This window comes from Ranitomeya variabilis, chromosome 4 (genome assembly GCF_051348905.1).
Source record: "Ranitomeya variabilis isolate aRanVar5 chromosome 4, aRanVar5.hap1, whole genome shotgun sequence".
In the NCBI taxonomy this organism is placed as follows: domain Eukaryota; kingdom Metazoa; phylum Chordata; class Amphibia; order Anura; family Dendrobatidae; genus Ranitomeya; species Ranitomeya variabilis.
In genome coordinates, this window is record NC_135235.1 from 773140076 (window position 1) to 773284254 (window position 144179).

General features: G+C 46.3%; 1 protein-coding gene and 1 pseudogene across 2 annotated transcripts; one reads left to right on the plus strand and one right to left on the minus strand.

The window, feature by feature from the left end:
- Window positions 1-13247: 13247 nt before the first annotated feature.
- On the minus strand, window positions 13248-30483 carry LOC143768305 (piwi-like protein 1 pseudogene; annotated as a pseudogene).
- LOC143766951 (uncharacterized) lies at window positions 20081-97153 on the plus strand. 2 transcript variants are annotated; one of them, XM_077254968.1, is made up of 7 exons: window positions 20081-20187; window positions 32739-32888; window positions 33018-33197; window positions 33281-33404; window positions 33488-33585; window positions 33784-33874; window positions 95206-97153. In XM_077254968.1, the coding sequence occupies exons 2-7, from the start codon at window positions 32811-32813 to the stop codon at window positions 96729-96731; spliced, it is 2097 nt and encodes a 698-aa protein (XP_077111083.1). In that variant the 5' UTR covers window positions 20081-20187; window positions 32739-32810; the 3' UTR covers window positions 96732-97153. The 2 variants fall into 2 exon arrangements, with proteins under 2 accessions (XP_077111083.1, XP_077111085.1); XM_077254970.1 differs by having other exon boundaries at window positions 95209-97153.
- Window positions 97154-144179: the final 47026 nt, after the last annotated feature.

A 144179-nucleotide genomic window follows, 5' to 3' on the forward strand; every position in this document is an offset into this window, starting at 1 on the left:
TGGGCGTTTGAGGAGTGGCGACATTGGCTTGAAGGAGCCAAGCACCGTATTGTGGTCTTGATCGATCATAAAAATCTGATTTACCTCGAGTCTGCCAAACGGCTGAATCCTAGACAGGCTCGATGGTCCCTGTTTTTCTCCCGTTTTGATTTCGTGGTCTCGTATCTTCCTGGTTCTAAGAATATTAAGGCTGATGCCCTCTCTAGGAGTTTTTTGCCTGATTCTCCTGAGGTCCTTGAACCTGTCAGCATTCTGAAGGAAGGGGTGGTCCTTTCTGCCATTTCCCCTGATTTACGACGGGTTCTTCAGGAATTTCAGGCTGACAAACCTGACCGCTGTCCACTGGGGAAGCTGTTTGTTCCTGATAGATGGACTAGTAGAGTGATTTCTGAGGTTCATTGTTCAGTGTTGGCTGGCCATCCGGGTATTTTTGGTACCAGAGATTTGGTTAGTAGGTCCTTTTGGTGGCCTTCTTTGTCGCGTGATGTGCGTTCTTTTGTGCAGTCCTGTGGGACTTGTGCGCGGGCCAAGCCTTGTTGTTCCCATGCTAGTGGGTTGCTTTTGCCTTTGCCGGTACCTGAGAGGCCCTGGACGCATATTTCTATGGATTTTATTTCAGATCTTCCGGTTTCCCAGAGGATGTCGGTTATCTGGGTGGTTTGTGACCGGTTCTCCAAGATGGTTCATTTGGTGCCTTTGCCTAAATTGCCTTCCTCTTCTGATTTGGTTCCATTGTTTTTTCAGCATGTGGTTTGTTTGCATGGTATTCCGGAGAATATTGTGTCCGATAGAGGTTCCCAGTTTGTTTCTAGGTTTTGGCGGGCCTTTTGTGCTAGGCTGGGCATTGATTTGTCTTTTTCTTCCGCATTTCATCCTCAGACAAATGGCCAAACCGAGCGAACTAATCAGACTTCGGAAACTTATTTGAGATGCTTTGTGTCTGCTGATCAGGATGATTGGGTGGCTTTCTTGCCATTGGCCGAGTTTGCCCTTAATAATCGGGCTAGTTCGGCTACTTTGGTTTCGCCCTTCTTTTGTAATTTTGGTTTTCATCCTCGTTTTTCTTCAGGGCAGGTTGAGCCTTCTGATTGTCCTGGTGTGGATTCTGTGGTTGACAGGTTGCAGCAGATTTGGACTCATGTGGTGGACAATTTGGTGTTGTCTCAGGAGAAGGCTCAACGTTTTGCTAACCGTCGTCGGGGTGTTGGTTCCCGGCTTCGTGTTGGGGATCTGGTCTGGTTGTCTTCTTGTCATGTTCCTATGAAGGTTTCTTCTCCTAAGTTTAAGCCTCGGTTTATTGGTCCTTATAGGATTTCTGAGATTATTAATCCGGTGTCTTTTCGATTGGCCCTTCCGGCCTCTTTTGCTAACCATAATGTCTTCCATAGATCTTTATTGCGGAAATATGTGGTACCCGTTGTTCCCTCTGTTGATCCTCCTGCCCCTGTGTTGGTTGATGGGGAGTTGGAGTATGTGGTTGAGAATATTTTGGATTCTCATTTTTCGAGGCGGAAGCTTCAGTATCTGGTCAAATGGAAGGGTTATGGCCAGGAGGATAATTCTTGGGTTTTTGCCTCTGATGTCCATGCTGCTGATTAGGTCCGTGCCTTTCATCTGGCTCGTCCTGATCGGCCTGGGGGCTCTGGTGAGAGTTCGGTGACCCCTCTTCAAGGGGGGGGTACTGTTGTGAATTCTGTTCTTGGGCTCCCTCCGGTGGTTTTTGGTGGTAGTGCAGTTGTCTCTGGGGTATAATTCAGGGCAGGTGTTTCTGCTGATTGCAGCTCTACTAGGTATTTAGGTGTGCAGGATCCATGAGCCCCTGCCAGTTTTCCATTGTACTTGGAGGTGTTACATCTCTGTCTGGTTCTTCCTGCTCTGCTGCCAATTCAGCTAAAGATAAGTTCTGATTTTTGTCTCTGCTGCACACATGCTGTGGGCTTTATAGTTCAGTGCAAATTTATTTTGTTTTTGTCCAGCTTAGACTGTGTTTGGATTTTTTCAGTGCTGTTGGATTCTCAGGAGATGCAGATGTACATTCCATGTCTTTAGTTAGATGTGGTATCTTGTATTCTCTGCTGTGGATTTTTGTAGGGTTTTAATACTGACCGCTTAGTACTCTGTCCTATCCTATTCTATTTAGCTAGAGGTGCCTCTTTTGCTAAATCCTGTCTTCTGCCTGTGTGTGTCTTTACTCTTCTATTCACAGTCAATATTTGTGGGGGGGCTGACTATCCTTTGGGGTTTCTGCTCTGAGGCAAGATAGAATTCCTATTTCCATCTTTAGGGGTATTTAGTCCTCCTGCTGTGTCGAGGTGTCTAGGATGTGTTAGGTACACCCCACGGCTACTTCTAGTTGCGGTGTTAGTTAAGGGTATGCGGTCAGTATAGGTTCCACCTACTCCAGAGAAAGTCTCATGCGGCTCCAAGGTCACCAGATCATAACAGATCCCCCCGATGCTACAAAATTACATGCGGCCAAGAATGGGGCGCCCAGCAAATCCAAAAACCGTTTATAGAATCCCGCCGTGTAACCATCGGGACCAGGACTCTTGCCCGGCTTCAGGTCCCAACTACAGAGGTGACCTCCTCCAAAGAAAAGTCCTCCTCCAGACCCGCCAAGCACTCCTCCGAAACAGCGGGTAATTTGTTTAATTGTATATACGTTTTGATTTTATCATGGAATGAATGGGCTGGAAGATCCTTGAAATGACTCTTTATGTTATACAGGGAATTATAATAATCGTAAAAACTGGATAATATATCCCGTGTACTATGAGCTAACTTGTCCTTGGCATTTCTTATGGAGTGTATAAATGTTTGTGGGCCCCATGGATGTAGAGCTCTTGCAAGAAATTTGCCACTCTTGTTACTTAAGTGATAAAAACGGCTCTTGGTTTTCTCCCTAACACAACGGGATTTCTGATCTAGTATTGTGAGTAACTTTTGTCTGGCTGTGGATAAATTTGACAGGGTAAGCGGGGAGAGATCTTGTTTATGCTGTCTCACGTTTAGAAATCTGGGAGGAAAGGTCAGCTATTTCTGCTATGCGAATCCTCTTAAGGCAGGCACCCTGTGAGATAAGGACACCTCTCAGGACACTCTTCAGGGCTTCCAATTTTATTGAGGGAGACATGGGTTCTGCCGTATGGTCCACCACAAAACCCTCGATAGATCGTTTAATCTCAGAGATACATATTGGGTCCTGTAGTAAGTTCTCGTTTAATCGCCAAGAAAACATAGATTTCGCCAAGAGGTCTAGTTGCATTGAAAAATAAATGGGAGCGTGGTCGGACCACAACACCGCCCCCACCCCCCCCGCCCCCACCCCCATGTCCAGGAAGGAGTGGGACACAAAAAATAGTCAATCCTACTATAAGTGGAATGTACCCATGAATAAAAGCTATAGTCTCTCACATCCGGATGGAGGGCCCTCCACACATCAACCAGGCGGAGATCACTCATCTGCTTTCCTACTTTTTTAATAGAGGATGGAGAATAAGAGGACTTACCCATTGGTACATCAATTTGAGGGTTCATTGGGAGGTTAAAGTCACCTCCAAGAATAATCGGCGAGTCACCAGCAAATTTCTTCAGAAGCTTCTTGCACGAAGAGCCAAGTTTCTGCTGATCCTGGTTAGGGAAATAAACATTCGCCAAGATAAGTTCACGAGATCTCCAAGCCAACTTCAAGAAAATAAATCTCCCCTCCGTATCAATCACTGAGTCAAGGACCTCTGGGAGAAAGGACTTATAGAAACCCACTGATACTCCCTTGGACTTGGAGTGAGGGTTTGTACTATGGTACCACTTCGGGTAATAAAAAGATGTACAAACAGGGGTCACTCCAGTCTTAAAGTGGGTCTCCTGGAGTAGCAAAATTGAGACACGTTGCTTATCATTAGAGTACGAAATCTGTCTTCTTTTTTCTGGTATGTTTAAACCCCTAGCATTAAAGGAACAAAATTTAACTCCAGCCATAATCAAGATGTTGTTTGAAGAATTGAATATATGAGAACGGACACCGGATCCCTTGGACTTTCATATGTAGTTCCAGGTTTGGGGAAAGGTTAAGGAATTGGGGATGGAACAGTAAAGAGACGGGAAAAGAACAGGAAACAAACAGATTGAGAAGAAAAAAGAAGAATTCAGTAAGTAGTGCATTTACATCTATAAGAGGAAATCGTGACGTGGTGGTGTGTCGAGAGTTCACCAGAAACATCAGTTAGGGTGAGAAACAGCCAAAGGCGGGGTCCAGCCTCCACCCGCCACCCCCACAGGCTAAGCTAAATAATGAATAGCAAAAAATAATAGATAAGGTCTATCAAAATTAACTAACATCTGACCCCACTTGAATTAACTTTAAGCTCTCAACTAAATAAAGCACACTGTAGAGGGGATAACTAGACCTTCTATTCATTAACACATCAGTAGTCATGGAGTCCACTTAGTTGAAAAGTGTCCATATTATTGAACACTTGCAAACCCGACGCATACCGGATCCAGGGTCATGGCAACCCGTCAGGAGGTATAAATGCAGGGTATTATAATCTAAGAACACGAGGGAGAAGAAGAGAATCCCCTCAGGTCTGGCTAGAAGCAGAGCCATTTTTCTTATTTTGTTTGGCATGTTGAGCTTTCAACCATCTCGGTGGGATGTCTGGGAGCTGGGGGGATCTCGGCCAATCAGGAAGGTCAGTTAGTGGTAATTCAAAGGTTCCCAGGAAAGTGGCCAAGTCACCCAGGTTACGAATGATTGCTGTTTTCCCTCCTTTAAAGGCTAGCTATTAGCTGGAAAGGAAATCCCCATTTATAACATTGAGTACCTGAATCAGTTCGACACACCATGCAGCACGAACTGGAGGAGATGTTACAGCTTGGGGTAATCCAGGCCTCCCATAGCCCTTGGGCCTCTCCTGTGGTGTTAGTACCCAAGAAGGATGGGAGTACTCGGTTTTGTGTGGACTATCGACGACTAAACGACCATACCATCAGTGATCCTTACCCAATGCCCCGTATTGACGAACGTCTAGACCGCCTGGCTGGGTCCCGATATGTCACTACCTTGGATCTCAGTAAGGGAAACTGGCAAATCCCTCTGACGGAGGAAGGGAGAGAACGGTCCGCTTTTATAACCCCCTTTGGTCTGTATGAATTTCTAAACATGCCCTTTGGAATGAAGAATGCCCCTGCAACCTTCCAGAGAATGGTGGACCAGATCCTCCGGGGATGTGGTGACTTTGCTTGTGCCTACTTGGATGATATCGCCATCTTCAGCCAGTCGTGGGAGGAACATCTGAACCAAGTAGCCGTTATTCTTGACCTGCTTCAGGTCTAATCATTCGACCCGATAAATGCCAATTGGGGATGGGTGAAGTCCAGTACCTAAGGCATAGAGTGGGAGGAGGGAAGCTCCGTCCTGAACCTGCCAAAATCCAGGCTATTAGAGACTGGCCTGTACCCCAAACTAAGGCTAGTTTCACATTGGCGTTTAAATCCACAGCGTTTAATCCGCATCCGCAAGTGGTGGAAAAAACGCATATAAGTGCTTACAAACACGGCGTTTTTTAGATGCATGCGGTATCGCATACGGTTAAAAAAATGCTGCGTTTGTACGCGTTTATATGCGTTTTTTCCTGCGTTTGCGTTTTTGGTGCGCATGATGTGAAATTTCACAAGAGAAAAATCTAGACAACCAGACACCGCCAATGTGACTACGGAGGGCGTGTATTATGGTATTTCTATATATAGACCCCTGAACAGCTGGAATCTTCAGATTTTGCTCCTGTATCCTGTGTCATGATGGATCTTCGCATGGAGAGCTTTTATTTCAACCTGGATTTAAGCATCAAGCTGTTTCTTGCCTGTGCTTATGCTTGGGAGCAAGACAGAAATCGCGAAAGATGGAGAAGGAGACAACGTAGGCGTTTTTGGAGACACCCCATTATTGAACTACGAGAGAGCCGTGGAGCCTATCACACGCTGTATGCCGAGCTTAATGCCAACCCGGAGAAATTCCATGAATGTACAAGGATGTCGCAAGACTCGTTCCGGGAATTGCTTGCTCGTGTCCAAGGAGCCATACGGAGACAGGACACCCAGCTCCGTAGAGCGATTCCACTGGAGGAACGTCTGCTGGTTACATTAAGGTACGTTCCAAATCTAAACCAATGACAGTCCAAATTTAGTGTTTTCTGATATGTATGTTTTGGGTATTTTCCTTTCTTTCTTTAGCGTAGCCACACCATAAATAGACTAGTTTGTAATTTTTTTGGGTTTGTTTTTCTTACAGATTTCTGGCAACTGGAGAGAGTTTATCATTCCTCCACTTCCAATACCGGCTTGGAATATCCACCCTGTCCGGAATAGTTGCGGACACCTGCCGGGCTTTGTGGAATGTACTCCAGGATGAGTTTATACCCCTACCCACCTTGGACATGTGGCTTGAAATTGCGGAAAAATTCTGGAGTGTGTGTGATTTCCCCAACTGTTTAGGAGCGGTGGATGGAAAGCACATCCACATTATAAAACCTGCCAGAACAGGATCGGAGTATTTCAACTATAAAAAATATTTTTCTGTTGTGCTCATGGCAATAGCCGATGCGAACTGTCACTTCATCGCCGTGGACATTGGAGGTTTTGGCCGTGGCAACGATTCCCAAACTTTCAAGAACTCGGATATGGGCCGCCGTTTGGCAAAAATTTCAATTTTCCCCCGCCACAACCTCTCCCCAACACTCAAGGTCCACCGATGCCATTTGTTATGGTTGGGGATGAGCCCTTTTAGATGTGTGAAAACCTACTGAAGCCCTATTCCAGTCGGGACTTGAACCACACTAAAAGGATCTTTCACTACAGACTGACCAGGGCCCGAAGAACAGTAGAGTGTGCCTTTGGCGTTCTGGTCTCTAAATGGCGCATTCTTGCATCATCCATAAATCTAAAAGTGTAAACAGTCGACGAGGTGGTCAAAGCCTGTGTGGTTCTGCACAATTATATAATGGCTAAGGAGCAACCCAACATTGAACTGGATGAACCAGTTGCACACCCACTGCCCGATTACCAGCATCACCCGCTGCAGTCAACTGCAGCCGTTGGTCACATGCGGGACCAATTTGCTGCCTTTTTTGATTCAGATATTGGACGTGTGTCATGGCAGGACAATGTTGTGTAAATGTCCTGTTGGGATTTTATCTGTACCAGTTATTTTCTTCAATGTTACTAATATTTCTCGTTAATAAACTTTATTTTTTGGTATCTTAACCGTGTCTCCTATGTATTTCCTCTACAAACCAAGGCTGTCCTCACACTAGCAGTATTTGGTCAGTATTTAATATCAGTATTTGTAAGCCAAATCCAGGAGTGCGTGATAAATGCTGAGGTGCTAAATATGTTAATATTATACTTTTCCTCTAATTGTTCCACTCCTTGTTTTGGCTTACAAATACTGATATAAAACACTGGCCACATACTGCTAGTGTTATGGCAGCCATGTTGCTTTATTGGTAAGCTTGTTGACGTCATTGCGTCCAGCTTCTGTTCTGCAGTATCCATTGGACACAGACAGAAGAGACAATGAATGTCACACTAAAGAGATCTATACTCATCAAGTCAGGTGTCAGAGATAATAAATTCATGATGCACATATAACAGCCTCATGAATTCACTATTTCTGACACCTGTGCAGGTGAGCATAGATATGCAGTGTGTGATCACCATCGTCCCTTCAATTTGTGTGTAATAGATTATGTATAAAGAAGAGAAAATGGTGGTTATACAAGGCAGTTCTATACTCACCAGGTCAGGTGTCCTAACTAATGAGTGTTTTGAGACCTGACCTATTCAGTAGAGGTCTGCACTGTATTTCCACCATTTTTACACCATTGTATTTCCAGACTGCCACACTAGTCACAAACTAAGCAGAAAGAAGAGATTATGGAGATAATACATCTAATATTTTGGGGCCCACCTCATTTCTGTATACTAAAGACACACAAAGCTCCAGTCTTTTTTTTTATAACTACTGGAGATATGATGTGGCCCAAAAAGTAAGTGTGTGGCGAAGTTTATTATTTGGCGCACGGTGTGTGTTGCCGGCGGTGAAAGACACAATAAACCAAACATATTTGGGGCAAAAAATCTTGTATTTATTTTTTAGCAACAAAAATATTTATTTAACTGCGCCGGCTTGGGGTAGAGTGATGTAAACATGGGGTGTGAAGCACTGAGGCCTGGCTAACCGTGAACGACGCAGAGGTGGCAGGAGAAGGGGCAATGAAACTACTGGGGTCTGGTAGTTCGGGGATGGGGCTTGACACATGAGAGGCTTGAGACGCACTGGAAGGGTGAGACAAAACTAACATTACAGACACATTGGGAGGTGAAGGGGGAGGAATGCTAAGAGTCCTCTGTTTTTTTTTTGTGTGTTTTTTTTTGGGTTTGCCTGGTTGTGGGAGGTCTTGGTGGGCTCATATGGCGTGGTGGTGGGTGACCTGTCAGGGTCCGGCTGCACTGTGTCAGAGTCCATAGTGCTCGTAGATCGTGCAGCCATGCCAGAGTCCATAGTGCTCGTAGAGCGTGCAGCCATGCCAGAGTCCATAGTGCTCGTAGAGCGTGCAGCCATGCCAGATTCCTTAGTGCTCGTAGAGCATGCAGCCATGCCAGAGACCATAGTGCTCATAGAGGGTGCAGCCATTCCAGAGTCCATAGTGCTCGTAGAGCGTGCAGCCATGCCAGAGTCCATAGTGCTCGTAGAGCGTGCAGCCATGCCAGAGTCCATAGTGCTCGTAGAGCGTGGAGCCATGCCAGAGACCATAGTGCTCGTAGAGCGTGCAGCCATGCTAGAGTCCATAGTGCTCGTAGAACGTGTTGCCATGCCAGAGTCCATAGTGCTCATAGAGCGGAAGGCCATGCCAGGGTCCTGCTGCATCGTGGCGGTACGGAAGGCCATGCCAGGGTCCTGCTGCATCGTGGCAGTACGGAAGGCCATGCCAGGGTCCTGCTGCATCGTGGCGGTACAGAAGACCATGCCAGGGTCCTGCTGCATCGTGGCGGTACGGAAGGCCATGCCAGGGTCCTGCTGCATTGTGGTGGTGGTGGTACGGAAGGCCATGCCAGGGTGCTGCTTCATCGTGGTGTCAGTGGAGGTCCAAGCAGGAGCAGCTGTTGTCATGGTGGTGGCGGTGGGATGTCCAACTGCACTCGGCATGGTGGTGGTGCTGTAGTGGTGTCCGGCTGTGGAAGGAATTGAGGTGGCCGTGCAGTGGTATGCAGCAGAGGTCGGCATTGAGGTCAATCGAGACAGTGAAGGCACAGGTGGATATTCCGACACTGTCTGCTGGAAATACCGACTGCTGCATAGCCTGCACATAAGAAGCATTGCAGGCCTGCATGACACTCAGCTGGAGATCAGGAGTAAGGTGTTCCGACATGCCCTGTTCAATTTTGTTAAAAAAATGATGTGCTGGCCTCTGGAGGTCGGCTTTTACTTGGTCAAGGCTTTTGGTGACCTCCTGGATATGTGCATTCAAGAGGCTATGATGTGAAACATCCATTCGGTCACCCAAAGCCTTGATTGCTTCGTGTAAAACCGAGCTCAAGTGCGAAAACTCGGGCATGAGTGACCTGTCCGAAGCCCTCTGCCGCTGCCGGGAGGAGCCAAAAAAAAGGGGCAGTGGCAGATTACTGCGAAAGGGGAAGACCTGATGGACCAGCTCCCTGGTCTCCAGTTAGTGTGGAAGGCCCATTTGCTGCTGCACTGCTGGATGGCTGGGACGGGTCCGTGGCTGTCGGATGAAGGACTGCTCCAGAACCTGGGCCAACAGTAGTGCTGTATGTGCTGTGAAAAAAGGAAAAAGAAAGTTAATACCAAAAATTAACCAGACGCAAAATCCTGTGGAATATAACAATACAGATTATGGCAATACAATTCAACCAAATGCACATGATAAATACTTACGTTCTCTGGGCAAGGACCGGTCTTAAAAATGCCAGAACTCGATGGTATTTGGATCTTCTGATCCTAGCTCCTGAACCACTGGGAACACGGCTCTCTTGATGCAGGTCCTTGTTGAAGCGGTCCTTCATCGAACGCCAACGAGTTTTGACTTTGGCCACTGTTAAAAAAATTAAAAAAAATTGTGGTCAGAAAAAGGACTTTTGGCCGTGCTCACACAACTGTGTGTGATGACAGAAACTCCTGAGAGTTTCTTTCATCACACACAGTCGAGTGAGCACGGCCAAGGTCTCTGCTGCTTCACACTGCAGTGAAATACTTACCAAATGCATTTCGGACCCGTGTCGGGGCGTTGTCCCAGCCATCCCACATCTCTTTGGCCATCTCATTCCATAGGCGCCGGATCGTGACATTGTTTGAGTGCAGTGGATCCCGGGTGTCCCACAACGGGACTCCTTCCTGGACAAGGGAGATGAGGAGGTCATTCTCAATTAGATCATCCTCCCGTTGTGAAACCTAAAAATTAAATAAAGTCATTAAAGTTTGCTCAATTAACATAAGGTAAAAAAAGAAAAAAAGATGCTGAGAAAAGGAATTAATAGGAAAGTCAACATACAAAAGGATTCCAGAAGAAAAAAGTAAAGAAATACGAATGGAAAGAAAGGAAGATTCAGCCTTGTATACGTACCCGCTGCCATCTTTCCACCAGACCTTGACTCCGCTGCTCCTGCCCTGTCTCTGCCGCAGTAGAAAAAGAGCTCTAAAAAAGAAAAAATCAAATTGTCACATGTGTAGATGTGACAGTGAATACTTACCAATCTGACGAGGCAAGTACTCACCTCACTGACATGCTCGACTTCCGACGGCCCTGGAAGAAACTCCTCATGAGAAGAATCCGAAGAAGACATTCCGATGCATGTAGGAAGAAAGAAATGGCTGAAATTAGGACATGTAGAGACAGAAAATAGAAAATAAAGGCATTGGCTAGGATATACTCACTTTGTTCATAGGCTTGTTTTCTCCAAGGTGCTGTGGTCTGTCTGCTCTGCTTCAGTGTCTGCTGGGTAGTGACCTGCAAATGTCCACTACATCCCTTTATCACCTTGTATGTGGGGGGTGGCTTATCAGTGTCTAGACATGTTTTTCTCTTGTCAAACGCATGCGTTCTCGAACGCAACCAAACGCATGTGCTTGTGAACGCGTGCGTTCATATAGACAGCAATGCGTTTTTTTGTCGCAAAACTTGCGCAATCGACCGCACGCGTTTCAAGGCGGCAAATTGACGCCCGTAAAAATTACTACATGTTGCATTTCCGCGCCAAGCCGCAAACGACGAAACGACGCATGCGTAGTCAAACGCAGCAAAACGCGCATATTCAAAAAGCGTCCCTAATGTTAAATATAGGAATACACAACGCATGCGGATATATGCAGTACAAACGCTGCGGACACAACCGCAAATGTGAAACCAGCCTAAGAAACAAGTTATGGCTTTTTTGGGCACTGCCAGTTATTACCGAAAATTTGTTTCTCATTTCAGCACTGTGGCCAAGCCTCTTACCGACCTGACCAAGAAAACGATGCCCCGGCTGGTGATCTGGACTCCAGCCTGTGATGAGGCTTTTAACCGGCTGAAGGATGCTCTGGTGTCAAGTCGGACACTATTCACACTAGGGCGTCCGACAGACAGCGGTAATCCTGCATTCATCCACTATGCGCTCAGTGGCGCCGGGTAGATTTTATCTAGGTTGTCCGGGGTTAATCTAGCTGGTACTCGGATTGGAGGCTGGGTCACGCCCACGGCCTTTAAATAGTTCTTCTGAACTTTGGGCGTCGCCGATTATAGCTTGTGTCTTGTACCTGGTGATCTCGGTTTGGAGTGGTGGTCTTGGAGTGGAAATATCATATCTGTGGTGTATGATCCTTTGTCATATTTCTCCTTCCTATTTGTGTATTTGTTTTGCCCTGTGCACATTAGTGTTTTCCTGAGTGTGTTTGCGGCGTGGTGCATTTTTGGTTTTTCCCTGTCTGTGCTTTCTGTAGGAGTTGGTGTGAGGAATTATCACTGGGTGGAGGGTGTAGGTTTCAGATTAGTACTGAAACAGGAGTTAGGGTCAGGCCTGGTGGCCCAGACAAGCACACCATCAGTGTAATCTCTGGGAGAGGGATAGACAGGGTTTTCCCTAGTCTTAGAGATATCGCAGGGGCCCGGGTTATTAGCTTTGCCTACCTAGGCTCCCTGTGACATCTGGTCTGTGACCCTGTTCTGGCTGCTCCAGACTACAAGAGGAGATTCATTGTGCAGACTGACGCCTCTGCTTATGGACTGGGAGCTGTACTCAGCCAGGTGAATGCAGCTGGGGAGGAGCACCCCATTGCCTACCTCAGCCGGAAATTGCTGGACCGAGAAGTGGCCTATGCAACTGTTGAAAAAGAATGTCTGGCTGTAGTGTGGGCCCTCAGGAAACTAAGACCGTATCTGTATGGACGAAAATTCACTGTGGTTACTGATCACAATCCCCTCATCTGGCTGAACAGAGTCTCTGGGGACAATGGACGCTTACTACGATGGAGCCTGGCTCTGCAGCCCTATAACTTTACATACAGTATAGAACAGGCAGCCAACACCAAAATGCAGATGGACTGTCCAGGCAAGAGGAGCCCTGAGTCCGGTCAGCCATGCCTGTGTGTACTTAACCAGCAACCTGTAGAGGTCCCTAGTACGTACACAAATTGGGAGGGGAAGGGATTGTCATGATAGGTACTTTTTTTCCTGTCCTGTATTTTGTATAATATGTCATAATGTGGTGCCACTTCTCTTTGATTGGATTTACTGTACACTTTGCAATGTCATGGGATGTATGTAACTTAACCTGTCTCCTTCCCCCAATACTTGCAGCCCTAAGCTATAATGTAATTAAGCTTTGTCAACACCACTAGTCAAGGAATAGCCATTCTTCCTCACAGCAGGTGGCTAGTCAAATGCACATACTGGATAGACTAAGCAGAGCCGACCAGTCTAGAATCTTCTGGTAGACCCAACCATTGAATAGAAGGTGTGACCCCTACCCCCTTCATGGGCTGATCCCAGGAGCTCAGACAATCCATTCTTATTTTTGAGATCAGATGTGAGTTGACCCTTGAAGGAGAAGGAGTGGGGATTCTTAGCCGAGGCAAGACCCCACGTCCATCTGTGACTACAGAAGCGAACGGGGCGAGACTTGAGTTGGGGACATATGTCGTCGTTCGTGAGATTGTTTTGGGATCCCTTGGACTCGTGTGGACTATTGCTTTGTTATTGCTTTGTTTGTTTGTTTGGGAGTGGAGTATAGTTTCTGATAATAGGAGTGAAATGTGTTGTAGATAGTATCCGGGTGTGCTGATATCTGTCCTGTAGTTTCTGCCTCAGCCAAGCGGCAACAGACTGGCTGATGATGAAATCATACCATTCAGGTCTCGTGACTTCACTATCAACTATTGTTCCTGGTGGTGAATTCTGGAGCCAACTGCCCATATTGGCAAAGAATCTGGCATTTATTCTTTTCTTCACCACCACTACAGTTAGTCTTGGGCTGTGATCCTGTTTAGCAGACTTGATGCAGTCCATGAACTGTGGGATCTCGTAGTTCACTAAGGTTTTGAGCTGCCCATCGCCTACTCCGTCTCTGTAGATGATGATGTGGTGCGCCAGGCCTACATTAGTCTTGCTCCACGCGTGCAGCGCCGCTTGCATACAAACTTTCACGCCATCGACAATCTCTTGTCTCTGATCCTGGATGACACATCGGGAAAACCAGGTAGTCATTTGCTTATTCGTGCTCGCTACAAAGCGAGCAATAGATCTCCTCCCCTGCAGGGTGTCGTGGTAGCAATCAATCCCAATGACTATCGTTTTTTCCAGAGGTATCTCCACGGTCCACAGCTCTCCTCCTAACTTGCAGTTCATCTGTAAGGTGATTTTGGTGCAGACAGGACAATCTGGGGTTTGCTCAAGGTCGTGGCGATGACGCACTGACTGTGGATGGGGAAGTCCACGCACAGGTGCTTCTTGATGGCGTCGTACTTCATCTTATTAATGCTGGACAGGATACAGATGACCATCTTGGTGTGGTCCGTAATGTTCTGCTGGAGGCCTGTAAATATCCTCCCACTGTGTTCCCGACTTCAGCCAACACCGCCTGGTTCATCTTGATGCGCATTTGCTGTGTGATCTTGAACATGTTCTGCAGAAGAGCGTTCACCACGTGCTAATTTCTCCAGGTGTAAAAGAGCAGCCAATTATTCAAATCTCAGGGGCTGATCAGGACTTGACCCCTCAGCTCTCGCAACCAGTCAGCAAATTGTAGATTATATTCAGCAGATTTGTCTTTTTGCAAGATTTTTTCCAGAGGTGCGATTCTCCCTTCAAACTGTAGGAGTTCGGTATCGAAATTCAGCCCCCAGTCACGTAGCTCTTTCTGAACGCTCTCATCCTTGTGTATGTAGTTCATGAACTTCCCAACTTGCCGCTCCCTCTGTTCTGGTAGTAAGCGGGTGTGAACGGCTAGGTCTTACATGACATTGAAGTCGTTTCTCATTCTGTCGGTCAAACCTGTTAGGTTACACAACTCTGGCACGAGTACGATGGCTCCATCTGTGGCTCCCGGCTTGGGCCTTGGGGGGATGTTCACAATTAGCAGCTGGCTCATGTCTTTCACTTATTCATTGTATTGGTTGTTATAGTAGTCCACAAAGCTGATCTCGCTTCCGTCTGCATTCTTGAAGGTGGACGCTGTAGTCATGTTCCAGGCGATCTCATCTATACAGTAGGTTTTAGTGTTGTACTTGGTGAGGACGATCTGTCCTATCATCTCCTTGCAGCAGGTGTCCTGGAACCTCTGAGGGCCACACGAGGAGTAGAGGCTGCTCATGATGTCGTGCACAGTCTTGTTCCTGAGGACTTTATGGCTGACATCAATGCTCAACATGATGCTGGACTCGTACTGGAGGATGGAGGTGGAAAACCCTGGGCAGATGGCGAGTCGGTGAGCTCTGACTTCGGTGGCGTCGCTCGGGTTGTAATAGTTGCGTCCTATCTGCTTCATATCCACTATCTTCAGGAGTCTTCGGAAAATGATGTTATAGAAATGGAAGCAGGTGGGTGAGGAAGCTCGTTGGTCATGGTGAATATTTGCACGTTCTCTCCAGTTCGAGTTTGGCTGAACACTTCGGTGACCTTAGTCAGTCTTTTTGGTAAAAACAACATGGTTCCATCAAATGCCCACACCTTCCTGATGGTTTCTTCATGCTGGTGCAGGAGGCCATATGCTTGGACTCCATGGCGGGGTTGAACTCAATGTGATACTGGTTCAGGGCCCCACTGTGGTGGGGACACCAGCTTGATGTGGTTGGTCACAAGAGCAATCTTGGTTACAGAGGCTCCAGCTTTTGATTTTTAAACTTGTTCACCCCGACGTCATGGAAGTCACGCCTATGGCCGCCCCATACCCCGATAAACACTTCTACAAGTCTGGCTGACACCTGCAGAACCTCGGGCGATGGTCTCTCTGCTGCCGCTGCCGGCGGACCTCTCTGGCACCCTCTTCCGATGAGAAAAGGCTCAGGCGCTGGCTGCTGAGGTCTGACTGATGGCCGGGGTCCTTGGAGCTGCTGTACCTATCCAGATGGGGCCTGCTCCTGCACACGAGCTCAGCCGCGGGCCCATGATCTTGCTTGTCTGCTCTTCTTTTATTTCTTCGTCCACAAACCACGGACTAGTGCGTATTGTGCCTAGTTTTAATGAGGCCTTCATCAATGTTTCCTCATTCTCCACCATTAGATCACCATGGTGAACATATTGTATGGTGCTACAGCCATTAAATTTTTGGGCAAGGGTGTCTATGATACCCATAAATAATTTTTTAAAACTGTAACCCCCATGGGGAAATGTTTGTCAGCCCATGCACTTTGTGTATGGGCATTACAAGTCTAGGAGACACGCTCCTTAACATTTGGCCTACTTTTAATGAGGCCTTTCTCAACATATCATCATTCGCTGCCACTAGAACACCACGGTGAAGGTGTTGTATGCTGCTGCAGCCATTCAATTTTTGGGCAAGGGTGTGTATGATACCCATAAAAGATTGTTTTAAAATGTACCCCCCATTGGGAAATGTTTGGACAATTTTAGTACTCCAAATGTTTTATTTTAGTGGCATAGCCTACTTACGGACACAATTTTGGTGGGCCACAAAAAAACAAGAATACATTTTGATCACTCTGTTATCTCTGTCAGACGCACGGTGTATCTGTGGTGTCCAAATCCTTCCTTTGCAGGCATACATTGCATTTTTGGGTCTGTTAGACTGCTACCCTTGGTGTATACAGTATTTTGTGTTTTTTTTAATTTTTTTAAATAAATTCCACATATTGAAACAGTCTGTTATCTCAGTCACACGTGTGGTCTATGTGTGGTCTATGTGTGGTCTTCAAATCTTGGCATTTCAGCCGTACATTCCAATTTTTAGTCTGATACCCTTGCGGTCTACAGTATTTTGTGTTTTTTTTTTATTTTAACCCCTTAGTGACGGAGCCAAATTTTTTAAATCTGACCAGTGTCACTTTATGTGGCAATAACTCTGGAACGCTTCAACATATCCCAGTGATTTTGAGACTGTTTTTTTGTGACACGTTATACTTTACGATAATGGTAAATTTAGGTCGATATGTTTTGCGTTTATTTATAAAAAATATCAGAACTTTGAGAAAAATGTTAAAAAATTATCAATTTTTAAACTTTTAATGATTATCCCTTTAATCCAGATAGTCATACCACAGCAAAACAATAAAAAATAACATTTCCCACATGCCTGCTTTACACCAGCACCATTTGTAAAATATTACTTTATTTTATTAGCATTTCAGGAGGTTTAAAAATGTAGCAGTAATTTTTCATTTTTTAAAGGAAATTTACAAAATTTATTTTTTTAGAGACCTATCCATGTTTGAAGTGACTGTGGGGGTCCCATATATTGGGAAACCCCCAAAAGTTATACCATTTTAAAAACAGCACCCCCTGACATATTGAAAACTGCAGTCAGGTAGTTTATTAACCCTTCAGGTGATTTTCAGGAATTAATGCAAAGTGGCATGACAGAAATGAAAATGTGTATTTTTACCACCTAAATGCCTCTAACTTCTAAACAAGTTATAACAGCCGTCAGACTCTAAGGCCGCTATTTGGTCATGAATTGCAATGGCAAACATCAGGATCACACAACCATGATCTGAGGGAACCAATTGGGATAAAGAGGAAGCCCCGACACTCTGTTAACCATTTCTAATGATGTAGTATTTATTGACAGCAGCATCTAAGGGGTTAAACAGGTTTGGACGGTGCAAACACTGATCGTGGCTGATGCAGCAAGTTGTCAGCTATAGTGTACAGCCGGCAGCTCCTGGATTATCACCTGTATGGGGACGCTATTCTCGTATATCTCAGGTCAGTTAAAAGACGTATTGGCGGTCATTAAGGGGTTAAAAAATACATTCCACATATTGAAACGGTCTCTTATCTCTGTCCGACGTCCATTCTATGTGTGGTCTAAAAATAGTTTTTTTTCATGTATACATTCCAATTTTTGGTCTGTCTAATACCCTGGGTCTATACATTATCTTGGTTAAAACAAAACAAATTTTACAGTGTGGTAGTTCCATGACAAGCCTCATCTATCTGTGGGCTACAAAGTGCGCTTTTGAGGCTAACATTCTCCTTTTTTTTGCTGTGTGTTACCCTAGCTCAAAACAGTAAACACTATTTTGTCATGAATTTTTTTTTTTAATTTACCCCCCATGGGGAAGTGTTGGTCAGCCCATATGAGTATGAGTCTATAAGACCCACTCCTTGGTAATGGGACAGTTTTGTTTAGGAGGCCCTCCTCCATGTTTCTTCCAAGGGGGATTGGGGTGCGTGCAAATTTGGTTAAAGGCGGCCCTTGCATTGAATGCATAAGGAACCTGTATGGCAGGACCAACTGAAGAATGTGAAGTGGGTTTTCCTGTGGCCATCCAGTATCTTGGTTCAAAGGCTTATTGGTGTGCATATAACTTGATAGGAGGGCAGGCCTTGCATTCAATGCAACATTTTTTCAGGAGGCCTTCCCGTACCTCTCATGAAAGAGTTATTGGGGTGCGTAGTAATTCTTGGCAGCCCAGCCAGTCACAACATAGGCAATAACAGCATAGGAGACTCACTGTTTAATAATGGCCCTTTAAGAATATTAATGCCGCCTGATGCCCCTCTAAAAATAGGCTCTGTGACTTTAAGAGTCCCTCCTTCATAAATAAAACAAGATCGGTCTTCTTATGTGTCACACACCACATGGCAGCTAGGGGTGTTACATGTTACAATGACATTTCCCAGTAAATGCATTTATAGTGGTTGAAAGCAATGTTAAAGTCGAAAAACGCATCAATAAGCTGCGTGTGAACATAGCCCAAGTGGTGGAGGCACATTTTGGTCTGAGGTTCCTTATTTTGCCTTATATACAAGTCATTACCCTGGAAAGGATGTACCTTAACATATTTCCCAGCAAAATCCATTTTGGTTTCGTTTTTTTATGTTTTTGGTGCACCTGTAAAAATGGCATGAAACTCTGACAACATTGCTTACAGCTGGGACCTAGGAGTCAGAAATGCTTTCAGAGGCGATCCCCATGATGTTCCCGTGTCATTTGAGCAGTGTTTCCATCATTTTCAGACGTTTTTAGACCTTAAAAGGACGCCCGGGGGCAATCGCGGTAAAAATGCTCAGGTCTCCCATAGACTTACATTGGGCTCGTTGCTCGGTTCGAGTACCCGAGTATTCCAATCTGCTCGACCGGAGCAACGAGCACCCGAGCATTTTAGTGCTCGCTCATCACTAATGTTTGTTAATTCTTTTAGGTGACCTCACTTAATTCATAAGTACTTTTTAATATAATTAATGTATGTAAATGTTTTTTTTTCATGAACCATAATTTATCTTTCTTTGACGGACTTTCTCATGAACTTTCACATATTGTGCTTTGTTTGCCTTTTTTTTTTTCTTCAAAAACACTTCATATAAAACGGTGAGTGTAATACTCCTCTATTCTCATTACATCTTGTTATCAGATAAGACCCTATTTTTCTCTTGTTTGTTCCTCAGCATCTCGACTACAAGAAATCTCTGTAACGCTTTCAGGTTACTTGGTTAGAAGCCATCAAGGACTGCTTGGACCTTAACGGGTCCATCTGAACCCCCAATGCAGAAGCCAAATGTCCTGAGAACTGGACCTGCTGTACCACAAATTGTCATTTCTCCAGGTTAGCAGATAAATAGTTGTCACGTAGAACCTGGAGAACCTGTCTGACATGCTCACCATGCTCCTCCAGAGTACGTGAGGAACTCAATATATCATCCAGGAAAATTACCACAAATCTACCAATCAGGGAGACAAAATATATAATTAATGACATTTTCAGAGACTGCCGGAGCATTGGTTAACCGAATGGCAGCATCAAATGTTCAGTCTGCCCCTCAGGTGTATTGTGTGCGGTCTTCCATCCGTCACCATGGCGATACGTATAAGGTTATATGCCCCTCAGGTGTGTTGTGTGCGGTCTTCCATCCGTCACCATGGCGATACGTATAAGGTTATATGCCCCTCTCACGGTAAGTCTGTAAAACCATTTATCTCCAGGTAATTGGCTAAACAGGTCAGATGTAAGGGGTAAAGGACAGGGAAGGTGCACTGTGATTTTATTACTCTCTCTGAAGTCCAAGCATGGACGCCGCCCTCCATCCTATTACCAAACCCCACAGCGACTGGAGAGGGGCATGGCCGTATATGACCCTTAGCCGGACACTGGAAGGGGTTAAATAAGCGAGATTTCGGCATTTTAGCTCCTGGTGTGGAGGCGATAGCACAATCATATGCCGCCATATACTAGACGTCCGGTAACCGGTGATAATCCCCTCATGTGTGGGGTCTATTTGTCTCCAGAGAAATCACACGTTACATTCCACACAGAACATTGTGTAGAAAAGGCGGCGCGAGGTGATTGTGCCAGTAGTGAGGGCGAATAATGGCGGGAATGTCACTGACTGAGGAGACGTCTCCATGTAGCGTCTTCACTGCGGATCACGTGACCCCTGACTCCTCCCCTGTGACCTCATCACAGGTCCTGTGCGCACAGAGCAGCCATATCTGTGGAGTGCGGCTCTGCAGGTGGAGGTATGTGGAGATTCCCCAGTACTGAGCGCAGCCGGGGACATTAACCCCTTCTGCACGGAGGAGACTCTTTATAAGAACCATAACGTTGTTGTTCTGTTTCCTGTAATAGATACATACGAGCCAACTATGGAGGACAGGAAGTGAGGAGCGGAGTGTTCTCCTAGTACAGGGCCCCTTTCTTGGCCCCACACAGTCTAATGCCCCATTATGCCCTGTAAGCAGGTTCTGCCCCACACCCAGCTGCCTCGGGCACTTTACCAGGAGCTGGTACCTCAGATTCTTCCCCGCACCCCTTTCCTTTGTTGGCGCCAAATCTGTTCTGCCTTTGGGGCTCCGGCCTTTATAATATCAGTAACTGCGCCATCAAGGTCTCCTGACCAGGTGCACCCTCTAGACTCTTCCCTCCGGAAACCCTCCCTCTTCCCATTGGTGTCACATGGTCCCGTCTGGACGGCAGATAGCAGTCTGTACAAATGCAGCACAGCCCTGAGGAGGCTTTTTTATGACTCTCCTTATTACACCCCTTATGTAATATATATGATGGCGCTCACACAGTATAATGTTCTCATAGTACCTCCATACCCCCACACACAGTATAATGTTCTCATAGTACCGCCATACCCCCACACACAGTATAATGTTCTCATAGTACCGCCATACCCCCACACAGTATAATGTTCTCATAGTACCGCCATACCCCCACACACAGTATAATGTTCTCATAGTACCGCCATACCCCCCCACACAGTATAATGTTCTCATAGTACCACCATACCCCCCACACACAGTATAATGTTCTCATAGTACCGCCATACCCCCCACACACAGTACAATGTTCTCATAGTACCGCCATACCCCCACACAGTATAATGTTCTCATAGTACCTCCATACCCCCACACACAGTATAATGTTCTCATAGTACTGCCATACCCCCACACACAGTATAATGTTCTCATAGTACCGCCATACCCCCCACACACAGTACAATGTTCTCATAGTACCGCCATACCCCCACACAGTATAATGTTCTCATAGTACCTCCATACCCCCACACACAGTATAATGTTCTCATAGTACCGCCATACCCCCACACACAGTATAATGTTCTCATAGTACCGCCATACCCCCACACACAGTATAATGTTCTCATAGTACCGCCATACCCCCACACACAGTATAATGTTCTCATAGTACCGCCATACCCCCACACACAGTATAATGTTCTCATAGTACCGCCATACCCCCCCACACAGTATAATGTTCTCATAGTACCGCCATACCCCCCACACACAGTACAATGTTCTCATAGTACCGCCATACCCCCACACAGTATAATGTTCTCATAGTACCTCCATACCCCCCACACACAGTATAATGTTCTCATAGTACCGCCATACCCCCACACACAGTATGTTCTCATAGTACCGCCATACCCCCACACACAGTATAATGTTCTCATAGTACCGCCATACCCCCACACACAGTATAATGTTCTCATAGTACCGCCATACCCCCACACACAGTATAATGTTCTCATAGTACCGCCATACCCCCCCACACAGTATACTGTTCTCATAGTACCGCCATACCCCCCACACACAGTACAATGTTCTCATAGTACCGCCATACCCCCACACAGTATAATGTTCTCATAGTACCTCCATACCCCCACACACAGTATAATGTTCTCATAGTACCGCCATACCCCCACACACAGTATAATGTTCTCATAGTACCGCCATACCCTCACACACAGTATAATGTTCTCATAGTACCGCCATACCCCCACACAGTATAATGTTCTCATAGTAGCGCCATACCCCCACACACAGTATAATGTTCTCATAGTACCGCCATACCCCCACACACAGTATAATGTTCTCATAGTACCGCCATACCCCCACACAGTATAATGTTCTCATAGTACTGCCATACCCCCACACACAGTATAATGTTCTCATAGTACCGCCATACCCCCACACAGTATAATGTTCTCCTAGTACCGCCATACCCCCACACAGTATAATGTTCTCATAGTACCGCCATACCCCCACACACAGTATAATGTTCTCATAGTACCGCCATACCCCCACACACAGTATAATGTTCTCATAGTACCGCCATACCCCCACACACAGTATAATGTTCTCATAGTACCGCCATACCCCCACACACAGTATAATGTTCTCATAGTACCGCCATACCCCCACACACAGTATAATGTTCCTACAGTACCGCCACACCCCCACACAGTATAATGTTCTCATAGTACCGCCATACCACCACACACAGTATAATGTTCTCATAGTACTGCCATACCCCCACACACAGTATAATGTTCTCATAGTACCGCCATACCCACACACACAGTATAATGTTCTCATAGTACCGCCATACCCCCACACACAGTATAATGTTCTCATAGTACCGCCATACCCCCACACACAGTATAATGTTCTCATAGTACCGCCATACCCCCACACACAGTATAATGTTCCTACAGTACCGCCATACCCCCACACACAGTATAATGGTCTCATAGTACCGCCATACCCCCACACACAGTATAATGTTCTCATAGTACCTCCATACCCCCACACACAGTATAATGTTCCTACAGTACCGCCACACCCCCACACAGTATAATGTTCTCATAGTACCGCCATACCACCACACACAGTATAATGTTCTCATAGTACTGCCATACCCCCACACACAGTATAATGTTCTCATAGTACCGCCATACCCCCACACACAGTATAATGTTCTCATAGTACCGCCATACCCCCACACACAGTATAATGTTCCTACAGTACCGCCATACCCCCCCTCCCCACAGTATAAAGTTCCCACAATAGTGGCTTCTCATAGACACAGAATAATATTTCCACAGGACTGACATCCCCCCCACACACAGTATAATGTCCCCACAGGACTGGCATCCCCCTCACACACTGTATAATGTCCCCACAATACTGCCATCCCCCCACTTTTTAATGTTCCCACAGTACTGCCCCCTACATGCACAATATGGTACCATCCACCTCACTGACTACCTCCGACCACCGACAATTAATAAATACTCACTTAGCCTCATTCTTGGTGCAGATACTAATGAGCCCAGGATCTATGAGATATTTACCATACGATAGTTGGATAGGCAGGAGTGTATCATCCATAAAGGTAGCCCACTCGGTTGCTATGGTGCCTATGAAGTGACAGGGCTCGGTGGGGTGTGGTATTGGTCACCCTCTCCTTCCCATCATCACAATTTCAGTGATATCCACATTCCCATGACGGTGATACCGCTGAATAGATTAGTGAATCAGGGAGTGGAAAGCTCCTCATCCACCATTCAGCCTTCACTTCTGAGTCTGAGACTCCGTGCACTGCAGGCACAATGACGTCACTACATCACACCTGTAGTACGGAGCCTCAGTACTCACACCGCACAGACCAGAGCAGCGCTCCTCAGGAACCGGGTTGGCTGAGTAGTGTGAGGTTTATATCAGGAATTGTGGGGGCATCATATTAAGGGAAGAGCTGTTGGGACTCTCATACTGAATGTGTGGCTGGTAGGGGCCGTTATACTGGGGTTGTGGTGGACTGTAAATGCCTCCATACTGAGTGGGGGTTATTATTTTGTGTAGAAGGTTGTGGTGGCAATAATTAGAGATGAGCGAATATCTTCATAAAATGATCGCCAAACATAAATTCAGCACAAATATGATACATTCGGATTCGTGATCGGTAACACAAGCATTTTTCTTAACATCGGAAAAAGTCAGTAACATTCGGTAAAAGACATAATAGAAGCCGGCAATACATGTGCCACGTGTAGTGAAATCACAGCCACCAATGTGGGAGACTGGGGTTCAAATCCTGGCTCTGCCCTGTTGGACATAATATACCAGTAGTGGTCCATAACACTATGGTGCCTACCTCAATAAACATGAGTGTCACGAATAAAGAGTCATGCCGGTTCAGACGTCGCCTGGATTAACAAGGTTCACGGTAGATGTCGAGGAACCAGGACAATCTGATGATGAATGGGCTACTGGACCAAACCATACATGGACAAGGCAAGAGAACCTGCAGATCCACCCCACATGAAGACCTGGAAGAACAACATGTGCAACCCCCTGAAGATCCTGATCCAACCCTGCAACTAGAGAGCACTGCAGCTGGTCTGAAACAGAAGATCTTAGATAAACTAAATACCATCAATACCAGAGATCGACTGCCAAGGCTCAGCAAAGAAACACCACCAAACAGTGTGCTAGAGGATGCCAATAGAGCAGCACTTGCATCAATACCTACCACCACCATGAAGGATCCTCACGAAGGAACAGTTAAATCCAACTACTGCCCAATAACCTGCCTTACAAGAACATGGAAACTTCTGTCAGGCATCATAGCCACCAAGCTACAGAACCATATGAACCAGTACATGAATCCAGCTCAGAAAGGCATTGGGACTGACACCAGAGGCTTTAAGCACCAGCTCCTAGTAGATAAAGCAGTCGCTCAAGACTCAAGATCCAAACAGACCAATCTCAGCACAGCCTGGATTGACTGCAGGAAAGCCTATGATTCAATGCCACACACATGGATCTCACAATGCTTGGCTCTGTACAATGTCAACAAGAAATGAAGAACTTTTCTCAGAAACTCGCTGGAGCTACGGAGAACAACATCAGGAGACAACTAGCACAAGTGACCATCAAATGCGGTATATACAAGGTGATGCACTGTCCCCATGCTGTTCTGCATAGGCTTGAACCCCCTCAGTCAGATAATTACAGTCTGGCTATGGATACAAGTTCTAGAGTGGAAGCACCATCAGCCACCTTCTCTACATGGATGACATCAAGCTGTATGCGAAAAACTAACAAGACATCACTGATGCACCTGACAAGGATTTACAGTGAAGAAATCGGGATGTCTTTCGGACTTGAGAAGTGTTGTTGTTTGGTAATAAAGAGAGGCAAGGTAGTCAAGACTGATGGAGTGAATTACTAGCAGTGCACATAGCAGATGTACAGATATGCGACAAGTACCTCGGCATTCCACAGGAATACGGTAACCATGATGAGGAGGCAAGGAAAGCAGCAACATCCAAATACCATCAAAGGGTAAGACAGGTCCTGAAGAGCCAGCTCAATGGGAAGAATAAAATCCATGCCAGCAATACATATGCCCTGCCAGTTATCAGATACCCTGCTGGCATAGTGTGCTGGCCAAAAGAAGAGATGGAAGCTGCAGATGTGAAAACACGAAAGCTCCTCACAATGCATGGAGGTCTCCACCCTAAGTCTAACACCCAAAGATTGTATACCAACAGAAAGGAGGGTGGTCGAGACTTGATAAGCATCCAAGCCACTATCATGCATGAAACAAGGAGTATCCAGGAATACATCAGAAAGATGGCTCCAAAAGATGAGATGCTGAGAAAAAGCCTAAGGCAGCAACAACAACAGATCTGGAAGGAAGAACAGGAACATGAACCGCCATGGCAAGACAAGCCGCTGCATGGGATGTACCATCGACAGATAATGGAGGTGGTGACATGGAGAAATCCTACCAATGGCTGGGGAAAGCTGGACTACGAGACAGCACAGAGGCACTAATCATAGCGGCACAAGAGCAAGCACTAAGTACCAGATCCATAGAAGCAGGAATCTAGCACACAAGACAAGACCAAAGAGTGACAAATACAATTAGTACAGTGTGTGCAGCTTACTATACATGTATTTAATTAATAAAATATAATTTTTATGAAACAAAATAGTGTGGGCTCTGTGAGATCCCCGCTAGCCCCGTGAGGAAGTCGCACGGTGCAGAGGTGAGTTCACCGGGAGAATTTCACTGCGGTGAATTTCAACTCGCCTCTGCACTGTGCGACTTTCCCATGGTGCTAGCGGGGATCTCACCGAGGTCACCGCAGTTCAGCCCGGCTGGGAACACAGCCTCAGTGACGTCACTGCTAGTCACTGATGCTGCGTTCCCAGCAGTTCACTCACCAGTGGTTCTCAGCCTGGATAGTCACATCTTGGCACTGTCCAGGTTGAAAACTATTTCTCGCCCCGACTTGGATTACGGCATGGGACAGAATGACAGACAGGTATGGTATATTTTTAACCTACAAGAGACAGAGTACAAAGTCCAAATATGTAAAAAAATAAACATTTTATTACACAAGATAATTTTAACAATAACTCACATTATAAGAAAAAAAGGCGATGGACACGTGGTGCACAGTATCAACAAAGTCCATTGCACGGTTCTACACTAAAAAGTATCAGGCATGGGATAAACGATGCACAAATAACACTTTCTTAATAATATTTAGCATGTAACAACCAAATTGCAAATATTGGTCACCTGCCAAAGGGTCAGGAGACCAAAATAGTTAAGGTACCGTCACACTAAACGATTTACCAACGATCACGACCAGCGATGCGACCTGGCCGTGATCGTTGGTAAGTCGTTGTGTGGTCGCTGGGGAGCTGTCACACAGACAGCTCTCCAGCGACCAACGATGCCGAAGTCCCTGGGTAAGCAGGGTAAACATCGGGTTACTAAGCGCAGGGCCGCGCTTAGTAGCCCGATGTTTACCCTGGTTACCATTGTAAATGTAAAAAAAAACCAAACAGTACATACTCACATTCCGGTGTCACGTCCCTCGCTGTCTGCTTCCCGCACTGACTGAGTTGCCGCTGTAAAGCACAGCACAGCGGTGACGTCACCGCTGTGCTCTGCTTTTACTTTACAGCCGGCACTCACAGTCAGTGCGGGAAGCGGACGGCGAGGGACGTGTGACAGACATCAGAAGGTGAGTATGTACTTGTTTTTTTACTTTTACAATGGTAACCAGGGTAAATATCGGGTTACTAAGCGCGGCCTTGCGCTTAGTAACCCGATATTTACCCTGGTTACCATTGTAAAACATCGCTGGCATCGTTGCTTTTGCTGTCAAAGGCCGGCGTCACACTTGGCGTAAGACAATACGCCACGTATTATACGTCCGTACTACGGCTGTAATACGGAGAAATGTTCCCAAAATATTGATCCGTAGTCAGGGTGTGTCAGCGTATTTTGCGCATGGCATCCTCCGTATGTAATCCGTATGGCATCCGTACTGCGAGATTTTTGCGCAGGTTTGCAAAACCGATATCTAATGGATTTATGTGCTCAAATGTTCTGGACAACATATATACAGTGTATATATATATATATATGTCATTGAGACACATATATATATATATATATATATATATATATATATATATATATATATATATATATATTCTGTATTTAGATTTCATTCAGCGCGATATCTGTGAAAAGCCGGTAATTCAATTGCCGGCTTCACATTTCTCCTGCCTAAACCCGACAGGATATGAGACATGGTTTACATACAGTAAACCATCTCATATCCCCCTTTTTTTTGCATATTCCACACTACTAATGTTAGTATTGTGTATGTGCAAAATTTCAGCGCTGTAGCTGCTAAAATAAAGTGTTAAATGGCGGAAAAAATTGGCGTGGGCTCCCGCGCAATTTTCTCCGCCAGAATGGTAAAGCCAGTGACTGAGGGCAGATATTAATAGCCAGGAGAGGGTCCATGGTTATTGGCCCCCCCGTGGCTAAAAACATCTGCCCCCAGCCACCCCAGAAAAGGCACATCTGGAAGATGCGCCTATTCTGGCACTTGGCCACTCTCTTCCCACTCCCTGTAGCGGTGGGATATGGGGTAATGAAGGGTTAATGCCACCTTGCTATTGTAAGGTGACATTAAGCCAGATTAATAATGGAGAGGCGTCAATTATGACACCTATCCATTATTAATCCAATTGTTTGAAAGGGTTAAAAAACACACACACATGATTTAAAAGTATTTTAATGAAATAAACACAGCGGTTGTTTTAATATTTTATTGCTCTCTCAATCCATCAGCAACACCCTCGCTTGGCAAAATAATAAACACACAATATACATACCTTCTGATGTCCGATCACGTCCCACGAGGTAATCCATCTGAAGGGGTTAACTAATATTACAGGCACGAGCTGCGATAAACCACTCGCTCGTGTCTGTAATCCCCCGGGTGCTGAAAGGAAAGCTGGATCTGTACTTACATTGAGTCGCGGTGATGCGCCCCTGCTGGATGTTCTCATGAACTGCAGCCTGGGAACTTTTTCCCACGCTCCAGGTCATATGAGGACATCCACCAGGGGGCGCATCACCGCGACTGAAGGAAATGTAGGTCAATGACCTACATTTCATTCATTCGCCGGGGAATTACAAGCACGAGCACACAGCTGCATTAGCAGGGCTCCTGCTTGTAAATTATTTTAACCCCTTCAGATGGATTACATCGTGGGACGTGACGGTTCAGCTGAGGGTATGTATCTTGTGCGTTTATTATTTTGCCAAGCGAGGGTCTGCAAATGGATTGAGAGAGCAATAAAATATTAAAACAACCGCTGTGTTTATTTCATTAAAATACTTTTAAATCATGTGTGTGTGTGTTTTTTAACCCTTTCCTACAATTGGATTAATAATGGATAGGTGACATAATTGACGCCTCTCCATTATTAATCTGGCTTAATGTCACCTTACAATAGCAAGGTGACATTAACCCTTCATTACCCCATACCCCACCGCTACAGGGAGTGGGAAGAGAGTGGCCAAGTGCCAGAATAGGCGCATCTTACAGATGTGCCTTTTCTGGGGTGGCTGGGGGCAGATGTTTGTAGCCAGGGGGGGGCCAATAACCATGGACCCTCTCCTGGCTATTAATATCTGCCCTCAGTCACTGGCTTTACCATTCTGGCGGAGAAAATTGCGCGGGAGCCCACGCCAATTTTTTCCGCCATTTAACCCTTTATTTTAGCAGCTACAGCACTGAAATTTTGCACATACACACTACTAACATTAGTAGTGTGGAATATGCAAAAAAAAAAGGGGATATGAGATGGTTTACTGTATGTAATCATGTCTCATGTCCTTTCGGGTTTGTGCAGGAGAAATGAAAAGCCGGCAATTGAATTACCGACTTTTCACTAACACCGCTGCGTATTTCTTGCAAGTCACACTGCTGGTCCGTGTGGAATCCGTATTTTTCTCGCCCCCATAGACTTTCATTGGTGATTTTTTTGCGCAATGCGCTGACAAACGCAGCATGCTGCGATTTTGTATGGCCGTAGAAAGCCGTATAATACTGAACCGTAATATACGGCTGATAGGAGCAGCCCCATTGAGAATAATTGTGCCGTTTATTTTGCGAGTTTTACGGACGTAATTTCTGCGCTCTTACGTCCGTAAAACTCGCCAGTGTGACGCCGGCCAAACACAACGACACACGCCGATCTGATGACCAAATGAAGTTCTGAACTTTCAGCAACGACCAGCGATATCACAGCAGGATCCAGATCGCTGCTGCGTGTCAAACACAACGATATCGCTATCCAGGACGCTGCAAGTTCACGGATCGCTATCGTTATCGTTGCAAAGTCGCTTAGTGTGAAGGTACCTTTAGTACAGAGAAAGAGGGGATATCTCCATAAGGAGGGAATATCCACATAATCAGAAAATTAGACCATGAATGTACAATGAAATTAGGGACAAGCCCACAGATTTTTGTGCAATAGATCAAGCCATAGTAGGTATAGGTACACAAAAGGACATCTCACCCATAATAGCCTGTGTGTGGTAGTGCAATGGAAACCAGCCCCGACGCGCGTTTCGCATGGGCTTCTTCGGGGGGACATCATGTGTCGGGGCTGGTTTCCATTGCACTACCACACACTAGTACTAGTACTAGTTGGTACTAGTATCAACACCCGGTCTCCTTCTTTAAAGGTCCTGACCGTGGCCCTTTTATTATAAGTGCGGCTCTGAGTGGCCTGGGCATCCAACAGATGCTCCTTTACTATGGGCCGCGCGGCTGCAATATGATCCTGCATATTTGCCACATACGCGATGACACTCTTATGTGGAGTGGGCTCCTGTTCCCATGTCTCTTTGGCTACATCCAGCAGTCCCCTCGGGTGCTTGCCATACAATAGCTCAAATTGGGAGAACCCTGTGGATGGCTGCGGTACCTCGCAGATGGCGAACATTAGATAGGGCAGTAACATATCCCATTCCTTCCCATCCTTGGTGACCACCTTTTTGAGCATGGCCTTGAGGTTCTTATTAAACCGCTCCACCAACCCATCAGTTGGTGGATGATACACCAACATACGTAACTGTTTAATCTGGAGCAAGTTACATAGCTCCCTGGTCATCTTAGACATAAAAGTAGTTCCCTGATCTGTCAAGATCTCCTTGGGTAGCCAGTGACAAAACATGGCAAATAGTTCACGGGCTATTAGTTTAGCTAAAGACTGGTGGAGTGGTATCGCCTCTGGGTATCGGATGGCGTAGTCTACGACTACTAATATGTGTTGGTGGCCCCGGGCAGATTTTACTATTGGTCCTACTAGATCCATCTCAATCCGCTCAAAGTACTTCTATAATGGGCAGAGGCACCAATGGACTCCGGTAGTCCGTGGTGGGTGAGGTTAGTTGGCACTCGTGACATGTGTCACAGTACCTTTTGACCTCAGCGTAGACACCAGGCCAGAATCCCACCACGGGGGTCCCCCACAACAGCCAGCAGCGGCGGCACCCCCCAGAATCCCACCGCAGGGGTTCCCCACAACAGCCAGCAGCGGCGGCACCCTCCAAAATCCCACCACAGGGGTCCCCCACAACAGGCAGCAGCGGCGGCACCCCCTCAAAAATCCCACCGCAGGGGTCCCCCCACAATAGCCAGCAGCGGCGGCACCCCGCAAATCCCACCACGGGTCCCCCACAACAGCCAGCAGCGGCGGCACCCCCTCCAAAATCCCACCACAGGGGTCCCCTACAACAGCCAGTAGCGGCGGCACCCCCCAAAATCCCACCGCGGGGGTCCCCAACAACAGCCAGCAGCGGCGGCACCCCCCAAAATCCCACCTTAGGGGTCCCCGACAACAGCCAGCAGCGGCGGCACCCCCCAAAATCCCACCGCAGGGGTCCCCCACAACAGCCAGCAGCGGCGGCACCCCCCAAAATCCCACCGCGGGGGTCCCCCACAACAGCCAGCAGCTGTGGCACCCCCCAAAATCCCACCGTGGGGGTCCCCCACAACAGCCAGCAGCGGCGGCACCCCCCAAAATCCCACCACAGGGGTCCCCCACAATAGCAAGCAGTGGCGTCACCCCCCAAAATCCCACCACAGGGGTCCCCCACAATAACCTGTAACAGGTCTCCCCCCCCCCCCCCCCCCACACACAGACAAGTAGGTCGACCACCACAGGGGTCCCGCCAAAAGCGATCAGAAAGTAGCATTTTTTCACCCTGAAACCACTAACCTCCATGGCGTCCACAAGCTATCATGCTGCTTTCCTTTGCCGCCTTGGTAAAAAGAGAACACGCCCCCTCCCGATAGGACATGCCCCCGGAAATGACGTCACATCTAGAAGGAGCCCATACACTCTAGCATTTACCCTTATCGGCTCATCATTGGACTAAAGAAGGCCCCGCCCCTTCCGGTGACATCACCATTTCAAGGAATCACGCCTCCCCCTCAAGAATTAGACTCCAATCTAGACGCTGCCTTTATCCCACCAGAAGCTCCTTCCTCCTCGTGGGTTCCCGGTGTCCGGCTCTGCAGGTGCAGTCCTCGTCATCCTCCATGTGGGGGATTCCTCCTCCTATATCGCCTCCATACTCCGCCCCCTCACTATGGCGCTTATTCATACCTGGGAGTCCTGGCTGTGTCTGTGCAGTGAGTGCGTTTTCCTCTGTCTCCAGACAGTAATGTCCTCCCCTGTGTACCGGCCACTGTAAGAATTCTCCCTTCTTCCCCCACATGGGAATATTCCCCTATTCAACTACAGGGGCCATAAGTCCTTCTATGTGGCCCTAACTAGTATTAGTGGCCCCTGTGTGCCCCCATATATTACTACTGGCCCCCGTGTGCCCCATATATTACTACTGGCCCCCGTGTGCCCCATATATTACTACTGGCCCCTGTGTGCCCCCATATATTACTACTGGCCCCTGTGTGCCCCCCATATATCACTACTGGCCCCTGTGTGCCCCCATATATTATTACTGGCCCCTGTGTGCCTCCATATATTACTACTGGCCCCTGTGTGCCTCCATATATTACTACTGGCCCCTGTGTGCCCCCATATATTACTAATGGCCCCTGTGTGCCACATATATTAATACTGGCCCCCGTGTGCCCCCATATATTACTACTGGCCCCCGTGTGCCCCCATATATTACTACTGGCCCCTGTGTGCCCCCATATATTACTACTGGCCCCTGTGTGCCCCCATATATTACTACTGGCCCCTGTATACCCCCATATATTACTACTGGCCCCTGTGTGCCCCCGTATATTACTACTGGCCCCTGTGTGCCCCCATATATTACTACTGGCCCCTGTGTGCCCCCGTGTATTACACAGGATTCTTATGATGTTACATCGGCTCATCTTCTCATTCAGGTCTCTACAATATCGGATCCTCTCAGTGAAGATCTTCTACAAAAGAGAATTTTCCTGATTTACCCATCACAGATGGATATGGACAGAGACAAGATGGCGGAGAGGATATTACACCTCACCCTAGAGATCCTCTTCCGGATTACTGGAGAGGTGAGAGATTCTGATGACGTCACATTACATCATTCTTATCTATGGGAATAACAGATGGACAGAACTGGAGAGGTGAGGACTCTGGAAATGTCTGTAGTGAGATTTATTAATGTGTCTCTCCATTACCAGGATTACACAGTGGTGAAGAAGACCTCTAGTGATCGCTGTCAGGACCCTGTGTCTGAGGGATGGGGAAGACCCCTGAGCCCAATCACGGGGCCTCCACCTCACCCCCTGATCCATGAGGACATCAATGACCAGAAGATCCTAGAACTCACCTACAAGATGATTGAGCTGCTGACTGGAGAGGTGACAGTGCTGGGAATGCTGGGACATTATACAGTAACACTATGAAGGGATCGGGGGGATGACGGTATCATTGTATGTGTCAGGTTCCTATAAGGTGTCAGGATGTCGCTGTCTATTTCTCCATGGAGGAGTGGGAGTATTTAGAAGGACACAGAGATCTGTACAAGAACGTCATAATGGAGGTTCCCCAGCCCCTCACATCTCCAGGTAATAGACAGGACTAAATACACACGGCCTATAATTATCTGTATGTAAAGAATGAATTCACTCCCTGTATGTGTTTCCTCCAGATCTATCCAGTAAGAGGACAACACCAGAGAGATGTCCCCATCCTCTTCTTCCACAGGACTGTAACCAAGAAGATCCCAATGCTCCTCAGGACCATCAGGTAGATGGAGAGAAGGTGTCAGGAGATCTCCCCTATGATGTGTAGACGTCGGTGAAGGTCTTGTGCTCAGTCTTGTTTTATCCACCAGTATTATATGTTTTATACATGTGTAATGAGAACGGTGGAGATGGCAGGATTAGAGCTGATCATAGATGGGACTTCTCCATCTGTCGGTGACTTTTATAATATTTGTTTCAGGGTGAAGATCTGACCCATAATAATACTACAGAGACATATGTGAGGGGGGATGAGTGGTGTAAAGAGGAGATTCCCACACATGGCTACCCAGGTGAGTAGTAACCACTAAATGCAGAGAGGTCACAGATTCTTCTCATCACCGGCTGTGGCTGCTTTATCGGTGGTGTAGTCCGGCCGTATTACCATGATCACCATTTTGCCTCTAGACTACAACATTCTCCTCCACCCAAAACTGTTCAAATAACTTTGGGCATTGAAAGCCCTTTTCTATAGAACTTACAACCTGGTAGATCCACCTACCCCCTGGGTTTAGGAGCCGCTGTTACCTGCCCAGATCTGTAAACTATAAAGCCAAATGACCGCGTACGTAGAATGTGCTGACAAGATAGAAAATCACTGGAAGAAAAATATGATGATGGGCCTGTAAGAGAAAGCGGAGGGTAATGATGCTGTTGGCTTCTTAGAACCCATTTTTTTTTTCTTTTCTAAGCACGAGCATCTCATTAACTGAAAACTACAAATACAGATTAAACAACAACCACAAGACGGATTTCATCACCAGGTATCAGTGTAATCAGTATAACGGCACCGACCTGACAGTGTCTGTAGTCACTGAGCACAATCCTGCTGACAGGTTCCCTATAAGACATCTCCGCTTTGCACTATTATACACAGTTCTCTATAAATGTGTAATATTTCTTCTTGAAACTCATCTGACAGAAAATATTGGAGCTTCCGATAGTTTAGATTGTGAAGTCACCGAGCCCCGTGCTCTAATTACCCCAGAGAGGTTTCACCACTAGCTCCTCATTTATTACTGATGGAGACTGTTCAGTTTGAGCATTTCAGTAGATGTTATTGTCTATAGTCAGTTTCTGATTACAGTAGTGTCCACAATCCTCTGATTTAACCTCTTCCCGCAGCCAGTTTTGTGTTCTTAATCAGGCCCCATTTTTACAATCTGACGTGTGTCACTTTATGTGGTGATAACTTTGGAATTGTTCACAAAGGATAATAGAAAACAAATGGATCTTACAAATTATCTTTTTAACTTCTCGCAATACCCCACATACGATTGTACACTACTGTCTGGGCACATGGCAGTGTTCAGAAGGGAAGGAGCGCCATGTAGCTGTTTGAATGCAGATCTATCTGGAATAGTTTGCAGACACAATGTATTGGGAACATTGTTCGTGGTCAACTGGCAGCTCAAAAGATCTCCACCATGAACATGCTTGGCACTATCTTCTCTGCTTTCCATATCCCAAGGATTGCCTTGCTCATCACCCTTCACCACCATTACATGGATCTGGACTTACACTGGGACCCCTAGGCTTGGACCATGGTGTTACCTGCTATTCTGTGGTATTTGTTGGCAAGAAGAATAGTCAGGTAGATGGTTCAGAACCAGAAGGACAGAATACAGAATCAGAAGACACAGGAGTAGTCAGTAAACGGGCCACGGTCACAACAGTAAACAAATACACAAGCCGCAAGCTGAGCACAGAGGACTGAACCAGAGGAGAACAACGCTGTTTCTGGCAGATTCCGGCCATGTGCTTTGAGCTTTAGTAGGGTGTGGTACTTTCCAGTTGGCTGAAGTAGGAGCAGATTACTCCAGCTGGACAGCAGGAACAGATCCCAGATGAGATTGGACACAGGATATGCAGAAGCCCTAATATGACTAAATGACAGAAAACCAGAGTCGAAATTCTCAAGTGATTCCATTTTATAAATTAATTCACTGAGGGTTATAATCTATACATATGTGGTCAAAATTGCTGGTACCCCTCGTTTAATGACAGGAAAAACCACAATGGTGACGGAAATAACTTGAATCTGACAAAAATAATAAGAAATAAAAGATCTATGAAAATGAAAAAATGAAAGTCAGACATTGCTTTTCAGCCATGCTTCCACAGAATTAAAAAATAAATAAAACTCATGAAATAGGCCTGGACAGAACTAATGGTACCCCTGGAAATAATGTGACAAAGGGACATGTTAAATCGCAGTGTGTCCACTAAGTAGCATCACGGGTGTCTACAATCTTGGAATCAGTGAGTGGCCTGTATATAGGGCTACAGATACTCACTGTGCTGTTTGGTGACATGGTGTGTATCACACTCAACATGGACCAGAGGAAGCGAAGAAAAGAGTTGTCTCAGGAGATTAGAAAGAAAATTATAGACAAACATGTTAAAGGTAAAAGCTATAAGACCAGGGCCGTATTTAGAGTTTCTGCCGCCCTAGGCACTTTTAGTTCTGCCTCCCCCATTGGTCAGTATGACACTATTGGCAGCGACTTTGGCAAAAATCGCTGATGTGAAAGAAGCCTTTAACAGCAGATCCAGCAGTTTTGCCGCGTAACAGATCAATTACGGCAACACTGCCCTCGGCCTCATTCATTCCCTATGGGACTTGCGGATATGTGCGTCACTTGTGATTGTGCAGCAATCCGGTAAATGTGGTACTTGCAGCAATGGAAAGAAAAACGCTGAAAGCAGTGTTTTTGGGGTTTTTTTTGTTTTTTTTTTGTGTCTCACCGCAAGTGCCGCACATGTCCGCAAGTAGCCATCACTTCCTGTTCCTGCACCGTGCTAGCTCATCTCATCCATCCCTCTCTGACCTAAAACTACACTATAAAGCTTTAGAAGAACAATTTATTGACTGACATATTCCTATGATGATGAGGGCTCCAGGCTACGGCGTAGACTGGGACGGGCAGTCTCCGGGTCTCCATTCTCTCTCTATGAACACCCTCAGTCCCTGCCTCACTGCCTGTGCTGCACTGTGCACAGACCTCCCTCCACCGGACCCGGTAATCACCGCTCGCATTAGCATACCGGAAGAGGCGTATCTAGGGTTTCTGGCACCCGGGGCAAGAATTCATTTTGGTGCCCACACCAGGACATATGAGATTTGCACACTTAGTCATGAACCCACAAGCTCCTCTCCCTAATGCGCTCAATGTTCAGTGAAAAACTGAGAGAAGCAGAAGAGAAGCTCGATGTCACTCGACCACAAGTATGAAAATCGCATATGAGTGAAGTGTCCATGTGACTACTGGAAACTGCAGTGCTGAATCCTGACATCGCAGCTTCTGAATTCTCACAGCTAATGCACCACACACTTTTAGGATTCTCCCTTGCCGGTGGACAGTCATATTAGCACAAGCATGTGATTTGTATACTTCTGGCCACATTCCGACTAGACGTGCCCGACCTCGCTCTGCTCATTTTCATTGACGGAGGCCACATATGTCTAGTCAGCGCATGACTGCATGTAATAAATAATAATAATAATTTTATGTATATAGCGCCAACATATTCCACAGCGCTTTACAACTTATAGAGGGGACTTGTACAGACAATAGACATTACAGCATAACATAAATCACAGTTCAAAACAGATACCAGGAGGAATGAGGGCCCTGCTCGCAAGCTTACAACCTATGAAGAAAAGGGGAGACACGAGAAGTGGATGGTAACAATTGCTTTAGTTATTTGGACCAGCCATAGTGTAAGGCTCTGGTGTTCATGTAAAGCTGCATGAACCAGTTCACTGCCTAAGTATGTAGCAGTACAGACACAGAGGCTATTAACTGCATGAAGTATATGAGAACATGATGCGAGGAACCTGATTATGTTTTTTTTTTCGTTTTTTTTTTTTTTTAAATGGGCCACACAGGGATAGTCAAGTTAATGCTTTGAGGTAGATGGTTTGAGGGAGATTGGTAGGCCAATCTGAACAAATGTGTTTTTAGGGTACGCTTAAAACTGTGGGGATTGGGGATTAATCTTATAAACCTGGGTAGTGCATTCCAAAGAATCGGCGCAGCACATGTAAAGTCTTGGAGACGGGAGTGGGAGGTTCTGATTATTGAGGATGCTAACCTGAGGTCATTAGCGGAGCGGAGGGCACGGGTAGGGTGGTAGACTGAGACCAGAGAGGAGATGTAGGGTGGTGCTGAGCCATGGAGTGCTTTGTGGATGAGGGTAGTAGTTTTGTACTGGATTCTGGAGTGGATGGGTAACCAGTGTAATGACTGGCACAGGGTAGAGGCATCGGTGTAACGGTTGGTGAGGAATATGATCCTGGCTGCAGCATTCAGGACAGATTGGAGGGGGGAGAGTTTGGTAAGAGGGAGGCCGATTAGTAGAGAGTTACAATAGTCCAGACAAGAATGAATAAGTGAAACAGAGTTTTTGCAGAGTCGAAAGTAAGAAAAGGGCGAATTCTAGAAATGTTTTTGAGATGCAGATAAGAAGAGCGAGCCAGTGATCGGATGTGGGGGTGAATGAAAGCTCGGAATCAAGTATGACCCCAAGGTAGCGGGCATGTTGCTTTGGAGTAATGGTGGAACCACACATGGAGATGGCAATGTCAGGCAAAGGTACGTTAGTAGAGGGAGAGAACACGAGGAGTTCAGTTTTTGACAGGTTCAGTTTCAGATAGAGGGAGGACATGATGTTAGAAACAGCAGTAAGACAATCACTGGTGTTTTCTAAAAAGGTCGGCGTCATAACAGGAGAAGAAGTGTATAATTGGGTGTCATCAGCATAGAGATGGTACTGGAGACCAAATCTACTGATTTTGTCCAATGGGGCAGTATACAAAGAGAAGAGGAGGGGGCCTAGGACTGATCCTTGAGGAACCCCAACAGTAAGGGGAAGGTGAGAGGAGGAGGAATCAGCAAAACATACAGTAAATGAGTTGTCAGAGAGATAGGAGGAGAACCAAGAGAGAACGGTGTCCTTGAGGCCGATGGAGCGGAGCATAGTGAGGAGGAGCTGATGATCCACAGTGTCGAATGCTGCAGAGAGATCCAAGAGAATTAGCATGGAGTAGTGACCATTAGATTTAGCTGTTAGTAGGTCATTAGAGACTTTAGTGAGGGCAGTTTCAGTAGAGTGTAAAGAGCGGAAACCAGATTGAAGAGGGTCGAGAAGAGAGTTATCTGAGAGATAGCGGGTAAGATGGGAGTGGACCAGGCGTTCGAGGAGTTTAGAGATGAAGGGAAGATTAGAGACAGGTCTATAATTAGCGGCACAGTTTTGATCGAGGGACGGTTTTTTAAGTAATGGATGTATGATGGTTAAATGAGGATGGAAAAATACCGGAAGTGAGAGAAAGGTTGAATATTTTTGTTAGGTGAGAGGTGACAGCCGGGGAAAGGGACTGGAGGAGATGTGACCGAATGGGGTCACTGGTGCAAGTGGTTGGGCGAGAAGATGCAAGGAGCCTGATTACTTCTTCTGTAACTGGTTCAAAGTTGGAGAGTGAACTAGATGCAGTGGGGGAATGAGGACAGTGCATGGTATGAAGAGATTGGGAGATGATTTCCTGTCGAATGTGGTCAATTTTTTCTTTGAAGTAATTAGCCAGATCGTCAGCGCGGAGATCCTTGGTTGGGGCCTGCACTCTTGGGTTGAGTAGGGAATGGAAAGTGTCAAAGAGACGTTTAGAGTTATTGGACAGCGAGGTGATGAGGGTGTTGAAATAGGTTTGTTTGGAGAGGTGAAGGGCAGAGTTGTATGTTTTTAGCATGAACTTATAATGGATGAAATCTTCGGGTAGATTAGATTTTCTCCACAGACGTTCGGCGCACCTGGAGCGCCGCTGCAGGAAACGTGTTTGCAGCGTGTGCCATGGTTGTCGCCGTCTGTGCCGAGTTGTTCTATGTATAGGAGGTGCAGCTTCATCCAGGGCACTTTGCAGGGTTTCATTGTAATGCTTCAGAGCAGAATCAGGACATGAGATGGAGGAGATTGGGGCCAATGAGGACTGCAAGTTCTTCATAAGTTTCTGGGTGTTAATGGCCTGTATGTTTCTATAAGTGTGGAAAGTGGGGGTGACCTGAGCGGGATGGCAGTTCTTGATAGAGAATGAAAGAAGGTTGTGGTCAGAGAGCTGGAGAGGGGAGTTTGTGAAATCATCCACTGAACAAAGGCGGGAGAAGACCAAGTCGAGGGCGTTTCCATCTTCATGAGTTGGAAAGTTAGTATGCTGCGAGAGGCCGAAAGAGGAGGTTAGAGATAAAAGGTGAGAAGCAGATGGGGAGAGGGGAGAAGCAATGGGGATGTTGAAATCACCCATGATGAGGGTGGGGGTGTCACAGGAGAGAAAGTGTGGAAGCCAGGTGGCAAAGTGATCCAGGAACTGATGAGAGGGGTCGGGAGGATGATACACCACCGCCACTCGCATGGAGAAAGGAATGTAGAGTCTGACAGCATGGACCTCAAACGAAGGGAATACAAGTGAGGGTACTTGGGGGATAACTTGGAAGGTACATTTTAGTGAAAGGAGCAGACCAATGCCTCCACCTGCTCTGTTGTCTGATCTTGGGGTATGAGAAAAGTGTAGTCCACCATATGAGAGAGCAGCAGCGGTGGTGTCTGACTGCTGGATCCAGGTTTCAGTAAGAGCCAGGAGGTTAAGAGAATTAGAAAGGAAGAAGTCATGGATGAAGGAGAGTTTATTACACACAGAGCGAGAATTCCAAAGGGCACAATTGAAAGAGACAGAAGGCATGCAGGGAATATTAATAAGGTTAGAGGAGTTTCTGAGTGCAGCAGTTGGGAGGTTTGACTGGCTATAACATGGGGGGCCGGGGTTTGGAGAGATGTCTCCAGCGACTAGGAGAAGGAGGATAGAAAGCGTGAGCAGATGGTTAAATGATTTGTGAGAGCGTCTCTTGTGTTGGATGGTGGGACTGAATGGATCTGCGCTGTTAAGCAATGTGAACAGAGCATGAGTGCTATACAGAGGAGAGGCAGGGACAGAGGGGCCGATATGGATGGAGTGTAGAGAGTTAATGCAAGGGCGGTGAATGTGAGTGAGTGCGGCAGTCAGGATATAGATTATACAAATACATATGGTGAATATTTGTTCTGTGCCAAATGAACTGGGAATAGATTTAGATTGTCTTACCTGTCTCCTGCCCTGTCTAACTGCCATGTTATAACTGCCAGCACTTAGAAACAGTACTTTGAATGTACACGAATAATAGTGCACGAATGCATCCCCAAAGTATGTCTACATTTATAGAAGGCTAGCTCTTAGATCTCGCTTTTTGTTTTGTTGTTTTCCCTCTCGTTAGCAATTAATCTAACCCAGTTGAGACAGCAGGACACAAATGTACTGAACAGATGAACAAATGTCCAGGTCTACATGGATCATAACCCCCTTTGAAACAGTTATGTGATCTCTCTGCAGGAGGGCAAGCAGAAGTGAGTTAAATATCTATAAACAAAAACAATTGCATAATAAGATGGCTAACAAATATAGATATATGCAGGATTCAATGCCGAAGATAGAATGACTCTGATACCATTCAGGCTGCTTGCTGTCAGGGACTGGAGCAATAGACATGCAGGATATTTCAGTTCAGAGAATGAATGATATGTAAATCGCCAGCACGAGAGAATCCTGACAGTGTGCAGAGCGCACTGTGAGAAGTCACAAGTCTGCAGTCACAAAGAATGACTGCAGACTCATTACAAACCTGGACATCCCCTTTAATGCTCCTAACATACATAAAAACGAGTCAGTATCACAAATAACATTTACATCCATGTACCTTTATAGATGATGTCGCCACTGGAGCCGTTCTCCTTCTTTTCTTCATCTTGTCCAGACCCCATGATGAGTTTTCTCATCCACAGCCGTCTCTGCAGACTTCCATCTTCTCCGCTCTTTTGCAGGAATTCTCCACATGATGCCTAAAGGAAACCTGTCACCCCCCCCCCCCCCCCGGCGCTTGTAACTAAAAGAGCCACCTTGTGCAGCACTAACGCTGAAATAAGCACTTATAAAATGTGCCCCCACATACCCTGGAATCGTCCGGGGGCAGGACTTTCCTTCCTAATTAGACGCAGCACGGCCGTCACTCCGGAGCTGTGGGCGCCGCCTCCTCTTGCTGCATTATCGTCCTCTGCGCCTGCGCTGTAAGTTTTTATTTCCGGGCATGCGCAGTTGCGCTGCCCTTCGTACTTACAGCGCAGGCGCAGAGGACGATAATGCGTCTAATTAGGAAGGAAAGTCCCGCCCCCGGGACGATTTCAGGATATGTGGAGGCACATTTTATATATGTGTTTATTTCAGCGTCTGCAGGCGTTTGTAACTAAAAAGCCACCTTGTCAGAATGCAGCATTAGTGCTGCACAAGGTGGCTCTTTTAGTTACAAACGCCCGAGGGGGGGGTGACAGGTTCCCTTTAACCCCTTAAACCCTGAGGGTGGTTTGCACGTTAATGACCGGGCCACTTTTTACAATTCTGACCACTGTCCGTTTATGAGGTTATAACTCTGGAACACTTCAACGGATCCCAGTGATTCTGACATTGTTTTCTCGTGACATATTGTACTTCATGATAGTGGTAAAATTTCTTTGATATTACTTGCGTTTATTTGTGAAAAAAAAATGGAAATTTGGCGAAAATTTTGAACATTTTGCAATTTTCCAAATTTGCATTTTTATGCCCTTAAATCACAGAGATATGTCACACAAAATACTTCATAGGTAACATTTCCCACATGTCTACTTTACATCAGCACAATTTTGGAACCAACATTTTTTTTTTGTTAGTGAGTTATAAGGGTTAAAAGTTGACCAGAAATTTCTCATTTTTACAACACCATTTTTTTAGGGACCACATCACATTTGAAGTCATTTTGAGGGATCTATATGACAGAAAATAACCAAGTGTGACACCATTCTAAAAACTGCACCCCTCAAGGTGCTCAAAACCACATTCAAGAAGTTTATTAACTTTTCAGGTGTTTCACAGTAATTTTTGGAATGTTTAAATAAAAATGAACATTTAATTTTTTTTTCACTAAAAATTTACTTCAGCTCCAATTTGTTTTATTTTACCAAGGGTAACAGGAGAAAATGGACCCCAAAATTATGTGGGGTAAACCACTGTTTGGGCGCATGGCAGAGCTCGGAAGGGAAGGAGCGCAGTTTGACTTTTCAATGCAAAATTGGCTGGAATTAAGATGGGACGCCAACTGTAAATGTAATCCAAACCCTAGCCCTAACCCTAATGGGAAAATGGAAATAAATACAATTTTTTTTATTTTTCCCTAACTAAGGGGGTGATGAAGGGGTGTTTGATTCACTTTTATAGCGGGTTTTTTAGCGGATTTTTATGATTGGCAGCCGTCACACACTAAAAGACACTTTTTATTGCAAAAAATGTATTTTGCGTTACCAGATTTTGAGTGCTATAATTTTTCCATATTTTGGTCCACAGAGTCATGTGAGGTCTTGTTTTTTGCGGGACGAGTTGAAGTTTTTATTGGTAACATTTTCGGGCACATGACAATTTTTGATCGCTTTTTATTCCGATTTTTGTGAGGTAGAATGACCAAAAACCAGCTATTCATGAATTTCTTTTTTGGGGGGGCGTTTATACCGTTCCGCGTTTGGTAAAATGGATAAAGCAGTTTTATTCTTCGGGTCAGTACGATTACAGCGATACCTCATTTATATCTTTTTTTTATGTTTTGTCGCTTTTATACGATATAAACTATTTTATAGAAAAAATAATTATTTTTGCATCGCTTTATTCTCAGGACTATAACTTTTTTATTTTTTCACTGATGACGCTGTATGGCGGCTCGTTTTTTTGAGGGACAAGATGACGTTTTCAGCGGTACCATGGTTATTTATATCCGTCTTTTTGATCGCGTGCTATTCCACTTTTTGTTCGGCGGTATGATAACGTTGTAGTGCATGTAAATAATGAAGAAAAGCGGCAGCACTCACCAACCTTCTGTGCAGATCACTTTATTGTACCGATATCTTCACGGCACGGGGTGTATGTACAAGGTAATGTGGCAGCTGAACGACGGCCGTTTCGCGCCTGTCCGGTGCTTCAACGGGTTCCAAACGGGTTTTGTTTCTCCTAATGGGTATGATAATAAAGTGTTGTTTTTTGCCTCGTTTTTTTTTTTTTTTTTTTTTACAGTGATCACTGAAGGGGTTAACTAGTGGGATGGTTTTATTGGTCAGGTTGTTACGGACGCGACGATACTAAATATGTGTACTTTTATTGTTTGTTTTTTTTCTTTAGATAAAGGAATGTATTTATTGGAACATTATTTTTTTAATTATTATTTATTTAGGAATTTTTTTTTTTTCTTTTTACACATGTAAATATATATATATACAGTGGGGCAAAAAAGTATTTAGTCAGTCAGCAATAGTGCAAGTTCCACCACTTAAAAAGATGAGAGGCGTCTGTAATTTACATCATAGGTAGACCTCAACTATGGGAGACAAACTGAGAAAAAAAAATCCAGAAAATCACATTGTCTGTTTTTTTATCGTTTTATTTGCATTTTATGGTGGAAAATAAGTATTTGGTCAGAAACAAACAATCAAGATTTCTGGCTCTCACAGACCTGTAACTTCTTCTTTAAGAGTCTCCTCTTTCCTCCACTCATTACCTGTAGTAATGGCACCTGTTTAAACTTGTTATCAGTATAAAAAGACACCTGTGCACACCCTCAAACAGTCTGACTCCAAACTCCACTATGGTGAAGACCAAAGAGCTGTCAAAGGACACCAGAAACAAAATTGTAGCCCTGCACCAGGCTGGGAAGACTGAATCTGCAATAGCCAACCAGCTTGGAGTGAAGAAATCAACAATGGGAGCAATGATTAGAAAATGGAAGACATACAAGACCACTGATAATCTCCCTCGATCTGGGGCTCCACGCAAAATCCCACCCCGTGGGGTCAGAATGATCACAAGAACGGTGAGCAAAAATCCCAGAACCACGCGGGGGGACCTAGTGAATGAACTGCAGAGAGCTGGGACCAATGTAACAAGGCCTACCATAAGTAACACACTACGCCACCATGGACCCAGATCCTGCAGTGCCAGACGTGTCCCACTGCTTAAGCCAGTACATGTCCGGGCCCGTCTGAAGTTTGCTAGAGAGCATTTGGATGATCCAGAGGAGTTTTGGGAGAATATCCTATGGTCTGATGAAACCAAACTGGAACTGTTTGGTAGAAACACAACTTGTCGTGTTTGGAGGAAAAAGAATACTGAGTTGCATCCATCAAACACCATACCTACTGTAAAGCATGGTGGTGGAAACATCATGCTTTGGGGCTGTTTCTCTGCAAAGGGGCCAGGACGACTGATCCGGGTACATGAAAGAATGAATGGGGCTATGTATCGTGAGATTTTGAGTGCAAACCTCCTTCCATCAGCAAGGACATTGAAGATGAAACGTGGCTGGGTCTTTCAACATGACAATGATCCAAAGCACACCGCCAGGGCAATGAAGGAGTGGCTTCGTAAGAAGCATTTCAAGGTCCTGGAGTGGCCTAGCCAGTCTCCAGATCTCAACCCTATAGAAAACCTTTGGAGGGAGTTGAAAGTCCGTGTTGCCAAGCGAAAAGCCAAAAACATCACTGCTCTAGAGGAGATCTGCATGGAGGAATGGGCCAACATACCAACAACAGTGTGTGGCAACCTTGTGAAGACTTACAGAAAACGTTTGACCTCTGTCATTGCCAACAAAGGATATATTACAAAGTATTGAGATGAAATTTTGTTTCTGACCAAATACTTATTTTCCACCATAAAATGCAAATAAAATGATAAAAAAACAGACAATGTGATTTTCTGGATTTTTGTTTCTCAGTTTGTCTCCCATAGTTGAGGTCTACCTATGATGTAAATTACAGACGCCTCTCATCTTTTTAAGTGGTGGAACTTGCACTATTGCTGACTGACTAAATACTTTTTTGCCCCACTGTATATATACAGTTAGGTCCATATATATTTGGACAGAGATTACATTTTTCTAATTTTGGTTATAGACATTTCCACAATGAATTTTAAACAAAACAATTCAGATGCAGTTGAAGTTCAGACTTTTAGCTTTCATTTGAGGGTATCCACATTAAAATTGGATGAAGGGTTTAGGAGTTTCAGCTCCTTAACATGTGCCACCCTGTTTTTAAAGGGACCAAAAGTAATTGGACAATTGACTCCAAGGCTATTTCATGGACAGGTGTGGGCAATCCCTTCATTATGTCATTCTCAAATAAGCACATAAAAGGCCTAGAGTTGATTTGAGATGTGGTGCTTGCATTTGGAAGGTTTTGCTGTGAAGTAAACATTCGGTCAAAGGAGCTCTCCATGCAGGTGAAACAAGCCATCCTTAAGCTACGAAAACAGAAAAAACCCATCCGAGAAATTGCTACAATATTAGGAGTGGCAAAATCAACAGTTTGGTACATCCTGAGAAAGAAAGCACTGGTGAACTCATCAATGCAAAAAGACCTGAGCGCCCACGGAAGACAACAGTGGTGGATGATCGCAGAATAATCTCCATGGTGAAGAGAAACTTCTTCACAACAGCCAACCAAGTGAACAACACTCTCCAGGAGGTAGGCGTATCAATATCCAAATCTACCATAAAGAGAAAACTGCATGAAAGTAAATGCAGAGGGTTCACTGCACGGTGCAAGCCACTCATAAGCATCAAGAATAAAACGGCTAGATTGGACTTTGCTAAAAAACATCTAAAAAAGCCAGCACAGTTCTGGAAGAACATTCTTTGGACAGATGAAACCAAGGTCAACCTCTACCAGAATGATGGAAAGAGAAAAGTATGGCGAAGGCGTGGTCCAGCTCATGATCCAAAGGATACCACATCATCTGTAAAACATGGCGGAGGCAGTGTGATGGCTTGGGCATGCATGGCTGCCAGTGGCACTGGGTCACTAGTGTTTATTGATGATGTGACACAGGACAGAAGCAGCCGAATGAATTCTGAGGTATTCAGAGACATACTGTGTGCTCAGATCCAGCCAAATGCAGCAAAACTGATTGGTCGTCATTTCATACTACAGATGGACAATGACCCAAAACATAAAGCCAAAGCAACCCAGGAGTTTATTAAAGCAAAGAAGTGGAATATTCTTGAATGGCCAAGTCAGTCACCTGATCTCAACCCAATTGAGCAGCATTTCACTTGTTAAAGACTAAACTTCAGACAGAAAGGCCCACAAACAAACAGCAACTGAAAACCACCGCAGTGAAGGCCTGGCCGAGCATCAAAAAGGAGGAAACACAGAGTCTGGTGATGTCCATGAGTTCAAGACTTCAGGCAGTCATTGCCAACAAAGGGTTTTCAACCAAGTACTAGGAATGAACATTTTATTTAAAATTATTTAATCTGTCCAATTACTTTTGGTCCCTTTAAAAACAGGGAGGCACATATTAAGGAGTTGAAACTCCTAAACCCTTCATCCAATTTTAATGTGGATACCCTCAAATGAAAGCTGAAAGTCTGAACTTCAACTGCATCTGAATTGTTTTGTTTAAAATTCATTGTGGTAATGTTTATAACCAAAATTAGAAAAATGTCTGTGTCCAAATATATATGGACCTAACTGTATATATATATATATATATATATATATATATATATATATATATATATATATATTTTTTTTACTTTGCGCCAGGGGGGGACATCACTGTAAAGTGTCAGATCGCTGATCTGACACTTTGCTGTACACTGTGTCAGATCAGCGATCTGACATGCACAGCAGGGAGGCTTCCCGGCGCCTGCTCTGAGCAGGCGCTGTGAAGCCACCTCCCTGAAGGAACCGGATGCCGTGGTCATTTTGGATCCGGGGCCTGCAGGGAAAGGAAGGTAGGAAACCCTCGGAGCAACGCGATCACATCACGTTGCTCCGAGGGTCTCAGGGAAGCCCGCAGGGAGCCCCCTCCCGGCCCGATGCTTCCTTATACCACAGGAACACTGCGATCATGTTTGATCGCAGTGTGCCGGGGGTTAATGTGCCAGGAGCGGTCCGTGACTGCTCCTGGCACATAGTGCCGCAATCGGCCGTGCTCCCCCGTGAGCGCAGCTGATCGCGCTGGACGTACTATCCCGTCACTGGGAATTAAGTCCCAGGATAGTATGTCCAATGGGATTAAGGGGTAAAAGATACAAGTGTCATTATAATGTTCATGAATAAAAAATTGCCCCTCACTATATTGTCTGTACAAAATATGACCCCCACACTGTCCCTCTTATGGTACATGTTCTTCACACTGACCTCTCCTTTCCATACTGGCCCCCTCTTCACACTGTCTTCTCACACTGAGTCCCCCCCCAATTGGGCCCAGCAGTGGCGTAACTACAAAGTTATGGGCCCCGGTGCAAACTTCCAAATGGGCCCCCCCCCGCCATAAAATTCAATGTAACCCCCATAGAATACAATGCAGCCCCCCTCATAGTATAATGCAGCCCCTCCATACAGGGGCAGTGAGAAAGACACGAGCAAATGGTGACGAGGGGGCTGGGGAGAGGGCACAAGGGGGCAAGGAAGACAGGCACAAGGGGACACATGGGGGCTAGGAGGCAGGGGAGAAGGTTACAAGGGGACTAGTGGGCAAGGGAGACTGACACAAGGGGACAATGGAGACTGACACAAGGGGCACACAGGGACAAGTGAGCAAGGGAGACTGACACAAAGGGCACACGGGGACTAGTGGACAAGGGAGACTGGCACACGGGGACACCGGGACTAGTGGGCAAGGGAGACTGACACACGGGGAATAGTGGGCAAGGGAGACTGATACAAGGGGACTAGTGGGCAATGGAGACTGATACAAGGGGACTAGTGGGCAATGGAGACTGACACACGGGGACAAGGGACAAGCACAAGGGGACAAGGGAGACAGGCACAAGGGGACACACAGGGACAAGTGGGCAAGAGACTGACACAAGGGGACAAGGGATACAAGCACAAGGGGACACACAGGGACAAGTGGGAAAGGGAGACTGACACACAGGGACTAGTGGGCGAAGGAGACTGACACAAGCACAAGGGGACAAAGGAGACCGACATAAGCACAAGGGGACATAGGAGTCAGGCACATGGGGACACACATGGACTAATGGGCAAGGGAGACTGGCACTTGGGGACACAAGCAAAAGGGAGGCAGGCTCAAGGGGACACATGGCCCCCTGACCTGCCAGAGCCGCTTGCAGCTGCGACAGTGGTAGTTACGCCGCTGCCTCACACACACACATACTACAGATATCACACACACACTACAGATATCACACACACACACATCAGTTATCACACACACACTACAGATATCACACACACACACACACATACTACAGATATCACACACACACTACAGATATCACACACACACACACACACACACACATCATACTACAGATATCACACACACATCATACTACAGATATCACACACACACATACTACAGTTATCACACACACACTACAGATATCACACACGCACTACAGATATCACACACACACACACATACTACAGATATCACACACACACATCATACTACAGATATCACACACACACATACTACAGATATCACACACACACACACACACACCAGAGATACCAGCTCATATACACAACTCACAATCTCCTCTCTGGTACAGGGGTGGCTGATGTAAACCGGCTGCAGCTCCTCAGCTTCTTCTGACTAAAGCGGCTCTGTCTCGCACCTCCCCCCTGCTCTCGCCTTCTGTCCCGGGGTTATTTTGGCTTTCTCTTAAATACGATCTCATTCAGACGTACATGAGATGTATGAGGGGGGAAAAATACAGACTGAGAAGCTGTCTCATCGTGATGACTGGAGCTGCTTCCTGTTTCTCACGTGCCCCGGCTGCCCCCTTCCCCTAGATACGCCTCGGACTGTTGCCGTGCAGGAGGAATCTCCTGCACTGCAACATGGTGTTGGGTGCCAGCACAGCCCGCACAGTGGTCTATCCAGCACTGCCCGCACAGTTGTCTATCCAGCACAGCCCGCACAGTGGTCTATCCAGCACAGCCCGCACAGTGGTCTATCCAGCACAGCCCGCACAGTGGTCTATCCAGCACAGCCCGCACAGTGGTCTATCCAGCACAGCCCGCACAGTGGTCTATCCAGCACAGCCCGCACAGTGGTCTATCCAGCACAGCCCGCACAGTGGTCTTTCCAGCACAGCCCGCACAGTGGTCTATCCAGCACAGCCCGCACAGTGGTCTATCCAGCACAGCCCGCACAGTGGTCTATCCAGCACAGCCCGCACAGTGGTCTATCCAGCACAGCCCGCACAGTGGTCTATCCAGCACAGCCCGCACAGTGGTCTATCCAGCACAGCCCGCACAGTGGTCTATCCAGCACAGCCCGCACAGTGGTCTATCCAGCACAGCCCGCACAGTGGTCTATCCAGCACAGCCCGCACAGTGGTCTATCCAGCACAGCCCGCACAGTGGTCTATCCAGCACAGCCCGCACAGTGGTCTATCCAGCACAGCCCGCACAGTGGTCTATCCAGCACAGCCCGCACAGTGGTCTATCCAGCACAGCCCGCACAGTGGTCTATCCAGCACAGCCCGCACAGTGGTCTATCCAGCACAGCCCGCACAGTGGTCTATCCAGCACAGCCCGCACAGTGGTCTATCCAGCACAGCCCGCACAGTGGTCTATCCAGCACAGCCCGCACAGTGGTCTATCCAGCACAGCCCGCACAGTGGTCTATCCAGCACAGCCCGCACAGTGGTCTATCCAGCACAGCCCGCACAGTGGTCTATCCAGCACAGCCCGCACAGTGGTCTTTCCAGCACAGCCCGCACAGTGGTCTATCCAGCACAGCCCGCACAGTGGTCTATCCAGCACAGCCCGCACAGTGGTCTATCCAGCACAGCCCGCACAGTGGTCTATCCAGCACAGCCCGCACAGTGGTCTATCCAGCACAGCCCGTACAGTGGTCTATCCAGCACAGCCCGCACAGTGGTCTATCCAGCACAGCCCGCACAGTGGTCTATCCAGCACAGCCCGCACAGTGGTCTATCCAGCACAGCCCGCACAGTGGTCTATCCAGCACAGCCCGCACAGTGGTCTATCCAGCACAGCCCGCACAGTGGTCTATCCAGCACAGCCCGCACAGTGGTCTATCCAGCACAGCCCGCACAGTGGTCTACCCAGCACAGCCCGCACAGTGGTCTATCCAGCACAGCCCGCACAGTGGTCTATCCAGCACAGCCCGCACAGTGGTCTTTCCAGCACAGCCCGCACAGTGGTCTATCCAGCACAGCCCGCACAGTGGTCTATCCAGCACAGCCCGCACAGTGGTCTATCCAGCACAGCCCGCACAGTGGTCTATCCAGCACAGCCCGCACAGTGGTCTATCCAGCACAGCCCGCACAGTGGTCTTTCCAGCACAGCCCGCACAGTGGTCTATCCAGCACAGCCCGCACAGTGGTCTATCCAGCACAGCCCGCACAGTGGTCTATCCAGCACAGCCCGCACAGTGGTCTATCCAGCACAGCCCGCACAGTGGTCTATCCAGCACAGCCCGCACAGTGGTCTATCCAGCACAGCCCGCACAGTGGTCTATCCAGCACAGCCCGCACAGTGGTCTATCCAGCACAGCCCCCACAGTGGTCTATCCAGCACAGCCCCCACAGTGGTATATCCAGCACAGCCCGCATCTCTCGCCCCCCCCCCCCCGAGAATGCCCCCACAGTCCAGTAAAAACAACAAAAAACACTCTCCATACCTTTCCTCTTGCCAGCGTTGCTTCCTGCTCCGGTCTCAGGCTCGGCTGCAGTCTGCCCGGGACACAGCAGGTGCGCGATGATATGATGTCATCGTGCCCCTGCAGTGTCAGAGGCAGAGCGGGGAATGATGGGAGAGGGAGCGTCTGTAGACGCTCTCTCCTCAGTCATTGCATTCAACTGTACTGGCATCATAGACGCCGGTATAGTTGAATGCGACGGCAGGGGGGGTGAGTCGGCGGCGGCGGGGGGAGGCGGATCGAGCGGCCCATGACTGGCACCGGCTCTTCTGGCATTTGCCAGAAGTGCCCGATGGCCAGTCCGGCCCTGCTCTGACCTGTCGGCCCCTGGCCCCTGACCTGCCGGGCCCGGTGGCAATGGCGACCGCTGCAACCGCGGTAGTTACGCCCCTGTCCATACTGTACAATGGCCACACATAGTGCTCCATACTGTACAATGGCCACACATAGTGCTCTATACTGTACAATGGCCACACATGATATTGCCTACAGTATAATGGCCACACATAGTTACTCCTACACATGCGGCTCCCCTCCGTACACCTCGTACACACCCGGCTCCGCTCCGTACCCCTTGCACACATGGCTCCACTCCGTATACCTCGTACACACATGGCTCCGCTCCGTACACCTCGTACACACGGCTATGCTCCGTACACCTCGTACACACACGGCTACGCTCCGTACACCTCATACACACGCGGCTCCGGTCCGTACACATCGTACACACCCGGCTCCGCTCCATATACCTCATACACACGCGGCTCCGGTCCGTACACATCGTACACACCCGGCTCCGCTCCATATACCTCATACACACACGGCTCCGCTCCGTACATCTCATACACACCCAGCTCCGCTCCGTACACCTCATACATACGCGGCTCTGGTCCCTACACCTCGTACACACCCGGCTCCTCACCATACACCTCATACACACACACGGCTCCGCTCCGTACACCTCATACACACCCAGCTCCGCTCCATACACCGCATACACACCCAGCTCCGCTCCTTACACCTCATACACACCCAGCTCCGCTCCGTACACCTCGTACACACCCAGCTCCGCTCCGTACACCTCATACACACACGGCTCCGCTCCGTACACCTCATACACACACGGCTCCGCTCCGTACACCTCGTACACACCCAGCTCTGCTCCGTACACCTCATACACACACGGCTCCGCTCCGTACACCTCATACACACACGGCTCCGCTCCGTAAACCTTGTACACACCCAGCTCCGCTCCGTACACCTCGTACACACCCAGCTCCGCTCCGTACACCTCATACACACACGGCTCCGCTCCGTAAACCTCGTACACACCCAGCTCTGCTCCGTACACCTCGTACACACCCGGCTCCGCTCCATACACCTCATACACACCCAGCTCCGCTCCGTACACCTCATACACACACGGCTCCGCTCCGTACACCTCGTACACATCCAGCTCTGCTCCGTACACCTCATACACACCCAGCTCCGCTCCGTACACCTCGTACACACCCAGCTCCGCTCCGTACACCTCATACACACACGGCTCCGCTCCGTACACCTCGTACACACCCAGCTCTGCTCTGTACACCTCGTACACACACGGCTCCGCCTTGTACACCTAATACACACACGGCTCCGCTCTGTACACCTCGTACACACCCAGCTCTGCTCTGTACACCTCGTACACACACGGCTCCGCCTTGTACACCTCATACACACACGGCTCCGCTCCGTACACCTTGTACACACCCAGCTCTGCTCTGTACACCTCGTACACACACGGCTCCGCCTTGTACACCTAATACACACACGGCTCCGCTCTGTACACCTCATACACACACTGCTCTGCTACATCCACACAAACCCCTCCTGACCTCACACAAAAGCTTACCCTCCTCCAGCACGATGACAACCAGCACTGCACTACAGTCCTGCACTACACGGAAGCCCTTGACCATGTGACTCCAACTCCTCCCCTCCTGTGACCTCATCACAGGTCCTGTGCGCACAGAGCAGCTGCAGCCATAGTTGTGGTGTGCGGCTCTCTGCGGTGGAGGGGCTCTGCTGAGGGACAAGTGCAGTCCCACCCGTGATCGCGCATGCACTGAGAGCCTGCACGTGCACCAGGGCCTGTAAAGAAGATTTTTTTAAAGGGCCGGCGGCCCATTTTGTAGCTCAGAGTTCTTAGGGGCCCGCCCAGTCTGCTGGACTGGGCGGGCCCCTAAGCACTGCGGGCCCCGTCGCAATTGCGACCCCTGCGACCGCGGTAGTTACGCCCCTGGGGCCCAGTATTTATACTGTACTCTCTCATCACACTCCCCCCTCCTTGGTATACTGTCCCCTCCTGGCTGTGCCCTTACACTGTCCCCCCCATGCTACGAACCCACTACTCAGTTTCTATTCTGTGCCCACTCACTTTTCTCCCCCATATGGTCTCCTCACACTATTCCCCTCCCTCCTCATACTGTCTCCTCTCACATCCCTCCTGTTCACCATACTGTCTCCTCATATATTTACCCCCTGACTTTCTATGCTGCCTGCTCACCTGACTCAACATTGTGTCTGCACACATCCCATCACCCTCGCTCCCCGTACTGTCTACATACATTTTTCACATCGCTACTCATACTGTGTCCACATACATCCCCCGTTCGCTCCCCATACTGTCTGCACCCATCCCCCATACTGTTTCCTCATATATGCCCCCCATTCCCCTGTACTGTTTCCCCATCTCCCCCTTTGCTCTTCATTTTGTCCTCAAATCTTCCCCACACATGAAATCTCCCCACTACAAATTTCCCCACACACAATAAATAACCCCATCCCCACTCCAAATCTCTCCACACATTAAGCATCCCCATCCCCACTCCAATTCTCCCCACACATAATAAATCTCCCTATCTGATCACACCGTTCAGGTCGCTCTGACCCGGCAGTCAGAGCCTCAATTGTAGTCACTTCTGTAAGATGCGAGTACTATTGATCCCTGGGCAGGGCGGACACTGACAGCTTGGGGCCCCTGTGCAAGAACTGTGTCTGGACCCCCATCCTTTTATGGCAACAAAGAGATAGATAGATAGATTTATATATATATACTAGACTGTGGCCCGATTCTAATGCATCGGGTATTCTAGAATATGCATGTCCCCGTAGTATATGGACAATGATGATTCCAGAATTCGCGGCAGACTGTGCCCGTCGCTGATTGGTCGAGGCAACCTTTATGACATCATCGTCGCCATGGCAACCATTATGACATCTACGTCGATACTGTGCCCGTCACTGATTGGTCAAGGCCTGGCGGCCTTGACCAATCAGAGACGCGGGATTTCCAGGACAGACAGACAGAAAAACCCTTAGACAATTATATATATATACACTAGCTGAAGAGCCCGGCGTTGCCTGGGCATAGTAAATATCTGTGGTTAGTTATAGCACCTCACTTCTCTTATTTCCCCCTCACTCCTCTCATTCCCCCATGACTCCTCTCATCTGTCATTTTCCGATCACTCCACTATTTTCCCTCACTCCTCTCATTTTGCACTCGCACCTTTTCATTTTCACCTCACACCCCTCATTTTCACCTGACACCTCGCATTTTCCCCTCAGTATATACATGTTTGTCATCTCCCTTATATATAGTATACACCTGTATGTCATCTCCTGTATATAGTATACACCTGTATGTCATCTCCTGTATATAGTATATACCTGTATGTCATCTCCCCTGTAAATAGTATATACCTGTATGTCATCTCTTCTGTATATACTATATACCTGTATGTCCTCTCCTCCTCCAGTATATTGTATATACCTGTATCATCTCCTCCTGTATATAGTATATACCTGTATGTCATCTCTTCTGTATATACTATATACCTGTATGTCATCTCCTCCTATATATAGTATATACCTGTATGTCATCTCCCCTGTATATAGTATATACCTGCTGTATGTCATCTCCTCCTCTATATACCTGTGTCATCTCCTCTTTTATATAGTATATACCTGTATGTCATCTCCTGTATATACGTGTGTCATCTCCTCCTGTATATAGTATATACCTGTGTCATCTCCTCCTGTATATAGTATATACCTGTATGTCATCTCCTCCTGTATATAGTATATACCTGTATGTCATCTGCTCCTGTATATAGTATATACCTGTGTGTCCTCTCCCCTGTATATAGTATATACCTGTATGTCATCTCCTCCTGTATATAGTATATACCTGTATGTCATCTGCTCCTGTATATAGTATATACCTGTGTGTCCTCTCCCCTGTATATAGTATATACCTGTATGTCATCTCCTCCTGTATATAGTATATACCTGTATGTCATCTGCTCCTGTATATAGTATATATGTCATCTCCTCCTGTGTATAGTATATACCTGTCATCTCCTGCTGTATATAGTATATACCTGTGTCATCTCCCCTGTATATAGTATGTACCTGTATGTCATCTCCTCCTGTATATAGTATATACCTGTGTCATCTCCTCCTGTATATAGTATATACCTGTATGTCATCTCCTCCTGTATATAGTATATACCTGTATGTCATCTGCTCCTGTATATAGTATATACGTGTGTCCTCTCCCCTGTATATAGTATATACCTGTATGTCATCTCCTCCTGTATATAGTATATACCTGTATGTCATCTCCTCCTGTATATAGTATATACCTGTATGTCATCTGCTCCTGTATATAGTATATACCTGTGTGTCCTCTCCCCTGTATATAGTATATACCTGTATGTCATCTCCTCCTGTATATAGTATATACCTGTATGTCCTCTGCTCCTGTATATAGTATATACCTGTGTGTCCTCTCCCCTGTATATAGTATATACCTGTATGTCATCTCCTCCTGTATATAGTATATACCTGTATGTCATCTGCTCCTGTATATAGTATATACCTGTCATCTCCTCCTGTATATAGTATATACATGTGTCATCTGTTCCTGTATATAGTATATACCTGTGTCATCTCCCCTGTATATAGTATATACCTGTGTCATCTTCTGTATATAGTATGTACCTGTGTCATTTCCTCCTGTATATAGTATATACCTGTGTCATCTCCTCCTGTATATAGTATATACCTGTGTCATCTCCCCTGTATATAGTATACACCTGTGTCATCTGCCCTGTATATTGTATATACTTGTGTCATCTCCCCTGTATATAGTATACAGTATATCTGTATGTCATCTCCTCCTGTATATAGTATATACCTGTGTGTCATCTCCTGTATATAGTATATATCTGTATGTCATCTCCTCCTGTATTAGACCTCATTCACACGTTATTTGGTCAGTATTTTTACCTCAGTATTTGTAAGCTAAATTGGCAGCCTGATAAATCCCCAGCCAACAGGAAGCCCTCCCCCCTGGCAGAATATATTAGCTCATACATACACATAATAGACAGGTCATGTGACTGACAGCTGCCGGATTTCCTATATGGTACATTTGTTGCTCTTGTAGTTTGTCTGCTTATTAATCAGATTTTTATTTTTGAAGAATAATACCAGACTTGTGTGTTTTTTAGGGCGAGTTTCATGTGTCAATTTGTGTGTGTTGAGTTGCGAGTGGCTACATGCATGTAGCAACATGCGTACATACATGCTTGTAGCAACTTTTTGTGTGTCGAGTTGCATGTGACAGGTTAGTGTAGCAAGTTGTGTGCAGCAAGTTTTGCGCATCATGGCGAGTTTTGCGCGTGGCGAGTTTTATGTGTGGTGCGTTTTGAGTGTGCAAGTTTTGTGTGAGGCAACTTTTGCATGTGTTGCAACTTTTGTGCATGTGGCAATTTTTCTGCGTGTGCAAGTTTTGCGTGTGGTGAGTTTTCCATGAGGTGAGTTTTGCATGTGGCGAGTTTTGCGTGAGCCTAGTTTTGCATGTGGCGAGCTTTGTGCGTGGCGAGTTTTGTGTTTCGACTTTAATGCGGCGAGGTTGGTGCATGTGTGGTGAAATGTGTGCTGAGGGTAATATGTGTTCAAGCACATGGTAGTGTGTGGCGCACTTTGTGTGTGTTCATATCCCTGTGTGTGGTGAGTATCCCATGTCGGGGCCCCACCTTAGCAACTGTACGGTATATACTCTTTGGCGCCATCGCTCTCACTCTTTACGTCCCCCTTGTTCACATCTGGCAGCTGTCAATTTGCCTCCAACACTTTTCCCCCATTATGTAGATAGGGGCAAAATTGTTTGGTGAATTGGAACGCGCGGGGTTAAAATTACGCCTCACAACATAGCCTATGACGCTCTCAGGGTCCAGACGTGTGACTGTGCAATATTTTGTGGCTGTAGCTGCGACAGTGCAGATGCCAAACCCGGACACGGCTTTCCTGTCCCATCTTGTATGCATGGCTCCCCCCTCCCATCCTTGTATGCATGGCTCCCCTGTCCCAGTTTGTATGCATGGCTCCCCCCTCCCATCCTTGTATGCATGGCACCCTGTCCCATCCTTGACCCCAGACTTAAAGAAAAAAAAATCTTGCTCAAGTGGCGCCCTAGGCACGTGCCTAGCGGCAAATATGGCCCTGTTTAAGACCATCTCCAAGCAGCTTGATGTTCCTGTGACTACAGTTGCACATTTTCAGAAATGTAAGATCCATGGGGCTGTAGCCAACCTCCCTGACAAATCCGAGAATGGATAATACGAATGGTAACAAAAGAGCCCAGAAAAACTTCTAAACAGATTAAAGGTGAACTTCACGCTCCAGGAACATCAGTGTCAGATCGCACCATCCGTCGTATGAGCCAAAGTGAACTTCATAGGAGACGACCAAGGAGGACGACATTGTTATAAAAAATCGTAAAAAAAAAGCCAGACTGGAATTTGCCAAACTACATGTTGACAAGCCACAAAGCTTCTGGGAGAATGTCCTATGGACAGATGAGACAAAAAAGAACACTATCCCTACTGTGAAACATGGAGGAGGCTCTGTTATGTTATGGGGCTGCTTTGCTGCATCTGGCACACGGTGTCTAGAATCTGTGCAGGGTACAATGAAATCTCAATACTATCAAGGAATTCTAGAGAGAAATGTGCTGCCCAATGTTAGAAAACTTGGTCTCAGTTGCAGTTCATGGGTCTTGCAACAGGATAATGACCCAAAACACACAGCTAAAAGCACCCAAGAATGGCTAAGAGGAAAACATTGGACTATTCTGAAGTGGCCTTGTATGAGTCCTGACCTACATCCTATTGAGCATCTTCGGAAAGAGCTGAAACATGCTGCCTGGAAAAGGCAACCTTCACACACGAGACAACTGGAGCAGTTTGCTCCTGAGGAGTTGGCCAAAATACCAGTCGAGACGTGCAGAAGTCTCATTGACCGTTACAGGTGTCGTGTGATTGCCTCAAAAGGTTGTGCAGCAAACTATTAACCCTGTCGCGCCAGAGCCTGTTTTTGCCTTCATGAACAGGCCAATTTTTACAATTCTGACCAGTGTCAGTTTATGACGTCATAACTCTAATGCTTCAATGAATCCTGGTGATTTTGAGAATGTTTTCTTGTGACATATTGTACTTTATGATAGTGGTAAAATTTCTTTGATATAACTTGCGTCTGTTAAAATAATGGAAATTTGGCAAAAATATTACAATTTTCTAAAAGTTTTTATGCTCTTAAATCAGTCATATCACACAAAATGGCTAATAATTACATTTCCCACATGTCTACATCAGCACTATTTTGGAAACCATTTTTTGTTAGGAAGTTATTAGGGTTAAAAGTTGACCAGCGATTTCTCATTTTACAACAAAATTTACAAAACCATTTTTTAGGGACCACATCACATTTGAAGTGAGTTTAGGGGGTCAATATGACAGAAAATACCAAAAGTGACAGCATTCTAAAAACTGCACCCCTCAAGGCGCTCAAAACCACATTCAAGAAGTTTATTAACCCTTCAGGTGCTTCACAGCAATGAATGGAATGTGGAAGGAAAAAAATAAGCATTTACCGTATATACTCCAGTATAAGCCGAGATTTTCAGCCCAAATTTTTGGGCTGAAAGTGCCCTTCTCGGCTTATACTCGAGTCACGGTCGGCGGCAGGGTCGGCGGGAGAGGGGGCGCTGAGGCATACTTAACCTGCTTCCGGGGCTCCTGGCGCTCCCCCTGCCTGTCCCACGGTCTCTGGGGGCCGCAGTTCTTCCCCTGTTCAGCGGTCAAGTGGGACCGCTCATTAGAGAAATGAATATGGACTCCACTCCCATAGGGGTGGAGCCGCATATTCATTTCTCTAATGAGCGGTAACGGTGACCGCTGATAGAGGAAGAGGCTGCGGCACCGAAGACCAGCTGTCCGGAGGAAGGAGCGGGACGCCGGGAGCAGGTAAGTATTACATATTCACCTGTCCGCGTTCCACACGCCGGGCGCCGCTCCATCTTCCCGGCGTCAGTGCAGAGAGACACCGGGACGGGACGCTGAGGAGTTGCAAGCAAGAGAGGTGAGTATGGCATTTTTTTTTTTATTGCAGCAGCAGCAGCAATGGCACAGCTTTCTATGGCACATCTATGGGGCAATAATGAACGGTGCAGAGCACTATATGGCACAGCTTTATATGGAGCATCTATGGAGCAATAATGAACGGTGCAGAGCATTGTATATGGGGCACAGCTTTCTATGGCACATCTATGGGGCCATAATGAACGGTGCAGAGCACTATATGGCACAGCTATGGGGCAATAATGAACGGTGCAGAGCACTATATGGCACAGCTATGGGGCAATAATGAACGGTGCAGAGCACTATATGGCACAGCTATGGGGCAATAATGAACAGTGCAGAGCACTATATGGCACAGCTATGGGGCAATAATGAACGGTGCAGAGCACTATATGGCACAGCTATGGGGCAATAATGAACAGTGCAGAGCACTATATGGCACAGCTATGGGGCAATAATGAATGGTGCAGAGCACTGTATGGCACAGCTATGGGGCCATAATGAACGGTATGGAGCATCTATTTTTATTTTTGAAATTCACCGGTAGCTGCTGCATTTTCCACCCTAGGCTTATACTTGAGTCAATAAGTTTTCCCAGTTTTTTGTGGCAAAATTAGGGGGGTCGGCTTATACTCGGGTCGGCTTATACTCGAGTATATACGGTACTTTTCTTTCACAAACATTTTCCTTTAGACCTTTTTTTTTTTTTTTAAGTTTTGCAAGGGAAACAGGAGAAAATGGACTATACATTTTGTTTTGCAATTTCTCCTGGTCATGTCAATACCCCATATGTGGGGAAATCTACTGTTTGGGTGCACGGCAGGGCTCGGAAGGGAAGGAGCGCCATTTGACTTTTTTTGAATGTGAAATATGTTGGAATAATTAGCGGTTGCCATGTCGCGTTTGGAGAGCCCCTGATGTGTGTAAACAGTGGAAGCACTCCACAAGTGATACCATTTTGGAAACTAGACCCCTTAGGGAACTTATCTGGATGTGTATTGAGCACTTTGAACCCACAGGTACTTCATAGAAGTTTATAGTGTAGAGTCGTGTAAATAAAAGATGTATATATTTTTCACTAATCTCTTTAGCTCCATATTTTGCATTTTTATAAGGGTAACAGGAGAAATTGCTCCATACAATTTGTTGTGCAATTTCTCCTGAGCATGCAGATACCCCATATGTGGGGAAATACTACTGTTTGGGTGCATGGCAGGGAAGCTTGAAGGGAAGGAGCGCCATATTGGAGAGCAGATTTTGCTGGAATTGTTCGTGGGTGACATGTCACATTGTCAGAGCCCCTGACGTGTCTAAATAGTGGAAAGCCCCCAAAAAGTGACCCCATTTTGGAAACTAGACCCCCCAAGGAACTTATCTAGATGTGTGGTGGGCTCTTTGAACCCCCAAGTGCTTCACAGAAGTTAATTACGTAGAGCCATGAAAATAAAAGAATCATATTTTTTTTCACAAAAAATGATCTTTTCGCCCTCAATTTTTTTCCAAAGGGTAAGGGAAATTGGAGCTCAAAAGTTGTGCAATTTGTCCTGATTATGCTGACATCCCATATGTGGGGGTAAACCACTGTTTGGGCGCATGGCAGAGCTCAGAAGGGAAGGAGCGCCATATTGGAGAGCAGATTTTGCTGGAATTGTTTGTGTTTGACATGTCACATTCTCAGAGCCCCTGAGGTGCCAGAACAGTATAAGCCCCCAAAAGTGACTGCATTTTACAAAATACTTCCCTGAATGAATTCTTCTAGTGGTGCAGTGAGCATACTGACACCACAGCTGTTCATAGAAAATTACACCATTGGGCAGTGAAGAAAAAATAATTATATTTTACCACTAAAATGTTGCTTTAACCCCAGAATTTACATTGGAAAATAGGTAGATAGGTAAGTGGTCACTACACCCATAGATGAATTCACAGAGGGGTGTCATTTCCGATTCCCAGAGAGGTGTCATTTCTAAAATGGGGTCACTTCAGGGGGGATTCTGCTGTTATGGCACTTTGGAGAGCCGCTAAGTGTCAGAACAACAGAATCCCCCTGAAGTGACCCCATTTTGGATGTCCATGTAGAAGAAAGTGGATAGGCACATATCGTCCCGTGCAACAAAATCGTTTATTGTGGCATCATCATACCAACAGCAGGCGGATAAAACGATGGAGCAAATACAGACGATCGTTTCGCGCTTACATTGCGCTTCAACAGGTCATATGCAGGGTAGAGCTCACAAAATATTTATAAGCACCCAGTACCCTTGTCCCACCCTCTAAACATCAGGTGAAAGTATCTCATTAATTGTGAACAAGTGAAAAGCAAAGAAAAAAATGCAGTACAAAATACTGTTAAAAACAAGAATATAAACAAATCACAAAACCACGGCCATGTGGAGTTTGTCATTGAAACCTGCTAGACCTTGAGCTCGGGTCCGAATAATCCATCCAGCCTCCTTTCTGAATAATAATTTATTGAGGTCACGTCCTTGTGCCGGTGTTTTAACCGTTTCAATCCCTGCAAACCACAATACATCAATATTGCCTGCATGTTCTTTCCTTATAAGTTCCATTAATCGAGGGACCCCTTTACCTGAGGTGATGGAATGAAAGTGCTCACGGAAACGCACGAATAAGGGACGAATAGTCTTTCCGATATAATGAAAACCGCCTGGGCAAAAAACAACGAATACAACGTAATTTGTGCGGCAGGTTATAACATCTCGGACTTTGTGTGAAATATTTGGTGGTAAGATGGAAGGAACAGAAAGAACAGTGAAATACGTTCATGTTTGACTGAGTCAATGGCTGGCATTCAATAACAAATTAGAAAAGAGATGAATTCCTATCCAAATGGACACTAAGCAACGTAAACGTGACAAACTTGTCAGATAAAATCACGGGCAATGTTTGTGCATGGAATAAAAATAAAACAGGGGCCAAAAGGAATAATAATCTTCGGCCTCAGGCGAAAAATAGGAGACCTAAGAAGGATGATTTCACTACTGATTTGGACTCCAGCACTAATGAAGAAATGGACACCGCGGCTATCCCACAGACTTCTAGTGCTGATTCTACGCCGGCCCCTTTAGGAGCAAAACCAGGAGAGGGGGCAGGAGGAGCAAAACCAGGAGAGGGGGCAGGAGGAGCAAAACCAGGAGAGGGGGCAGGAGGAGCAAAACCAGGAGAGGGGGCAGGAGGAGCAAAACCAGGAGAGGGGGCAGGAGGAGCAAAACCAGGAGAGGGGGCAGGAGGAGCAAAACCAGGAGAGGGGGCAGGAGGAGGAAGCAAGTGTCCTGGAGATAAGTAAGGACATCCCTGCTGCTTTACAGATCATTCATCTGACAGACCAGACATTGGATGCCGCTGCTGTGTCTGTCCTGTCTAAGGGTTTGGGATTTTGTTTACCTGGAGCTTTTGATTTCATTGATTTTAAAATGGACATTTTTAAGGCTGCTAGGAAGATGCATTTATGTAAAACTTTTGCAAATATTAATACACTAAGTACCGCAGTTTTAGAAGGTGAAAAACCATGTTCCATAGGGCCATTGGGCTTTATGGTCATTGGTTTAGAAGAAGAACCTTTAAGTGCGATTGCAAATGATGCTGCACTTCTATGCAGTCTGACTGCAGCCTCAGATGTCACATCGATTCAGAATATAAAACCAGCAGAAGGTCCGTTTATAAGGTGGCACAAAATCAACAGTATGCCCCCAATTTCCCCAGGTAATGCCATTGATTTATTCGCAGATTCAGTTATTAGAGATGTTATTTATCCCAAAATGCCCTCAATTCTCAATAATAAAGAGAAAAAGGCTCTAAACATGATTAGAGATTGGAAGGACACCATAGCAAGAAGAGCCGATAAGGGGGCTATCTAGAGAGTTCTATGTAAGTGAGGCAATGAGACAGCTGTCAGATGAAATGACATATCAAATGTTACCAAGTGATCCCACTAATAAATATAAACCATGTGCGATCTCTGCTCAGAAGACAGGTTGAAAAAGGCGTCACTTCGTACCTAAAATCCATAAATCCTCTTCACACCCTCCCGGGCGGCCGATCGTCACAGGGATAGGACCTCTGACAGAACCATTGTCTACATATCTGATTGGCTGCTGCGCCCTCGTATATAATCTTTACCCTCGTATAGAAAAGACTCAGGTGGCCTTAAAAGGCTTTACATGGCAGGAAGGTTTCTCATTAACCTCCATCGATGTAGAAAGTCGTTATACTAGAATACCGCAATCAGAAGCTCTATCTAGTACCGACAATGGAGAGGACTTTGTGGATTTTATTTGTGAGGGATTAAAAGTTGTTTTGGGGCACAATGCCTTTAAATTTATGGATGCGTGGGACCTGTAGTAAGTGGGTACCCCCATTGCATGTACCTTCGCAAACCTGTATCTTGCGATTTTTGAAGAAAAATGTATTTATTCCACAAAAAATAGTTTTTTTCAAGCAAATTAAACTTCTTCTGAGATATGTGGACGATATATTCATAGTGTGGGACGGGTCTCAGGAATCGTTCCATCAGTTTGTAGATCACTTGTATGAATATGAGTCTCACGGCCAAATTTGGGGGCGATACTCTTGAATTCCTAGATGTACAATTGCATGTCGTTAATGGCTTTCTACGAAAAGAAGTACTGTACACTGTGTTCCAAATTATTCTGCAAATCATATTTCCTCCTATTTTCTCTAAATTACCTATCTGAATTGCAGTCATTGTTATTTTCCAGTCATCTACTATTCTAGTATAATTGCAATGTTTTGGAACAAACTGCCTATGAAAACAGTATCTTTTAAAAAAAATAAACACTCAAAATGCATGTTCCAAATTATTATGCACAGCAGAGTTTTCAACCTTTATTTTTTTTATTTTGAACAAAAAAATGGTCAATTGTGAAGTTCTAAGCATTATCAGCTTATTACAAAATGAAATCAAACAGTTTTCAAGTGAAAACTTTATTCTAGGTGATGTTACATTTGCACATAGGACCCCTTGTTCGAAAGAAGCTTCTGAACTCTCTCGTCCATTGAATTTGTCAGTTTTTGGATGGTTTCTGCTCCAATTGTTTTGCATGTGGACAGAATACCCTCCCAGAGCTGTTGCTTGGATGTGAACTGCCTCCCGCCATCATAGACACTCTTTTTGATGATGCTCCAGGTTCTCAATGGGGTTGAGGTCAGGGGAAGATGGTGGCCACACCATAAGTTTGTCCTCTTTTATGCCCATAGCAGCCACAGATGCAGATGTGGTTTTTGCAGCATGAGAAGGTGCATTATCATGCATGAAAATGATCTTGCTGCGGAAGAGGTTCTTCCTCTCGAACCATGGCAGGAAGTGTTGTTTTAGAAACTCCGCATAGATTATGTATCATACCGCTGCTGCCGCCTCCCCAGTCAGCGTCTCTTCCTCCACGCTCGCTCCCAGCCTCTGCTTCTCATGCGCGCGCATACCAGGTTCAGTGCTGCGCGTGTGCACTTCTGATCTTCTGTCGGCCATCCTCTTCGTCTCCTCTATGGTCCTGGAGGACTAGTACCCGGAAGTAGGTCCTCCTTATTGTCCTCTCTATGGTTCTGGAGGTCTGTTACCTGGACGTGCTACCCTGCCTTTAGGTATTTAAACTGCTTCCTACCGTCCCTCTGTGCCTGGTTATCATTTGTTCCTTCAGGTGTTCCTGGCCGCTCTTAGTCTCTGTGAAGTTTGTTTTCCCTCTGACTTTGGGTTTATCCTGTCTTTCCTGTATCCTGCTAGCCTCTGTGTTTCCTCAGTTCCTCCGTCCCTGTACTGCTGCATTTTACCCATCAGTCCTGTTGTACCCATCAGTCCTGTTTCTCTGCAGTACTCGCCTATCCTGTGGTCCTACTATCTCCGCCTTTTCTTGGTCTTCTCCCGTCCTGGTCTTGTAGCTTCCTTGGCGATAGTCCCTCACGGGCCTGCCCCTAACTCTCCCTGTATAGGGGGCGATCTATCTGGTCAGCTCGTCCGTGAGGGGTTTGTCGTCGCGGTCTAGAGGGTCCACTCTCCGTTTTCCCTCTTTGTATTGTCACACTCAAATAGGATTGCACTCAGGTGACATCTGAGTGCAGCCTGATTCTTACAGCATAACATTATGGAGTTTATCTTTACCCCTTCAGGGATCATAAAGGGGCCGACAATCTCTCTCCTTGTTGGCGCCTTAGCCATGTTTTCATGGGGTGTCCATCAACCAGCCATCCTCCACTCCATCCATCTGGACCATCGAGCGTTGCACTCATCGGTGAACAAAACAGTTTGGAAGTCAGTCTTCATGTATCGTTTGGCCCACTGGAGCAGTTTCTGCTTGTGTGCAGTGGATAGAGGTGGTCGACTGTTGTGAATTCCGTTCTCGAACTCCCTCCTGTGGTCATGAATGGTACTTCGGCGAGTTCTGTCTGTGAACTCCCTCTGGTGGCTGTGAGTGGAACTGCTGGTTCTTGAGTTTCCTTCCTCAGCTGCCCTCGTTTATTGCCAGGCTGGCTTCTCTATTTAACTCCACTCAGGTCGTTACTCCATGCCAGCTGTCAATGTTTCAGTACTGGTTCAGATCTCTCTTGGATCTCTCTGATGACCTGTCTACTCCAGCAGAAGCTAAGTCCCTGCTAGTTCATTTGTTGTTCATTGTGTACTGAATATATTTCTTAGCACTTGTTAAGTTCTAGTCCAGCTTGCTATCATGATATTGCCTTGCTAGCTGGAAGCTCTGGGATGCAGAGTGGCACCTTCGCACCGTGAGTCGGTGCGGTGGTCTTTTTGCACACTCTGCGTGGTTTTTTGTAGTTTTTTGTGCTGACCGCATAGATCTCTTTCCTATCCTCTGACTGTTTAGTGAAGACTGGCCTCCTTTGCTGAAACCTGTTTCATTCCTGTGTTTGTGACTTTCCTCTTAACTAACAGTCAATATTTGTGGGAGGCTGCCTTTTCCTTTGGGGAATTTCTCTGAGGCAAGGTAAGGCTTTATTTCCTATCTTTAGGGGTAGTTAGCTCTTAGGCTGTGAAGAGGCGTCTAGGGAGAGTTAGGTACGCTCCACGGCTATTTCTAGTGTGTGTGATAGGATTAGGGTTTGCGGTCAGCAGAGATCCCACTTCCCAGAGCTTGTCCTGTCCTTTAGTTTAACCATCAGGTCATTCCAGGTGCTCCTAACCACCAGGTCCATAACAGTCGACAGGATGGCTTACGCACAGCTGCAAACCTCTGAAGGACCCTGCATCTTGTTGTTCTGGGGACGTTGGAGGCACCAGCAGCTTCAAAAACTTGTCTGCTGCTATGACAAGGCATTTTTGCAGCTGCTCTTTATCCTTACACAATTGCCTGTTGGAAAGAGTCCTCAATTTTTCCTTATCAGCACGCACACGTGTGTGCTGGGAATCAGCTACATACTTCTTGTGCGATGATCACGATGAAGTGTCTTGGCAATGTTGATTGTAGTCATGCCGTGACCTAAATACTCCACAATTTGTTGCTTCTCAGCAGCCGACACATCCTTTTTCTTTCCCATTTTGCCAAAAAATGTAGGCTGCTTAATAATGTGGAACAGCCTTCTTAAAGGGAACCTGTCACCCCCCCTCCAGCCGTTAGAAACTAAAAGAGCCACCTTGTGCAGCATTAATGCTGCATTCTGACAAGGTGGCTCTTTTAGTTATTGGTGCAGTCAAAGCAGAAATAAAGCGTTTTATAATTTCGCAAAAATACCTGTCTTTAGCCCTGGAGGCAGGTCTTAACCCCCCCTGCTGCACACGCCACACTGCCGTCACTCAAGGCTTCTTCGGCGCCGGGCGCCTCCCCCTCCGCGCTGTTTTCAAATCAAATCCGGCACCTGCGCGGTTTTGTTCTGCCTGGGGCAGGCGCAGTTTTTGCTGCCTGTCTGACCTCAGATGCAGTCTCGCAGACTGCCCCTGTGCAGCAACCCAGCTTGTAAATCCCAGCCCCGCACTGTGCATAATGCATAACACAGTGCGGGGCTGGGATTCACAAGCTGGGTGGCCGCACAGGCGCAGTCTGCAAGACTGCATGTGAGGTCAGACGGCCAGAGCTCACTGCGCCTACCCCAGCCAGTACTAAACAGCGCAGGCGCCGGATTTGAGTGGAAAACAGCGCGGAGGGGGCGGCGCCCGGCGCCGAATATTTGAGCGTCTGAAGTGTGGCGGTTGCAGCAGACGGGTTAAGACCTGCCTCCAGGGCTAAAGACCGGTATTTTGGCGAAATTATAAAATGCTTTATTTTGGCTATAACTGCACCACAAACTAAAACAGCCACCTTGTTAGAATGCAGCATTACTGCTGCACAAGGTGGCGCTTTTAGTTTACAACGGCTGGAGGGGGTGACAGTGTCCCTTTAAGTAGTCTTGCCTTTATTTGGACACACCTGCCAAACTAATTTGCACAGGTCTCTGCAATTGCTTTCAGTGATATAAAGAGCCCTGACACACAGCACCATCAATGAGTTGAAATGACAAACAAAAAAATTCTAACCTTATCACTCCTATACTCTTTGTGCATAATAATTTAATAATAATTTAATAATAATTTTTTTATTTATATAGCGCCAACATATTCCGCAGCACTTTACAATTAAGCAGGGACATGTGCAGACTAATTCAAGACAAGTTAAGACAGTTGTAAAATTGTCTTGTAAAATTGCGGAATTGTAAACAGTGACATTAGGGGTGAGGTCCCTGCTCGCAAGCTTACAATCTACAAGGAAATGGGGGGACACAATAGGTGAAAAGTGCTTGTTATTTCAGGTCTGGCAATTATAATAAATAGGGATTTTCATATAAAGCTGCATGATCCGGTCATCAGCCTGTGGGTTTAAGTGCAATAGTCAAGTATCAAGTGCAGTTATCATGTGCATGGAGGGTGTGGAGACAGATGAATAGTAGGGTGCAGATTCAGAGTAATATTTGGAAGGAGGGAACAGGGCAAAGTTAGTTTACTGAGTAGTTGATGTGTGATAACATACCAGAACCAACCATATGTGGGGACCATATCTATAAGGAAACTCCATACAACTATAGGAAACACATAACAGAATCAAGAGTTTTTAAATCCTAAATAATACCTCATAACAAAATAAATCATGAATGCCAAAATAATTTAATACAAAATACCTTTAATACAAAAATAATGAACAAAGCATGAAAATACACATAATACGAAACAATACAATACAAAATACTGGATAGGTCTAATAGACAATGATGCAAACCGGCATAGGTGAGCAGTCCACATAAAGGGAGGCACTTATAAATATATCAAAAATATGTGTCCCAGCAGCCATATATGGAAAAAGCTGGGTAACACAATTGTAAAAAAAGTGACCATAACATATCCCGATGTGGATGGGCAAGGTATTAATATTATTGGGAACCACTACAAAGTACTAACATGTATATCGCATAATACGATTACTGGGTTGCGTAGGCCCCAAAGATTTAAAGTGCCAATAGTGCATATATGTAGAAGCATATCTTACCCATAGACGCCAAACACCGCTGCACAGACGCCCCAACGCGCGTTTCACTGCTGCTTCCTCAGGGGGCAGTGTGTGAATGTGCACAATCCGAAGTATATATATATACACCCTTGTGACAAACAAGACCCAATCATGAGTGTGGACTGAAATTCATTCCAGCCGCGTCAAACGAGCGCATGTGGGCGAGGTACACCATAGCCAATCATCCCTTCAGGCGTCGGACAGCGGTGAGTATCGGGAAAAGGTTCCCTTGACGACCAGTACACTCATCGCTTACAATAGACGCCGTTGTGAACAGAAGGCAGAGATGACATCAGCGCGCATGCGCTACCCGCGGCAGGAAGTGGCCGTGATATACTGAAGCAAAAAGGTTGCCACAGCAACGTCGCACAATACAGCGCCCGGGGAAAGACACCGAAAGGGCGGAAATGAACATACAGCCATGAAGGGTAAGGGCAGCAACCGAAAACATAATATCAGAAATCAATGCAATTTTAAAGACTGTAGTCTATATAATGATATTGTATATTGCAATAGTCCATTTAGTCCAAAGCTGTTCCCGGCATGTTGCTAATAATGACGCTGGTGAAGGGTCCTGATCCCAGATAGTTCACTGGTCACAAAAATGTTAATCACAGTAGGGGTATAGCATAGTTAGGATGAATCCAGTACGGATACACTAAAATAAAAAACACAAAACACACACATAATTAAAAAGAATAAAAACAAAGACTCCAGAGGTAGATGATCGAAAGCTGTATATAGATAGACTATATTAGCCAAAGGCACCTGTGAACAGACACACACGGTTATAGAAATGATGAAAAACTGACATTTTCATTGAGTCCATGGAGGGTTATGGTATCCAACGTGATAATCCAGCGGCACTCAAGCTGGGCTAGCCTATGCTTGAGATCACCGCCCCTAACACCCCCATGTACTCTATCAATGCCCCGAATCTTAAGCCCGTCAGATTTACAGGAATGGCATAACCTGAAATGGCGGGGAATAGTCTTTAGGGACGCTACATCAAGAGCTGACCTAGCCGCTTCTATGTCCCTCACGTGTTCCCTAGTTCTCACCCGCAACTCTCTGGAGGTAAGGCCTACGTATATTAGGCCGCAGGGATATGTGGCGTAATACACCACATAGTCGCTGCTACACGATATATACTCTCTGATCTTGAATTTCCTCCCACCATCAGATGAACCAAACTCAGATATACGTTCAATATTCCGACAGGCCAAGCATGACCCGCACGGGAAACATCCCTGTTTGGGTCTCCCAGTGTAGAAGGGAAGAGAGGGAGTGGAAACATAATGGCTCCTGACTAAGAGATCTCTCAAATTATTGCTTCTCCTGGCTGTCATCAGTGGTCTCTCGGGGAGCACACCACCAAAAAAGGAATCGGTCTTCAAAATGGACCAATGCTTGTTAAGGATATTACGGACCGTATTCCACCTATTGTTGTACGTGGAGATGAATCTGACTTGATTTGATTCACCCTCCACCCTCCTGGAGCCCGACAGAAGTCTGCCACAGACGGATGTCTTAGCCCCCAGTAACCTTTTTTAATGCACCATTGGCTATACCCCCGTGCGCGAAATCGATCACGAAGGTCCAGTGCCTGCACCTCAAAACGCTCGTCAGTAGAACAGAAGCGCCTGATCCGCAGGAACTGGCCCACGGGGATTGCCTGAACCGTAGATGGAGTATGGGCCGACGAGGCATGCAGGAAAGCGTTAACCGAAGTTTCTTTCCGGTATACATCTGTTTGAACCATGCCATCCCGGCCCACAAGAATCTGGATGTCAAGAAAATCAATCTGATACTTATGAAATTTAAAAGTAAGCTTGATATTATAGTCATTGTTATTGAGAAAATCAAAAAAAGATTTCAAATCAATCTCTGAACCCTGCCAAATGATTAAAAGGTCATCAATATAGCGGTACCAACCAATGACCTGGGAGGCGGCACATGCGCCATCCCCAAAAACCTCCCTCTCCCAGAAGCCCAGAAAGAGGTTAGCATAGGATGGCGCCCATGGCGGTACCGCGTTGCTGTAAAAAGAAACGATCCTTAAAAGTAAAAAAGTTGTGAGTCAAAATAAATTGCAATAATTCCAAAATCAAAAACTGCAGAGTGACATCCAGATTACTTGTGGCCAGGAAAAATTTGACGGCCCTCACTCCATGTTGGTGTGCTATGCATGTATATAAGGATTCAACATCCGCCGTGACCAACAACATGCCGGGCTCCAGGATAAGGCCATCCAGTCTCCGCAGGACGTCGTTAGTGTCCCTGACGTAGGAGGGCAGCGTCTCCACCAGTGGTTGTAAATAATGATCAATAAATCTGCAAACTGGGTCGCATAGCCCATTCCTAGAGGCCTGAGAGTTCAAGTGTTTCCTTCCTTTAATATGGACAATGAGGACTTTAAACTTAAATGGGAGGAGATTGCTAATGCTTGCTCTATGGGCTTCATGCAGTTACTTATTAAGTCAAATGAAACCATGATTAAAGAAATGGAGGATGAGATTGACAATATTCAGGAGGCCCTTGCCAAACAAATGACGGCAGAGGCCATGGCCAAACTCAACGTTGATTTTGATTTAGACTTCCAAAAATGGGAGAAGGATATTGTCCAGATTAAGAGTAAAATGTATCAGAGGGATCTTAACGATTATAAGAGTCATCGAGTTTATAAATGGCGTGGAACATGTTATGACCCCAATGGCAGAGGGTCTCAGAGGTTTCAGCGAAGTCTGCAAACACAAAAAACCAGCTCATAGGGAAGTGGTAACTAGGCTGACCGTATACCTGATCCTAGCACAACAACTAGCAGTAGCCGGGGAACGTACCTACGTTGATTCTAGACGTCTCGCGCCAGCCAGAGAACTAACTAACCCTATAAGGGAAAATAAGACCTTTCTTGCCTCCAGAGAAAAGATCCCCAAGTTAAATACAAGCCCCCAACAAATAATAACGGTGAGGTAAGAAGAAAAGACAAACGTAAGAATGAACTAGGTTTTAGCAAAGAGAGGCCCACTGACTAATAGCAGAATATAGGAAGATGACTTATACGGTCAGCAAAAAACCCTATCAAAATATCCACGCTGAATATTCAAGAACCCCCAAACTGACTAACGGTGTGGGGGGAGAATATCAGCCCCCTAGAGCATCCAGCAATATCAGGAATCACATTTTGTACAAGCTGGACAAAAATAAGAACAATGCAAATAAACAAAAAATAAGGAAGCAGGACTTAGCTTATCTTGCAAAGAACCAGGACCAGCAGACAGGAGCAAACAGAAATGAACTGATTACAACGATGCCAGGCACCAGACTAAGAATCCAGGAAGTTTAAATAGCAACGCCTATATACCCTATAACGCCTTTATGACATCATGAAACATAAGTATCTTTCCTTACTAGCTGCTATACCTTATCAATTTTGGGCGTGCTTTGGTGGACCAATTTCTTTGATATTATATGTTTGTTGATATGGTCACCATTGCTTTACAATTATTTTTCCTGCCTCATTAGCTATTGCTAGGGTCCGTAAGGGACAGCCACCGCGGAGTGGGGGCGCCTATTCCGCTGTACACTAGGGTGCCAACCCCCACAGACAGGTAGGCTTTGAGAAAGCAGGGAGCAGCCTAGTGAGGTATTTCATGTTCACTTTGCACTATTTTTTGCACTGTTTTGCACTTTTCTACCTGTGTCTCCCACCCTGCTGCAGTCCTCTTTTGACTAAGCTATAGCCATAATTGGCCTTGTCCTATACCTATTTTCCTGTTGTATGATTGATAGTACTAATGGCACATCAGCCTAGACTATAACAGGAGATTTAGGGACAGACTACGAGGAGCGGGGGCGCCAATCTCAAAATAACTTAGGGTGCCAACCTCCGCTGATAGGTAGTGGATATCAGGGGCTGCAATAGGGCTGTTGGTAGGGAGCACGGTTGTTTGTTGTGTGTATTTGTGGTTGTTTTTCATGGTTTTAAGGATATTTATTAAAAGTTGTGTTTTATCTGGTATATCTTTAAAGATTTAAGGTCGCTTGTTCCCCATTCTATTGCTAGTATACATGCAGGCTAAAAACTTATCAGATGAACCTTTCCTCCTCACCTAGAGTAGGCTGTGTCTTCCTGCGTTAGTCCTAAACTATAGGTTTACTGTGCTCACAGGTTACTGTATTAGCTTGCTTTCTAGTTTGATAACACAGGTATATGAACAGACAAACAACAAACACTCCACAAGCACACCATACAAAGATCATGGGGTCAATCATTTTAGTCTAACAATGGAGTCATCAGTAACCACACAATGAGGGTCAATATCTGGGTTCAAGGGTACCTGAGCCGGGCAGAAGAAACTTGTGATTTTACCTGATTCTGGTCGACTAGAAGAAGGGGAAGACCCGTCCACAAGTGGAATGACGTAGGCAGAATATAATCAGTATTCTTACCCCAGCGCTGTGTGATGCCACTAGTCCCGGGAAGTCCCCTGGTCCATTACTGGAGTCGGCCGAGTCTCAGATGAAGAACTCCGGTCCCTGTTCGGGGGCGCCAGAATTGTTGTCGCAGGTCTCGACCTACTCTCTGATGAGTCCACCTTAGAGATGACGTCATGGCACTGGAGAGACAAGACACAGTACACCCTGGTATGTATCTCAATTATCTCTAGTTTATTGAGCTTACCCAGACTTTTTATTCATTCTTATCTCGGAAGCGGATTCTCCATATATGGGCTAAGCGTCGGAGTGTTTACTACTTGTCTCCCTGTGTTTTCGCAATCATATTTTTCTACACAGAACATTATTCGTTATCTACGAAGGACATTTCATCCCCCATACCCTGCTACAAATAACAATATCAGCTGCATGAAGAATAGTGAATAACAACTTGTTTATCTGAACTTTAGTAACTTTACACAAAATGGAGGCAGGCAAAATAAAATAGATCCTGCTATAACAACACGACATCTTCTCTGGGGGTTCTTTCTTGTTTCAGTTGCTGGAATGAGTGCAATAAAATGTTGCTCAGTGAGTCTTCTGACATCTTCTGATTCTAAAGGATTGGCGGGGACAACATTTTCAAAAACAAGAATTTCAATTACCTTTTCCTGATAATCAAGGAAAGTATTTGCATTTCCGGCTTTTTTGTATAACACAAAAGAATTATACGTGGCCACCTGAAACAAATAAATGACTAACTTTTTATACCAGATATATGATTTTCATGATACCTGGTATGGCTGTAGAAACTGGTCTGCAAGGTCCACCCCCCCCCCCCCATATATTTGTTGTAGTCAATGACAGACACAGGTTTTGGAGTAGTGGATCCCTGGTTGGTCTGCAGTGGCCTTTAAGGCACCTGTGTGGATCGAGCTCAGGATAAAAATATCTTTTTTTTATCCTTAAGGGAAAGCAGCTCTTCATCGCGTAAAGCCCCTGACTGCCCCTTTCAGATGTTTTTGTTGACCAATGATTGTGGAGTCCCCTGACGGTTTTTGCGAATGGTCCCACAAGCCCCAATGTTATGTTCAACCAGACTTTTAAATAAGAGTATGCTGGTGTAGTAGTTGTCAGCATACAGATTGTAGCTGTAACGCTCGCACCGTGACTGGTTGGTGAAGGTGCCTGGGGGTGTGGCCCCACTGGACCACAGACCAAACTTCCCTGGAAGGGGCGTAACTAAGTAGCTTCCTAGGTGTTCGCTGGAGCCTCTGATGGTGAGGCCAGACTTGTGCAATAGGAAGATACCAGGTACCACTCCAGGGTGGAGTCGGACTGTGGATGCTGATCCCACCGGGGACAAGACACAGGCAGGCACGGCTGTGACACTGGCTGACGGACGGGTATGGCAGAGGCCCTGATGGGCAGACTGGCTTGACGGAGATACAGTCAGGCAGACGGGCGCGGCTGGCACTCAGGCGGGCACGGCTGGTACTGGCAGACAGAGCTGATACTCTGGTAGGAACTGGTATACAGGCGGATGTATGGAAACAGGTAAAAACCTGTTCAGACTGGTGAATATCAACAAACTGGTAGAGACCTGTACGGCAAGTTGCAGAAGAGAGGTAAAGCAAGAGCAGATGCAAAGCAGAACCACAGGAGGCAGAGCAAGAGAACAAAAGAAGGTGGAGCAGAGAGGGAGAAGGTGGAACTAAGAGCTGAGAAGGAGAAGGCAGAGCTAAGAGCAGGAGGCGGAGCCACGTGCAGAAACGCAGGAGGCGGAGCCAAGAGTAGGAGATGTAGAACCGCAAGGAGCGGAGCCAGGTAGAACCGCAAGAAGCGGAACTGCAGAGCGAGAGCTGAGCGGAGCTGCAGAGCAAAGCCACAGAGTGCTGAGCTGAGAGCAAAGCTGAGAGGCACAGAACCACAGGTTGTGGCAGAACTGAGCAGAGAGAAGCAGAGGCACAGACAGTGGCGAATAGAGCAGAAAGATAAGGCAGAGGTACACACAGCAGAGTGGGAAATGACAAAGGAGGAACAGGAACGGACATAGACCAGAGTTCAGACAGGAACAGACACGGATACACAAACAGAACACAGATGAAGGCCTGCTAATTGCAGCCCTCTGAGACAGGAAACAGACACGACCTGGCAGCTCAGTAGCAAGTGCTAACTGAGGGAAATAGTATGCTCAGGCATCCTCCAATGGGTGAGGATGCCTTAAGTATCAGAGGCCTCTAGGCCATTGGCCAGGTACACCTTAGGGAGGTGCACACACTCTCAATAAGAATCTGGAGTGGCTGGCGCCGCCCCTCCTATGCACACAGCCAGGAAGTGTACACAGAGCAAGCGGCCATGAAGCACATTGCATGGAACCGGCAGCAGACAGATCTCACCGCATGGCACTGGGTGAGTGAGTTGATGTAACAGGCAGGTGGGGAATGGAAGGCCATGCAGTGATGACGGTAGGGTTGTTACAGTACCCCCTCCTTTACGCCCCCTTTTCTTCAAACCTGCCAGAATGATCTGTAGAAGAAGAAAGAAACGACTCACAGTCCAAGTCATGACATCTTCAAAGTAGGATAAGGCAAACGGGTCACCAGGAATCTCAGAAGACAAAGTCTCTTTGTGCCCAACAGGGTTAGCTTCATCAAAAATCTCACATAGCAAAGTCTTTTGTACCCAATGGGGTTAGTTTCCTCAATGGACTGGACCATTTCCTCTGGGTAGACAAGAAGCAGGGACTTGGATGCTACTGACTTGTTATCTTCACCAGCCGGCCACATGGAAGCCGAAGGAATACTCACAGGATACATCTTCTGCCCAATTTCCACAGACAAATTTTCAGGTAGCAGAGATGTTCTAGCGTACTGAACACAGGAAAAATCACTGGAGCTGAGGGTGGAGAACAACCACTCCACCGGATCAGGAAAAAACTGAGAGGAGAAAAAACTTTTGTTTTGGAATCTTCACCAACCGGCCATATGGACGAAGAAGGTACCCACATAGGAACCATCTTCTGCCCGTTATACAGAAGAAAACGTCCAAAAGGCGGGTGATGTTTCCATGAACAGGTTACTGGAATAGTCATTAGAGTTGTGAGGAGAGATTGTCACCGCTTCCCCATCTTCGGTGACGTCAGCACACCTTGACTCGACGACAAGCAGACCAGCTGAAGAAGACAACACAGTTGACTGTCTTTGATGCATGGGAACCAGACTGTTGTGAATTCCGTTCTCGGACTCCCTCCTGTGGTCATGAATGGTTCTTCGGTGAGTTCTGTCCTTGGACTCCCTCTGGTGGCTTTGTGTTATGACCCCAGTGGACAGGGTCTCAGAGGAACGTGTAAGTCTGCGAGATACAAAAATCCAGCTCATAGGGCTGTGGTAACTGGGTTGACCAAATAGCTACTCCTAACGCCAACACTAGAAGTAGCCGGGGATCATGCCTACGGTGATCGCTAGATGACTCGCGCCAGCCGGAGAATCTAACTACCCCTAGGAGAAGAAAACAAAGACCTCTCTTGCCTCCAGAGAAAGGGACCCCAAAGCAAGATACAAGCCCCCCACAAATAATAACGGTGAGGTAAGAGGAAATGACAAACACAGAAATGAACCAGGTTCAGCAAAGAGAGGCCAGCTTACTAATAGCAGAATAAAGCAAGATAACTTATCTGGTCAACAAAAACCCTATAAAAATCCACGCTGGAGATTCAAGAACCCCCGAACCGTCTAACGGTCCGGGGGGAGAACACCAGCCCCCTAGAGCTTCCAGCAAAGGTCAGGATACAGATTGGAACAAGCTGGACAAAAATACAAAACAAAACCAAAGCAAAAAGCAAAGAAGCAGACTTAGCTTTGAAATACAGGAACCAGGATCAAAGGACAAGAGCACAACAGATTAGCTCTGAATTCAACGATGCCAGGCATAGAACTGAAGGTCCAGAGAGCTTATATAGCAACGCCCCTGAACTAACGGCCCAGGTGAGCATATAGGAGAAGACAGAAGCTCCAGTGTCAAATCACTAATGACCACTAGAGGGAGCAAAACGCAAATTCACAACAGTACCCCCCCCTTAGTGAGGGGTCACCGAACCCTCACCACGACCACCAGGGCGATCAGGATGAGCGGCGTGAAAGGCACGAACTAAATCGGCCGCATGAACATCAGAGGCGACCACCCAGGAATTATCTTCCTGACCATAGCCCTTCCACTTGACCAGGTACTGAAGCCTCTGCCTGGAGAGACGAGAATCCAAGATCTTCTCCACCACGTACTCCAACTCGCCCTCAACCAACACCGGAGCAGGAGGCTCAGCAGAAGGAACTACAGGCACAACGTACCGCCGCAACAAGGACCTATGAAACACGTTGTGGATAGCAAACGACACAGGAAGATCCAGACGAAAGGATACAGGATTAAGGATTTCCAATATCTTGTAAGGACCAATAAAACGAGGTTTAAATTTGGGAGAGGAAACCTTCATTGGAACAAAGCGGGAAGAAAGCCACACCAAATCCCCAACACGTAGTCGGGGACCCACACCGCGGCGGCGGTTGGCAAAGCGCTGAGCCCTCTCCTGTGACAACTTCAAGTTGTCCACCACAAGATTCCAGATCCGCTGCAACCTATCCACCACAGAATCCACCCCAGGACAGTCAGAAGGTTCCACATGACCCGAAGAAAAACGAGGGTGGAAACCAGAGTTGCAGAAAAACGGCGAAACCAAAGTGGCGGAACTAGCCCGATTATTAAGGGCAAACTCAGCCAACGGCAAGAATGTCACCCAATCGTCCTGATCAGCAGAGACAAAACACCTCAAATAAGCCTCCAAAGTCTGATTAGTTCGCTCCGTCTGTCCATTAGTCTGAGGATGGAAAGCAGACGAAAACGACAAATCAATGCCCATCCTACTACAAAAGGATCGCCAGAATCTGGAAACGAACTGGGATCCTCTGTCTGACACAATATTCTCAGGGATGCCGTGCAAACGAACCACGTTCTGGAAAAACACAGGAACCAGATCAGAAGAGGAAAGCAGCTTAGGCAAAGGAACCAAATGGACCATCTTGGAGAAGCGATCACATATCACCCAGATAACAGACATGCCTTGAGACACCGGAAGATCAGAAATGAAATCCATGGAGATATGTGTCCAAGGTCTCTTAGGGACAGGCAAGGGCAAGAGCAACCCGCTGGCACGAGAACAGCAAGGCTTAGCTCGAGCACAAGTCCCACAGGACTGTACAAATGACCGCACATCCCTTGACAAGGAAGGCCACCAAAAGGATCTGGCCACCAGATCTCTGGTGCCAAAAATTCCTGGGTGACCTGCCAACACCGAGGAATGAACCTCGGAAATGACTCTGCTGGTCCACTTATCAGGCACAAACAGTCGGTCAGGTGGACAAGAATCAGGCCTATCAGCCTGAAATCTCTGCAACACACGTCGCAGATCTGGAGAAATAGCTGACAAGATAACTCCATCCTTAAGAATACCAACAGGTTCAGCGACTCCAGGAGCATCAGGCACAAAGCTCCTGGAAAGAGCATCGGCCTTCACATTCTTTGAACCTGGTAAATACGAGACAACGAAGTCAAAACGGGAGAAAAACAATGACCAGCGGGCCTGTCTAGGATTCAGGCGTTTAGCAGACTCGAGATACATCAGATTTTTGTGATCAGTCAAGACCACCACACGATGCTTAGCACCCTCGAGCCAATGACGCCACTCCTCAAATGCCCATTTCATGGCCAACAACTCCCGATTGCCCACATCATAATTTCGCTCAGCAGGCGAAAACTTCCTAGAGAAAAAGGCGCAAGGTCTCATAACAGAGCAACCAGGGCCTCTCTGCGACAAAACGGCCCCTGCTCCAATCTCTGAAGCATCCACCTCAACCTGAAAGGGAAGCGAGACATCAGGCTGGCACAAAACAGGCGCCGAAGTAAACCGACGTTTCAACTCCTGGAAAGCCTCCACGGCAGCAGGAGCCCAATTAGCCACATCGGAGCCCTTCTTGGTCATATCCGTCAAAGGTTTCACAATGCTAGAAAAATTAGCGATAAAACGACGGTAGAAGTTAGCGAAACCTAAGAACTTCTGAAGACTCTTAACTGACGAGGGCTGAGTCCAATCAAGAATAGCTCGGACCTTGACTGGGTCCATCTCCACAGCAGAAGGGGAAAAAATGAACCCCAAAAAGGGAACCTTCTGTACACCAAAAAGACACTTTGAGCCCTTGACAAACAAAGAATTTTCACGCAAAATTTTAAAGACCATCCTGACCTGCTCCACATGCGAGTCCCAATTATCAGAAAAAAACAGAATATCATCCAGATAAATGATCAAAAATTTATCCAGATAGTTCCGAAAAATGTCATGCATAAAGGACTGAAAAACTGAAGGGGCATTAGAGAGCCCAAAAGGCATCACCAAGTACTCAAAATGACCTTCGGGCGTATTGAATGCGGTTTTCCATTCATCACCTTGCTTAATGCGCACAAGGTTGTACGCACCACGAAGGTCTATCTTGGTGAACCACTTGGCACCTTTAATCCGGGCAAACAAGTCAGACAACAGCGGCAAAGGATACTGAAATTTGACAGTGATCTTATTTAAAAGCCGATAGTCAATACAAGGCCTCAAAGATCCGTCCTTTTTAGCCACAAAAAAGAATCACGCACCAAGAGGGGAAGAAGACGGACGGATGTGTCCTTTCTCCAGAGACTCCTTGATATATGAACGCATAGCGGTATGTTCAGGTATCGACAGATTAAACAGTCTTCCCTTAGGAAACTTACTGCCTGGAATCAAATCTATTGCACAGTCACATTCCCTATGAGGAGGCAATGCACTGGACCTGGACTCGCTAAAGACATCCTGATAATCAGACAAATACTCCGGAACTTCCGAAGGCGTAGAAGAAGCAATAGACACAGGCAGGGAATCCTCATGAATACCACGACAGCCCCAACTTGACACTGACATAGCCTTCCAGTCCAGGACTGGATTATGGGTCTGTAACCATGGCAGCCCCAAAACAACCAAATCATGCATTTTATGCAAAACAAGAAAATGTATCACCTCGCGGTGTTCAGGAGTCATGCACATGGTAACCTGTGTCCAATACTGCGGTTTATTTTCTGCTAATGGCGTAGCATCAATACCTCTAAGAGGTATAGGATTTTCTAATGGTTCAAGAATAAAACCACAGTGCTTAGCAAATGAGAGATCCATAAGACTCAGGGCAGCACCTGAATCTACAAACGCCATGACAGGATAAGATGACAGTGAGCAAATCAAAGTTACAGACAGAATAAACTTAGGATGCAAATTACCAATGGTGACAGGACTAACAACCTTAGATATACGTTTAGAGCATGCTGAGATAACATGTGTAGAATCACCACAGTAGTAGCACAAGCCATTCTGGCGTCTATGAATTTTCCTCTCATTTCTAGTCAGGATTCTATCACATTGCATCAAATCAGGTGTCCGTTCAGACAACACCATGAGGGAATTTGCGGTTTTTCTATCACATTGCATCAAATCAGGTGTCCGTTCAGACAACACCTTGAGGGAATTTGCGGTTTTGCGCTCCCGCAACCGCCGGTCAATTTGAATAGCCAGGGCCATGGTATCATTCAGACCTGTGGGAATAGGAAAACCCACCATAACATTCTTAATGGCTTCAGAAAGGCCATTTCTAAAATTAGCAGCCAGTGCACACTCGTTCCAATGTGTCAGCACGGACCATTTCCGAAATTTTTGGCAATACACTTCAGCCTCGTCCTGGCCCTGAGACATAGCCAGCAAGGCTTTTTCAGCCTGAATCTCAAGATTGGGTTCCTCATAAAGTAAACCGAGCGCCAGAAAAAACGCATCAATATCAGCCAATGCCGGATCTCCTGGCGCCAACGAAAAAGCCCAATCTTGAGGGTCACCCCGTAAGAATGAAATAACAATCTTTACTTGTTGAGCAGAGTCTCCAGACGAACAGGGTCTCAGGGACAAAAACAATTTACAATTATCCCTGAAATTCCTAAACTTAAATCGGTCTCCTGAAAACGGTTCAGGAATCGGTATCTTGGGTTCAGACCTAGGATTTCTGATAACATAATCTTGTATACCCTGCACACGAGCAGCAAGCTGGTCCACACTTGTAATCAAGGTCTGGACATTCATGTCTGCAGCAAGCTTAAGCCACTCTGAGGTAAAGGGGAAAAAAAAAAAAAACTCAAAATTTTCTTTCTTATAATCCCACTTCTGCAATGCATCAAACATTCAATACTGGCCTGGCATACTGTTATGACCCCAGTGGACAGGGTCTCAGAGGAACGTGTAAGTCTGCGAGATACAAAAATCCAGCTCATAGGGCTGTGGTAACTGGGTTGACCAAATAGCTACTCCTAACGCCAACACTAGAAGTAGCCGGGGATCATGCCTACGGTGATCGCTAGATGACTCGCGCCAGCCGGAGAATCTAACTACCCCTAGGAGAAGAAAACAAAGACCTCTCTTGCCTCCAGAGAAAGGGACCCCAAAGCAAGATACAAGCCCCCCACAAATAATAACGGTGAGGTAAGAGGAAATGACAAACACAGAAATGAACCAGGTTCAGCAAAGAGAGGCCAGCTTACTAATAGCAGAATAAAGCAAGATAACTTATCTGGTCAACAAAAACCCTATAAAAATCCACGCTGGAGATTCAAGAACCCCCGAACCGTCTAACGGTCCGGGGGGAGAACACCAGCCCCCTAGAGCTTCCAGCAAAGGTCAGGATACAGATTGGAACAAGCTGGACAAAAATACAAAACAAAACCAAAGCAAAAAGCAAAGAAGCAGACTTAGCTTTGAAATACAGGAACCAGGATCAAAGGACAAGAGCACAACAGATTAGCTCTGAATTCAACGATGCCAGGCATAGAACTGAAGGTCCAGAGAGCTTATATAGCAACGCCCCTGAACTAACGGCCCAGGTGAGCATATAGGAGAAGACAGAAGCTCCAGTGTCAAATCACTAATGACCACTAGAGGGAGCAAAACGCAAATTCACAACAGCTTTGAGTGGTACTGCTGGTCCTTGAGGTTGGCTTGCTCAGCTGCTCTCGTTTTATTGCTATGCTGGCTTCCCTATTTAACTCCACTCTGATCGTTACTTCATGCCAGCTGTCAATGTCTCAGTATTGGTTCAGATCTCTCTTGGACTTCTCTGATGACCTGTCTACTCCAGCAGAAGCTAAGTCCCTGCGAGTTCATTTGTTGTTACTGCTGCCTGAATATATTTCTTTCTACTGCTAAATTCTAGTCCAGCTTGCTATCATGATATTTCCTTGCTAGCTGGAAGCTCTGGGGGTGCAGGGCTGCACCTCCACACCGTGAGTCGGTGTGGAGGTCTTTTTGCATACTCTGCGTGGTTTTTGTAGTTTTTTTGTGCTGACCGCATAGTTCCCTTTTCTATCCTCTGACTATTTAGTGAAGACTGGTTTCCTTTGCTAAAACCTGTTTCATTCCTGTGTTTGTGACTTTCCTCTTAATTCACAGTCAATATATGTGGGGGCTGCCTTTTCCTTTGGGGAATTTCTCTGAGGCAAGGTAAGGCTTCTATTTCTATCTTTAGGGGTAGTTAGCTCTTAGGCTGTGAAGAGGCGTCTAGGGAGAGTTAGGTACACTCCACGGCTATTTCTAGTGTGTGTGATAGGAGTAGGGTTTGCGGTCAGCAGAGTTCCCACTTCCCCAGAGCTTGTCCTTACTTCTAGTTTAACTATCAGGTCATTCCAGGTGCTCCTAACCACCAGGTCCATAACACCAGACACCTCTCATGACTGGGTAAATTCAAACAAAGCATTTTGCAGGAACTCTTGACCAGAGCGGGTGGTGGAGTCCTAGGCTCAGAATGACCCATGGGCATAACAGACAGCATATGGAAGACAAACTTCTTCGAGTATAAGACTCCAACCTGGCGCTGTAGTTGTCCTTGAAGGACTAGACTGCTCTCGAGTAGGGTTTGACCAACTTCTGTCAACGCCCTCACCGGGTTCTGGAGCTATATGACGGAGACCACACACCGACTCCGAATGGCAGGCAATTTTACCACGCCGAAGCTCCCAGAAAACACACAGTCTTTGATTTTGATGAAGAGGAAGTACTCTCACCTAGAGCAGCCCCTCCTGCTGGTCCAGGGTTTTGGAGTTTTAGATCTACAGGGCAGAGACCGTCTGAATGTTCCTTGCAACCACAGCGATACCGCGTTCCCTTCTTGCGGCTGGACTCTGGCTGCTGCTTTGCCAGCCCACTTTTATCAGTCTTCTGGGGTTTCGCAAGAGTAGCTGCTGGAAAAGGTAGAGGAACAGGCGGGTTTTGGACTAACTTGGTCAGACGTGGTGGTTTCTTTGGGGGATTCGCTCGTCTAGACCGCCTCTGGGATCTTGTAAGGGAAGACTTTGCAGGAGGAGCTGGCTTAGGCGCTTTGAAGGCTTTAACGAAGGCTATCAGAAAGGCCTCAAGGTTTGAGAGGATAGGATCCCTTGCTTCCCAGAGAGGGTTAATCCAGTTTAATGCATCTCCTGCTAGGTAGAACATCAGGAATCCCACCCTGTACCGATCAGAAGGAAATTCAGAAGCATTTGATTCCATATACGTCAAACTATGTGAAAGGAACTCCATGCACTCCTCTGGATCCCCATAGTATCTTGGCGGAGGCTTCGGAAGGAGTTTTTTTTATAGGCAAGGTAATTATACAACTCATCAGAGACTATGAATTGACCACCTGGAGTAGGTGTAGGCAGATCTTTCAACTGAGTATAAAAACCTTCCGGGGGCCAATACTGGCTAGAAGAGAGTTCATTTTGCTCCAAGAGCAGCGGCTCATGGGACTCAGCGGGGACCATGGCCTGAGCAATCTGTAACGCTTGCGCTGAAACTGGTTGGCGCAGGCGCCTGGGGGTGTGGCCCCACTGGACCACAGACCGAACTTCCCTGGAAGGGGCGTAACCAAGTAGCTTCCTAGGTGTTCGCTGGAGCCTCTGATGGTGAGGTCAGACTTGTGCAATAGGAAGCTACCAGGTACCACTCCAGGGTGGAGTCGGACTGTGGATGCTGATCCCACCGGGGACAAGATACAGGCAGGCACGGCTGTGACACTGGCTGACGGACGGGTATGGCAGAGGCCCTGACGGGAAGACTGGCTTGACGGAGATACGGGCAGGCAGACGGGCGCGGCTGGCACTCAGGCGGGCACGGCTGGTACTGGCAGACAGGGCTGATACTCTGGTAGGAACTGGTATACAGGCGGATGTATGGAAACAGGTAAGAACCTGTTCAGACTGGTAAATATCAACAAACTGGTAGAGACCTGTACGGCAAGTTGCAGAAGAGAGGTAAAGCACGAGCGGATGCAAAACCAGAACCACAGGAGGCGGAGCAAGAGAAGAAAAGGAGAAGGCGGAGCAGAGAGGGAGAAGAAGAAGGCGGAGAAGGTGGAACTAAGAGCAGAGAAGGCGGAGCAGAGAGAGAAGGTGGCCCTAACAGCTGAGAAGGCTGAGCTAAGAGCAGAAGGCGGAGCCACATGCAGAAACGCAGGAGGCGGAGCCAAGAGTAGGAGATGAAGAACCGCAAGAAGCGGAGCCAGGTAGAACCGCAAGAAGCGGAGCCGCAGAGCGAGAGCTGAGCGGAGCCGCAGAGCCAATCCACAGAGTGCTCAACTGAGAGCAAAGCTGAGAGGCACAGAACCACAGGTTGTGGCAGAACTGAGCAGAGATAAGCAGAGCCACAGACAGTGGCGAATAGAGCAGAAAGATAAGGCGGAGGTACACACAGCAGAGTGGGAAATGACAAAGGAGGAACAGGAACGGACATAGACCAGAGTTCAGACAGGAACAGACACGGATACACAAACAGAACACAGATGAAGGCCTGCTAATTACAGCCCTCTGAGACAGGAAACAGACACGACCTGGCAGCTCAGCAAGTGCTGAGGGAAATTGTATGCTCAGGCATCCTCCAATGGGTGAGGATGCCTTAAGTATCAGAGGCCTCTAGGCCATTGGCCAGGGACACCTTAGGGAGGTGCACGCAGTCTCAATAAGAATCTGGAGTGGCTGGCGCTGCCCCCCTATGCACACAGCCAGGAAGTGTACACAAAGCAAGCGGCCATGAAGCACATTGCATGGAACAGGCAGCAGACAGATCTCACAGCATGGCACTGGGTGAGTGAGTTGATGTAACAGGCAGGTGGGGAATGGAAGGCCATGCAGTGATGCCGGCAGGGTTGTTACAGTAGCCTTTTTGTAAAAATGGCGTTATCAGCTCCCAAGCGGTTTTTCCAGATGTCCCCAGATAAGTAGGGCATCCTGATGGGTTTAGATGACTATCTTTCCCCTCATAAATGTGAAAAGCTGATAGGTATCCAGTTGAGCTCTCGCACATTTTAGAGAGCTTTATTCCAAACCTTGCCCTCTCAGAAGGAATAAAATGCTTGAGGTGCAGTCTTCCTTTGAATTTTACAAGGGACTCATCAATGGAAATGTTTTCTGTTGGGGTGTAAAGCTTTAAAGGGAACCTGCCACCCCCCCACTAAGCACTAAGCACTAAGGCTACATTCTGTGAAGGTGGCTCTGATGTTTTCAATCCCTAATAATTGCATGCGCGATGTCAGTACATCAGCTGATGTGAGTTCCAGGGCACCGTGCACGGCCCATGCCCAAAAAATGAGCACAGCGTGGGTGTTGGTGACGTGAGGAAACACAGAGGAGGCGGCTCCTGCTGCACTGAGGGGATGATGGACGGCTGAGTCAGGGGGAGAAAACGTAACCCCCCCCCCCGGACTCAATACAAGTATGGCGTGCAATTTATGAAAGTGAATATTTCAGCGTTATTAGGGATAAACGCGGTGTAACGTAGTCCGTTAAGGCCGCCATTACTTCCTATGTCGGACGCATCACTAGCGCATGCCCACAATGGCCGTGCGCTAGGGATGCGCCGTGATTGAGTGACAGACCCTGAGACGCGGGCTGCAGCATTTCCGGGTCCATCACTGCTAGCGCAGATAGAGCATCTGCTAGCTCTATCTGCGCTAGCGATGTGCCAAAGTTGGCACTTGCATTACAGCAGCCCATTTAACGTATGTGTTGAATGGGCTGCTATAACGCAATGTGAACCTAGCCTTAGTGCTGCAGAAAGTGGCTCTTTTAACTTAATAGGCCCAGGGGGGTGACAGGTTCCCTTTAAGAACTTTTCTGTCAAGTCTTCGATGATGGGTCTGATTTTGAATAGTCTGTCATGTTCTGGGGCATCTCTGGGCAGGCATTGACTATTTTCGTGAAAATTCCAAAATCTCATGAGCATTTCATAATTGGTCCTAGGAAGAACGCCAGGAAACATTGGGGTGGCTTGAACAGGTCAGCTGGACCAATAGGACCGAATACTCGTTTTTTTTAACAAGCCCCATAGCGAATGTAAGTCTTAAAAAAAAATTTCATTTCTAGGACATTAGTTGGTGTCAATGAATTTGACCTAGGATCGTGGATTCTGGCTGATGAATTGGGACGCATATAAATTTGTTTGTAGGACAATATGCTCTAGCAAGCTATTAAAAAACTCTGATCTGACTAAATTATTGGCGAGACAATTGAGAAAAGCTTAATTCTCTAGCGTAACCCTAACTTTAGAATAAACCCTAACTTTAGCTTAACAGTAACCCTAACGTTTGACCCAACACTAACCATAAGTAGGGTTGAGCGAAACAGATCGGTCATTTTCAAAAGTCGCCGACTTTTGGCAAAGTCTGGTTTCGTCGGCCACGCGGTCGGCGATCTTCGCGCCAAAGTCGCGTTTCGTATGACTCTTTACCCGCCATTTTTTCAGCCAATGAAGGAGTGTGGGCAGCGTGATGACATAGTTTCCGGCTTGCTTTCTGTGGCGTCACAGAGCCATATTACCGTTCGGGATGTAGCGATTTCCACAGTCCAACACAACCTATGCTTTGCACGGAGGAGAGAGAGAGAGAGGAAAAAAAAATTCCCCATTGACTTGCATTGGGTTTCGTGTTTGGGTTTCGTGTTTCAGACGGCCCCCCGACTTTTCACAATAATCGGCCGATTTCACACGATCCGACTTTCGTGGAAGTCTGGTTTCACGAAACCCGACTCGATCCTAAAAAAGCAAAAGTCACTCAACCCTAACCATAACTATAGCACTAACCTGTTATGGACCTGGTGGTTAGGTGCACCTGGAATGACCTGATAGTTATACACGGAATCGGAACTAGCTCTGGGGTAGTGGGAACTCTGCTGACCGCAAACCCTACTCCTATCACACACACTAGAAATAGCCGTGGAGCGTACCTGACTCTGCCTAGATGCCTCTTCACAGCCTAAGAGCTAACTACCCCTAAAGATAGGAAACAAAGCCTCACCTTGCCTCAGAGAAATTCCCCAAAGGTAAAGGCAGCCCCCCACAAGTATTGACTGTGAGTTAAGAGGAATACACAAACACAGGAATGAAATAGGTTTCAGCAAAGGAGGCCAGTCTAACTAAACAGATTGAGGATAGCAAAGGGATCTTTGCGGTCAACACAAAAAAACTACAAATAACCACACAGACTGTGCAAAAAGACCCCCGCACCGACTCACGGTGCGGTGGTGCCACTCTGCACCCCCAGAGCTTCCAGCTAGCAAGACAATATCATGGTAACAAGCTGGATTAGAAATTTAGCAAGAAAACAATGAGCAACTAATATCTAGCATGAACGTAGCTTCTGCTGGAATAGACAGGTCCTCAGAAAGGTCCCAGAGAGATCTGAACCAAGGCTAAGACATCGACAGCTGGCATACACTAACGATCTGAGTGGAGTTAAATAGAGAAGCCAGTCTGGCAACAAATGAGGAGCAGGTGAGGAAGACACCTCAATGGCTAGTAGCTCCACTCACAGCCACCAGAGGGAGTTCACAGACAGAACTCGCCGAAGTACCATTCATGACCACAGAAGGGAGTTCGAGAACGGAACTCACAACAGTACCCCCCCTTGAGGAGGGGTCACCGAACCCTCACCAGAGCCCTCAGGCCGATCAGGACGAGCCAAATGAAAGGCACGAACTAAATCAGCAGCATGGACATCAGAGGCAACAACCCAGGAATTATCCTCCTGACCATAGCCCTTCCATTTGATCAAGTACTGAAGTTTCCGTCTCGAAATACGAGAATCCAAGATCTTCTCCACCACATACTCCAACTCCCCCTCGACCAGCACCGGAGCAGGAGGATCAACGGAGGGAACCATAGGCGCCATATATCTCCGCAGCAACGACCTATGGAACACATTATGGATGGCAAAAGAAGCAGGAAGGGCCAAACGAAATGACACAGGATTGAGAATTTCAGAAATCTTATACGGACCAATGAAACGAGGCTTAAACTTAGGAGAAGAAACCTTCATAGGAACATGACGAGACGACAACCAAACCAAGTCCCCAACACGAAGTCGGGGACCAACCCGGCGACGGCGGCCTTCTCCTGGGACAAAGTCAAATTGTCCACCACATGAGTCCAAATCTGTTGCAACCTGTCCACCACAGAATCCACACCAGGACAGTCCGAAGGCTCAACCTGCCCTGAAGAAAAACGAGGATGAAAACCAGAATTACAAAAAAAAGGCGAAACCAAAGTAGCCGAACTGGCCCGATTATTAAGGGCGAACTCAGCCAATGGCAAGAAGGTCACCCAATCATCCTGATCCGCAGAAACAAAGCATCTCAGATATGTTTCCAAAGTCTGATTGGTTCGTTCGGTTTGGCCATTTGTCTGAGGATGGAAGGCCGAAGAAAAAGACAAATCAATGCCCATCTTAGCACAAAAGGACCGCCAAAACCTTGAAACAAACTGGGAACCTCTGTCAGACACGATGTTCTCCGGAATGCCATGCAAACGAACCTCTTGCTGGAAAAATAATGGAACCAAATCAGAGGAGGAAGGCAACTTAGGCAAGGGTACCAAATGGACCATTTTAGAGAAACGATCACAAACCACCCAGATGACCGACATCCTTTGAGAAACAGGGAGATCTGAAATAAAATCCATGGAAACATGCGTCCAGGGCCTTTTCGGAACCGGCAAGGGCAAAAGTAACCCACTGGCACGAGAACAGCAGGGCTTAACCCGAGCACAAGTCCCACAAGACTGCACAAGAGAACGCACATCCCGCGACAAAGAAGGCCACCAGAAGGACCTAGCCACCAAATCTCTGGTACCAAAAATCCCAGGATGACCAGCCAACACCGAACAATGAACCTCAGAGATAACTCTACTAGTCCATTTATCAGGGACAAACAGTTTCTCCGCTGGACAACGGTCAGGTCTATCAGCCTGGAACTCCTGCAGCACTCGCCGCAAATCAGGGGAGATGGCAGACAGAACTACCCCTTCTCTAAAAATACCAGCCGGTTCAGGAACTCCAGGAGAATCAGGCACAAAACTCCTTGAAAGGGCATCAGCCTTCACATTCTTAGAACCCGGAAGGTATGAAACCACAAAATCGAAACGGGAGAAAAACAGCGACCAACGAGCCTGTCTAGGATTCAACCGCTTGGCAGACTCGAGATAAGTCAGATTCTTGTGATCCGTCAAGACCACCACGCGATGCTTGGCTCCTTCCAGCCAATGTCGCCACTCCTCGAATGCCCACTTCATAGCCAACAACTCCCGATTGCCAACATCATAATTACGCTCAGCAGGCAAAAACTTTCTAGAAAAGAAAGCACATGGCTTCTTTACAGAGCCATCAGAACTTCTCTGAGACAGAACAGCCCCTTCTCCAATCTCAGAAGCATCAACCTCGACCTGAAAAGGGAGAGAAACATCTGGCTGACACAACACAGGAGCTGAAGAGAAGCAACGTTTCAACTCCTGAAAAGCTTCAACGGCCGCAGAGGACCAATTCACCACATCAGCACCCTTCTTGGTCAAATCAGTCAACGGTTTAACACTAGAAAAATTAGCGATGAAGCGACGGTAAAAATTAGCAAAGCCCAGGAATTTCTGAAGGCTCTTCACTGATGTAGGCTGAGTCCAATCAAAAATGGCCTGAACTTTAACAGGGTCCATCTCGATAGTAGAAGGGGAAAAAATGAAGCCCAAAAAGGAAACCTTCTGAACTCCAAAGAGACATTTAGATCCCTTCACGAACAAGGCATTAGCACGAAAGACCTGGAACACCATTCTGACCTGCTTCACATGAGACTCCCAATCGTCCGAAAAGACCAAAATATCATCCAAATATACAATCATGAATCTATCCAGATACTTTCGGAAGATGTCATGCATAAAGGACTGAAACACAGAGGGGGCATTAGAAAGCCCGAATGGCATTACCAAGTACTCAAAATGGCCCTCGGGCGTATTAAATGCTGTTTTCCATTCATCGCCCTGTTTAATACGCACCAGATTATACGCCCCTCGAAGATCTATCTTGGTGAACCAACTAGCCCCCTTAATCCGAGCAAACAAATCAGACAGTAGAGGCAAAGGGTACTGAAATTTGACCGTGATTTTATTGAGAAGGCGGTAATCTATACAAGGTCTCAGAGAACCATCCTTCTTGGCCACAAAAAAGAACCCTGCTCCCAATGGTGACGACGACGGGCGAATATGCCCTTTTTCCAAGGACTCCTTTATATAACTCCGCATAGCGGCCTGTTCTGGCACAGACAAATTGAAAAGTCGTCCCTTAGGGAATTTGCTACCAGGAATCAAATTAATAGCACAATCACAATCCCTATGAGGAGGTAGAGCACTGGACTTGGGCTCATCAAATACATCCCGGTAATCCGACAAAAACTCAGGGACTTCAGAAGGAGTGGAAGAAGAAATTGACAACGATGGAACATCCCCATGTACCCCTTGACAACCCCAACTGGACACAGACATTGATTTCCAATCCAATACTGGATTATGGACCTGTAGCCATGGCAAACCCAACACGACCACATCATGCAGATTATGCAACACCAAAAAGCGAATATCCTCCTGGTGTGCAGGAGCCATGCACATGGTCAACTGGGTCCAGTACTGAGGCTTATTCCTGGCCAAAGGCGTAGCATCAATTCCCCTCAAAAGAATAGGATACTGCAATGGCTCCCAAGAAAAAACCACAGCGCCTGGCAAACTCCAAGTCCATCAAATTCAGGGCAGCGCCTGAATCCAGAAATGCCATAACAGAGTAGGACGACAAAGAGCAAATCAGAGTAATGGACAAAAGAAATTTAGGCTGTACAGTACCAATGGTGACCGACCTAGCGAACCGCTTAGTGCGCTTAGGACAATCCGAGATAGCATGAGTGGAGTCACCACAGTAAAAGCACAGCCCATTCTGACGTCTGTGTTCTTGCCGTTCAGCTCTGGTCAAAGTCCTATCACATTGCATAGGCTCAGGCATCTGCTCAGAGGATACCGCCAAATGGTGCACAGTTTTGCGCTCACGTAAACGCCGATCGATCTGTATGGCCAATGACATTGATTTTTTCAGACCAGCAGGCGTGGGGAACCCCACCATAACATCCTTAAGGGCTTCAGAAAGACCCTTTCTGAAAATTGCTGCCAGGGCACACTCATTCCATTGAGTAAGCACAGACCACTTTCTGAACTTCTGGCAATAAACCTCCGCTTCATCCTGACCCTGACACAAAGCCAGCAAAATCTTCTCTGCCTGGTCCACAGAATTCGGTTCATCATAAAGTAATCCCAACGCCAGAAAAAACGCATCTACATTACACAATGCAGGATCTCCTGGCACCAGGAAGAATGCCCAGTCTTGAGGGTCGCCACGCAACAAAGAAATAATGATTTTTACTTGCTGAATGGGGTCACCAGAAGAGCGGGGTTTCAGAGCAAGAAACAGTTTACAATTATTTTTGAAACTCAGAAACTTAGATCTATCCCCAGCAAACAAATCAGGAATTGGTATTCTAGGCTCTAACATCGGATTCTGAACCACATAATTTTGAATGCTTTGTACCCTTGCAGTGAGTTGATCCACACTAGATAACAGACCCTGAATGTCCATATCTGCACCTGAGTTCTGAACCACCCAGAGGTTAAGGGGAAAAGAGAGACAAAACACACTGCAGAGGGAAAAAAAAATGGTCTCAGAACTTCTCTTTTCCCTCTATTGAGATGCATTAACACTTTGTGGGCCAGCTGTACTGTTATGGACCTGGTGGTTAGGTGCACCCGGAATGACCTGATAGTTATACACGGAATCAGAACTAGCTCTGGGGTAGTGGGAACTCTGCTGACCGCAAACCCTACTCCTATCACACACACTAGAAATAGCCGTGGAGCGTACCTGACTCTGCCTAGACGCCTCTTCACAGCCTAAGAGCTAACTACCCCTAAAGATAGGAAACAAAGCCTCACCTTGCCTCAGAGAAATTCCCCAAAGGTAAAGGCAGCCCCCCACAAGTATTGACTGTGAGTTAAGAGGAATACACAAACACAGGAATGAAATAGGTTTCAGCAAAGGAGGCCAGTCTAACTAAACAGATTGAGGATAGCAAAGGGATCTTTGCGGTCAACACAAAAAAACTACAAATAACCACACAGACTGTGCAAAAAGACCCCCGCACCGACTCACGGTGCGGTGGTGCCACTCTGCACCCCCAGAGCTTCCAGCTAGCAAGACAATATCATGGTAACAAGCTGGATTAGAAATTTTGCAAGAAAACAATGAGCAACTAATATCTAGCATGAACGTAGCTTCTGCTGGAATAGACAGGTCCTCAGAAAGGTCCCAGAGAGATCTGAACCAAGGCTAAGACATCGACAGCTGGCATACACTAACGATCTGAGTGGAGTTAAATAGAGAAGCCAGTCTAGCAACAAATGAGGAGCAGGTGAGGAAGACACCTCAATGGCTAGTAGCTCCACTCACAGCCACCAGAGGGAGTTCACAGACAGAACTCAATGAAGTACCATTCATGACCACAGGAGGGAGTTCGAGAACGGAACTCACAACACTAACCCTAACCTGCCTTATCTGTTTTTTTCACTTTTATAGCAAAATCGCTGACTGACACAGCTGTTGCCAGCAGCACTTGTAACACTGTTTCTCCTCTAATCTCTCACTGACAGATCTGAGGAGAAACATCGTTTTTATGAGGCAGATTGCACGGGAAAGTTAGTTGTTACAGCAAACTTTCCTAGTGATTTGTCTCATTGCCTGGTGTAATGCTGACATCATCAGGACCTGAACCAATCAGGACTCGATGAGGTCGGGGGTCACAGGAAGTGTTGTGCTTTGGAATCCCCTTGTTATAAGTTACGTGGGGGTCCCGATGAGCACAAAACCGCTGATCGTAGACCAACGTCGGCGCTGCACAAAACCCTGCTGGCACTGACGTTTATCTACTGTTGGAGGTCACGAAGCGGTTGTTAAGGGTCCCATCATTTCTGTCCATACCTATTTCATAAGTTTTATTTTTTTAAAAATTCTGTTGAAGCATGGTTGAAAAGCAATGTCTGACTTTAATTTGTTCATTTTCATAGATTTTTGATTTATTATTACTTTTGTCAGATTCAAGTTATTTCTGTGACCATTGTGGGTTTTTCTGTCATTAAACGAGGAGTACCAACAATATTGACCGCGTGTGCTGGAGGAGTGAAGATTTTGAATCCACAACCAATTTCCGGAAATTAACACGCAGTGGATGTTGGAAAGTGAAAATTACACATTTGCCATTTTATTACCCAGCACATACTGCCCAGATTGTGCTCCAGGAGACACACACCGCACATTAAGTGGATTCTTCTCACTATAAGGCCGGAGTCACACTACGGCTCCATGTATTGCTATGCGGCCGCACGCTCCGCTCTGGAGTGCCAGTGCCAGAGCTTGGTTTTAACCTGCGAGACTCAGCCGTATCTCGCTGTGTGATCCCAACCTAGTATTGCTAAATACAGGGATCGAAAATGTTGTTTGACCATACTGCTCACAAGACTTAGAAGTGAGAGTGGATCTTGCTGGATTGGTTTATTGGTTTTTACTTTTCAACAGCCTTTGAGCCACTAATAGTGTGGGAACCTCTGTTTTTCTATTGAGATGATGGACCTGAGTGGGGACTTGTTTTTGTGAGATGAGAATTGGTATTTTCGCCTACGTAACAATAATTGGTTTATTTTTATTCGATATTTGGGAGGCAGAATAAATGAACAGTTAAGCACCTCACACTACTAGCTCCTCCAACAAGGTTTTCTATTAGACTGAACTGTCATTGTCTTGGTAAATTATACGTTTTTTACATAGCTTGCCATTTTTATGGACCGTTTAAGTAGAAATGTTCAAAAATATAAAACTCGAGGATATTTTATTTAAAAAAATGTTTTTTTATCTTAGCAGATGACTGTACCAGGAGATCAGAGGGACAGCTGACAGCTTCAATTTTTAAATCTGATGATCTTGAGATCCTACAAGATACAACTGAAGTGATTGCTCTTACTCCAGATATATCATTCTTTCACAGCAAAGATCTGTCATCTGATCTTATGAAACGGGTCCCATCTTCTAATTCATTACTGACTTCTAAGGAAAATCAAAGTCTCAAAAGAGGCATTAAAAAACAAAGCGCTCCTAAAGCAAATAAGTCATTTTCATGTTCAGAATGTGGGAAATGTTTTAACCGGAAATCAGATTTGGATCGTCACCATAGAACTCACACAGGGGAGAAGCCTTTTTCATGTTTAGAATGTGGGAAATGTTTTGCACAAAAATCAAGTTTTGTTGCACACCAAAGAACTCACACAGGGAAGAAGCCTTTTTCATGTTCAGAATGTGGGAAATGTTTTAACATGAAATCAGATTTGGTTCGTCACCATAGAACTCACACAGGGGAGAAGCCTTTTTCATGTTTAGAATGTGGGAAATGTTTTGCACAAAAATCAAGTTTTGTTACACACCAAATAACTCACACAGGGAAGAAGCCTTTTTCATGTTCAGAATGTGGGAAATGTTTTAACCTGAAATCAAATTTGGTTACTCACCACAGAACTCACACAGGGGAGAAGCCTTTTTCATGTTTAGAATGTGGGAAATGTTTTGCACAAAAATCAAGTTTTGTTACACACCAAATAACTCACACAGGGAAGAAGCCTTTTTCATGTTCAGAATGTGGGAAATGTTTTAACCTGAAATCAAATTTGGTTACTCACCATAGAACTCACACAGGGGAGAAGCCTTTTTCATGTTTAGAATGTGGGAAATGTTTTAAGCAGAAATCAGCTCTTCTTAGTCACCAGAGAATTCACACAGGGGAGAATCCTTTTTCCTGTTCAGAATGTGGGAAATGTTTTAACCAGAAATCAAATTTGGTTAATCACCATAGAACTCACATGAAGGAGAAGCCTTTTTCCTGTTCAGGATGTGGAAACATTTTTAAGTGTAAAGAGACTCTTGTTGTACATCAGAGAACTCACACAGGGGAGAAGCCATATTCATGTTCAGAATGTGGGAAATGTTTTAAATGGAAAATAAATCTTGATAGCCATCAAAGAACCCACAAAGGGGAGAAGCCTTTTTCCTGTTCAGAGTGCGGGAAATGTTTTAACCAGAAATGGCATCTTGATACTCACCAGAGAACTCACACAGGGGAGAATCCTGTTTCATGTTCAGAATGTGGGAAATGTTTTAACCATAAATCAGATTTGGTTCGTCACCATAGAACTCACACAGGGGAGAAGCCTTTTTCATGTTCAGTATGTGGGAAATGTTTTAACCAGAAAGGGAATCTTGTTAGTCACCAGAGAACTCACACAGGGGAGAAGCCTTTTTCCTGTTCAGAATGTGGGAAATGTTATAACCATATAGCACTTCTTGGTAGACATCAGAGCAGTCACACAGGGGAGAAGCCTTTTTCATTTTCTTAATGTAGGAAATATTTTACTTGGAAATATACTATTAATATACATCAGAGACATCACATAGGGGCGAAGCCTTTTTTATGTTCATAATGTTGGAATAGTTTTTAAAAAAAATTGAATCTTCTGAAATGGGTTGTCTTTTGTCAGTCCTCATATTTGCTGACAAAAGGATAAAACTAAACTTCATTAATTCCAAATGTACAACTATACACACAATTCACCCCCTGAAGGTTAGTCAGTAGGTGACTAATAGAAAAAACATGTACCCCACAGTTCAGTATATAAAGTGAGGTGACGTATACACACTCACTCTCCAAGCCTCAAATTTCTACAGGTTTCATCGTCCTCACCAAAGGCGACTAATCAGGAGACTTTAATGTTGACCTATATTCAAGCGAGACTAGACAAAAAAAACTAAAATCATGTATCATGTTATCCGAAAAAGTCAAAACCAGCCACATATTGACAGTTCCCAGACCTCAAACTATATACTTCGTAAGTTTATACGCCACTCCAGTGTCAGGAATAGATAGTATGTGACAATACAGTATAATTCTTGTGTTTTTCTCCTATAGGGACTGTCCTAGTTTGGTATTGTAAGGGTACCGTCACACAGTGCAATTTTGATCGCTACGACGGCACGATTCGTGACGTTCTAGCGATATCGTTACGATCTCGCAGTGTCTGACACGCAGCAGCGATCAGGGACCCTGCTGAGAATCGTACGTCGTAGCAGATCGTTTGAAACTTTCTTTCGTCGCTGGATCTCCCGCTGTCATCGCTGGATCGTTGTGTGTGACAGCAATCCAGCGATGCGTTCGCTGGTAACCAGGGTAAACATCGGGTTACTAAGCGCAGGGCCGCACTTAGTAACCCGATGTTTACCGTGGTTACCAGCGTAAAAGTAAAAAAAAACAAACCGTACATACTCCCCATCTGATGTCCGTCAGGTCCCTTGCCGTCTGCTTCCCGCTCTGACTGTCTGCCGGCCGGAAAGTCAGAGCACAGCACAGCGGTGACGTCACTGCTGTGATCTGCTCTCACTGTACGGCGGCACTCAGTCAGAGCAGGAAGCAGACGGCAAGGGACCTGACGGACATCAGATGGTGAGTATGTACTGTTTGTTTTGTTTTTTACTTTTACGCTTGTAACCACGGTAAACATCGGGTTACTAAGCGCGGCCCTGCACTTAGTAACCCGATGTTTACCCTGGTTACCCGGGGACTTCGGCATCGCTCCAGCGCCGTGATTGCAACGTGTGACCGCAGTCTACGACGCTGGAGCGATAATCATACGACGCTGCAACGTCACGAATCGTGCCGTCGTAGCGATCAAAATTGCACTGTGTGACGGTACCCTAACAGCTGTTAATTAGTAGTGTAAGTAATATCCAGTACAAAGGATCAGAGTTATCTTTTCCAATAAATACCTGACCAATCAGGCAACACTATAATTTAAAACATGTCCAAGAACAAAAAATACTAAAACTTAACATTTACTCAATACTTTAAAATAGGCCAATGTATACTTAGGACAAACCTACAACCAACAATTACAAAATATGAGTGCTCATGATTAGCAGTGCTCAAGTAAAAAATGGTTCAATCTCACCGGCATAGGTTCTTATTCATGTCCTCCACAGCCTATTTATTGCAATGGGGGAACAGGATCCAGGGAAAGAAAGAGAGGGGGATTTAAAGAGTAAAGACAGGGTAGTTTTTCTGTTTCTCCCTGTCGGGCGCCTGTCCTGTTATACTCCTGCCCTGACAAGGGCAGTACCCAAGTGTGGACCTGCTTGTAAATTGCCCAGGAAAGATGTAACCTCCGTGAAAAATGTAGTCTCCCTAATGTAGCCTCCCAACGCATTTTCTTCCCTGTCAAGGGTATTCATCAGGGGAAAAGAAGGGCGAAAAAAAAGCCAAAAAGTTGCCTGCAGTAGAAATTCAGACTCGGCTGCACTAACTGGTGGTGTGAGTGCCTCTATACGGTGATGAGTGAGACCACAAACTACTGATGAACTTACAAAGTATATAGTTTGAGGTCTAGGTTCTGCCAATATGTGGCTGGTTTTCTGTTTCGGATAACATGATACATGATTTTAGGGTTTTCTTCCTCTAGTCCAGCTTGAATATAGTTTAATATTAAATAGTCTCCTGATGAATAAATCCAATGAATATTCATTTCTCTTAAGTAGCGGCACACGTGACCGCCGGCAGCAGCAGGAAGCCGGTGGCTGACACTGATCGCTACTGAAGAGCAATGAATACTCACTGCTCTCTGTGCGCACAATCCGGGCGAGTACTCCGGCAGCTGTGCTCTGCTTGTGATGTCCCTGCCATGTGCTGCTTACAAGCATAGAGCAGCTGCTGGCATCGGAGCAGGACGCTGTGAGGGAGCGCCGGGCAGGTTTTTTTTTTTTTCTGATGGGGCCATGCATACTAGGATGGGGGTCAATTATAAGGATTAGGCCATTCATACCAGGACCGGGATGGGGGCCATGCATACTAGTATAGGGATGAGGGCCATGCATACTAGTATAGGGATGAGGCCAGTGTAGGGATGAGGGATCCATGCATACCAGGGAAGGGATGAGGGGGTCATGTGTATCAGGATGGGGTGAGGGGACCATATATACCAGGATAGGGGATATTAAGTACAGAATTGACCACATTTTTTGCTTCAATTTCTTCTAATTTCCTACTCTAAAACCTAGGTGCATCTTAGAATCCAAAAAATACGGTAAATATACAGTACATCTTTTTTTTTCTTAGTGAACTCAATCCTCGTGTTTGGCCTCATTAAAATAAAAACACTCATACTCCGCTGGCGTGCCAGCTCCACTTCAGCGGTGTCGAGACTCACTGTCCCGGGGCTTATGTGAGGTTGTTACATCACACGAGCCCTGCACCCGATCAGCGGCAGCTTCACTGTTCCTTCCTTCGGACGTATTGACCATGAACTGGAAGCCAGGGCCGCGGCTGCTCTCTGCCTCATGATGCTTGATTTGTCCGAAGGTGGGGACAGTGACGTCAGCGCTGATTGGGCACAGGGCTCACATGACGTAAAAACCTCAAAAGATCCCCAAGAACACAAGCGCCAACACCACTGAAACGGCGCCACAATGGGAGGTTTGTATGAGGATTTTTATTTTAACAGGACCAAACATGAGGAATGAGAAGGGCTTGTCCAACTAGTTGTCAACCTTTTTAAACATCAAAAGTCCCACACCGGGAAAAGCCATTATTATACCTAGAGGGTGAGAAATGAATTACAGGAAAATCTTATTTTGTTGATCTTCAAAAATAACTCAGACAGGGAGAACCTATATATATTATTGACAAATTGTACAAAAACATGATGCGCGCGGTGTGCGTTCAAGGTGAGAATATTATATGGGAGTTTTATGGGATAAACCAAATACCAACAGAAAATAAACGACCCAAAACAAACATCAGTAAAAATAACTCATCTTTATTAGGTAAAGTATAAAAGAATTGCACCATTTTCCGATACCCGTGGCATCTCCATTTTTCATGATATTGGGTTGGGTGGAGGCTTATTTTTTGGGTGCCGAGCTGACATTTTAAATTATACCATTTTGGTGCAGATATGAACTTTTAATCTCCCATTATTGCATTTTAATGCAATGTTGTGGCGGCCAAAAAAAGTAATTCTGGCGTTTTTGACTTTCTCATAACGCCGTTTAGCGATCAGGTTAATTCTTATTTTATATTGATAGATCAAGTGATTCTGAACACGGTAATACCAAATATGTGTATGCTTGATTTTTTTTAATTTTATTTTAAATGGGGCAAAAAGGGGTGATTTGAACGTTTATTTATTTTTAACATTAAAAACTTTTTTTTTTTCACTTTTGGCATTGTGAAGACATACAGCATTGTATCTTTATTAACCAGATGACTATTTTTAGCAAACGAAGAATAATAGAATGTTATCTGTATGTTGGCTCTCAAATTCAAGTGTTGATTTCTGGTTGGTCAAGAAAACAGACTTTTGTTTGTGTAAGCCTGGAATATTGACTTATATTGTGCTCTTATCCTTGATCACTAGTGATCTTTGCTGATATGCTAATTATGCATTGTGTTATGGAGCCAGTTTGTTGACTTCTAAAGCAGAGAGGTTAAAACTATGCAAATAGTTTAAATAATCAAGTACGACTTGATCTCTTCTCCATTCTTAGGGTACTGTCACACAGTACCATTTTGATCGCTACGACGGTACGATTCGTGACGTTCTAGCGATATCGTTACGATATCGCAGTGTCTGACACGCAGCAGCGATCAGGGATCCTGCTGAGAATCGTACGTCGTAGCAGATCGTGTGGAACTTTCTTTCGTCGCTTGATCACCCGCTGACATCCCTGGATCGTTGTGTGTGACAGCGATCCAGCGATGTGTTCGCTTGTAACCAGGGTAAACATCGGGTAACTAAGCGCAGGGCCGCGCTTAGTAACCCGATGTTTACCGTGGTTACCAGCGTAAACGTAAAAAAACAAACAGTACATACTTACATTCCGGTGTCTGTCCTCCAGCGTCTCAGCTTCTCTCCACTGTGTGAGCGTCTGCCAGCCGGAAAGCGAGCACAGCGGTGACGTCTGACGTCACCGCTGTGCTTGCCGGCTATGACGCTTACACAGTGGAGAGAAGGAGAACGCCGGGGACAGACACCGGAATGTAAGTATGTACTGTTTGTTTTTTTTACGTTTACGCTGGTAACCACGGTAAACATCGGGTTACTAAGCGCGGCCCTGCGCTTAGTTACCCGATGTTTACCCTGGTTACCGGGGACTTCGGCATCGCTCCAGCGCCGTGATTGCAACGTGTGACCGCAGTCTACGACGCTGGAGCGATAATCATACGATCGCTGCGACGTCACGGATCGTGCCGTCGTAGCGATCAAAATGGTACTGTGTGAAAGTACCCTTAGGGTACCGTCACACAGTCACATTTTGATCGCTACGACGGTACGATTCGTGACGTTCTAGCGATATCGTTACGATATCGCAGTGTCTGACACGCAGCAGCGATCAGGGATCCTGCTGAGAATCGTACGTCGTAGCAGATCGTTTGGAACTTTCTTTCGTCGCTTGATCACCCGCTGACATCGCTGGATCGTTGTGTGTGACAGCGATCCAGCGATGTGTTCGCTTGTAACCAGGGTAAACATCGGGTAACTAAGCGCAGGGCCGCGCTTAGTAACCCGATGTTTACCCTGGTTACCAGCGTAAACGTAAAAAAAACAAACAGTACATACTTACATTCCGGTGTCTGTCCCCCGGCATCTCAGCTTCTCTGCAGTGTGAGCGCCTGCCGGCCGGAAAGCGAGCACAGCGGTGACGTCACCGCTCTGCTTTCCGGCTATGGCGCTTACACAGTGCAGAGAAGCTGAGACGCCGGGGACAGACACCGGAATGTAAGTATGTACTGTTTGTTTTTTTTACGTTTACGCTGGTAACCAGGGTAAACATCGGGTTACTAAGCGCAGCCCTGCGCTTAGTTACCCGATGTTTACCCTGGTTACCCGGGGACTTCGGCATCGCTCCAGCGCCGTGATTGCACCGTGTGACCGCAGTCTACGACGCTGGAGCGATAATCATACGACGCTGCGACGTCACGGATCGTGCCGTCGTAGCGATTAAAATGGTACTGTGTGACGGTACCCTTACCCTTTATGTAAATACTGAATGAGGAACAATTGTTAAGTCTGATAATAGGTTACATGCCTCTGTATAAAGAGACTGAGAAACAGTCAGAGAGATTCTGCCAAGACATCCATACATCTCAAAAGGGCGAGAGACAGGACAGCAGCCATTTTACATCATGGCTCCATTACGAGGGACACGGATCTATCTTTCTATAGGAAACAACCTAGGGGTTGTCAGCCTCGGTTGGAAGAATACATATCTGCTCCATTGGATACGTTTGGAGAAGCCAGGTTGTGATCCTCAGATCAACTGGCCTTGTACCTTGTATGGACTCTATGGACTGTCATCTTCCTACGCTTGTCGTTACCTCCTCTCTGTGTGTGTGCCACAAGTGAGGTAGCGACAGTGGAAGATCTGTAGTCACAGCTGCTATTATCCCAGCGAGTCAGCGGAAGGGTGAGACTCTGTAATGTGCACCATCTCGGGTACTGTGCTGGGACTGTTCTATGTGTTATCTGCCTGTTTTGTGGTAAAATAAAGCATTGCCGCACTGTTTTACCCTCACCCTGTGTTGCCTTAGTAGCATTTTGCCCATATTAAAAGAAGAGTGGGAGTTCGGCGAGACGATCCCTGTTCCATGCGTTTTTGGCTAGCGGGTGGCACTCATAGCAATTCGGCAGTGACAACCATAGACTTCTGCTGGAGAAGTCTGGTTGTTATGTCAACCCATCGGTGACCCACAATCATGTGATGGGGTCACTGGGTGGGATTTCTGGTGCGCTTGCTGACATGTGCCAGAAAAGATGTGGGCTCAGCGCTGGAGCTCACATCAGAGGGAGGGATTCCGACATCGGCGTACATTTACACCTGATGTCGGAAAGGGGTTAAATGGGATTGTTTTTAGAGACAGAAGAGGTAATCAATCATTTATACATACAAATCATTACAAAAATACACAGCTTATAATGTTAAATAGTATATAGTTAACACAACAAAATATCATTTGTGTAGATATAAAAATTCAGGCAAATGCAGCTTCATCTAGTGGCTATGTGTAAAAGTGCCATCATACAGTAAAATGTATCCTGAGAGTGTCACTATCAAGGTTGAAATGAGATTAAAGGGAAGGTGCCGTGATTTTTTATTTATTGTAAAAATGAAAATTATCCAAAAAGATGTTTTCACCTAAGCTTGACTCTGTTATGTTTTTTTTTACTGTTTTAATGCAGCCACTGGGGGCTGCCATTTTACCTTACAGGTCTGTAATGGCTGCTGAACGACACTTTCAATCTTCAAATACGGCAGTCCCTGGGCATAGGAGACAGCGGTCAGATGATGACTCTATCTCTAACATTGCAGCCGCATCAGCAGTGAACTGGGCACGTCTCAATTCACAGCTGTAGGTGTGGCCAGGCGCCATTTTATTAGAGGCCAGCGCTATCTGCTGAACTCCATTTACACTCTATCGCAAACCCTGTTATGCCGGATGCTGTACTGTTCACTTCCGGCATAACAGGTCTTGGATGGTCACACTGTGCATAGCGGACGAGCTGCAGGAGATCAGGACAGGATATCAAACGAGCTGCTGCCTGCTGTAGACCCGATGAGCTGCTGCCTGCTGTAGACCCGATGAGCAGCTGGAGACAAGACGACCTGCTGTACAGTATACCAGGGGTGCTTCAGCGACGGCAGGAGTGGGGTGGTGACATCATCCATTAGTAACTATCGGCTGCAGATGTGAAGAGCCAGGAATACTGCTTTTTGTACAGAGGTAAAAATATGAGACATATGAGACATGGTTGGCATGTGTCAGGGGGGATGTAGCATATGGAGGTTGTGCATGGCATATACAGGGGGAGCTGACATGTGGAGGGGGAGCTGACATATGGAGGTTGTGCGTGGCATATACAGGGGAGCTGGTATATGGAGGCTGTGCATGGCATATACAGGGGTGAGCTCACATATGGAGGTTGTGTGTGGCATATACAGGAATGAGCTGACATATGGAGGTTGTGCGTGGCATATACAGGAGGAGCTGGTATATGGAGGTTGTGCGTGGCATATACAGGAGGAGCTGGTATATGGAGGTTGTGCGTGGCATATACAGGGGGAGCTGGTATATGGAGGTTGTGCGTGGCATATACAGGGGTGAGCTCACATATGGAGGTTGTGTGTGGCATATACAGGGGTGAGCTGACATATGGAGGTTGTGCGAGGCATATACAGGGGGAGCTGACATATGGAGGTTGTGCGTGGCATATACAGGGGGAGCTGACATATGGAGGTTGTGTGTGGCATATACAGGGGGAGCTGACATATGGAGGTTGTGTGTGGCATATACAGGGGGAGCTGACATATGGAGGTTGTGCGTGGCATATACAGGGGGAGCTGGTATATGGAGGTTGTGCGTGGCATATACAGGGGGAGCTGGTATATGGAGGTTGCGCATGGCATATACAGGGGGAGCCGACACATGGAGGTTGTGCGTGGCATATACAGGGGGAGCTGACATATGGAGGTTGTGTGTGGCATATACAGGGTGAGCTGACATGGAGGTTGTGCGTGGCATATACAGGTGAGCTGACATATGGAGGTTGTGCGTGGCATATACAGGGGGAGCTGGCATATGGAGGTTGTGCGTGGCATATACAGGGGGAGCTGGTATATGGAGGTTGTGCGTGGCATATACAGGTGAGCTGACATATGGAGGTTGTGCGTGGCATATACAGGGGGAGCTGGCATATGGAGGTTGTGCGTGGCATATACAGGGGGAGCTGGTATATGGAGGTTGTGCGTGGCATATACAGAGTGAGCTGACATATGGAGGTTGTGCATGGCATATACAGGGGGAGCTGGCATATGGAGGTTGTGCGTGGCATATACAGGGGTGAGCTGACATATGGAGGTTGTGCGTGGCATATACAGGGGTGAGCTGACATATGGAGGTTGTGCGTGGCATATACAGGAGGAGCTGACATAGAGGTTGTGCGTGGCATATACAGGGGGAGCTGACATATGGAGGTTGTGTGTGGCATATACAGGGGGAGCTGACATATGGAGGTTGTGCGTGGCATATACAGGGGGAGCTGGTATATGGAGGTTGTGCGTGGCATATACAGGGGGAGCTGACATGGAGGTTGTGCGTGGCATATACAGGGGGAGCTGGTATATGGAGGTTGTGCGTGGCATATACAGGGGGAGCTGACATGGAGGTTGTGCGTGGCATATACAGGGGGAGCTGACATATGGAGGTTGTGCGTGGCATATACAGGGGTGAGCTGACATATGGAGGTTGTGCATGGCATATACAGGGGGAGCTGACATGGAGGTTGTGCGTGGCATATACAGGGGGAGCTGACATGGAGGTTGTGCGTGGCATATACAGGGGGAGCTGGCATATGGAAGTTGTGCGTGGCATATACAGGGGGAGCTGGTATATGGAGGTTGTGCGTGGCATATACAGGGGGAGCTGACATATGGAGGTTGTGCATGGCATATACAGGGGGAGCTGACATATGGAGGTTGTGTGTGGCATATACAGGGGGAGCTGGTATATGGAGGTTGTGCGTGGCATATACAGGGGGAGCTGACATGGAGGTTGTGCGTGGCATATACAGGGGGAGCTGACATATGGAGGTTGTGCGTGGCATATACAGGGGGAGCTGACATGGAGGTTGTGCGTGGCATATACAGGGGGAGCTGGTATATGGAGGTTGTGCGTGGCATATACAGGGGGAGCTGACATGGAGGTTGTGCGTGGCATATACAGGGGAGCTGACATGGAGGTTGTGCGTGGCATATACAGGGGGAGCTGACATGGAGGTTGTGCGAGGCATATACAGGGGGAGCTGACATATGGAGGTTGTGCGTGGCATATACAGGGAGAGCTCACATATGGAGGTTGTGCGTGGCATATACAGGGGGAGCTGACATATGGAGGTTGTGCGTGGCATATACAGGGTGAGCTGACATGGAGGTTGTGCGTGGTATATACAGGGGGAGCTGACATGGAGGTTGTGCGAGGCATATACAGGGGGAGCTGATATGGAGGTTGTGCGTGGCATATACAGGGGAAGCTGACATATAGAGGTTGTGCGTGGCATATACAGGGGGAGCTGACATATGGAGGTTGTGCGTGGCATATACAGGGGGAGCTGACATGGAGGTTGTGCGAGGCATATACAGGGGGAGCTGACATGGAGGTTGTGCGTGGCATATACAGGGGAAGCTGACATATAGAGGTTGTGCGTGGCATATACAGGGGGAGCTGACATATGGAGGTTGTGCGTGGCATATACAGGGGTGAGCTGACATATGGAGGTTGTGCGTGGCATATACAGGGTGAGCTGACATATGGAGGTTGTGCGTGGCATATACAGGGGGAGCTGACATGGAGGTTGTGCGTGGCATATACAGGGGGAGCTGACATGGAGGTTGTGCGAGGCATATACAGGGAGAGCTCACATATGGAGGTTGTGCGTGGCATATACAGGGGGAGCTGGCATATGGAGGTTGTGCGTGGCATATACAGGGTGAGCTGACATGGAGGTTGTGCGTGACATATACAGGGGGAGCTGACATGGAGGTTGTGCGTGGCATATACAGGGGGAGCTGACATGGAGGTTGTGCGAGGCATATACAGGGGGAGCTGGCATATGGAGGTTGTGCGTGGCATATACAGGGTGAGCTGACATATGGAGGTGGTGCATGGCATATACAGGGGGAGCTGACATATGGAGGTTGTGTGTGGCATATACAGGGGGAGCTGGTATATGGAGGTTGTGCGTGGCATATACAGGGTGAGCTGACATATGGAGGTTGTGCGTGGCATATACAGGGGGAGCTGACATACGGAGGTTGTGCGTGGCATATACAGAGTGAGCTGGTATATGGAGGTTGTGCGTGGCATATACAGGGGGAGCTGGCATATGGAGGTTGTGCGTGGCATATACAGGGGGAGCTGACATACGGAGGTTGTGCGTGGCATATACAGGGTGAGCTGACATATGGAGGTTGTGCGTGGCATATACAGGGGGAGCTGACATATGGAGGTTGTGCGTGGCATATACAGGGGGAGCTGACATATGGAGGTTGTGCGTGGCATATACAGGAGGAGCTGACATATGGAGGTTGTGCGTGGCATATACAGGGGGAGCTGACATATGGAGGTTGTGCGTGGCATATACAGGGGTGAGCTGGCATATGGAGGTTGTGCATGGCATATACAGGGGTGAGCTGGCATATGGAGGTTGTGCGTGGCATATACAGGGGTGAGCTGACATATGGAGGCAGTATGTGTGAGAGGGCAGGGGAGTATTTGGATTTTTTCCTTCAACCCATTGCTTCTTCCCTCCCTTCATTTATTCGGGATTCCTCACACTTCATCAGCATGTGTAGCCAGGTGGTACTTCCTAGTAATTGCTTACTAGTTACCTGTGATGTAGAATCACTGTATTCGAATATTGGCCACCAAGACGGGATAAGAGCGTTAGCATACTTTCTGGATAAGAAAACATCTATGGACAGAGGCCATGATTCGTTCCTTCTTGATTTGATGTCTTTTGTGCTTCATCACAATTTTTTCCTTTTTGACAGAGTCTATTACCTCCAGCGATCGGACGTGGCGATGGGCGCGAGGTGTGCACCAGCGTATGCTAACATCTTTTTAGGTTGGTGGGAGGAGTTATTTGTATATTCCTCCCCTTCATTCACTGCCCACGTCCACGCCTGGTATCGCTTTATAGACGATGTCTTCATCATCTGGAAGGGCACTGAAGAAGAATGTGTCATGTTTTTCAATGAGTTGAATTCCAATTCTGTTAATATTTTTCTCACGTTCTCCATTTCTACCAGTGATACCACCTTCCTGGATTTGAGGGTATTTCCGCATGAGCAACATTTGGCCACCGACCTCTTTAGAAAACCCACTTCAACGAACTCGCTTCTGGAATTTTCCAGCTTTCATCCTTGGCATACAAAGGTGGGTGTTCCAACGGGACAGTTCCTACGTACAAGACGGAACTGCACCCTTGATACCGATTTTTTAACCCAGGCTCGGGAGCTCTCGGATCGGTTTCGACACAGGGGCTGCCCCAGGCGTGTCATCTCCACGGCCTACCAGAGGGCAAGGATGCAAGATCAGGGGTCACTTTTATCCTCTAAGAGACAAAGTCAAGAGAGTCAGACCAGGTTTATCACCGATTTTAACAACAATTGGCAACAGGTTAGTGACATTCTGTCCAGGCACTGGCAGATTCTCCGAACAGATATACACACTTCGGAAGTCACCAGTAACAGGCCTCTTCTTACGGCACGACGTGCACCTAACCTTAGGGACATTCTGACTCGGAGTCACTTTAAGAGACCGACGGTCAAACTTAATAGAGGTATCACCTTGAAAGGGTCATTCCCATGTGGGGACTGTAACATCTGTCCCCACATGGTACCTACCCGTGACCTCTTTTTGCACCCCACTTTGCTCACCAAACACCTCTTGAGGTCCTACATTAATTGTAGATCTAGGGACGTGATTTACGCCCTCATTTGCCCCTGTAAGATGTTGTATGTTGGGCAAACCACTCAGGAACTCAGGAAGTGTGCTCAAAAACATATTTCTACAATACATCTGGCGGCCCTAGATCAGAGAAAGGGTAAAACTCTTACCCCAGTGGCGGAACATTTTTTGGCCAAGCACGGTGGTTCCTGCAGAAACTTGTCCCCAATGAGAGAGGGGGAAATAAAAGTAGGCTGCTTCTTCAAATTGAGTCCAAATGGATTTTCAAGTTACAAACAGTGGCCCCTGCAGGTTTAAATGAGGAACTTCTTTTTACGGGGTTCCTAGGATAGTAGATCCATCTCCATGCAGTTGCAATCGACATAACATCAGGTGTTTTCTATATCGTTTAAATCTACCTATGACCCTGAAAGATATGGTTCGTCTCTTTTTTTATTGTTGTCCCCTTTTCTCTCCTAGATATCTCTTGGGTTGTTATCCATGGGCACTTACCCTATGGGGTTTTACAGCTACTATGCATACAGCTTTCATCACGTCTATTACTACATTGGAGTCTATGTCGTTTGGAACAGATGTTTACTATGGATTTCTGCTATATCCATTATGCATGCATTTTTTCATCGCGTTTATCATTACAGCGGAATGTGGGTCGCTTGGAACAGATGTTCATCATGGATTATGGATGGACTCATATTGAACTCTCCATTTTAGATTGCTCCTATACATGACTTGAGCCTTCCTATTTCCGGATTTCTGACACACGTCATATTACCTTGGGAGTCTTAATTTGTGTGGTAGTATTCATTACAGACATCTATTACTTGCTTCATGTTAATTAATGGAGGATTATTGTGCGTGTGAAGATTTACCTCCATGGATGTACAAAAGAAATATTCTGGACTTATATTATACAGGTCCTTCTCAAAAAATTAGCATATAGTGTTAAATTTCATTATTTACCATAATGTAATGATTACAATTAAACTTTCATATACTATAGATTCATTATCCACCAACTGAAATTTGTCAGGTCTTTTATTGTTTTAATACTGATGATTTTGGCATACAACTCCTGATAACCCAAAAAACCTGTCTCAATAAATTAGCATATCAAGAAAAGGTTCTCTAAATGACCTATTACTGTCATGATCTCTGCACTGTCATGATCTCTGCAGGCAGAGATCATAGCAAGCCTATAGAGGGACAAGCTCTCGGAAGATGGAACTATACTGACCATGAACTAAGCCTGCCGCGCAACTAGAAATAGCCAGGTAGCATTTCCTATTTATAGCTAGATGCCCAGCTCTGGCCTAAGACCTAAATAGCTAGCAGAGGGAAATATAAGACCTGGCTCACCTCTAGAGAAATATTCCAAAGAAGACAGTAGCCCCCCACATATAATGACGGTGAGTTCAGATGAAACAACAAACGCAGCAGGAAAATAGTCTTAGCAAATTTGAGGTCCGCTTACTAGATAGCAGAAGACAGATAGTATACTTTCATGGTCAGCAGAAAAATACTAACAAAACACCATCCAGAGATTACCTTAAACTCTGGCATTAACTCATAACGCCAGAGTAGCAATCCCTGATCGACGAGAGCTTTCCAGACACAGTAACAAAACTTCAGCTGCGAACTGGAACAAATAGGCAAAACAAAACATGGACAAAAGTCCAACTTATCAGTAGTTGTCTAGAAGCAGGAACAAGCACTGAGAGGCATCAGATAACATTGTTGACCGGCAAGAAACCACCAGAGAAATGAGCTTAAATAGCGACACCCACTACTGATGGAATCAGGTGAAACAGGAAAGAGGATGACAAGTCCAATTCCACAAGCGGCCACCGGGGGAGCCCAGAATCCAAATTCACAACAGTACCCCCCCCTCAAGGAGGGGGCACCGAACCCTCACCAGATCCACCAGGGCGACCAGGATGAGCCCTATGGAAGGCACGAACAAGATCAGAAGCATGAACATCAGATGCATTGACCCAAGAATTATCCTCCTGGCCGTAACCCTTCCAGTTGACCAGATACTGGAGTTTTCGTCTGGAAACACGAGAGTCCAAAATTTTCTCCACAACGTACTCCAACTCACCCTCAACCAACACCGGAGCAGGAGGCTCAAGAGAAGGTACAACAGGTACCTCATACCTGCGCAATAACGACCGATGAAAAACGTTATGAATGGAAAAGGACGCAGGGAGGTCCAAACGGAAAGAAACAGGATTAAGAATCTCCAATATTCTATAAGGGCCGATGAACCGAGGTTTAAACTTAGGAGAAGAGACCCTCATAGGGACAAAACGAGAAGACAACCACACTAAATCTCCAACACAAAGCCGAGAACCAACACGACGATGACGGTTGGCAAAACGCTGAGTCTTCTCCTGTGACAACTTCAAATTGTCCATAACCTGCCCCCAGATGTGATGCAATCTCTCCACCACCGCATCCACTCCAGGACAATCCGAGGATTCCACCTGACCGGAGGAAAATCGAGGGTGAAACCCCGAATTACAGAAAAACGGGGACACCAAGGTGGAAGAACTGGCCCGATTATTGAGGGCGAACTCTGCCAATGGCAAAAAAGCAACCCAATCATCCTGGTCAGCAGAGACAAAACACCTCAGATATGTCTCAAGGGTCTGATTAGTCCGCTCGGTCTGGCCATTAGTCTGAGGGTGAAAAGCAGATGAAAAAGACAAATCTATGCCCATCCTAGCACAGAATGCCCGCCAAAATCTAGACACAAATTGGGTACCTCTGTCAGAAACAATATTCTCAGGAATACCGTGCAATCGGACAACATTCTGAAAAAACAGAGGAACCAACTCAGAAGAAGAAGGCAACTTGGGCAGAGGAACCAAATGGACCATTTTAGAGAAACGGTCACAGACCACCCAGATGACAGACATCTTCTGGGAAACAGGCAGATCTGAAATAAAATCCATCGAGATGTGTGTCCAAGGCCTCTTAGGAATAGGCAAGGGCAACAGCAGTCCGCTAGCCCGAGAACTACAAGACTTGGCCCGAGCACAAACGTCACATGACTGCACAAAGACTCGCACATCTCGTGACAGAGAAGGCCACCAGAAGGATCTTGCCACCAAATCCCTGGTACCAAAAATTCCGGGATGACCTGCCAATGCAGAAGAATGTACCTCAGAGATGACTCTGCTGGTCCAATCATCCGGAACAAACAGTCTATCAGGCGGACAACGATCCGGTCTATCCGCCTGAAACTCTTGCAAGGACCGCCGCAGATCAGGAGAAACGGCCGACAAAATTACTCCCTCCCTAAGGATACCTGTGGGTTCAGAATTACCAGGAGAGTCCGGGTCAAAACTCCTAGAAAGGGCATCTGCCTTAACATTCTTAGAACCCGGTAGGTATGACACCACAAAATTAAAGCGAGAAAAAAATAAAGACCAGCGCGCCTGTCTAGGATTCAGGCGTCTGGCAGTCTCAAGATAAATCAAATTTTTGTGGTCAGTCAATACCACCACCTGATGCCTAGCCCCCTCGAGCCAATGGCGCCACTCCTCAAACGCCCACTTCATGGCCAAAAGCTCCCGATTCCCAACATCATAATTCCGCTCTGCGGGCGAAAATTTGCGAGAAAAGAAGGCACAAGGCCTAATGACGGAGCAGTCGGAACCTTTCTGCGACAACACTGCCCCAGCTCCGATCTCCGAAGCGTCAACCTCAACCTGAAAAGGCAGATTCACATCAGGCTGACGCAACACAGGGGCAGAGGCAAAACGGCGCTTAAGCTCCTGAAAGGCCTCTACAGCATGAGGGGACCAATTAGCAACATCAGCGCCTTGTCTGGTCAAATCAGTCAGTGGTTTAACGACATCCGAAAAACCAGCAATAAATCGGCGGTAAAAGTTGGCAAAGCCCAAAAATCTCTGAAGACCCTTAAGAGAGGAGGGCTGAGTCCAGTCACAAATAGCTTGCACCTTGACGGGATCCATCTCAATGGAAGAGGGAGAAAAAATATACCCCAAAAAGGAAATTTTCTGGACCCCAAAAACGCACTTAGACCCCTTCACACATAAAGAATTAGACCGCAGAACCTGAAAAACTCTCCTGACCTGCTGGACATGAGAGTCCCAGTCATCAGAAAAAATCAGAATATCATCCAGATATATTATCATAAATTTATCCAGAAAATCGCGGAAAATATCATGCATAAAAGACTGGAAAACTGAAGGGGCATTAGAAAGACCAAAAGGCATGACCAAATACTCAAAGTGGCCCTCGGGCGTATTAAATGCGGTCTTCCACTCATCCCCCTGCCTGATCCGCACCAAATTATACGCCCCACGAAGATCAATTTTAGAGAACCACTTAGCACCCTCTATACGAGCAAACAAATCAGTAAGCAATGGCAATGGGTATTGATACTTAACAGTGATCTTATTCAGAAGCCGATAATCAATACATGGTCTCAAAGAGCCGTCTTTTTTTGAGACAAAGAAAAACCCAGCTCCAAAGGGAGAAGAAGATGGACGAATATGTCCCTTTTCCAAAGACTCCTTTATATATTCCCGCATAGCAGCATGTTCCGGCACAGACAAATTAAACAAACGACCCTTTGGATATTTACAACCCGGTATCAAATCTATGGCACAATCGCACTCACGGTGCGGAGGTAACGACCCAAGCTTGGGTTCGTCAAAGACGTCTTGATAATCAGAGAGGAACTCAGGGACTTCAGAGGGAATGGACGACGAAATAGAAACCAAAGGTACGTCCCCATGAATACCCTTACATCCCCAGCTCAACACAGACATAGCTCTCCAGTCCAAGACTGGGTTGTGAGACTGCAACCATGGCAATCCCAGTACCAAATCGTCATGTAAATTATACAGCACCAGGAAACGAATAATCTCCTGGTGATCCGGATTGATACGCATGGTTACTTGTGTCCAGTATTGTGGTTTATTATTAGCCAATGGGGTGGAGTCAATCCCCTTCAGAGGAATAAGAGTCTCCAAAGGCTCTAAATCAAAACCACAACGATTGGCAAAGGACCAATCCATAAGACTCAGAGCGGCGCCAGAGTCAATATAGGCGTCCGTGGCAATGGATGACAAAGAGCAAATCAGGGTTACAGACAAAATAAACTTAGACTGAATGGTGCCAATGGAAACAGACTTATCAAGCTTCTTTGTACGCCTAGAGCATGCCGATATAACATGAGTAGAATCCCCACAATAGAAACACAATCCATTCTTCCGTCTAAAATTCTGTCGCTCACTCCTGGACAGAATTCTATCACACTGCATACTTTCTGGCGTCTTTTCCATAGACACCGCCAGATGGTGCATCGGTTTGCGCTCCCGCAGACGCCTATCAATCTGAATAGCCATTGTCATGGACTCATTCAGACCTGCAGGCAAAGGGAACCCCACCATAACATCCTTAACGGCATCAGAGAGACCTTCTCTGAAAGTTGCCGCCAAGGCGCACTCATTCCACTGAGTAAGCACAGACCATTTACGGAATTTTTGGCAGAAAACTTCAGCTTCGTCTTGCCCCTGAGATAGTGCCATCAAAGTTTTTTCTGCCTGAAGTTCCAAATGAGGTTCCTCATAAAGCAAGCCCAAGGCCAGAAAAAACGCATCCACATCGCGTAACGCAGGATCCCCTGCTGGCAATGAGAAGGCCCAATCTTGAGGGTCACCCCTGAGCAAGGAAATCACAATCCTAACCTGCTGAGCAGGGTCTCCAGCTGAACGAGACTTCAGGGACAAATAAAGCTTACAATTATTTCGGAAATTCTGGAAGCTAGCTCTATTCCCTGTGAAGAACTCCGGCAAAGGAATTCTCGGCTCAGATACCGGAGCATGTACTACAAAATCTTGTAAATTTTGTACTTTCGTGATGAGATTATTCAAACCCGCAGTTACACTCTGGAGATCCATTATTGTCAGGTGCACACAGAGCATACAGAGATTAGGAGGAGAGAGAGAAAAAAGACTGCAGCAAGGCAGACTGGAGGAAAAAAAAAAAAAAAAATTCCAGCAGACTTCTTATAACTCTCCTTTCTCAACCTGGGTCTTTAACACTTTAGTGGGCCGGTCAAACTGTCATGATCTCTGCACTGTCATGATCTCTGCAGGCAGAGATCATAGCAAGCCTATAGAGGGACAAGCTCTCGGAAGATGGAACTATACTGACCATGAACTAAGCCTGCCGCGCAACTAGAAATAGCCAGGTAGCATTTCCTATTTATAGCTAGATGCCCAGCTCTGGCCTAAGACCTAAATAGCTAGCAGAGGGAAATATAAGACCTGGCTCACCTCTAGAGAAATATTCCAAAGAAGACAGTAGCCCCCCACATATAATGACGGTGAGTTCAGATGAAACAACAAACGCAGCAGGAAAATAGTCTTAGCAAATTTGAGGTCCGCTTACTAGATAGCAGAAGACAGATAGTATACTTTCATGGTCAGCAGAAAAATACTAACAAAACACCATCCAGAGATTACCTTAAACTCTGGCATTAACTCATAACGCCAGAGTAGCAATCCCTGATCGACGAGAGCTTTCCAGACACAGTAACAAAACTTCAGCTGCGAACTGGAACAAATAGGCAAAACAAAACATGGACAAAAGTCCAACTTATCAGTAGTTGTCTAGAAGCAGGAACAAGCACTGAGAGGCATCAGATAACATTGTTGACCGGCAAGAAACCACCAGAGAAATGAGCTTAAATAGCGACACCCACTACTGATGGAATCAGGTGAAACAGGAAAGAGGATGACAAGTCCAATTCCACAAGCGGCCACCGGGGGAGCCCAGAATCCAAATTCACAACATATTACCCTAATCTTCTGAATCAACTAATTAACTCTAAACACATGCAAAAGATACCTGAGGCTTTTAAAAACTCCCTGCCTGGTTCATTACTCAAAACCCCCATCATGGGTAAGACTAGCGACCTCAGATGTCAAGAAGGCCATCATTGACACCCTCAAGCAAGAGGGTAAGACCCAGAAAGAAATTTCTCAACAAATAGGCTGTTCCCAGAGTGCTGTATCAAGGCACCTCAATGGTAAGTCTGTTGGAAGGAAACAATGTGGCAGAAAACGCTGTACAACGAGAAGAGGTGACCGGACCCTGAGGAAGATTGTGGAGAAGGACCGATTCCAGACCTTGGGGAACCTGAGGAAGCAGTGGACTGAGTCTGGTGTGGAAACATCCAGAGCCACCGTGCACAGGCGTGTGCAGGAAATGGGCTACAGGTGCCGCATTCCCCAGGTAAACAGCGGCAGAAGCGCCTGACCTGGGCTACAGAGAAGCAGCACTGGACTGTTGCTAAGTGGTCCCAAGTACTTTTTTCTGATGAAAGCAAATTTTGCATGTCATTCGGAAATCAAGGTGCCAGAGTCTGGAGGAAGACTGGGGAGAAGGAAATGCCAAAATGCCTGAAGTCCAGTGTCAAGTACCCACAGTCAGTGATGGTGTGGGGTGCCATGTCAGCTGCTGGTGTTGGTCCACTGTGTTTCATCAAGGGCAGGGTCAATGCAGCTAGCTATCAGGAGATTTTGGAGCACTTCATGCTTCCATCGGCTGAAATGCTTTATGGAGATGAAGATTTCATTTTTCAGCACGACCTGGCACCTGCTCACAGTGCCAAAACCACTGGTAAATGGTTTACTGACCATGGTATTACTGTGCTCAATTGGCCTGCCAACTCTCCTGACCTGAACCCCATAGAGAATCTGTGGGATATTGTGAAGAGAAAGTTGAGAGACGCAAGACCCAACACTCTGGATGAGCTTAAGGCCGCTATTGAAGCATCCTGGGCCACCATAACATCTCAGCAGTGTCACAGGCTGATTGCCTCCATGCCACGCCGCATTGAAGCAGTCATTTCTGCCAAAGGATTCCCGACCAAGTATTGAGTGCATAACTGAACATTATTATTTGATGGTTTTTTTGTTTGGTATTAAAAAACACTTTTATTTGATTGGACGGGTGAAATATGCTAATTTATTGAGACAGGTTTTTTGGGTTATCAGGAGTTGTATGCCAAAATCATCAGTATTAAAACAATAAAAGACCTGACAAATTTCAGTTGGTGGATAATGAATCTCTAATATATGAAAGTTTAATTGTAATCATTACATTATGGTAAATAATGAAATTTAACACTATATGCTAATTTTTTGAGAAGGACCTGTATATAGATATCATTGATTCAATGTTATTAACATGTGTGCTTTGTGATATTTCATCTTCTATTTTTTGGTCCGTATCTTTGTGTAGGAGTTATTTACTAGGACGTATTACAATATATTCTACTATCTCCTTTAGGGGCACTAGGGTATACCTATTTTGTACATCTTCCCTTTCACTTTCTTCTTTATAGGAGGGATGGGGGGATTTTCCCTTTGGCCGCACATTCTTTTATCTCGGCGCTCTGTTTTTGCTTCATTGTGACTCTGCTCTTTTGACGCATGCGCAGTGTGGCCCGGATATGGAGCCACATCTGCGCACACGCTGACTTTGTCCTACGGAGGCCTCCGTATTTTTCCCTTTTCTCCACATGTAACTGCACTCTCGCTCCGCCCTCTGCCTGCCGCTCCGTGTTGGAGCACACCGGTATGTCATGATACAGATTTATGTACTCATTTATATGTGGGTTGTACACCACATACCCCACTTCCCCTGATGAAGCCGCTGCGGCGGCGATACGCGTGGGGCTCTGCTTTTTACACCCCCTCCTGACCATTGATCGGCCATTTGTGGCATGCGGCTCTGCGATTTTGCAGCTCTGGCTTGACTCTCCGACCCTCTGTTCTATATCCACCGTGATCTCAGACCCAGCTGAACGCTCATTCGGTGGCATGCCGACTTCATAAGTTCTCCCAGTTGGGAGTTTTGTTCTATCCACCTAGGTCTTCTCCCTTGATTCAGGGCCACATTCCCCAGACACCAAGTGGCCATACATTCTGTCACCCATGTATTGTTGTATTGTATTCATTTAGGTCTATTGGCATATATCACTTCATATTGAGCATGGTCGGCTGCTATGTATTACTGCTGCATATTTAGGAGGTCATATTGGGGTGTTATACACACAGTTGTATTTTAGATGTTTTTAAGTGTCCTCTTTGTGGTGTTCAATAAACATGTTTTGGTATTTTTTCTATATGGTTGTGCAGGCTTGATTTAGTCCATTCTTTTTCTTTTGTCCTCTTGGTGTGACATATGGAGGTTGTGCGTGGCATATACAGGGGGAGCTGACATATGGAGGTTGTGCGTGGCATATACAGGGGTGAGCTGGTATATGGAGGTTGTGCGTGGCATATACAGGGGGAGCTGACATATGGAGGTTGTGCGTGGCATATACAGGGGTGAGCTGACATATGGAGGTTGTATGTGGCATATACAGGGGGAGCTGACATATGGAGGTTGTGCGTGGCATATACAGGGAGAGCTCACATATGGAGGTTGTGCGTGGCATATACAGGGGTGAGCTGGTATATGGAGGTTGTGCGTGGCATATACAGGGAGAGCTCACATATGGAGGTTGTGCGTGGCATATACAGGGGTGAGCTGGTATATGGAGGTTGTGCGTGGCATATACAGGGGGAGCTGACATATGGAGGTTGTGCATGGCATATACAGGGGGAGCTGGCATATGGAGGTTGTGCGTGGCATATACAGGGGTGAGCTGACATATGGAGGTTGTGTGTGGCATATACAGGGGGTGCTGACATATGGAGGTTGTGCGTGGCATATACAGGGGGAGCTGACATATGGAGGTTGTGTGTGGCATATACAGGGAGAGCTCACATATGGAGGTTGTGCGTGGCATATACAGGGGTGAGCTGGCATATGGAGGTTGTGCGTGGCATATACAGAGTGAGCTGACATATGGAGGTTGTGCGTGGCATATACAGGGGGTGCTGACATATGGAGGTTGTGCGTGGCATATACAGGGGGAGCTGACATATGGAGGTTGTGTGTGGCATATACAGGGAGAGCTCACATATGGAGGTTGTGCGTGGCATATACAGGGGTGAGCTGGCATGGAGGTTGTGCGTGGCATATACAGGGTGAGCTGGCATATGGAGGTTGTGCGTGGCATATACAGGGGGAGCTGGTATATGGAGGTTGTGCGTGGCATATACAGGGGTGAGCTGGTATATGGAGGTTGTGCGTGGCATATACAGGGGTGAGCTGGCATATGGAGGTTGTGCGTGGCATATACAGAGGTGAGCTGACATATGGAGGTTGTGCGTTGCATATACAGGGTGAGCTGGCATATGGAGGTTGTGCGTGGCATATACAGGGGTGAGCTGGCATATGGAGGTTGTGCGTGGCATATACAGGGTGAGCTGACATATGGAGGTTGTGCGTGGCATATACAGAGGTGAGCTGACATATGGAGGTTGTGCGTGGCATATACAGGGGTGAGCTGGCATATGGAGGTTGTGCGTGGCATATACAGGGGTGAGCTGGCATATGGAGGTTGTGCGTGGCATATACAGGGTGAGCTGACATATGGAGGTTGTGCGTGGCATATACAGGGGTGAGCTGGCATATGGAGGTTGTGTGTGGCATATACAGGAGTAGTAGAGAAGAGGTACCATTCGTCAAACTTAATCTGATAGGTCCCCGCCCTTATCAAAGTGTGTAACCCCTCCTCTCTGCAGTGTGTAGCCATTCCCCCTGTAATACTTTGTTGTGTTATAAGAGTATCAATTAAAATTGCTAGATGTATTATCAAACCATTTAATTTTGATTTTGATAATGTTGCTATCAATTAAATTACAATTTTGTGGCTGTACAGCGCAATGATTTTGATTGTCAGGCTATTATTATCATGTTGTTGTGTAGCACAATGTATTTTATCCTGGTAAATTATGTATGTCTCTATCAAAATTGTGAAAGGTCAATGTTTTATAACACACCAGACTCAGTGCAAGGGCATATTATGTATATGGCCATGTTACAACACCACGCCTGTGTTTCTGCAGCATTATTTGATACTGGGTTTCTCATTTTATATGTGTTTTATAACACACCAGGCTCAGTGTATGGGCATATTATGTATATGGCCATGTTACAACACCACCAAGTATAAAGCGCTTGATTTATACATTTGTAAAAAAGCAAAGACACGGAATTGTAAAAGTTTTTCAAGATTTTATTGTAATAAATTAAATACATCTCAAAGACATTTCAATAATATAAAGTATTCTGATACCGAGTTCCGATACTTTTGTGGTATCGAGAATCGGTATCGGATCCATATTAATGTGTAAAATAAAGAATTAAAATAAAAAATATTGATATACTCACCTCTCCGGAGGCCCCTGCACCTTACCGCTGTTAACTGGCAGCCTCCTTTGCTTAAAATGCCATGACGTCACGGCTTCTGATTGGTCGCGTGCCGCTCATGTGACCGCCACACGACCAATCACAAGCCGCGATGTTATTCTCAGGCCCTAAACTCCTCATTCTAGGAATTTAGGACCTGAGAATGACGTCGCGGCTTGTGATTGGTCGCGTGGCGGTCACATGAGCGGCACGCAACCAATCAGAAGCCGTGACGTCAAGGAAGGCCTTAAACGCCCTCATTTTAAGCAAAGGAGGCTGCCGGTTAACAGCGGTACGGTGCAGGGGCCTCCTGAGAGGTGAGTATATCAATATTTTTTATTTTAATTCTTTATTTTTAATCCATCTAAAAGCTTCCTAGTAGTGGAATTACCCACAACTGTAGATGGGATATTTAGCTCAGCCATAGCCTGCATGAAAGAATCCCAACCCCGAGGTAAATTCCTGCTGGTCAAGGCATGGCTCTGTGTTGTACTACGTACCAAATCCAGTAAGTTAGACCCCGGTATTACAACACCTTTGAAAATAAATTCGGCTTTACCATTCCAGTCTGTAACATTTTTATTCTGTAGTAGCTTGTTTAGTAAAAATTCAGCATTCTTTTTATATCTTTGGTTTATATGACTTACAATTTCAGACACCTCTTGATTTTTATCAGGGGCGGTATTTGGCAATTGTTGGTGATCAGGAGTGCTAACGAGATTTAATGTTGTTACTACTTTCGAACGCTGCCTCGTATGTACCAAGTAGCGCTGTAGCACATCATTATATTTTTTAATTTTTACATTGTCTGGTACATCACGACTTTGTAAAATCTCAGCAATTTCATCATCAAGGCGGCGAATAACGCTCTGGCATATGTTATCAGTAGTTGGGGGTCTTAGTTTGACCAGCTCCTGTTTGGGTACTAGATAAATGTTCTCGGCGTGCTCCATTAATTACAGCTGAGAAGGCTTGTTATTATTGGTATTGCAAAACCTAAAAGAGGACCGATAAACCCTCCGGCCTGCTTTAGTAGCCGCTTCTTTTTCTTTATGGGCTGTGATCTGTCACTCAGGTTTCTTATAGCTTTTCACCACTTCTTTAGTATCCCTTTTTGGCGCTCTTTCAGAGGAATTTGTCCTTTTAAGATATTTAAAGCGATTTCCCCTATCGCTGTAATTAAATCGTTGCTTGCTTTGTGCAAAATAGACTTTCTGACAGCGGGGGCTCCCTTCACCAGTGTTTTTAAGAGAGCCCAGTTACGCCGGAGTCTCTCAGACATCTTTACAGCACAACGCACACAGCGTGGAATGCATGATTACACATAAAATTCACTTTTTAGAAGTGTTTTTCTTTTTGACATAGACAGCAGGCAACGCTGCTGGAAACAATCCAGTCCTTAAGCGAAGATCCTCAGGGGTATTAGCTCTCAAATCTACCAGCAAATACCCATAAGGCTTCCGCGTGGCATCCTCAAAAGCTTCTAGGAAAAAACGTGTTTTTCTGGGATACATCTGACGAGCTAGAGTTAAAATTTGTAATTTATCTCGGGGATTATTAAAAAAAACCATGTACTTTGTGTTTAAATTTATTGTGCGGCTTTTCTTACCCTGGCAAAATATGTTTTGTACCAGGTAGAAAATGCTGAGATTTCTGTGGAGCACATACTTGGTAAAGGCTTTTTCTCTCGCAATTTTCACTAGCACTCTCCATGAGATGAGGGAACTAGTCTGATTGCCGTATGTGGAGTCGGGAAGGAATTTTTTTTCCCCAATGTGGAGCTTACTCTTTGCCACATGGGTTTTTTGCCTTCCTCTGGATCAACATGTTAGGGCATGTTAGGTTAGGCTATGGGTTGAACTAGATGGACTTAAAGTCTTCCTTCAACCTTAACAACTATGTTACTATCAACAATAGCCAAATTCACCTTCTCCAGAGGGAAAAATTCATCATCTACGAATGTATTTGTCAGACCCTCCACAAATCTGGTGTTGGCAAAAGAGAGAGAGATTTCATCATATAGTTTTTGCCAACAGGAATAAAACCAAACAATATTATCAGGTTTCTGAGAAAAATTAGTTTCAATATTATATAGCAGTTGTTTTACAAAATAGCTCTTTCCAGAATTAGACAGGCCTGCTAGAATGCATGAGAATGGGTGTTGCAGTCGCGGATCCATCAAAATACTCGGATAATAGCCAAATGGCATGGTAGTGAAATCGTCTAATAGTCGACGCTTTGTGTAAACGCACTTTTGGGTTTTGCGTAATGGTCTTGTTTCAATGTCCCAGTACTTTTTATCTCTCACAATGGACTGCTGTTGTACAACAATACGCTGCTGAGTTTCTATGTCAGAATTATGTGGATAGTCCAGAACTAGATCTTTTAGACTGTTGAAATTAATAGATTGAGAGTTACTGACATTTAGTGTTACCCCTTAACTTTTAAGACAGTTTCACCAGTGTTGTTTGTATCCGTAAGTTTTGGGGCCAGAGGATACAAATTCTGTGATGTGTGTACCATCGGGTATTTCACTGGTCAACTCCCCCAGGTAGTCGCCTAAAGGCGGTTGCCACTCACCTTCTCTCTGTACAAAAATAACAGAATCTGTGTCGTGATAAAGACACCCATAGGGGTGGAGCCACATATTCATCACTGTAATGAGCGGTACCACGTGACCGCTCATACAGGACAAGCTGCGGCGCTGAGAGGACGCATCGCGGGAGCTGGGTGAGTATTTTTATGCAAGCGGGCGGGTGAACGGGGTGGGAGGGAGGTGGTGACAAGGATCTTTATTTTAACCACACAAAAAATAAAAAAACAATGATTTTTCATTCCTTCTCTCCAGCGAACGCTGCTGGAGAGAAGAAATGAATGGCGGCTTCAGCACCAGATGCAGGGGACAGCGCTTATCTCTAGCGCTGTCTCCTGCACGGTCCGTGTGGTACCCAGTCGGCACACGGCTGCCGCACGTGTGCCACACTGATGTGCCACGTGAGCACACAGACACGGATAACTCCGGTACTGATTTTTCTGGTACCGGAATTATCTGGACGTGTGGGACAGGCCTTAGCAGGATTGACAGCTATATTTTCAGGCCGTAACAGGAGAGAACGTGAACCCGGGTTTTCCTAGGCCAGGGGGTGTTCGCTATCGACTGATGCCTTGCAACCTACTATGAGAATAAACCTCGGAACCACAAAACTGTAAATAGTTCTTTAAAACTGTTTGTTTTCTTGTCTTTTGCTGCTTTAAACCCGACTAGGGTTAATTCTTAAAGGGATCCCTTCGTTTACCCTGGATCCCTATTGTTTTCAAGTTTTTCTATTTTTATAAAAGAACTGCAGAATCATGAACTGCGCATGATCCAAAACTGTTGTACATAGTTTGCACCTTCTTAAAGGTGCTCCCTACTGGTTTTACAAAAAAAGAGCTTTTTGAAGAGACTGTTCCTGAATACAGCGTGGAAGCTCCTGCTTTAAAGATTGATAAGTGGACTTGTAGATTGTTTGCACTACCTCAGAAGAGACTTGTTTCCCTCTTAAAGGGAATGTTCATTGTTGATATGGAAATTTGGTTTGGATAAATTTATCCCTGTGTGTGCTGCGGCCGTTCCCAATAAGACTGAGTATTTTGAGTGCTCAAGGAATGAGACTGCACACCATTGTTGTGTTAATAACATTCCACCAATACTGATACTTTATTGTACATACATAGTTTTATAATTGCATATAGAAAGGAGTGGTTAGGGGTTGTTAGGGGTGGTTAGTTAATTACCATATTGTCTAGCTATTATTTCATTGGCTGAGTACATAATGTCTTTAACTGAGTACATGGCATATTCGGACTGAAGTCTACCTGGCAACAAGCTGATTTAGCACTCTTGGACGTAGCCGTCACCCTTATCCTGCTATTTCAGCAAGACTTAGCGATATTCTAGACATTACTTCAGGACATCTGGCCTAAGTTCCTGTTTTTGCCTGGAAAACCCCATACAATCTGTCTGGCTTAGCTCATGTGGTTAAATTGAGCAATTGATTATAAACTAGCTGAGTATATAGATATATATATTTGTCTTTATGTAAGTATATATGATTTAAAGGAGTATACATGCAAGTGAGATCGATATGATATATATATATATTTCTATCACACATTTAGCCAAAAATATGATAATGTAGCCTTAAGTAGTTAAGTAATAATAATGTTTATACATAGTGATAGTATGTAGATAGAAAGATAGTGATAAGGAAAAATGTTAAATAATGTTCTTTGAATAAAGATTTAAGTTAAAGTAGTTATTAGGTATGATAAGGAAAACCTAAAGAAGGAAAGATGCAGTAGGCCCGTAGGGGTAGACAGATAGTCCTGCATAAGTGGAAGCGAAAGGAGAATAAAGAAATGTTGCACTTCGAAGTTCATAGTATACCTTTAGTGGGTAAACGCCCTTAAAGGAAAAGTACTGTTTTGTATTTGCACTTAGTAGATAGCATACCCGTATGGGTAATAATGGTTATTCATAGTTAGTTAATAAGTGTTATTTAAAATCTTACGCACAATGTAAATATGTTTTATTTGTAACGTTCAAGTGTTCTCACCTCCCATAAAGGGAAGCATTGTTATATTTACTTGTTTACAGCATTCCAAAAATTTGTATGTCTTTTGCTAACATGTATTGTTGCTCTTCTTTTCCCAGCCCGGGAGTACTGGATTTAACGGGGGGGGGGGGGGGCAGCGCCCCGGAGTCCTGGTCGTTGCAGTAATGTCGCTCCTCCACTAGGGGGAGTGATGTTACGTCTGATGGTACTAAAGGAGTTCATCTTACCAGGTATCACAGTCACACACTACACTTAACACTCCAGTCCACCAGGGGGATCAAAGGTGCTATTTATTAGGCCACTCCTCACACACGGGTAAAACTGGTGGGTTGGATAGGAAGTTAGTCAGAAGCAAGCTGGGCTCAGCCCAGGGAACATCTAGTCAGTCAGAAAGCTCCTGGGTTTGACCCAGAGAAGACCTGTCAGGCAAACAGGGGGAGAAGGAGGAACATCTGAGCTGAGACAGAGGTCCCTGTCAGGGGTGGGATCCGATAGAGACAGAGCACGAGATAGAACGTTGCGGAGCTGCGCCTGCACCTCATTGCGGCAGCATCTTCAGAAAGGACATGAAGCGAAGTATATTGTGGAGAAGTGAGAAACAAGATCACAGCACAAGGAGATAACACCAGGAGGAGTTGTGCCCTAAGATCGGCAACATCCTTCTGAGGTGCGTAGCCGGTGACCGGAACACCGAGGGAGTAATAGGCTCCACGCATTACTTTGAACTATGGCAGGGCAGTTAATTCCAAGTTGGCTGTCCAATCTTTAAACCTAATGAAGACAACCGAGGCAATAAAACAGTTCCAGGCCCTATAAAACAGCTCCAGGCCTACCCCATCACACGGGTTGTCCTAGCCATACCATCTGGGGGACGGAGAGAGAACATCAGAAACATACACAACAGTTGTGAGGTGTTGTGAATTCTGTTTTTGGCTCCCTCTGGTGGCTACTGGTGGTACTGGCTTACTTTTGTCTTTTATTTCCAGTGCACCTGTTCCCATCAGGAATTGGGAGTTTCCTATTTAGTCTGGCTTTTCAGTCATTCTAGTGCCGGCAATCAATGTTACCAGAGTACCTCTGTTGCTTGCTACCTGCTCCAAGTCTGCAATTCAGCTAAGTTGGATCTTCTGCATTTTTTGTGTTTGTTTGTCCAGCACGCATTTATATACTCTTGCTGCTGGAAGCTCTAGTGATCTGAAATTACTACTCCGGTGTCATGAGTTGATATCGGAGTTAAAGTAATTTCAGGATGGCTTGTTAGGGTTTTGAGGTGACCGCGAAGTCCTCTTTTGTATTTTCTGCTATCTAGTCAGAGGGCCTCTCTTTGCTGAACCTATATTCATACTACGTATGTGTTTTCCTCTTACCTACCCGTTATTATATGTGGGGGGCTACTATCACTTTTGGGGTTTCCCTGGAGGCAAGCCAGGTCTGTGTATTCCTCTACTAGGGGTGGCTAGATCTCCGGCTGGTGCGAGACGTCTAGGGATAAAACGTAGGTACGCCCCCCGGCTACTATTAGTTGTGTGTTAGGTTCAGTATCGCGGTCATCTGAGATTCCATCATCCTAGAGCTAGTCCGTTTTTGCCTAAGTCCCTGCCATTGGGACTCATGACAGTGAGGACTATCCCGTGGTGCTCAGCAGGGAAGTACTACAACACACAGGCGCTAGTAGGAAGGCTACTGATTTCCACCTGGTTAAGGGAACTCTGGATGTGCCTTCGGACCAGCCGGACTCAGCCAGCCCTGTGAACAGTACTCTGGACTGTGGACTTTGAGATCTTCAGTAAAAGGTAAAGAGACTGCAACCTTTGTGTCCTCGTTATTCACTGTGCCTTACATCGTCCATCATCACCACCTATACACCTTGGGAAGCCCTGGGGACACACTTCACCTGTGGGAAGGTATACCATCTAGCTGCCATAACATCACCCCAGCGGACCCCTAGCAGCGTCGGTCACCCTGACCGAACACCACAGGTGGCGTCACGAACACTTGACAAACATTCACCTTTAATTGGGCGCCCCTCAGCAGGGCCACGGACCGGGTTGAGCCACCGTGACATCCCCAGAACCGAGACAGAGGGACCCGGTACCGAGTGCCCCATTGCCCTGCGCCTGGGGGCGATCCACCCCACACATGAGGGAATTATCACCAGTTACCGGACGTCTAGTATATGGCGGCATATGATTGTGCTATTGCCTCCACACCAGGAGCTAAAATGCCGAAATCTCCCTTATTTACCCCCTTCCAGTGTCGGCTAAGGGTCATATACGGCCATGCACCTCTCCAGTCGCTGTGGGGTGTTTGGTAATAGGATGGAGGGCGACGTCCATGCTTGGACTTCAGAGAGAGTAATAAAATCACAGCTCACCTTCCCTGTCCTTTACCCCTTACACCTGACCTGTTTATCCAATTACCTGGAGATAAATGGCTTTACAGACTTACCGTGAGAGGGGCATATAACCTTCTACGTTTACGCCATGGTGACGAATGGAAGACCGCATTTAATACACCTGAGGGGCAGATTGAACATTTGATGCTGCCATTCGGGGTAACCAATGCTCCGGCAGTCTGTGAAAATTTCATTAATTATATTTTTTCTCACTGATTGGTAGATTTGTGGTAATTTTCCTGGATGATATATTGAGTTCCTCATGTTCTCTGGAGGAGCATGGTGATCATGTCAGACAGGTTCTCCAGGTTCTACGTGACAACTATTTATTTGCTAGATGATCCGGGTATAATGTGTCTGTACCTGCACTGCTGATGAAGACTATCAGATATGGAGATTTCCTTAAAAATGTTTATTCAAATAGGTTTTCAAAGTCAACGCAGGACCTCTTCCTCAGGACATGTAGAAAAGCCGCGGAGACACCATCACGTGTTTCTCAACGCAGCAATAAATAGCCAGGTCTTTCACCGGGAAGGAACAACCACGGGAAGGGCAGCATCCAAAAAAGAAAAACCACCTATGCCAAAACATGGTATCCATCCACAGACAGCTGTTTCAAGGTATTTGCCCCTCATCAGCGTGGAGTAGGAAACTGGCTATTAGGAGCAGTGCCTAGTGAAAAGGCTGTGAACATAAGTATGAATGAACTCAGGGAGATCAAAACATCCAACCCCGCGGAGACACCATCACGTGTTACTCAACACAGTGATCCAGAACACTGCCCCCATCCCTTATGGAAAATATGCAAATGCATGTAGAAAAGCCGCGGACACACCATCACGTGTTTCTCAACGCAAGCAATAAATAGCCGGGTCTTTCACCGGGAAGGAACAACCTCGGGAAGGGCAGCATCCAATAAAGGAAAACCACCTATGCCAAAACATGGTATCCATCCACAGCTTTTTTTTTTCTTTTTTTTCCCAGATGGGAAGTTCCACAGTCAGGTAACCAAAACTGTAAGGAACTCATCTCCCAAAACAGCGTGCCACATACTTAGTGCAACCGCTATTCCCATCATCCTTAGAAAACACAAGAAAATTTTTTATTAACCAAAAAAAACCTCAAGATACATTAACAAAATGTTTCCACTTTTTAGTCTTCCAAATTCCCTCTGCATCCACCTCCCCTCTCCACCTCTGATCACACACAAAGCAAAAATACAATTTTCCCAAAATAATTTTTATACAGTTTTTAACCTCAATATCCTTCCTTTTAAACACATACACATTCCTCACATCCCACAAAACCCCTTTTATACATGCCATCATCAACCACAATACTCTCTCCTTCTCCCCACACATACCCAATCCAAACATAAAAAGCTCAAAAGACAACAGATTCACCTCACACAGCTCCTTACACAAACGACCCAGACCTGCAATCACACTTCTAGCATACTGACAATTCCAAAACAAGTGCACCACACTCTCACTCCCACCACATCCACTCCTCGGACACCTCTCACTCTTCACTAAACCCCGATTTTTGAGAAACTCCCTCACCGGCAACACCCCATGCAATGACTGCCATACAATCTCACTCTGCCTATTTGTCATACCATTCACACGTACCTTCTTCCATACTTTCTGCACATCATCCCCTCTTACCATTTTAAGATCTGGCAAGAACAGCCTATGGGCTCATCCTACAATAATGTCACATTCCACCTCTCTACACTCAATCATCCTATATACAGCTTTCTTCTTTTCTAACAATCTCACTTCCACATCACAAAGTTCATACTTCACTAGAAATTTGTAAACCCACACATACCACACAGGAACCTCAAAAGCCACTGGGCTCCTAAGATCTCTTTCACGCCATTTCAAACTGAACAAGAAATTTCCAAACAAAAACCTGCACATACATGCATACTTCCCATCCATCCTAATCACACCTAGTACAAACACCATAATATTCACGCCAAAAAAAACATTCAAATTCGGGAAACCCAGTCCCCCCTTATCCAAACTCTTCATAACAATCTCTCTCCTTGCACGCTCCATACATGAACCCCCAAAAAAAGACAAACAAAACCCTATTTAATCTTCTAATACACATGTAGCTTGGTGGAAAAACCATCGCAACATACAAAAAACTAGGTAACACAACACTCTTAACCCCTTCATGACCCAGCCTATTTTGGCCTTAATGACCTTGCCGTTTTTTGCAATTCTGACCAGTGTCCCTTTATGAGGTAATAACTCAGGAACGCTTCAACGGATCCTAGCGATTCTGAGATTGTTTTTTCGTGACATATTGGGCTTCAGGTTAGTGGTAAATTTAGGTCGATAATTTCTGAGTTTATTTGTGAAAAAAACGGAAATTTGGCAAAAAATTTGAAAATTTCGCAATTTTCACATTTTGAATTTTTATTCTGTTAAACCAGAGAGTTATGTGACACAAAATAGTTAATAAATAACGTTTCCCACATGTCTACTTTACATCAGCACAATTTTGGAAACAATTTTTTTTTTTGCTAGGAAGTTATAAGGGTTAAAATTTGACCAGTGATTTCTCATTTTTACAACAAAATTTACAAAACCATTTTTTTTAGGGACCACCTCACATTTGAAGTCATTTTGAGGGTTCTATATGGCTGAAAATACCCAAAAGTGACACCATTCTAAAAACTGCACCCCTCAAGGTGCTCAAAACCACATTCAAGAAGTTTATTAACCCTTCAGGTGTTTCACAGCAGCAGAAGCAACATGGAAGTAAAAAATGAACATTTAACTTTTTAGTCACAAAAATGATCTTTTAGCAACAATTTTTTTATTTTCCCAGCGGTAAAAGGAGAAACTGGACCACGGACGTTGTTGTCCAATTTGTCCTGAGTACGCTGATACCTCATATGTGGGGGTAAACCACTGTTTGGGCGCACGGCAGGGCTCGGAAGGGAAGGAGCGCCATTTGACTTTTTGAATGAAAAATTGGCTCCAATCTTTAGCGGACACCATGTCACGTTTGGAGAGCCCCCGTGTGCCTAAACATTGGAGCTCCCCCACAAGTGACCCCATTTTGGAAACTAGACCCCCCAAGGAACTTATCTAGAAGCATAGTGAGCACTTTAAACCCCCAGGTGCTTCACAAATTGATCCGTAAAAATGAAAAAGTACCTTTTTTTCACAAAAAAATTATTTTAGTCTCAATTTTTTCATTTTCACATGGGCAACAGGATAAAATGGATCCTAAATTTTGTTGGGCAATTTCTCCTGAGTACACCAATACCTCACATGTGGGGGTAAACCACTGTTTGGGCACATGGTAAGGCTCGGAAGGGAAGGAGCGCCATTTGACTTTTTGAATGAAAAATTATCTCCATCGTTAGCGGACACCATGTCGCGTTTGGAAAGCCCCTGTGTGCCTAAACATTGGAGCTCCTCCACAAGTGACCCCATTTTGGAAACTAGACCCCCCAAGGAACTCATCTAGAGGCATAGTGAGCACTTTAAACCCCCAGGTGCTTCACAAATTGATCCGCAAAAATGAAAAAGTACTTTTTTTTCACACAAAATTTCTTTTAGCCTCAATTCTTTCATTTTCACATGGGCAACAGGATAAAATGGATCCTAAAATTTGTTGGGCAATTTCTCCTGAGTATGCCGATACCTCATATGTGGGGGTAAACCACTTTTTGGGTGCACGGCAAGGCTCGGAAGGGGAGGCGTGCCATTTGACTTTTTGAATGGAAAATTAGCTCCAATCGTTAGCGGACACCATGTCGCGTTTGGAGAGCCCCTGTGTGCCTAAACATTGGAGCTCCCCTACAAGTGACCCCATTTTGAAAACTAGACCCCCCAAGGAACTAATCTAGATGCATAGTGAGCACTTATAACCCCCAGGTGCTTCACAGAAGTTTATAACGCAGAGCCGTGAAAATAAAAAAATAATTTTTCTTTCCTCAAAAATGATTTTTAGCCCAGAATTTTTTATTTTCCCAAGGGTAATAGGAGAAATTGGACCCCAAATTTTGTTGTCCAGTTTGTCCTGAGTACGGTGATACCCCATATGTGGGGGTAAACCACTGTTTGGGCGCACGGCAGGGCTCGGAAGGGAAGGCACGCCATTTGGCTTTTTGAATGGAAAATTAGCTCCAATCATTAGCGGACACCATGTCGCGTTTGGAGAGCCCCTGTGTGCCTAAACATTGGAGCTCCCGCACAAGTGACCCCATTTTGGAAACTAGACCTCCCAAGGAACTAATCTAGATGTGTGGTGAGCACTTTGAACCCCCAAGTGCTTCACAGAAGTTTATAACGCAGAGCCGTGAAAATAAAAAATGTGTTTCCTTTCCTCAAAAATATTTTTTAGCCCAGAATTTTTTTATTTTTGCAAGAGTAACAGGAGAAATTGGACCCCAAAAGTTGTTGTCCAGTTTCTCCTGAGTACGCTGATACCCCATATGTGGGGGTAAACCACTGTTTTGGCACACGTCGGGGTTCGGAAGGGAAGTAGTGACGTTTTGAAATGCAGACTTTGATGGAATGCTCTGCGGGCATCAGGTTGCGTTTGCAGAGCCCCTGATGTGCCTAAACAGTAGGAACTCCCCACAATTGACTCCATTTTGGAAACTAGACCCCCAAGGGAACTTATCTAGATGTGTGGTGAGCACTTTGAACCCCCAAATGCTTCACAGAAGTTTATAACGCAGAGCCGTGAAAATAATAAATGTGTTTCCTTTCCTCAAAAATATTTTTTTAGCCCAGAATTTTTTATTTTTGCAAGAGTAACAGGAGAAATTGGACCCCAAAAGTTGTTGTCCAGTTTCTCCTGAGTACGCTGATACCCCATATGTGGGGGTAAACCACTGTTTGGGCACATGCCGGGGCTCGGAAGGGAAGTAGTGACGTTTTGGAATGCAGACTTTGATGGAATGGTCTGCGGGCATCATGTTACGTTTGCAGAGCCCCTGATATGCCTAAACAGTAGAAACCCCCCACAAGTGACCCCATTTTGGAAACTAGACCCCCCAAGGAACTTATCTAGATGTGTGGTGAGCACGTTCAACCCCCAAGTGCTTCACAGAAGTTTACAACGCAGAGCCGTGAAAATAAAAAATCATTTTTCTTTCCTCAAAAAAGATGTTTTAGCAAGCAATTTTTTATTTTCACAAGGGTAACAGGAGAATTTGGACCCCAATATTTGTTGCCCAGTTTGTTGTGAGTATGCTGATACCCCATATGTGGGGGTAAACCACTGTTTGGGCGCACGTCAGGGCTCGGAAGGGAAGTAGTGACATTTGAAATGCAGACTTTGATGGAATGGTCTGCGGGCGTCACATTGCATTTGCAGAGCCCCTGATGTGCCTAAACAGTAGAAACACCCCACAAGTGACCCCATTTTGGAAACTAGACCCCCGAAGGAACTTATCTAGATGTGTGGTGAGCACTTTCAACCCCCAAGTGCTTCACAGAAGTTTATAACGCAGAGCCGTGAAAATAAAAAATAATTGTTCTTTCCTCAAAAATTATGTTTTAGCAAGTAATTTTTTATTTTTGCAAGGGTAACAGGAGAAATTGGACCCCAACAGTTGTTGCCCAGTTTGTCCTGAGTACGCTGGTACCCCAAATGTGGGGGTAAACCACTGTTTGGGCGCACGTCGGGGCTTGGAAGGGAGGGAGCACCATTTGACTTTTTGAATGCAAGATTGGCTGGAATCAATGGTGGCGCCATGTTGCGTTTGGAGACCCCTGGAGCCTAAACAGTGGAAACCCCTCAATTCTAACTTCAACACTAACCCCAACACACCCCTAATCCTAATCCCAACTGTAGCCATAACCCTAATCACAACCCTAACCACAACACACCCCTAACCACAACCCTAACCGCAACACACCCGTAACCCTAATTCCAACCCTAATCCTAACCCTAATCCCAACCGTAGCCCTAATCCCAACCCTAACCACAACTGTAACCCCAACACACCCCTAACCCTATCCGTAACCCTAACCACAAGCCTAATCTTAACCCTATTTCAAACCCTAGCCCTAATTCCAACCCTAACTCTAATTCCAACCCTAACCCTAAGGCTATGTGCCCACGTTGCGGATTCGTGTGAGATTTTTCCGCACGATTTTTGAAAAATCTGCAGGTAAAAGGCACTGCGTTTTACCTGCGGATTTACAGCAGATTTCCAGTGTTTTTTTTGTGCGGATTTCACCTGCGGATTCCTATTGAGGAACAGGTGTAAAACGCTGCGGAATCCGCACAAAGAATTGACATGCTGCGGAAAATACAACGCAGCGTTTCTGCACGGAATTTTCCGCACCATGGGCACAGCGGATTTGGTTTTCCTTAGGTGTACATGGTACTGTAAACCTGATGGAAAACTGCTTCGAATTCGCAGCGGCCAATCCGCTGCGGATCCGCGGCCAATCCGCTGCGGATCCGCGGCCAATCCACTGCGGATCCGCGGCCAATCCGCTGCGGATCCGCGGCCAATCCGCTGCCGATCCGCTGCGGATCCGCGGCCGATCCGCTGCGGATCCGCTGCCGATCCGCGGCCGATCCGCTGCGGATCCGCTGCCGATCTGCTGCCGATCCGCTGCCGATCCGCGCCCGATCCGCTGCCGATCCGCGGCCGATCCGCTGCGGATCCGCTGCCAATCCGCTGCGGATCCGCTGCGGATCCGCTGCCGATCCGCTGCGGTCCGCTGCCGATCCGCGGCCGATCCACGGCCGATCCGCTGCGGATCCGCGGCCGATCCGCTGCGGATCCGCGGCGGATCCGCGGCCGATCCGCTCTGTGTGCACATGCCATAACCCTACCCCTAACCCTACCCGTAACCCTAACCCTACCCCTAACCCTACCCCTAGTTCTAACCCTAGTTCTAACCCTAACCCTAGTGGAAAAAAAAATAAAAAAAAATCTTTATTTTATTATTGTCCCTATGGGGGTGATAAAGGGGGGGGGGGGTTATTTATTTATTTTTTTATTTTGATCGCTGTGATAGAACCTACCACAGCGATCAAAATGTACCTGTAAGGAATCTGCCGACTGGCAGATTCGGCGGGCGCACTGAGCATGCGCCCGCCATTTTCCAAGATGGCGGCGCCCAGCGAGGAGACGGCCGGACACCGGGAGGATCGGTAAGTATGAAGGGGTGGTGGGGGGGTGGATCGGAGCACGGGGGGGGGGGAACGGAGCACAGGGGGGGTGGGTCTGAGCAAGGAGGGAGCGGACAGGAGGACGGGGGAGCCGGCAGGCGGACGGAGGGGACCGGACCCCATAACGGAGGACGGGGGGGGCGATCGGTGGGCGTGGGGGGGGGGCACTTCAGTATTTCCAGCCATGGCCGATGATATTGCAGCATCGGCCATGGCTGGATTGTAATATTTCACCAGTTTTTTATGTGAAATATTACAAATCGCTCTGATTGGCAGTTTCACTTTCAACAGCCAATCAGAGCGATCGTAGCCACGGGGGGGTGAAGCCACCCCCCCTGGGCTGAAGTACCACTCCCCCTCTCCCTGCAGATCGGGTAAAATAGGAGTTAACCCCTTCACCCGATCTGCAGGGACGCGATCATTCCATGACGCCACATAGGCGTCATGGGTCGGATTGGCATGGGTTTTCATGACGCCTACGTGGCGTCATGGGTCGGGAAGGGGTTAATAACTAAAATTTTACCAAAAAACGTAAGATCCCTCAAACTCCAAAAATTTAACTTACGCTCCACTCTCTCTTTCACATCCACTCAGCTCCTCCCCCCAAAATTCTTACACTCACTCTTCTCCCAATTCACTTTAAAAGCAGATGCTCCACAAAAAATAGAAACCAACAACTTCACACGCCGTACCGAACACTCTGAATCACAGAGCACACACACATCATCCATATAGCCACTCATCTTCCATTCTCTCCCCCCACCCCCGGGTACTTGCACACCCCGAATCACCTTATCTTTTCTTAACAGACATAACAAAGGCTCAATTGCGCAAATAAAACAATAGGGGACAAAGGACACCCCTGCCGAACACCCGAAAATACATTTACTCTCCTCCCCACATTTCCATTCAACAACACACAACTGTAAATATTCTTATACAAACTTCTCACTCTCTCAACAAACTCAGAAGGAAAACCCATCTTCACCAACACACTAAACAAAAAATCATGCGCCAATCTATCATACGCCTTCTCAAAATCCAAACTCAACACATACACCCCTTTCTTACGATTCATGCAGTCCCACAAACAATCTCTCAACATGCACAAACTTCCATGTATTCGTCTTCCAGGTACCGCACAACATTGCTCCTCACCCACCACACTCCCAACCACGCCACGCATCCTGTTAGCCAAAAGTTTCGCATAAATCTTATAATCACAATTCAGCAATGTGATCGGCCTCCAATTTTTTAGATTTTTCAAATCACCTTTTTTTGGCAATAACACAACCACCCCTGCACGCATACCATTTGCCACCTCTGCGTTCGCCCACATATACTTACATACATCCACAAAATCCTTCCCAATCACATCCCACATCACACGATAAAATTCCACCGGTAGACCATCCTCCCCCGGCGTTTTATTCAGCGCCATACTGCACACTACCTTCCATACTTCTTCACCCGTCACCTCACCCATCAAACTTTCCCTTTCTATCCTATTCAAACTATTTTCCAAAACACTCAGCACCTCACCCTCCAAACCTTCATCCCTCCATTTCACAGCATACAAATCATCATAAAACTTTGCCACTTCCTCACACAAGTCTGCACCACTAACTTCATTTCCATCCATCCCATTCAAAACACTCATACTCTGTCTCTTCCCAAAAACTTTCTTAAAGAAAAAACGCGAACACTTCTCATTCTTCTCCAAATTCTCTAATTTGGCCCTATACACAATACTCCTCCCTCTTTCTAACAAAAAATCATTCACTTCTTTTTTCACTTTCACTAAATCTTCACTCACATCCATCCCTCCCACCCTCAACTTATACAACACACTCAGTCTTACATTTTAAAAAAACAAACCTTTCTCTCTTTGCAGCCGCACACTTGTACCCGAGTTTTAAAAACTCTTGGTTTTCCATTTAACCCAATCCCACCATTCACACACATTTCTGAAATCACTCCTGCACCCACACCACTCTGCATAATGTCTTTCATACTCCTCTCTCACCCCTTCCTTCCTGCAATCTCACATTCAACTTCCACACACCTTTCCCAGCCACTGCATTAACATGCAAATCCAATTCACACTTCATACACACATGATCCGAAAAAAACACCCTCTCCTGTGCATAACTAACAGGAATCAGAGGGTGGAGTCCAATCTAGACTCCACCCTCCCACTGGCAGAAAAAAATGTATTTAACCTGTCATGGGGAACCTGTCACCCCGATTTTCCGTATGAGATAAAAATACTGTTAAATAGGGCCTGAGCTGAGCATTACAATAGTGTAGTTTGTGTACCCTGATTCCCCACCTATGCTGCCGAAATACCTTACCAAAGTAGTCGTTTTCGCCTGTCAATCAGGCTGGTCTGGTCAAAAGGGCGTGGTGTCTTCCCCCAGATTTTGCTTAGTTTTCCGTTGGTGGCGTAGTGGTGTGCGCATGTCCAAGGTCCCGAATCCACTGCACAGGGGAGTGGAAAGAGCGCGATGTGCACTATTTCATTGGTGATCCGTGGGCGCGGCCATCTTCCTTTGAGATTTTGGTCCATATTGACATGATGGCATCACACAGTTGCCGCAGATTTGTCGGCTGCACATCCCAAAGATGCTCCATACAAGGCAGGATGGATCCATGCTTTCATGTTGTTTACGCCAAATTCTGACCCTACCATCCGAATGTCGCAGCAGAAATCGAGACTCATCAGACCAAGCAACGTTTTTCCAATCTTCTACTGTCCAATTTCGATGAGCTTGTACAAATTGTAGCCTCAGTTTCATGTTCTTAGCTGAAAGGTGTGGTACCCGGTGTGGTCTTCTGCTGCTGTAGCCCATCTGCCTCAAAGTTGCCGCCATGTGATTGGCTGATTAGAAATTAAGTGTTAACAAGAAGTTGGACAGGTGTACCTAATAAAGTGGCCAGTGAGTGTATTTTTCGCTTGTTTGTTCCTCAGTATCTCGATTACAAGAAATCTCTGTAACGCTTTCAGGTTACTTGGTTAGAAGCAATGAAGGACTGCTTGGTCCTTAACGGGGTCCATCTGAAACCCCAATGCAGAAGCCAAATGTCCTGAGACCTGGACCTGCTGTACCACAAATTGCCATTTCTCCAGGTTAGCAAATAAATAGTTGTCACGTAGAACCTGGAGAACCTGTCTGACATACTCACCATGCTCCTCCAGAGTACGTGAGGAACTCAATATATCATCCAGGAAAATTACCACAAATTTACCAATCAGTGAGAGAAAAATATAATTAATGACATTTTCACAGACTGCCGGAGCATTGGTTACCCCGAATGGCAGCATCAAATGTTCAATCTGCCCCTCAGGTGTATTGTGTGCGGTCTTCCATCCGTCACCATGGCGATACGTATAAGGTTATATGCCCCTCTCACGTTAAGTCTGTAAGACCATTTATCTCCAGGTAATTGGCTAAACAGGTCAGGTGTAAGGGGTAAAGGACAGGGAAGGTGAGCTGTGATTTTATTACTCTCTCTGAAGTCCAAGCATGGACGCCGCCCTCCATCCTATTACCAAACCCCACAGCGACTGAAGAGGAGCATGGCCGTATATGACCCTTAGGCCGGAGACACACTGCTGCAAGATACGGCCAAGTCTCGCTGGTTAAAAGCAAGCTGTGGCACCTGCACTCCGGAGCAGAGCGTGCAGCTGCATAGCAATCATGGAGCCGCATACCACGCTCCGGAGTGCAGGTGCCACAACTTGCTTTTAACCAGCGAGACTCGGCCGTATCTCGTAGCAGTGTGTCTCCAGCCTTAGCCGGACACTGGAAGGGGGTAAATAAGTGAGATTTCAGCCTTTTAGCTCCTGGTGTGGAGGCGATAGCACAATCATATGCCGCCATATACTAGACGTCCGGTAACCGGTGATAATCCCCTCATGTGTGGGGTCTATTTGTCTCCAGAGAAATCACACGTTACATTCCACACAGAACATTGTGTAGAAAAGGCGGCGCGAGGTGATTGTGCCAGTAGTGAGGGCGAATAATGGCGGGAATGTCACTGACTGAGGAGAAGTCTCCATTAGTGATGTGTCGTTCGTGAACGAGCTGAAACAAAGAGCCGGCTCCCTGCTGTGAACGAAAGGAGTTGGCTCTGCGCTGTGAGTGAGTCGAGTCTTTTTTTTTGTTTGTTTTTCTTTCTTGTGTGGCGCCTGCAGCTTCTCAGATTCAGCCAGTGAAGTGTGAGTCATGTGGGAGGAGCAGACAGCAGATTGGTAGCTAGCTGACCTGCAAAGTCTGGACTGTAAAGAAATGCATTAGTGATGTGTCGTTCGCGAACGAGCCGACACAAAGAGCTGGCTCCCTGCTGTGAACGATGGGAGCCGGCACACCAGTGAGAGCCACTAAAATCCCTTAATGGCTCTCACTGGGCGTAAAATCCCGGACTTCGGGAGGTGTAACTCCGCCCACCTGAGCAAAACCCCTCCCACTCTTCAATTTAATTGGCTCTCTAAGAAGTGGGCGGAGTTTCTGCGGTAGTTGGGCGGAGTTTCGGACGCCTGAAGATATATTCAATAGGGCTCTAATAGGATAGTAAAAGAGCCGGTTCACGAGCCGAAAGAGCCGGCTCTTTTTGGTGAGCGGAGCCATGAGAGCCGGATCACCAAAAAGAGCCGGACTGCCCATCACTAAAATGCATGGCAGTTACCATGTGACCGAAATAAAGAGACACTATTATACACTGGCTTGAGTGGCTTCCTCCTTGGTATGTGACTGTGTAGGAGGAATGACAAATTGTATGTTTATCATCATCTTCATCTGCAATGACCTGTGAGTTACCTTTTTCCCCAAATAGAGATACACTTTACTGTGGCCTCATCCATGGCATATATACATACATGGTATGTTTAGGAGGAGGGACTCAGCAAGTTGTTTGGTATCATCTCAAAGTATTAGAATAGTCTGAGAACTGAGGATCAGGAGTCAGACATCAGAGGACAACAACACTACAGGGAGGAGGATATGCACGGCCGTTGCTGCTGAGGGGAGAGTCATTTATAAAGTGACTAGATGGTAGCCGATTCTAACGCATCGGGTATTCTACAATATGCATGTATGTATGTACGTCACGCTTAGCACAGCCACGTAGTATATAGCACAGCCCACGTAGTGTATAGCACAGCCACGTAATATATAGCACAGCCACGTAGTACATTGCACAGCCACGTAGTATATTGCGCAGCCCACGTAGTATATAATAGCCTACATAGTATATTGCCCAGCCACATAGTATATTGCCCAGTGACGTAGTATATTGCCCAGCCCACGTAGTATATTGCGCAGCCTGCATAGTATATTGCGCAGCCCGCGTAGTATATTGCGCAGCCCACGTAGTATATTGCACAGACCACGTAGTATATTGCAGACCACGTAGTATATTGCAAAGACCATGTAGTATATTGCACAGACCACGTAGTATATTGCACAGCCCATGTAGTATATTGCACAGCCCACATAAGATATTGTGCAGCCCACGTAGTATATTGCACAGCCCATGTAGTATATTGCCCAGCCACGTAGTATATTGCACAGCCCACGTAGTATATTACCCAGCCCACGTAGTATATAGCGCAGCCCACGTAGTATATTGCGCAGCCCACGTAGTATATTGCACAGCCCACGTAGTATATTGCGCAGCCCACGTAGGATATTGCGCAGCCCACGTAGTATATTGCCCAGTCACGTAGTATATTGCCCAGTCACGTAGTATATTGCGCAGCCCACGTAGTATATTGCACAGGCCACGTAGTATATTGCGCAACCCACGTAGTATATTGCACAGACCACGTAGTATATAGCACAGCCCACGTAGTATATTGCCCAGCCCACGTAGTATATTGCACAGCCCACGTAGTATATAGCACAGCCCACGTAGTATATTGCGCAGCCCACGTAGTATATTGCCAGCCCACGTAGTATATTGCCCAGCCCACGTAGTATATTGCGCAGCCCACGTAGTATATTGCCCAGTCACGTAGTATATTGCGCAGCCTGTCATGGTTCCCAATGGCAGAGGAACGTTGGGAGCATAAGAATAAACGGACAAGCTCTCGGGTGATGGAAACTGGAGCTGACCGCGATACTAAACCTATTAACGCAACTAAAAGTAGCCGGGGAGCGTGCCTGCGTTTTCTCTAGACGCCTCGCGCCAGCCGGAGATCTAACTACCCCTGGTAGAAGAAACACAGACCTGGCTTGCCTCCAGAGAAAACCCCAAAAGTTGATAGCAGCCCCCCACATATAATGACGGTGAATACAGATGAAAAGACACACGTAGTATGAAAGCAGATTTAGCACAGCGAGGCCCACTTAACTAGATAGCAGAAAAATACAAAAGGGGACTTCGCGGTCAGCTACAAAACCCTAGAAAATACCATCCTGAAATTACCTTAAACTCATGTGTCAACTCATGACACCGGAGTGGTAATTTCAGACCACAAGAGCTTCCAGCTGCAGAGAGTCACATAACTGCACACTGGACAAAACATGCAAAAATAAACCAAGGACTAAATAGTCCAACTTAGCTGATCAGAAGACTGGAGCAGGTACATGCAACAGAAAGACTCTGGTTACATTGATGGCCGGCGCCAGAATGACTGAGCAGCAAGGCTAAATAGGATACACCCATATCCAGATGGAAACAGGTGAACAGAGAAAGAAAAGCACAAAAGTCCAGTACCACCAGAGACCACCGGGGGAGCCCAAAAACCAAATTCACAACAGTACCCCCCCCTCAAGGAGGGGGCACCGAACCCTCACAAGAACCACCAGGGCGATTAGGATGAGCCCTATGAAAGGCACGGACCAAATCAGAGGCATGAACATCAGAGGCTGTCACCCAAGAGTTATCCTCCTGACCGTAGCCCTTCCACTTGACCAGATACTGAAGTTTCCGTCTGGAAACACGGGAGTCCAAGATCTTCTCCACAACGTACTCCAATTCACCCTCAACCAACACCGGAGCAGGAGGCTCAACGGAAGGCACAACCGGTACCTCATACCTGCGCAACAATGACCGATGGAAAACATTATGGATAGAAAAAGATGCTGGGAGGTCCAAACGAAAGGACACAGGGTTAAGAATCTCCAAAATCTTATACGGGCCGATGAACCGAGGCTTAAACTTAGGAGAAGAAACCCTCATAGGGACAAAACGAGAAGACAACCACACCAAGTCCCCAACACGAAGACGAGGACCAACACGACGACGGCGGTTAGCAAAACGCTGAGTCTTCTCCTGGGACAACTCCAAATTGTCCACCACCTGTCCCCAAATCTGATGCAACCTATCCACCACAGTATCCACTCCAGGACAATCCGAAGACTCCAACTGACCGGAAGAAAAACAAGGATGAAACCCCGAATTGCAAAAGAAAGGAGAAACCAAAGTGGCAGAACTAGCCCGATTATTGAGGGCAAACTCCGCCAACGGCAAAAAGGCAACCCAGTCATCCTGATCCGCAGACACAAAACACCTCAAATAAGTCTCCAAGGTCTGATTAGTTCGCTCAGTCTGGCCATTAGTCTGAGGATGGAACGCAGACGAAAAAGACAAATCAATGCCCATCCTAGCACAGAACGCTCGCCAAAATCTAGACACGAACTGGGTCCCCCTATCAGAAACGATATTCTCAGGAATACCATGCAAGCGAACCACATTTTGAAAAAACAGAGGAACCAATTCGGATGAGGAAGGCAACTTAGGCAAGGGTACCAAATGAACCATCTTTGAAAAACGGTCACACACCACCCAGATGACAGACATCCTCTGAGAAACAGGAAGATCAGAAATAAAATCCATAGAGATGTGAGTCCAAGGCCTCTTCGGAATAGGCAAGGATAACAACAATCCACTAGCCCGAGAACAACAAGGCTTGGCCCGAGCACAAACATCACAAGACTGCACAAAAACTCGTACATCTCGAGACAGGGAAGGCCACCAGAAGGACCTAGCCACCAAATCCCTGGTACCAAAGATTCCAGGATGACCTGCCAACGCAGAAGAATGAACCTCCGAGATGACTCTACTGGTCCAATCATCAGGAACAAACAGTCTACCAGGCGGGCAACGATCAGGTCTATCCGCCTGAAACTCCTGCAAAGCCCGTCGCAGGTCTGGGGAAACAGCAGACAATATCACCCCATCCTTAAGGATACCTGTAGGTTCAGAATCACCAGGGGAATCAGGCTCAAAACTCCTAGAAAGGGCATCTGCCTTCACATTTTTAGAACCTGGTAGGTATGAGACCACAAAATTAAACCGAGAGAAAAACAACGACCAGCGCGCCTGTCTAGGATTCAGGCGCCTGGCAGACTCAAGATAAATCAAATTCTTGTGATCGGTCAATACCACCACCTGATGTCTGGCCCCCTCAAGCAAATGACGCCATTCCTCATAAAGCAACCCCAAAGCCAGAAAAAACGCATCCACATTGAGCAACGCAGGATCCCCTGGTGCCAATGCAAATGCCCAATCTTGAGGGTCACCCCGCAGTAAGGAAATCACAATCCTAACCTGCTGTGCGGAATCTCCAGCGGAGCGAGATCTCAGAGAAAGAAACAATTTACAATTATATTTGAAATTCAGAAAACGAGATCTATCCCCGGAGAAAAACTCTGGTATAGGAATTCTAGGTTCAGACATAGGAGCATGAACAACAAAATCCTGTAAATTTTGAACCTTAGTAGCAAGATTATTCAAACCTGCAGTCAAACTCTGAGGATCCATTTTAATCAGGTGCGATCAGAGCCATTCAAGGATTAGAAGGAGAGAGAGAGAGACAAAGGCTGCAAATTAGAGCAGAAATGCAACTGAGTCAACTATAGAGCAAGCTCAGAGGTGGAGAAAAAAAAAAAAAATCTGCAGACTTCTTTTCCTCTCCTTTCTTCTGCCAACAGTTTTAACCCTTGGCCGGCCATACTGTCATGGTTCCCAATGGCAGGGGAACGTTGGGAGCATAAGAATAAACGGACAAGCTCTCGGGTGATGGAAACTGGAGCTGACCGCGATACTAAACCTATTAACGCAACTAAAAGTAGCCGGGGAGCGTGCCTGCGTTTTCTCTAGACGCCTCGCGCCAGCCGGAGATCTAACTACCCCTGGTAGAAGAAACACAGACCTGGCTTGCCTCCAGAGAAAACCCCAAAAGTTGATAGCAGCCCCCCACATATAATGACGGTGAATACAGATGAAAAGACACACGTAGTATGAAAGCAGATTTAGCACAGCGAGGCCCACTTAACTAGATAGCAGAAAAATACAAAAGGGGACTTCGCGGTCAGCTACAAAACCCTAGAAAATACCATCCTGAAATTACCTTAAACTCATGTGTCAACTCATGACACCGGAGTGGTAATTTCAGACCACAAGAGCTTCCAGCTGCAGAGAGTCACATAACTGCACACTGGACAAAACATGCAAAAATAAACCAAGGACTAAATAGTCCAACTTAGCTGATCAGAAGACTGGAGCAGGTACATGCAACAGAAAGACTCTGGTTACATTGATGGCCGGCGCCAGAATGACTGAGCAGCAAGGCTAAATAGGATACACCCATATCCAGATGGAAACAGGTGAACAGAGAAAGAAAAGCACACAAGTCCAGTACCACCAGAGACCACCGGGGGAGCCCAAAAACCAAATTCACAACAGCAGCCCACGTAGTATATTGCACAGGCCACGTAGTATATTGCGCAGCCCACGTAGTATATTGCACAGACCA

Excerpts from the sequence above, each read along its gene's own strand:
- LOC143766951 (XM_077254968.1), top strand. The coding sequence starts at position 32,811 with ATGGATATGGACAGAGACAAGATGGCGGAGAGGATATTACACCTCACC. Across the intron at positions 33,405-33,487 it reads CCAGCCCCTCACATCTCCAG|ATCTATCCAGTAAGAGGACA; the intron begins GTAATAGACAGG and ends TGTTTCCTCCAG. Across the intron at positions 33,875-95,205 it reads TCCCACACATGGCTACCCAG|CAGATGACTGTACCAGGAGA; the intron begins GTGAGTAGTAAC and ends TTTTTATCTTAG.